This window comes from Hakea prostrata, chromosome 1 (genome assembly GCF_041222555.1).
Source record: "Hakea prostrata isolate BN-2017 chromosome 1, UWA_Hpros_2, whole genome shotgun sequence".
In the NCBI taxonomy this organism is placed as follows: Eukaryota; Viridiplantae; Streptophyta; class Magnoliopsida; order Proteales; family Proteaceae; genus Hakea; species Hakea prostrata.
Window position 1 is genome coordinate 55,940,884 of NC_142600.1, and position 144,179 is coordinate 56,085,062.

Genomic DNA, 144,179 nt, shown 5'->3' on the forward strand with positions numbered 1-144,179 from the left:
AAGAACACATAGTATGGTAGAAGAGAACAACTAGAAATCTATAGATTATGGATCATGGAAGGAAAACATAGTAATTAACTACTAACATGATCAACATAGAAGATCCAAAGAGATCAGAATTCAGATTAGAAGTTTAACAAAGATTAGATCATGGTTTGATCATGATTCCTTCAAAAGCTTGCAATGATCATGGTTAAGATCATTGTTCTAGCCTCAAATCCTTAGGATGATCATGAGAACATGTTCAGAGATGTTTGCAACAGAGGATGCAGCATCTCTTCTACTGTCTCAACTCAAAAAGGAAAGAAAAACAAAGATGGAGGAGAAGAAGAGAGAGTAGACATACCTTTTGATGCAAAAAGAAGAGTTTTGACGAAGATCCGTCAAGAAAACACCAAGGATGCAAGAGAGATGACTTGCAGAGGTCTTTGGTTCGTTCCAGAGAGTTTGGAGGCAGCAAATACGAAGTGGACTCGAGATTGGACTTAAATAGAGCAAGAACAACCTAATTGCCAAAGACAGCACTCATTGGTCGAGTGGATTGGTCGATGGCCCGATCGACCAATCAGTCGACCAATGCGACGTAAAGAAGACCAAAACAGGGAATTGAAGGTCCAGATCAAATCCAATCTTAAAGGAGTTTTGCACACAAGTCAAGTGACTTACCTAATAGGTAGAAATGCCTTCAAACCAAGATAGAGAGCACTCCAAGTCCATCAACTAATTAGATCTTCATCAGGATTCAGTTTCCATAAATAGAACCTCATCATCAACTTTCTTGGATTCAAAGCCAGACACCAAGTCCTCTACTAGGATGGCCCAAAGCTGACTTCTTACTTTACTTCGGGTCATCGGACCTACAAATAACAAGGTTTCCGGGTCAAGGTTAGGGCTGGGTTTTACAATTAGTATAGAAGAAACCCTAGCATAGTGCCCCATTCCCCTGGTGTATTTGTGGAACCTTGGATCTTGTAATTAACTTGTGTTTGAATTATTCTGGTGACACTTGGATATGTAACTAACTTGATTTACTTCTTTTCCGCTGCTCTGAGAGGGTGGCTACCACACCTTCTCACCCTTTATGATTTTGATCACACTTTATTATTATCTATATTCCGCACTCTGATTTAGTTAATCTTATCTTATTCATGATACTTAGTATTAGCTGTTTTTACCATTGATTATTACTGTTCATGATTGTGTTACCGTGTATGTGGGAGGCATGGACCTCAGATCATTGATCTTTGGATTGTGGATCACATGCCGGGTATTCCAAATGGGGTGCCGGCTGGGTGGATGTGACAACAGTAATTCTGGTTATTACTCCCTTGCAACTACCCAAGAAGACATTCTATCTTCATCTTCTGGGAGCATTTACTCCTCCTTATGAGGATTTATGTTCAACATGATCTGACTTAATCATTGGAGGTGGTTTCTCATCCCCAGAGGCGGCCCACTTTCACTTTCCTTGTTTTTCAGGAACCAAGAACCAGGTTCACTCTTTGAACGAACAAGTTGGAACACAGGTCATATTTTGGAGCAACACTTGTCAATTTCCAAATACCAATTGAAAATTTTAATTAGTTCTCCCCTTTGCTACTAGTAGGTTACTAGGTTTACCTACATGCTTAAAGCTTGAAAGAGGATGTCTTTCCATAGAGGAAATGAAGAGAGCATTGGCTGAACATTTGGTCCTCAGTCCAAGTCTCTTTAAATTTGAACAAGAGTCTAGCGCTTTTTTTTTCTTCTTCATGTAAAAGTCTCGTGCATCGGGTTCTAAATTTTGTGAATATAAGCATATCTATCACATGATAAAATTGAATTTAATAATGTAATCAATATTTGATTCATTTAACAAGTTTGAAGAGGTATTGGATCGTCAGTTATACAAGAAAATATATCCAAATCTAAAGAGGGACAAGATTAAGTTGGACCACAATTTTGACACCTAAAGTATCTAAAGTTTGATGCCAAAGCAACAAAGATCAAGGCCAAACAGAAAAACAGATTGAAAAATGAAAAACTCTGTCTCTCAAAAGTTTCTTAGAAACAATAATATTCAGCTGCTCTTAAAAAGACGCACAAAACATGATTTTATAGTACCAAAAACCCTAAAACAAAAAAACTTAAAACTACCACCAAAAATAGTAAAATTCCCAAAATGCCCTCAAAACAATCCCGAAACGTGAAAAAATGACGTCCATTACCACAAAATTTTGTCTCCTTCTCATAAGCTCATTTCAAATCAACATGACGAATTGCATCTCATTTCGAGTCCAAGACCCGAGTTACCCCATGTGCCACCCCATATGCATCAAAGTTGACCAATATTCAAATGCAATAGTTGATATAAGATAAAAAAATTTATGCATTGCATGTTCCATTCTACCCTCCGACATGTTTCTACTTAACCAACATAAGGATTTAATGTGGATTATACACCAATATGAAGTGCTAATACCACAAATGAAGTCGAAGAAATTTTCACCATGTGATACCGGAAGAAAATGAGCAAGGAGACATCTCAAACACACACACACAAAAAAAAAAAAAAGGGGGGGGGGGTTTATAAGCTCTCTTGCAAACCCTAGGTCAAAAGCCTCTACAAATCTCACAATGAGAAAATACATGACAATGCTCCAAACTGAATTGGGTCAAATGATCATTCGATCGACGTCATAATACATTATACAAATCATTCTTCAAACCAATCAAGAATTCGAGACAGACATAACCCCAAAAACAAAGAAAATCCAATATGACACCACAGAAAACTGGTGAGGCATCACGTGGTATGAATATGATAGTACTTTCCCTTACATGAAAGCAAGTGTTCCTTACTACTTCCTTCGAGATTTGTTGAGAAAGACAAAAAAAGAAGATACTGAAAGAGAGAAGATTCATAGCCCTCCACTTAAAATGTTATGGTGGTGATTAAATCTACGTGACCAACAAGTGGGCTCTAGAGATCTATGCCAAAAATAGACCAGTCATTGATGCTGAGTACTTTACACCCTCAAGATTCTGTATTACCTCCAAAGTGTTAGTCATTCTTTGATTCCCTCATTTCTAGCCTGAACTACTCTTTTTCTTAAGGTGGCTAGTGACACATTACCTTCAGTTACATCTACTCAATATTGTTAATTGTATATGTAATTACTAATTAAATGGGAATTCGGGTTATTTACAAACAGTTATGATAAAAAATAAAAAAATAAAAAAGTATGATAATGGTTTTTCATCCTCAATAGATAAGATAGAACCATTTCATCCAACCCTAGCCGAATCTAGGGTTTCTCTAGCCGCCATCACTTCTCCATGGTGAAGAAATCTACTGGAAGCACATCTAAAGTCCTAGTTGAATTAACCTCTTCAAGTTTTCATTATCTCACAAAAAAATTTACTTCATCTCAAACACCTTAAGGTTTACAGAAGGTTACATCATCTCAACAATTGGATCAAACTTAAAGTTGCACTCAGACACACAGGAAACCCAATCTATGTAACACCCTAATACCAATGTGTAAATCAAACTCTAGAGCAAGAGTCCTAGACTACTGTTGAATAATGACTCTTGTATTATATATATGTAAGTTGTACTATACCTTTCTCTCTCTCTCTCTCTCTCTCTCTCTCTCTCTCTCTCTCTCTCTCTCTCTCTCTCTCTCTCTCTCTCTCCATCACTCAAAAACATCTCTCTAACTTTAATTTATGGCATCTAATATGGCATCAGAGCTGTAGGTTCCCACCATTCTTTTCCCTCCCTTAATGGCTTCCTTTTAATGAAGCTTAATAAGACAAATTACTTGTTATGGAGATCTCAGATTATTCCTCTTCTGAAGACATATGAACTCTTTGAGATTGTTGATGGTTCTTCTCTTTGCCCACTTGTAGCCATTCTCGATAAAGATGACGTTACGATCCTTTGACCAAATCCTGACTATTAAAAGTGGAATCGTCAAGATCAACTATTGATGTGCTGGATCATTGCTTCCCTTGCTTAACCAGTTCATCCGTAGGTGGTTGGTTGCTCCACCTCTTGAGAAGTCTGGTCCAAGCTTGAGCGGATCTACTCAACTTGTTGTTCAGCTTGCATGATGCAACTTCGCCTTCAGATCCAAAATATTTGAAGAGATAACAGTAGCATTCATGATTACCTTCTTTGCTTAAAAAATATTTCTGATCAACTGGCCATTGTGGGACGAGTTGTGAATGATAAAGAACTCTATCTTCATGTCTTGAATGGCTTGGGAGTTGAATATTCTCCTATTGTGACTTCGATTACCACTCGCAATTCTCCCATCTCCTATGATGAATTACAAGGAATGTTATTGACTCAAGAAATTCAATTAAGATATGAGCTAACAACTGTTGACTCTTCTTCTCCTATAACAAACATGGCCACTAGCCAACCCACCCCCATTAGGCCTCCACATTAGCCCTATAAGGGCCTCTTTTTTTCTCCTAGAGGTAGATTTGGTCATGGTCGTTTTTCTTCTCATCGTGGCTCTCCTACACCTCAGCCACCTCATCAAACTGCCAACCGTCTTATCTGTCAAATTTGTGATCATCTTGGACACAGAGTAAAGGACTGTTACTAGCATTTCAATCATGTCATTCAAGGTACCTTTAATGCAACTCCATTTGTGAATTCGTTTGAATTTTCCAATGCTTCTCATCCAGATGAAAATTGTTACGCTGACTTCTGGCGCTACACATCACATCACCAATGCTCTTGAGAATCTCCATATTGCTCAACCTTACCATGGTCTAGATAAAGTTCAAGTTGGTAATGGTGGTGGTCTTCCTAGCAAAATTGGTACATCTTCTTCTCTAGACTATTTGAATTTTATTCTTCATCTGCCCTCTATTTGCAAGAATATATTATCAGTCTACCAATTCACTAAGGATTATAATGCTCTATTTGAATTTCATCTAGATATCTATTATGTGAAGGATCGTACGACAGGGAGATGCCTTCTTCAAGGCAGTGTTAACGATGGATTGTACCAAATTTGTTCGGGCTCCAATCACTCTCCCAAAGCATTAGTTGGAGAAAAGACTTCTTTTTCTAATTGGCATTCACGTTTGGGGCATCTTGCCTCCAAAGTTGTTAAAGATTTAATTTCTAATTTTGAGTTACCAGCTAGTTCAGATGATTTTCTTTATGTTTGTAATGCTCGTCAGCAACGGAAAAGTCACAAACTCCCTTTTTGCCCATCAAAATTAGTTTCTGATGGACCTTTGGACTTAACAGTTTTGGATGTTTGGGGCCCTCTCCTGCAGAGTCTTTTGAGGGGTTTTGATATTATGTAATTTTTGTGGATGATTTCAACAAATTTATTTGGTTTTATCCTATGACTGTTAAATATGAGGTTGATGGCATTTTTAAAAGATTAAGTTGCTTGTTGAGATTTTTTTCTCGACAAATCAAGCTTTTTTATAGTGATTGGTGAAGCAAATATAGAATTGTCTACACATTTTTTTATACAACATAGTATTGAACACATGTTTTATTGTCCTCACACTCATGAGCAGAATGGGGCTGTTTGTAAAACCCAGCCCTAACCTTGACCCGGAAACCTTGTTATTTGTAGGTCCAGTGACCCGAAGTAAAGTAAGAAGTCAGCTTTGGGCCATCCCAGTGGAGGACTTGGTGTCTGGTTTTGAATCCATGAGAGTTGATGATGAAGTTCTATTTATGGAAACTGAATCTTGATGAAGATCGGATTAGTTGATGGACTTGGAGTGCTCTCTATCTTGGTTTGAAGGCATTTCTACCTAGTAGGTAAGTCACTTGATATGTGTGCAAAACCCCTTTAGGATTGGATTTGATCTGGGCCTTCAATTCCCTGTTTTGGAATTGCTGTCTGCATTGGTCGACTGGACCAGTCGACCAATGGGTGCTGTCTTTGGCAATTAGGTCTTGCTTGCTCTATTTAAGTCCAATCTCGAGTCTACTTCGTATTTGCTGCCTCCAAACTCTTTGAAACGAACCAAAGACCTCTGCAAGTCATCTCCCTTGCATCCTTGGTGATTTTCTTGACGGATCTTCGTCAAAACTCTTCCTTTTGCATCAAAGGTATGTCTACACTCTCTTCTTCTCCTCCATCTCTATTTTTCTTTCCTTTTTGAGTTGAGAAAGTAGAGGAGATGTTGCATTCTCTGTTGCAAACATCTCTAGACTTGTCTCTCATGATCATCCTAAGGATTAATGGCTAAAACAATGATCTTAACCATGATCATTGCAAGCTTTTGAAGGAATCATGATCAAACCATGATCTAGTCTTTGTTTAACTTTTGATTTGAATTCTGATCTCCTTGGATCTTCTATATTGATCATGTTAGTAGTCAATTGCTGTGTTTTCTTTTCATGATCCATGATCTATCAATCTCTAGTTGTTTCTCTTCTACCATACCATGTTTTCTTCATGAATCATGATAGTTACATATATGGTAGGTTTTGTTTCCTTATTTAGATTTATGCTTTTAAGCCTATTTCCTTGAAGATCTAAGTATGCTTTTCATGATACCTTTACCTGAAGCAATGATCCATTCTCCTATTGTTCTTGTCTTTGATTACTATCTTGAATTCTTCAAGATCCATGGTTGATCTAATTATGGTAACTTTTTGTTTCCTAATTTGGATCTTGATGGCTTGATTCGATTAGTGTTTTGAGGTCCCCTATATGTTAGGATACTACTGATGTAGTTTACCCCTTGATTAGTACCCTTTTGAACCACCAAATTCGGATTTTATATCTTAAAACTCTGTTTTTTTTTAGGCTACTGTCTGCATTGGTCGACTGATTGGTCGACTGGACCAGTCGACCAATCCACTCGACCAATGAGTACAAGCAACTCCGGAATTGGTCTGTGTTGGATGTTTTGGTATCTTTTCTGTTAGGGATCTTTCCTAATATATTGTATACACTTGTTTAGGACCTTCTTCTCAAGTTTGCCAAGATCTTACTTGATTTCTTAGGATTCCCTTGCGAGTTATAAAAGGTAAGGATGGTTACTTCTTTAACAACATAAATTGCATATCTTAGTTTCTATATTTGAATCTTGTTAATTTATTTCTTTAATTAGATTCTTATAATGTTATACTACTGTGGTACTATCTTGATATCAGTAGCGTTACTTATTCATATTGAGTTGACTCATGTATGATTTACTTACCAATTATATACAAAGTGATTGTAATTATTGATTTCTTTCCATATATGAAGTTACCATATATGTGATGATATGAATTGATGCATGTGTATGCATAAGTATGGTTTGGAAAGGAGAGGTGTCCTTTTGACACTTCTGTCCTTGGACTACTACGGGAATATTATGGGATGTTTCCGGAGATGCCCTCTGGACACCTTCCTAAACTGTTGGATGACATATCTAGGATTGTCTAGTAGTGTTTGGCTAGGATGTCCTGTTATGTCAGACCCTAATCGGAGGGGTATTGAGACCGAACGACCCGTGGTAGCAATGGGGATTCATGGGCGCTCAAGACCGGTAACCAACCCGTGAGAGGACAGGAATCACATTGTGGGGGCCATTTATTGGTAGGGTTGCATATGGTTAGACTTGGGCTCACGGGCGCTCAAGACCGGTAACCAACCCGTGAGAGGACGTGAGAGCTTCCCGTTTACCATATGTGGATGATCAATAGGGTTGATGAGTCCGTAGTTGTGAAACCCAGCCCTAACCTTGACCCGGAAACCTTGTTATTTGTAGGTCCGATGACCCGAAGTAAAGTAAGAAGTCAGCTTTGGGCCATCCCAGTAGAGGACTTGGTGTCTGGCTTTGAATCCATGAAGGTTGATGATGAGGTTCTATTTATGGAAACAGAATCCTGATGAAGATCTAATTAGTTGATGGACTTGGAGTGATCTCTATCTTGGTTTGAAGGCATTTCTACCTACTAGGTGAGTCACTTGACTTGTGTGCAAAACCTCTTTAGGTTTGGATTTGATCTGGGCCTTCAATTCCCTGTTTTGGCCTTGTCTTGGTGCGCATTGGTCGACTGATTGGTCGATCGGGCCAGTCGACCAATCCACTCGACCAATGGGTGCTGTCTTTGGCAATTAGGTTGATTCTTGCTCTATTTAAGTCTAACCTCGAGTCCACTTCGTATTTGCTGCCCCCAAACCCTCTGGAACGAACCAAAGACCTCTGCAAGTCATCTCTCTTGCATCCTTGGAGTTTTCTTGGCGGATCTTCGTCGGAACTCTTCTTTTTGCATCAAAAGGTATGTCTACTCTCTCTTCTTCTCCTCCATCTTTGTTTTCTTTCCTTTTTGAGTTGAGACAGTAGAAGAGATGCTGCATCCTCTGTTGCAAACATCTCTGAACATGTTCTCATGATCATCCTAAGGATTTAAGGTTAGAACAATGATCTTAACCATGATCATTGCAAGCTTTTGAAGGATTCATGATCAAACCATGATTTAATCTCTGTTAATTTCCTAATCTGAATTCCGATCTCTTTGGATCTTCTTTCATTGATCATGTTAGTGGTTAATGGTTGTGTTTTCTTTCTATGATCCATAATCCATAGAATTCTAGTTGTTCTCTTCTACCTTACTATGTGTTCTTCATGATGCATGATAGTACATATATGGTAGGTTTTATTTCCTTATTTAGATTTATGCTTCTAAGCCTTATTCCATGAAGACCTATGCATGTTTTCATGTTTTCATTACCGAAAGCAATGATCCATCCTCCTATTGTTCTTGTCCTTGTTTTCTATTTCAAAATTCATCAAGATCCATGTTTGATTTATTTATGGTAACTTTTTGTTTCCTAATTTGGATCTTGATACCTTGATTTGATTAGTGTTTTGAGGTCCCCTATATGCTAGAATACTACTGATGTAGTCTACCCCTTGATTAGTACCCTTTTGAACCACCAAATTCGGATTTCATATCTCAAAACTCTGATTTTATAAGCTATCGTCATCCGCATTGGTCGACTGATTGGTCGACTGGACCATTCGACCAATCCACTCGACCAATGAGTACACAGCAACTCCAGAATTGGTCTGTTTCGGATGTTTTGCTATATTTTCTGTTAGGGATCTTTCCTAATATGTTGTATATACTTGTTTAGGACCTTCTTCTCAAGTTTTCCAAGATCTTACTTGATTTCTTAGGATTCTTTGCGAGTTATAAAAGGTAAGGATGGTTGTTTCCTTAATTACATAGATAGCATGAATCTAGTTTCTATATTTGAATATCATTAATATGTTTCTTAAATTAGATTCTTACAATGATATACTACTGTTGCATAACTTTGATTACAGTAGCATTACTTATTCATATTGAATTGATTCATGTATGATTTACTTACCAATGTTATACAAATGATTGTAAATATTGATTTCTTTCCATATATGGAGTTACCATATATGTGATGATATGAATTGATGCATGTGTATGCATAAGTATGGTTTGGAAAGGAGAGGTGTCCTTTTGACACTTCTGTCCTTGGACTACTACGGGAATATTATGGGATGTTTCCGGAGATGCCCTCTGGACACCTTCCTAAACTGTTGGATGACATATATAGGATTGTCTAGTAGTGTTTGGCTAGGATGTCCTGTTATGTCAGACCCTAATCGGAGGGGTATTGAGACCGAACGACCCGTGGTAGCAATGGGGATTCATGGGCGCTCAAGACCGGTAACCAACCCGTGAGAGGACAGGAATCACATTGTGGGGGCCATTTATTGGTAGGGTTGCATATGGTTAGACTTGGGCTCACGGGCGCTTAAGACCGGTAACCAACCCGTGAAAGGACGTGAGAGCTTCCCGTTTACCATATGTGGATGATCGATAGGGTTGGTGAGTCCGTAGTCAGGGACTATGAGGACTCTAGTGTGAAGGATACCGGAAAGGATCGTCGGGGACGAGGAATGGAAGTATCTGGATCTCGACTTGATGTAACCAAGTAGAAGACTTGCATTTGGCTAGGTATTACCCCGACATGCGCCGCATACTTATACCAAATGGTTGTGAGAGAGTGTGTTGACTTAACCCCCGCCAAGGTTTGTCCGAGGGATGAAGGACCCATTACCAATCGGTCGCCCGAGATATCTTAAATGGTTGGAGGGAATCCAAGATATCTTAAATGGTTGAGGATGTGAGTGGACTTTCCTAAAGAAGTACGGTGCTATGACTTAAAGCATGTCTGCCAATAGAGACCAGCATACATAGAGTTAGAATCATTCATACATTGTTTGTCTCATATCATATTGCATTTATGTTTGTTCGGAATTTCGCCATTTATGTTATTATGGATTTTAATCGCCTTTACCGAGTTTCTTTGAAACTCATTCCTTTATTGTACAATGTTGTTAGACTATCCTGCAGTACGGAATACTATGACGGTCCCTATGAGGAAGCGCAAGGCGAAGAGACATATCTCCGGGAAGGTGATTGCGGTTACCACAATTACTCGAAGATCCCACGGGTGGTTATGCTCCGTACGATGCTTAGTCCGACCATTGAGTGGAAGCGTCCTTGTGCTATTTATGAGATCTACACCTACAAGGATGTCGTCTACAAAGTGGAGAATAATTTAGTTACCCAATGTACTTGCTACGGGATTAGCTTTTATCTAGTTTATTCTTTCGAGCTACTTTTCATTTGGATGTAAAGTGGGATTTTTGCTTCACTTTACTTATCTCGTTGACACTACGATTATATCTATTATTCCGTTTCGTTTACGATTCATTCTTTCTTTATTGAATCTATGATTTATCTTCCGCACTCTTGTTATGGTTGTTCATGATTATGTTATTGTTTATGTGGGAGGTTGATCACTCGATACCCGATCTTCGGGCTGTGGATCACACTCTCGGGTATGCCGGATAGGGTACCGGCCGGGAGGGCGTGATGATTGGTATCGAGCCCAAGGTTCGAGGAGATCCTAACCACAAAAGGCAACAACTGAACATTCCTGAGTCATTGATCTGAAGTGACTCTTCTACTCTTAGAAGTGAATAATAGAACACTGAATTAGAAACTTGAACTTTGAGGGCATATGTAACATTTCGAATAACGTACCATAATTATACTTGAACAAATGACACTAATGCAAGGAATAGAAAAGTGCATAACATACAATAATTAAAGAGAAACAAAATGAACTTCATTAATTTCAAAAGTTTTACAATGATTACATCTGAAATGCATAAATGGGAAATCCTAAGGTACGGTCTATCTAGGTGATCTACTCGATCTCTATATGCTCCGAACTCCTCTCGCTAGCCGAGTCACCCGATGCTCTATCCTCGTCTGTCGAGACTCCATCCTCTCGTACATCTGCTCCTGTCCGACCTCCATCCTCTCTAGCATGGAAGTCATCGATCTCATCTCGTGCACCAAGATCTGAAGTCTCCGGAACCGCATGTGAAGGGCCACCCGCCTCGAAGTGTGATGAAGGAAATTCGTGATGCACGGGCTCAGCCTCGCGCATATCTCAGTATCATCTCCGGCCTGATCATCACTATCGGGACCGATATCCTCTCCTCCATCCTCTCGATCCCTCATCCTCATCCTCCGATTCATCATCATCCTCACCCTCCGGACCAGGAGATCTCTCTAACCGATGTAGTCTCATCCGTCGAATGGTCCGAGTCCCAATGGGGTATCCCCGTGATCTAGTGTCCATCGGAGTATCCTCGAAACTCACCCCGAAATGCCCGAAGATCAAAGTCGAAGCCTCCCATAGCAAAGGTTCCGCATGCTAGGCCGCGAGAACTAAGTCCCAGCATGACCTGCTGAATGATGTAAGAAAGATCGATCTCGAAGCCCATGTAGATGCGGTAAATGACCAAGGCCTCCATCACCGTGACCCGATGGTGATGTCCGGCTTTCGGCATGATGTTTCGGCCGACTATGCGACCGATAATACGTGTAGAACCCGTCATCCGTCCGCTAGTCCACGGTGTGAAGCATCGGCGGCTATCCCATAGCGTAGAGCATATCTCGCGAAGCTCGTACGGCATCGGATGGCTGTCCAGTGTCCGCTCCGGCGGTATCCACACACACCTTGTGGGTAGTAAGGAACCTGCAAGATCTCGGCCGATGTCCGGGTAGAGAAGCGAATCCGAGTCCGAAGGACCCCCGCTCCCGAGGACAAGTCCGAGTGGATGTCCCCGGCCCCGAGCCTCCTCTGTGTAAGTAAGGTTGCTGAAGAACAACCTCACTAGCTCCGGGTATACCGGCAAATCCTCGGTGAAGAGGTGAGTCCACCGTAAAGTGTCGAACCTCTGCCGGATCCTGAAGGCTACGAGCTGGCGTAAGTGAAGTAGACGCCCCATCTCGATGTTACAATAGCTGAAGTAGGCCTCGTACGAAACTCGGCCCGAGGTGTGTCAAATAGGTCCGGTCTCCTAACCTCCTCTCGGGCTCGAAAGGAACCCGACCCTCGCCCCCGAGAGCACCTACGATGCGACCTCGACCTCTACCTCCTCCTCGTCCTCCCCTCGCATGATGTATCCGTGGAAGAGACAAGAGACATTTCCAATTAGTGCTATTTCAAGATTTGAGCCAAAAGGGTATTTTCGTAATTTTTCGGAAAATTTCAAATTTGGGGGAAATTTGATTTGAACATACTAGCATGAGCGCAATACTTGGAATTTCATGTCTATGAAGTTGTTTTGATGAAAATCGATCGAAAACTTGGATTAAAGCGAAAAATTCAGCAAGAAGAAATTTGGGGATTTTGCAATTTAGGTCAAAATTGGATTTTTGAAAAGTTGAAATTGGTTAAATCAAATAGTATGGACCTATCTACAATGTCATCTTGAGCATGTAGCATTTGATCTCGTGCGAAAATTTCAAGCGGTTTGAGAGAAAACGAAATTTTTCTAAGGATATCGATTTCGGTATAAAACTTTGCGAGATGAGCACCAAATGTGTTAAAACTTGTTGTCTATGCATGTCATTGTGTTTAAAACCTAGGGAATATGTTTCTAAGCATTCCTAAGCATGATTTCTAGCATTGGATACAAGTAAAGCATGGTTTTATTGAAATGCAAGCATGAGAAGATGAAAATGGAAGAAAGAATGAGAGATTTACCTTGTTTGTGAAGATGGTGTGTTGTGTTGTTGTTGTTGAAGCACTAAATCACCTCAAGAACACTTGTGGGAACTCTTGGATATTTTCCCTAGAGCTCTCTCACCTTTGGAAGAAGTTAGAATGAGGTTGGAATGTGGAAATGAGGCTTATAATGCGAATTTTCGTATTTCTGTCTTCATTGGTCGATCGATTGGTCGATGGGTCACTCGACCAACCACTCGACCAATGGTCACGGTGACCTCATTTGCTGTTGAATTTTTGGAAAATGTGATTTTTGCCTTATGGAATATTGTTTGATGACTATATGGATATATTTGAGCATGATTTAAGTTTTCAAATCATTTGGACTTGTGGTTTATGTTGAATCTTCAAAATTCGGTATTTTGATGTTCTCGGTTTTGCAGAATGGTTACTCTGAGAAGTGGGCGTGGTGAATCCAGTGGTCATGGAGGTGGTGAAATACCTCGGGGAGGTGGTGAAGTACCTCATGGAGGTGGTGAGATACCAAATGCTGATCGGGGTACTCATGAGATCCCTGGTGCCCCGGATGTTGGAAGTTTGAGAGATATTGCCAATATTATGGGCAATATGATGCGACGACAAGCAGCTCGGTTCAACCGGATGTTGGTGGGTTTCATGACTCTGCATAATGAGACCCGGGCTGGTGCTAATGTGAATCCTCATGCCGCAGATCCTGAATGCGGGAGGTTTAGTTGGAACTCCTCATACTACTTTGATGGAGAGTTTTACGAAGATGCAAGTACCCACTTTCTTGGTGTTACCAAGGACCCCTTGTTTCCTAACAAGTGGCTTCGTGAGTTGGAGAAGGCTTTCCGGCATCTGCAATGCTCGGAAGCTCGGAAGATTTTGTTCCTTTGAGCGAAGTTGCAACAAGAAGCGATGCATGGTGGATCTCCACTCGTCTGTTTTGGAAGGTTTGCATGCGGGAGTTGTAACTTGGGAGTTATTCAAAGAGGCTTTTTGTATGAACTACTTTCCCGAGGCGGTGAAGGATGCAAAGGAAGCTGAGTTTATGATTCGACTCAAGGAACTTTGTACTGTGTTGGAGTACCAACGAAGTTCGAGGAGCTTCATTTCTTTGCTCAGATTCTTTGAAGGAAGACCTCGCCAAAGCAAAGAAGTTCTTCAAAGGACTGCGCCACCGCCATTAAAGCTTATCTCACGGTCCAGCCTATAGTGAGCTATGCTCAAGTGGTGCGAGAACTCGAAGAAGTTGGAAGAAACGAGAGAAGGAAAGTGCTCGTGTGCAAAAGCCTTGGCGATCAAGGAATTCTGGTTTGGTGGATCGCAATGACCGTCGTTATGTGAGACCTACACCCTACCCCACTCCTACCTTTCGGGCTAAGAGTGTAGGTCGGAACACGGGTTTTCAGCAGCCCGGCCGGTTTTAAACGGTATGGCGGAAACCGATCACCAGCAAATGCAAGTGCAAGTGCAAGTGCGAGTGCAAGGCCTTTTGTTCGGAAGTCCTCTGTTGCAGCCACCCCTGTTGGATCCAGCAATCCTGTTTGCTTCTACGCAAGCAAGCTGGTCATTTTGCTCGTGCCTGTCCGAAGCGGCCTGCCTTGAAGCAGCCTGCCCCGATGGTGAAGAGTGCTCCTGCTCCTCCCTACGGTAGAGTTTTCAGTATTTCCGATCTTGAGCAAGATCCAAGCCATGATGTGATTACGGGTACATTGTTAGTCGCTTCTATTTCTGCATTTGTCTTATTTGATACGGGTGCATCTCATTCGTTCATGTCATCTGCATTCATCAAGAAGACTAACCTAATCCACGAGAAGTTGTCTAGTTGTTTATTGATTAGTACACCTACTGGTCTGTTGTGAAACTAGATAAGGGGTTATCTAAATGTCTGTGTTGATTGGTGAGAAGAACTTGGAAGCCAATTTTGTGATTCTTGACATGAAGGACTTGGATGTTATTTTGGGAATTGATTGGTTGACAGCCCATAAAAGTTGTGTTCCTTTGTTCCTCAAAGAAGATTCAGTTCCATATATGTGGAAGTCCGGTCTTTGAATTTCAAGGTGAAAAGAGAAGGGTTTGTAAGAAGGTCTTTGTCTGCTTGATGCAAGTCTATGCCCTAGTGGATGATGCTTCATCGAAGGCAAGGGTATAGTGGAGAAAAGAGTCGACGAAGTCGAGTTGTCTGCGACTTTGTTGATGTCTTCCACGATGATCTATCGGGAGTGCCTCCGGACAGAGATGTCGAATTCTCTATTGATCTCGTCCCTGGTGCCGCTCCTGTATCTAAAGCTCCGTATAGGATGGCTCCTCTTGAGTTGAAAGAGTTGCAAAATCAGTTGAATGAGCTCATTGATAGAGGTTTCGTGCAGCCTAGTGTGTCACCTTGGGGAGCTCCGGTCTTGTTCGTCAAGAAGAAAGACGGTAGTATGCGCTTGTGCATCGACTACCGTGAGTTGAATAAGTTGACTATCAAGAATAGATATCCGCTGCCCGAGAATCGATGATCTCTTCGATCGGTTGAAGGGTGCAGTTGTGTTCTCAAAGATTGACTTAAGGTCCGGATATCACCAATTGAAAGTGAAGTCTAGTGATATCTTCAAGACAGCTTTCCGAACGCGGTATGGTCACTACGAGTTTAGAGTCATGCCTTTCGGATTGACCAATGCTCTGCGGTGTTCATGGACCTCATGAACCGAGTATTTCATGATGTGCTTGATAAGTTTGTGATTGTTTTCATTGATGACATCTTGATCTATTCGAAAGAGCGAAGAAGAGCATGCGAGTCATCTAAGTTTCACTTTGCAAAGGTTGCGGGAAAAGAAGTTGTTTGCTAAGTTTAGCAAGTGTGATTTCTGGCTTAAGAGAGTGGTTTTCCTTGGTCATGTAGTTTCAGCCGAAGGTATTCGTGTCGATCTGAAAAGGTCCAAGCTGTGGCTGATTGGGAGAGACCGAAGTCGATACGGAAATAAGAAGTTTTCTTGGATTGGCGGGTTACTACCGAAGGTTTATTGAGAACTTTTCTCGGTTGGCTGCTCCTATGACTAAGTTGACCAGGAAAGAAGAGAAGTTTGTTTGGTCGACGCCTTTGTGAGAAGAATTTCCAAGAGTTGAAGGATAGATTGACAAGTGCCCCGGTTTTGACTATACACGATAGTTCCGGTGGTATGACGGTTTATACCGATGCGTCAAAGATTGGTTTGGGTTGTGTACTGATGCAACATGGCAAGGTCGTAGCCTATGCTTCTCGGCAATTGAAGGATTATGAGCGGAATTACCCCACTCACGATCTAGAACTTGCCGCCGTTGTCTTTGCTTTGAAGATTTGGAGACATTATCTTTACGGTGAGAAGATTGCCATTTTCACGGATCATAAGAGTTTGAAATACTTCTTTACCCAAAAGGAGTTGAACATGAGACAAAGGAGATGGTTGGAACTCGTCTCCGATTATGATTGTGATATTCAGTATCATCCTGGGAAAGCAAATGTTGTTGCCGATGCTCTTAGTAGGAAGAACCAGAAGAAGACTTTGGATTTGAATGCTTTGAGTTTACCATTGTGGTCTTCTATTGAGAATTTTGATTTGGAAATCGTTCCTGAGAATTCTGATTTTATTCTTTCTGCCATGACGGCAAGATCTGGTCTTAGAGATAAGATTGTTGCCTGCGAGTTCGATCAAGAGTTTTTGACCAAAGTTGAGAAGATTTCTTCGAATCTGAGTCGGACCCCGACTTTGGTATATCCATGGATGGTGCTTTGTTGTTTAGAGGAAGGCTGTGTGTGCCTGCAAACGATGAAGTTAAGAATGAAATATTGAAGGAAGCACACCAGTCGGTCTTTTCTTGTACACCGGGAAGCACCAAGATGTACAAGGACTTGAAGGAACATTTTTGGTGGATTGGTCTAAAGGCGGATGTTGACGATTTTGTTGCCAAGTGTGAGACTTGCCAACGTGTGAAAGCCGTCCGACAACCTCCATCTGGATTACTTCAACCCCTTCCTATTCCTAGTTGGAAGTGGGAAGATATCTCCATGGACTTTGTGACTAGCTTGCCTCGGACAAGTAAAGGCAATGACACTTTGTGTGGGTGATTGTTGATAGGTTGACCAAATCAGCCCATTTCATTCCTATGAAGATCACTCATACTCTGCGGATAAGCTAGCAAGGCTTTATGTGGATAATGTGGTTTAAGTCCGCATGGTGTGCCATTGAGTATTGTTTCGGATCGTGATCCTAGGTTCACCTCAAGGTTTTGGAATAGTTTGCAGAAGGCCTTGGGAACCCAATTGAACTTGAGTACAGCTCATCATCCACGGTCGATGGACAATGCGAGCGGACAATTCGGACATTGGAAGACATGCTCGGATCTTGCGTGGTGGATATGGGTGGTAATTGGGATGAACACCTAGCTTTGGTTGAGTTTGCCTATAACAACGGTTATCAAGCAACAATAGGCATGGCTCCATTCGGGGCTTTGTATGGTAGTACTTGTAGGACACCTTTGTCTTGGTGAGGCAGGTGAAAGAAAAGTCTTAGGTCTGAGATGATTGAAGCTACAAGTGCTATGGTAGATATGATAAGAGAAAGGATTAAGTCTGCTTGATCGAGACAGAAATCTTATCTTGATAAGAGAAGGACCGATTTGGAATTTCAAGTTGGAGAGAAAGTCTTTCTGAAGGTCTCACCAATGAAGGGTGTGATGAGATTCAATGTTAAGGGAAAGCTTAGCCCTCGTTACATTGGACCTTTCGAGATTTTGGAAAAGGTTGGACTGTTGCGTATCGATTAGCATTACCTCCGTCTCTTGCTGGTGTGCACAATGTGTTCCATATTTCGATGCTCCGAAAATACATAGAGAATCCGGAACACATTTTGCAGCAAGCACTGAAGGACTTAGTGCTGATTTGACCTATGATGAAGAACCGGCCGAAATCCTGGATAGGAAGGACAAGCAGCTGCGGAATCGCGCCATTCCTTTGGTGAAGATTCGGTGGAAGAACCATACCCCTGAAGAAGCTTCTTGGGAGAAGGAAGAAGACATGAAGGAGAAGTTTCCTTACCTCTTTGGAAGCACGAGTACGCTTTCAATTTCGGGGACGAAATTTCTTTAAGGGGGGAGAATGTGAAACCCAGCCCTAACCTTGACCCGGAAACCTTGTTATTTGTAGGTCCGATGACCCGAAGTAAAGTAAGAAGTCAGCTTTGGGCCATCCCAGTAGAGGACTTGGTGTCTGGCTTTGAATCCATGAAGGTTGATGATGAGGTTCTATTTATGGAAACAGAATCTGATGAAGATCTAATTAGTTGATGGACTTGGAGTGATCTCTATCTTGGTTTGAAGGCATTTCTACCTACTAGGTGAGTCACTTGACTTGTGTGCAAAACCTCTTTAGGTTTGGATTTGATCTGGGCCTTCAATTCCCTGTTTTGGCCTTCTTTATGCATTGGTCGGTGATTGGTCGGCTGGGCCGATCGACCAATCCACTCGACCAATGGGTGCTTGTCTTTGGCAATTAGGTTGATTCTTGCTCTATTTAAGTCTAACCTCGAGTCCACTTCGTATTTGCTGCCTCCAAACCCTCTGGAGCAGACCCAAAGACCTCTGCAAGTCATCTCTCTTGCATCCTTGGAGTTTTCTTGGCGGATCTTCGTCGGAACTCTTCTTTTTGCATCAAAAGGTATGTCTACTCTCTCTTCTTCTCCTCCATCTTTGTTTTCTTTCCTTTTTGAGTTGAGACAGTAGAAGAGATGCTGCATCCTCTGTTGCAAACATCTCTGAACATGTTCTCATGATCATCCTAAGGATTTAAGGCTAGAACAATGATCTTAACCATGATCATTGCAAGCTTTTGAAGGATTCATGATCAAACCATGATTTAATCTCTGTTAATTTCCTAATCTGAATTCCGATCTCTTTGGATCTTCTTTCATTGATCATGTTAGTGGTTAATGGTTGTGTTTTCTTTCTATGATCCATAATCCATAGAATTCTAGTTGTTCTCTTCTACCTTACTATGTGTTCTTCATGATGCATGATAGTACATATATGGTAGGTTTTATTTCCTTATTTAGATTTATGCTTCTAAGCCTTATTCCATGAAGACCTATGCATGTTTTCATGTTTTCATTACCGAAAGCAATGATCCATCCTCCTATTGTTCTTGTCCTTGTTTTCTATTTCAAAATTCATCAAGATCCATGTTTGATTTATTTATGGTAACTTTTTGTTTCCTAATTTGGATCTTGATACCTTGATTTGATTAGTGTTTTGAGGTCCCCTATATGCTAGAATACTACTGATGTAGTCTACCCCTTGATTAGTACCCTTTTGAACCACCAAATTCGGATTTCATATCTCAAAACTCTGATTTTATAAGCTATTTGTCATGCATTGGTCGTTGATTGGTCGTTGGACCATTCGACCAATCCACTCGACCAATGAGTACAGCAACTCCAGAATTGGTGCGTTTCGGATGTTTTGCTATATTTTCTGTTAGGGATCTTTCCTAATATGTTGTATATACTTGTTTAGGACCTTCTTCTCAAGTTTGCCAAGATCTTACTTGATTTCTTAGGATTCTTTGCGAGTTATAAAAGGTAAGGATGGTTATTTCCTTAATTACATAGATAGCATGAATCTAGTTTCTATATTTGAATATCATTAATATGTTTCTTAAATTAGATTCTTACAATGATATACTACTGTTGCATAACTTTGATTACGGTAGCATTACTTATTCATATTGAATTGATTCATGTATGATTTACTTACCAATGTTATACAAATGATTGTAAATATTGATTTCTTTCCATATATGGAGTTACCATATATGTGATGATATGAATTGATGCATGTGTATGCTTACGTATGGTTTGGAAAGGAGAGGTGTCCTTTTGACACTTCTGTCCTTGGACTACTACGGGAATATTATGGGATGTTTCCGGAGATGCCCTCTGGACACCTTCCTAAACTGTTGGATGACATATATAGGATTGTCTAGTAGTGTTTGGCTAGGATGTCTGTTATGTCGAGACCCTAATCGGAGGGGTATTGAGACCGAACGACCCGTGGTAGCAATGGGGATTCATGGGCGCTCAAGACCGGTAACCAACCCGTGAGAGGACAGGGAATCACATTGTGGGGGCCATTTATTGGTAGGGTTGCATATGGTTAGACTTGGGCTCACGGGCGCTTAAGACCGGTAACCAACCCGTGAAAGGACGTGAGAGCTTCCCGTTTACCATATGTGGATGATCGATAGGGTTGGTGAGTCCGTAGTCAGGGACTATGAGGACTCTAGTGTGAAGGATACCGGAAAGGATCGTCAGGGACGAGGAATGGAAGTATCTGGATCGACTTGATGTAACCAAGTAGAAGACTTGCATTTGGCTAGGTATTACCACGACATGCGCCGGTACTTATACCAAATGGTTGTGAGAGAGTGTGTTGACTTAACCCCCTGCCAAGGTTTGTCCTGAGGGATGAAGGACCCATTACCAATCGGTCGCCCGAGATATCTTAAATGGTTGGAGGGAATCCAAGATATCTTAAATGGTTGAGGATGTGAGTGGACTTTCCTAAAGAAGTACGGTGCTATGACTTAAAGCATGTCCGCCAATAGAGACCAGCATACATAGAGTTAGAATCATTCATTCATTGTTTGTCTCATATCATATTGCATTTATGTTTGTTCGGAATTCTGCCATTTATGTTATTATGGATTTTAAGCGCCTTCTTGAGTTTCTTTGAAACTCATTCCTTTATTGTACAATGTTGTTAGACTATCCTGCAGGTACGGAATACTATGACGGTCCCTATGAGGAAGCGCAAGGCGAAGAGACATATCTCCGGGGAAGGTGATTGCGGTTACCACAATTACTCCGAAGATCCCACGGGTGGTTATGCTCCGTACGATGCTTAGTCCGACCATTGAGTGGAAGCGTCCTTGTGCTATTTATGAGATCTACACCTACAAGGATGTCGTCTACAAAGTGGAGAATAATTTAGTTACCCAATGTACTTGCTCTTTGGGATTAGCTTTTATCTAGTTTATTCTTTCGAGCTACTTTTCCATTTGGATGTAAAGTGGGATTTTTGCTTCACTTTACTTATCTGTTGACACTCTGATTATATCTATTATTCCGTTTCGTTTACGATTCATTCTTTCTTTATTGAATCTATGATTTATCTTCGGCACTCTTGTTATGGTTGTTCATGATTATGTTATTGTTTATGTGGGAGGTTGATCACTCGATACCTGATCTTCGGGCTGTGGATCACACTCTCGGGTATGCCGAGATAGGGTACCGGCTGGGGGGGGGGGGGGGGGGGGGGGGGGGGGGGGGGGGGGGGGGGGGGGGGGGGGGGGGGGGGGGGGGGGGGGGGGGGGGGGGGGGGGGGGGGGGGGGGAGGAGAGAAGGAGGGGGGGAGGGGGGGGGGGGGGGGTTGGTTGGGGGGGGGGGGGGGGGTCGGACCAATGGTGATGTGAGAGAGTGGTGGCCTATACCCCCAGCCATGGAATGTCCCGAGGGATGCCGGACCCATTACCAACTGATGATGAGTGATTGAGACCTTCCTAAAGAAGTATGGTGCTATGACTTAAAGCATGTCTGCCAATAGAGACCAGCATATATAGAGTTAGATTCATTCATTCATTGCTTGTCTCATACCATATTGCATTTATGTTTGTTCTGAAATCCTGCCATTTATGTTATTATGGATTTAACTGCCTTACTGAGTTTCTTTGAAACTCGTTCCTTTATTGTACAATGTTTGTTAGATTATTCTGCAGGTACTGAATATTATGACGGCCCCTATGAAGAAGTGCAAGGAGAAGAGGCATATCTCCAGGAAGGTGATTGCGGTTACAACAATTACACTGAAGATCCCACGAGTGGTTATGCTCTTAGTCCGACCATTGAGTGGAAGCGCCCTTGTGTTGTTTATGAGATTTATACTTATAGGGATGTTGTCTATAAAGTGGAGAACAATTTAGTTACCCATTGTACTTGCTACTGGGATTAGATTTTGTCTTGCTTATTCTCTTTTAGAACTACTTTTCCGCTGGTTGTAGAGTGGGATTTTGACTCACTTTACTTATCTGTTTTAGACACTCTGATTATATCTAGTACTCTGATTTATATATATGATTCATTCTTTCCTTATTTTGATCTATGGTTTATCTTCCGCACTTTTATTATTATTGTTCATGATTATGTTTATTGTTTATGTGGGAGGTTGATTACTCGATACCGATCTTGGGCTGTGGATCACACTCTCGGGTATGCCGGATAGGGTACCGGCTGGGAGGATGTAATGATTGGTATCGAGCCCAAGGTTCGAGGAAATCCTAACCACAAAAGACAATAACTGAACATTCCTGAGTCATTGATCCGAAATGACTCTTCTACTCTTAGAAGTGAATAATAGAACACTTGGATTAGAAACTTAACCTATGAAGCATAACAGAACATTTCCGAATAACATACCATAATTATACTTAAATAAATGTCACTAATCCAAAGAAAAGAAAGGTGCATAATATACAATAATTAAGTGAAACAAAATGAACTTCATTAATTTCAAAAGCTTTTACAGCGATTACATCTGAAATGCATAAATGAAAATCCTAGGGCACGATCTATCTAGGTGATCTTCTACGATCTCTCGTATGCTCCGAACTCCTCCGCTAGCTGAGTCACCCGATGCTCTATCCTATCCGTCATGACTCCATCCTCTCGTACATCTGCTCCTGTCTCGACCTCCATCCTCTCTAGCATGGAAGTCATCGATCTCATCTCGTGCCCCAAGATCCGAAGTCTCCGGAACCTGCATGTGAAGGGCCACCGCCTCGAAGTGTGATGAAGGAAACTCGTGATGCACCGGCTCAGCCTTGTGCATATCTCGTATCATCTCCGGCCTGATCATCACTATCAAGACCGATATCCTCTCCTCCATCCTCTCGACTCCTGATCCTCATCCTCCGACTCCTCATCATCCTCACCCTCCGGACCAGGAGATCTCTCGATCTGCCGCAGTCTCATCCGACGAATGGTCCGAGTCCCTATAGAGTATCCCCGTGGAACCGGTGTCCACCGGTGTATCCTCGAAACTCACCCCGAAATGCCCGAAGATCAAGGTCGGTAGCCTACCATAGCAAAGGTTCCGCATGCTAGGCCGCAGAACCAAGTCCGGCATGACCTGCTGAATGATGTAGGAGAGATCGATCTCGAAGCCCATGTAGATGCATTAGATGACTAAGGCCTCCATCACTGTGACCCGATGGTGATGTCCGGCCTTCGGCATAATGTTTCGGCCGACTATGCGACCGATAATCCGTGCAGAATCCGTCATCCGTCCGCTGGTCCACGGAGTGAAGCATCGACGACTATCCCATAGCGTAGAGCATATCTCGCGAAGCTCGTACGGCATCGGATGGCTGTCCGGATCTGCTCCTGCAGGTATCCACACACACCTTTGTGGATAGTAAGGAACCTGCAAGATCTCAGCCAGGTGCTCGGGTGGAAAAGCGAATCTAAGTCCGGAAGACCCTGCTCCTTAGGACAAGTCTAAGTGGATGTCCTTGACCTCGAGCCTCCTCTGTGTAGGTAAGGTTGCTGAAGAACAACCTCACTAGCTCCGGGTATACCGGCAGATCCTCGGTGAAGAGATGAGTCCACTGCAACGTGTCGAATCTCTGACGAATCCTAAAGACTCTGAGCTGGCGTAGGTGAAGTAGACGTCCCATCTCGATATTACAGTAACTGAAGTAGGCCTCGTACAAGAACTCGGCCTGTGGTGTGTCGAACATGTCTGGTCTACCCTAAAGGAAAGGTCTGGCATCACTTCTTAAGGCTTTCAAAGATAATAACACTGAAATCAAGGTCCAACCTTCAGGTCTAATATCAAACAAGTCTTTCATTATCCCAAAACAAATAGGGTATCCTTGCTAGGTTTGGGCTGGATGTCCCATTCTCCCCCCCCCCCCCTTAAAATAATTTTGTCCTCGAAATTGGGAGAGTACTAGGTTTTCGAAGGAGATGGAGATACATCGCTTTTACCTTGACTTTCTTCTCCCAAAATCTTCGGAAAACAATTAACAATAAGTCTTTTGTAACAAAAACAAAGGAGTAAATCTAACATGCTTTGAAATCAAATCAAAAGTACGATCATGAAGACTTCACAAGGATCATGGCAAGGATCAATATAAAGATCATAAAACCTTAAGAATGACAGGAGATTGTAGAAGAGATGGTTGCAAGGATGCAGCATCTTCTTCTAAATCTCAATCACAAAGAATAAAACATAGTAAGAGTAGATCAATACAACACAAGAGAGATTATTAACCTTTGATTGAGGAACAGGAGATGAAAAGCTTGAAATCTTGAAACAATTAGATGGAATAACAAATCATGAAGATCACACTTGATTTCTCTTTGAAATCATCATGTGGAGAGTTCACAAGGTTATAGGGTGTATGGAGATCCACTCTAGAATAGCAGGGATAGAAGGATCAGTCATGGGAATGACTTAAGATCACCCTCCTATCAAAGGGAATAGAAGGCACAAGAAGAAATCGTAGGGAAAATAGATCAGCTTCGGGGTAAACTTCTACCAAATGAAACTAGGCAACTCATACGACAGAGAATAAATCGAACAATGTATATGGTAGTTATGCATTTGGCACAGCAGCAAGATTAGGATTAGGCGGGATTTCACACTTTATGTCTATCGATGGGGCTTTAACTTATAGAGGAAGACTGTGTGTACCGGCAGTAGAAGAACTTAAGAAGGAAATTTGAAAGAAGCACACCAATAAATATTTATTGTACATCCCGGAAGTGCCAAGATGTATAGGGATTTGAAGCAACACTATTGGTGGATTGGACTGAAGAATGATGTAAAAGTGGGACACTTGCCATCGAGTTAAAGTTGTTAGACAACCGTCATCATGACTTTTGCAGCAACTTTTCATTCTCAATTGGAAGTGGGAAGACATTACTATGGACTTCGTCATTAGCTTACCTCGTACCAACAAAAGGAATGACATTGTGTCGGTGTCATTGATAGATTGACCAAATCAACACATTTCATTCCTATGAAGATCACATATTTGGATAAGCTAGCAAGATTATATGTGGACAATGTAGTGCGTCTACATGGAGTTTCGGTAAGTATAGTATCAGACAAAGATCCAAGATTTACCTCTAGAATAGTTTGCAGAAAGCCTTGGGAACTCAACTAAACCTGAGTACAGCTCATCATCTAGAAACCAAAGGACAGTCTGAGCGAACAATTCAGATCTTAGAAGATATGCTCAGATCTTGTATAGGGTATATTGGAGGTAATTAGGATGAACACCTAGCTTTGGTGGAATTTTCCTATAACAACAGTTATCAATCAACAATAGGCATGGCTCCTTTCAAAGCATTGTATGGACACACTTATAGAACCCCATTGTATTGGACCAAAACTGGTGAGAGAAGAATTTTAGGTCAAGAGATGATAGAAGTTACAAGTGCGATGGTTGATATGATCAGAGAAAGGATCAAGACAGTACAATCAAGATAGAAGTCTTATGCGGATAAAGGAAGGACTAATATGGAATTTAAAGTATGGGAAAAGGCTTTTCTGAAAGTATCACCTATGAAGGGTGTAATGAGATTTAACATTAAAGGAAAGCATAGCCTTCGGTACATCGACCCATATGAGATTATTGAAAAGGTTGGACCAGTTGGATACTGATTAACCTTACCTCCTTCCTTAGATGATATGCATGATGTGTTCCACGTATCGATGTTTCGTCAATGTGTGAAAAATCCTAAGCATCTCCTCTAGAAAGAACCAGAAGGTCTAGGTGCAGATCTCTCCTATAATGAAGAGCAGGCCGAAATCTTGGATAAGAAAGACAACAATTGTGGAACAGGACCATACCTTTGGTGAAGATCTAGTGGAAGAATCATACCTGTCACATCCACCCAGCCGGTACCCTATCTGGCATACCCGAGTATGTGTTCCACAGTCCACAAGATCCAGTAGTTAAAGAAATCAACCTCCCACATTCACAACAATATAATCAAGAACAAGACTAAATCAATGTTAACAATATTATTCAAATGAATCAAGGTAAAGTAATGAGATATTCATCAGAGTGCGGAAAAGATACCAATAGATATATAAATCAAAAGTAGAGTGAGGCGGAATCTCACTCCACAAGTACAGCGGAATGGAGTTCGATAATCAAATGGGATTACAACCATTTCTAAAGACAAGAAAGAAAGATATAATCTAACTAAACTAGAGTCTTTTCTACTTTATAAAGGATGTCCTCATAGACATAGACTTCATCAATTACGCTCAAACGCTCCCACTCCACAGTAGGGCTAATCCTGGTAACAAGAGAGACCACTCGAGGGATCCTCAAAGTAATCTTCGTAATCGTCAGCACTTTGCGTATGATACGCTTCTTCATCTTGCGCTTCCTCATATTGCGCTTCATAGCCATCAAAACTTGTAGAATAGTCTAACAAAAGATATTGTACAAAAAGGAGTGAGTTTCAAAGAAACTCAGCAAGGCAAGTTATTCCATAATAGCATAAATAACATAGTATCACAAACAAAGCATAAGATGATATGATATGAGGCAACAATGTATGTATGAGTCTAACTCTATGTATGCTGGTCTCTATAGGCAGACATGCTTTAAGTCATAGCACCATACTTCTTTGGGTAGGTCAATCACTCCCCCTCAGCCATCTTGGCATCTTGGGTCTACCGGTGGTAATTGGGTCTTGCATCCTTCTTGGACATTCCTTGGTTAGGGGTTAAGTCACCTCTCTCTCACATCACCGTTCGGTCTAAGTAGTGGCGCATGTCAGGGTAAAGCCTAGCCCAATGTAAGTCTTCTACTTGGTCATATCAACTCAGATCCAGATACGTCCATTCCTCACCCCCAGCGATCCTTTCCGATATCCTTCACACTAGAGTCAGCATAGTCCCAGACTACGGACTCATCAACCCTATAGGTCATCCACATATAGTAAACGGGAAGCTCTCATGTCTTCTCACGGCTTGGTTACCGGTCTTGAAGGCCCATGAGCCCAAGTCTATCCATATGCAACTCTACCCATAAATGGCCCCCACAACGTGATTTATGTCCCCTCACGGGTTGGTTACCGGTCTTGAGCGCCCATAAATCCCCATTGCTACCACGGGTCGTTCGGTCTCAATACCCTTCCGATTCGGGTTTGATATAACAGGGGTATAACCTAGTCAAACACTACTAGACAAGTCCTAGGTATGACAACCAATAATCCGGGAAAGCGTCAAAGGGCAACATTGGAAATATCCCATACTACTCCCAATGAGGTCCAAGGACAGAAATGTCAAAAGGACATTCCCCAATCCCAAATCATACCTAAGCAATCACAATCATAATTCAGTCATATCATCCACGACAAATATCACATCATATGAAAGAGTATAATAAGGCAAGATTAAATAAATAAGGAAACATACATGAGTACGTATTCATACATAATCAAGTACATAAAGTAAATAAGGAAATAAGATCCTAATGTACTTGCATTATTCACATCATAATAGAAACTAACATAACAGTAGCAAATCTAAGTAGTTCCCAAATTAGAAACTAAATCTATGCAAATCTATGTTAATATGGTAACAACTTTCCTTACCTTAAATAGATCCGAGAATATTCCGGACGGACAAGAGGATGAATCCAAAGTTAGCAAATAAACCCTAGAATAGCATCACACAATCATTAGGAAGTAGTCCTAAAAGAATAAGCATGAATCGAATCAAATCGGACGAAGAAAACAGATTCTGTTGTAGCGGGTTGATTGGCTGGGTAGCATTGGCGATCGACCAGGCGATCTGCCGGAGAGCAAATCCGAAAGTAAAAATAGAATCTTGATCCGAAACCTATGCTACACAAAGCGGAATGCGACGAAACTTGGAGGGATTGTCTAACACAGTAGTCTAAGCCTAGAAAGCATAATTTAGACATCAAACCACCATTAAAACATTACTTCCTAATTTAGAACCATAGTTTCTATTTTGGTAAAAATCATAGTTTTCATTGGAAACATGCTATGAATGAAAGAGATGAACTAGAGATGATTAGATCTCATTCTAGTACAAGAACACAGTAGATCAGAGGTATGAATAATCATAGAGAAGCATCTATAATGCTAGAATGAATCTGATATGGAGAGTTTATGATCTGACCGGGTTCATACCTGGTCCGACCCTCGACCCCGGTCGAGACGGAGAAGACCGAATCGCTCCCGAGCGAACCGGAGCCGGAAGATGGCTTGCTGAAGAAGAAAGATTATTCTGCTGCAAGCGTGCCCTAATCTTACTTATGGATTAGGGTAATCACCCTGATGACAGCAGACTCAAACTGACGGCTGCGGATAATCATCATCAAAGGGATAACTATCGCATAACCTAACGGTTATCTCAGGAGTCCTCTACTAGCCCAAACTAGTAGAAGTCTATCGCTCAACGGATCTTATTGATAAGATCCAACGACTACCCGAAGAAGGCTCAAGTGCATCCAACGAAGGAGATTCGAAGGTACACTCTATATAAACCTCACTACCATACAAGGTGAGGGACGATCAATCGATCAAAAAGAATACTATCTGAGACTCAGGTTCAGATACATATTGATAGATCCAAACTATCAGCGTCCTGCTATCACCTTTCCCGTTTCTTCATTCATTAGCTCTGTGCTTCTAGCAGAGCTGTTTGTGATTAAGTTCATCAACTGACTTAGCCTTCGGAGGTGGACTCCCGACCCCAGCGGTCGGGCCACATCTGACGCTTTCGTTTTGCAGGACATCAAGTGGAGATCCAAGGGCTGAGCAGATTTTGGACGCATCAGAATCAAAATAGGAAATATTATCATAGTTCAAGAAGAAATCATAAGAATCATGTTAAGAATGAATGAGATGATCATAGTACAAGAGAATGAAAAGAGATTGTAAAGATATGACTACAAGGTTGCAGCATCTTCATCATAATCTCAGTTCAGAGATGAGAGTGATCATGGAAAGAATAAATCATTAACATAAAAGATAGACTACTAACCTTTAATTGGAGAACAAGAGAGAGAGTTTGCAAGATTGCAAGATTAGGTCTTCTTCTTCACTCTTGGAGGCTTGGAGATGGTTTCCCTTCGTTCTCTAAGTGTTATGGAGGCTAGGAATACTAAAATCACAAAGTCATGGGGTATATATAGCAAGATTCTCAAAACAGAAGATTCTGTTCGAGTTCAGCAACTCTGGGTCGATTGGCTGGGTAGCATTGGGCAGTCGACCCAAGCACTCGACCCAAGCTGACAGCAAAGCCAAAAATAGGGATTTGAGGGTCTTCCACTACTCGGAAACAAACGAAACTTTAAACACATATTCTATAACATACCTAGCATGGAAAAATGGCTTTAAATCATATCCCACCAAGCTCTATGGTCATCAACTAATCTTCTCTTCATCAAGGTGCAGTCTCTTCTCTATATCCAACACTGTCTTCAAGTATGGGGCATCATCTTCAATCTCCATAGGTTCGGAATCGAACACTATATCATCTACCAATATGGCCCATAGTTGACTTTCACTTCTACTTTGGGTCTTCGGACCTACAATCAAAGAGTATCCGGGTTAAGGTTAGGGCCATGTTTCACAATACCCCCGAGGAAGCTTCTTGGGAGAAAGAAGAAGAGATGAGATTGAAGTATCCATATCTTTTTTGAAACCCAGGTTCACTTCCAATTTCGAGGACTAAATTTCCCTTAGGGGGGGAGAATGTGAAATCCCTCAAAACCCTAACTCGGAAATCCATATTGTAGGTTAGAAAACCTAGAGTGCGGGAAGAAGGCAACTGTGGGCCATCCGAATTGAAACCATTGGATTAAACTTTGAACCAATGGATGTAGATGGTGTCACATCCATCTAGCCGGTACCCTACCTAGCATACCCGAGTGTGTGATCCACAGCCCTGAAGATCCAATATTCGAGGAAACCAACCTCCCACATTTACAATAACATAATCATGAACAAGACAAAATCAATGTAGCATTACATAAACAAAGAGATCAAGATAAGATGAAGAGAAATACAATATAATCAGAGTGTGGAAAGAATGATACCAATATAATAATCAATGTAGGATAATCACATGTAGAGTGTGCGGAAAATCACTTCACATAACACAATGGAATGTAGCTCGAAACTAAAAGAAAAGGTTATAACTGGTTTCCCAAAATGAAAGGAAAGAAAGAAGTAATCAAACCAAACTAAGGTCTCTTCTAACTTATAAATACAACTTCTAAAAGTATAAGTCTTAGAATCCAAATAGCGAGTAACTAGCACATGAGTGCGACTAATCCTGACGCGATACTTCACTCATGAGTTCTTCACTTTCGTAGTCACTGTAGACACTAGCTTGGGAGTAGTATGCGTCATCAGCTTGTGCTTCATAGTATTGGCCTTCATATTCGTCAGCACCTGCAAGATAGTCTAATAAAGATATTTGCAAAAAGGAGTGCATTCAAAAGAACTCAGCAAGGCAAGTTATATCCATAGTAACTTAGTAAACATGATCACAAAACATAGCATGAGATAGACAATGCATGTACGAATCTAACTCTATATATGCTGGTCTCTATTGGTAGACATGCTTTAAGTCATAGCACCATACTCCTCTTGGTAGGTCTCAAATCACTCTCCCTCAACCATCTCGGTATCTTGGGTTCTTCGGTGGTGATTGGGTCCTTCATCCCTCTGGGACATTCCTTGGTTGGGGTTTAGGTCACCACTCTCTCACATCACCATTGGTCTAAGTATTGGCACATGTCAAGGTAAAACCTAGCCAAATGCAACTCATCTACTTGGTTATATCAAGTCGAGTCCAGATACTTCCATTCCTCCCCTCTCGGGAACCTTTTCGGTATCCTTCTCTCTAGAGTCAGCGTATCCTATGGCTACGACCAACTCGGACTATGGACTCATCAACCCTATTGGTCATCCACAAATTATAAACAGGAAGCTCTCATGTCCTCTCATGGATTGCACACCAGTCTTAAGCGCCCATAAGCCCAAGTCTACTACTTGCGACCCTACCAATGAATGGCCCCCACAATGTGATACATGTCCTCTCACGGGTTGGTTACCTGTCTTGAGTGCCCACCAACCCACATTGCTACCACGGGTTACTCGGTCTCAATACCCTTCCGAATCGGGTCTGATATAACAGGGACATCCTAGTCAAATACTACTAGACAAGTGTAAAATCCAGCCCAAATCTAACCAGGACACCCTATTTGTTTTGGGATAAAGAAAGACTTGTTTGATGTTAGACCTTAAAGTTGGACCTTGATTTCAGTGTTATTATCTTTGAAAAGCCTTAGGAAGTCATGCCAGACCTTTCCCTGAGGGTACATCTGTAATATCCGGCCTTATCCTAACCTTGACCCGGCTCGGAATCTGTTATGTTTGTAGGTCCGAAGACCCAAATTGGGGGGAAAAGAGACTTGTGGACCCTTTTGTTTGATGATTTGGTGTTGGAGCCCAAGCCCATGGACATTGACGATGATGACCCTCACTTGAGAGCATTGTCAGTGTTAGTTTTGAATCTGCGCACCAAATAGGGGTGAATTATTTGAAATACCTAATGAAATCTTGTGCTCAATCTGAAAGTATTTATGGAAACTAGACTTCTTGATTGACTTGTAGAGGAAAACCTCACTTAATTTGACCCCGTATAGCCCTCTAAATCCCTATCCGAAGTTGTTGAACTATGTCTGGGAAATCCTGCTTGCGCATTGAACAGGTATGAGTTAGTTGAAGAACCTAATGAACTCCCATGCTCTATCTGAAGATATTTCTGGAAACTAGACTTCTTTATTGACATTTAGAAGAAAACTTCACTCAATTTGACCCCGTATAGCCCTCTGAATCCCTATCTGAAGTTGCTGAACTATTTCTGGATTTTCTGCTGAAACCTGTTTTGGTCGATCCTCTTTGTCGATGCCATCAACCAAAGTGCATCGACCAAAGTTGCCAAGATTCAAGAAAAATATGCTTTTTGGATATTCCTTCCTCTATTTAAGTGAAACCTCGAACCTAGAACCATATTTCACTCATTTCAACACCTGAGAACGTGGGAAGTCTCCTCTTAGGCTCCTCCTTGGCTTGGGTGATGATCTTCTACAAGAATCATTGTCTCTCTTCTCCAACTATCATCTTCTAATGTATGATTCTCTCTCTTGCTCTCTATCCTACCCACTTCTCTTCTTCTTTTTACTGATGAGACCATGGCCAAGGTGCTGCAACCTTGCAAACACCTTGCCATGAATGTCTCTTCCCATTTATACTTGCTTTTCCTTCATTCTTGCTATGCCTCACTTGCATCTTGATCCTTGCATATGCATTACCATGATTCTTTGCTTAACAACTTGATTTCTTATACTAGACTGAAATGTGGAGTATGATTAGCCTAACTTCTGGCTTGCAATTGATTGTAATCTTGTTCCTAACCCATTCCCCAACTTATTCTCTAGCTTCCCTTTCAATTTCATCAATTTCTCATGAATGCTAGGATTCTTGTCTTTAGAACATAGGACCTCAATTTGGGGGTTTTCATTTGGACCATTGGATTGGGATAATACTTGCTAGGTAGTGTTCTTATATTGTTATTAATCATCCCTCCAAGTTTCGAATCGATCCGAGCCCCAAAAGACCAATTTCGGACCAAATCACCAAAATCCAACTTGCTGCCCGAAACCACTTTTGGTCGATGGTTTTTGGTTGATGCCATCAACCAAAGTGCATCAACCAAACATGCTACTGATAGCAACCTTGCTCCGTTTTGACCCGTTCGACCTCCGATTTTCCCGATTTCTTTTCTAACCTTTCATTTATGTTTGTCTAGGGTCTTATTACCATCTTTGGATCATTCTTTTGAGATTGTTGGATTATCATCATCGTGACTTAAGGTAAGGATGGTTATCGCCATAAATACATAGGCTATGTGCTTATGTCTTGATGCTCATAACTTAGTGAACATAGCCTCTTAATTACTTTTGAATATCATAGGACTGCTATACATGTTTTAGAACAGTAGTATTGTGATTTCATATATTCTTGCCATAATGAATTATTATTCTTGCTACTTGTATATATGATGGATCATTATGATGTTATGATTTAATTTCTATCATGATGATGTATCAAATGTATGCGATATGATGCACTTGAGTATGTGATTGCTTAGGTATAACTTGGGATTGGGGAGTGTCCTATTGACGCTTTTGTCCTTGGGCATCGAGGGAATAGTATGGGATGTTCTCTGAAGATGCCTATCGACACTTTCCTGGGTTATTGGATGACATACATAGGATTGTCTAGTTGTTTGGCTAGGATGTCCCTGTCGTATCAGACCCGAATCGGAAGGGCATTGAGACCGAACAACCCGTGGTAGCAGTGGGGATTTGTGGGCAGTCAAGACCGGTGAAATGATCCGTGAGAGGTCATAAATCTCATTGTGGGAGCCATTTATTGGTAGGGTTGCAAATGGATAGACTTGGGCTCACGAGCGCTCGAGGATCGGTGGGTCATATCCGTCAAGGGACGTGAGAACTTCCCGTCTACTATTTGTGGATGACCAATAGGGTTGATGAGTCTGATGGGTAATATCCATGACTCTAGTGTGAAGGATACCGGAAAGGATCCAAGGATGGGAGAAATGGATGTATCTGGATCTGACATGATATGACTAAGTAGATGACTTGCATTGGGCTAGGCTTTACGGTCACATGCGCCAATACTTAGACCAAATGGTGATGTGAGAGAGCGGTGACCGAAACCCCAACCATGGATTTGTCCGAGATGGATGCAGGACCCAATTCCCCCCGGTGATTAAGTGACTGAGACTTTTCTAAAGAAGTATGGTGCTATGACTTAAAGCATGTCTACCTTAGAGCCTAGCATTCATAGAGTTAGAATCATACTTGCATCATGTGTTTCATATCATATTATATCATGTTATGGTTTGTATCATATGGCTTATGTTTTATGGAATAACTGCCTTGCTAAGTTCTTTTGAACTCACTCCTTTTTGCAACATCTTTGTTAGACTCTATTGTAGGTACTTCTAATGTCGACTTTGACAATCAACACTCTGAAGACCAAGTTGATGACTCGTACCACACTGGTTACGGTGAACTAGTTGATAAAGACTAGTAGTCTGAGATTGGGACTTATCTGGAGCAATTCGGTGTTGCACTTATGTGTTAGGGATGGGATATCGTCTCACTCCCCTTTTTAACCTTTAGTTAAATCGTTGAGACCGTAGTTAGTCTGTTCCTTTTTCATATTGGGAACCGATTGTAACCCTTATTTTAGTCGATTTACCTTCCGCTAATATTATAGGATGGGTTTCCCCCTTCCTTTTCACACTTTGACTATTTGTCCTAATTGTATCATTTCCGCACTCTGATGTTTCTTGTGATCCTTCTGAGATCCTTTATTGACTTTTATTATTAAATTATTGGAATACAAAGAATTGTTCTTGCTTTTAATTATATTATTGTGCTAAGTGACAATGATCGTTCCTAAACTTGATCGACGGGACCGTGGTTCACTCCCTCGGATAATCCAGATAGGCTACCCCCTTGGTGGATTTAGGGTGGGATGTGACAACAAGCCCTAGGTATGACAACCAATAATCCAAGAAAGAGTCAAAGGGCACCATCAGAAATGTCCCATACCACTTCCACTGATGTCCAAGGACAGAAACCTCAAAAGGACATTCCCCAATCCCAAATCATACCTAAACAATCACATTCCCAATTCAGTCATAACATACACAACTGATATTCCAACATATAGAAAGATATCGTATAAACACGACCAATCGAATATGTAAATTACAAGAATAAGTATCCATACATGATCAAAGTAATATGAAGAATACATGAACAAGGTTCTACTGTACTTGAAGTACTTACAGTAGTAATATCATATTAAGAAAATAGAAGAACAGTAGAAATCTCATGCAATTCCCAAATTAGAAACTAAGATCATGCAAATCTAGGTTAATATGGTCCTTACCTTAATTAGAGTCGAAGAAATTCCGGAGAACAATTAGATCAAGTCCAAGGTTAGCAAATAAACCCTAAACAAACATAAATACATCATTAGAAAAAAGCCCTAGAAGATTGGAAGTCAAACGGATCAAATCGGACGAGAACAAAGCTATTGTCAACCTTGGCAGCCAGCTTGGTCGATTGGTCCAGTCGACCAAGTGAACAGTACACAACTAAAAACTGAATTTTGATCCGAAACTCATCTTTCGGGATTCAAAATACTCCAAAAATTCAAAGGAACATTAGGAACAGTAATCTAAGACTAACTAGCATAGATTAGACACCAACAATGATCAAAATCATGACTTTCTAATTTGAAAACATGGTTTTCAATGGAAACAACCATGGATTCAAAGAAGAAATTAGAGAGAACAAGGTTTCACTCTAAAGGATCATTAGAAATAGATCAGAGATGAATACTAACATGAAATCAGATCTAACATGCTAGAGAATTAAGATTAAACATACATTCATGAAGATATCGATGATCTCACCTAGAAAATCAAAAATGGAGATCATAGCATTATTGGAATGAATGGAGATTCATTCTCAACTTTGGAGATTGTAGAAGAGGTGTTTGCAAGGATGCAATTCCTACTTCATAATCACAGTAAGGAGATTAGATCATAGCAAGAGTAACTTCAATAGCAAGTTAAGAGATTACTAACCTTGATGATGAACAAGAGATGAAAACTGTAAGAATTTGCAAGTAGATCTTCCACAACACCAAGAGAGGCTTTGAGAGAGGTTCTCTACGTTCTCTAGGGGTTTTAGAAACAAAAGAGGCTAAGAAGCACGAAGTCCTATTAAATAGAGCATCAAAACCCTAATCAGAGGATCTTACACTGTCACATCCTCCCAGCCGGTACCCTAACTGGCATACCCGAGAGTGTGATCCACAGCCCTAAAGATCAAGTTTAGGAACGATCATATCCATTTAGCACAATAACATAATCAAAAGCATGAACAAATCATAATGTTCAAGTAATTTATAATAAAAGTCAAGAAAGGATCTCAGAAGGATCACTAAGAATATCAGAGTGCAGAAAACAAGATACCAAATCAAAAGACAACTGTAGAGTATAGCGGAAATATACTCCACAACATATGCGGAAGGTAGATTGAAATCTAAGTAAACCTCTAAGCTAATACAAGTAAAGTAAAAGATAAGTCTAGAAGAAACAAGAGAAATCTAATCCACATCTTCAGTCGGCTCTTCTTCACCTTGTGCTTCCTTATATGGACCGCCATCGTATTCCAAACCTGCAGAGAAGTCTAACAACAGATATGGTACAAAAGGAGTGAGTTTCGAAAGAAACCCAGTAAGGCAGTTAAATCCATAATAACATAAATGGCAGGATTTTAGAACAAACATAAATGCAATATGGTATGAGACAAACAATGAATGTATGAATCTAACTCTATGTATGCTGGTCTCTATTGGTAGACATGCTTTAAGTCATAGCACCATACTTCTTTGGGAAGGTCTCATCACACAACGCCTTTTGGTAGTGGGTCCGGCATCCCTCGGGACATTCCATGGCTGGGGGTTAAGTCACCTCTCTCTCACATCACCGTTTGGTCTAAGAATCTTTGGCGCATGTCGGGGTAAAAGCCTAGCCAAATGCAAGTCTTCTACTTAGTTATATCAAGTCGGATCCAGATACGTCCATTCCTCGCCCTCGGCGATCCTTTCCGGTATCCTTCACACTAGAGTCCTCATAGTCCCGACTACGGACTCATCAACCCTATTGGTTATCCACATATGGTAAACGGGAAGCTCTCACGTCCTCTCACGGGTTGGTTACCGGTCTTGAGCGCCCGTGAGCCCAAGTCTATCCATATGCAACCCTACCAATAAATGGCCCCCACAATGTGATTCCTGTCCTCTCACGGGTTGGTTACCGGTCTTGAGTGCCCACAAATCCCCATTGCTACCACGGGTCGTTCGGTCTCAATACCCCTCCGATTAGGGTCTGACATAACGGGACATCCTAGCCAAACACTACTAGACAGTCCTAAATATGTCATCCAACAGTTTAGGAAGGTGTCCAGAGGGCATCTCCGGAAACATCCCATAATATTCCCGTAGTTGTCCAAGGACAGAAGTGTCAAAAGGACACCTCTCCTTCCCGAACCATACTTAATCAATCACAATCACAAATCAATCATATCATACACATTTACAGTATATAGAAAATATACCATAATAAGATTCATCTCATATACAGTTGACAAATAAAGACTTTCATAAACTAAAGAAAGCAAGTAAATAATGCTACTGTAATTGAAGTAAATACAGCAGTAATATATTCATAAAAGAATCTAATTATGGTAACAAATCCAAAAGATTCTAATATAGAAACTAAAATCACACAATCTATGCTATTATAGAAGTAACCATCCTTACCTTATATAACTTAAAGAGAATCTCCAAGGATCAAGGAGAATCTTCCCAAACTTGGCAAGAAGGTCCTAAACAAGTATATATATCATATTAGGAAAGAAACCTAGAAGGAAAGATATCAAAACATCCAAAACAGACCAAATCTGGAGTTGCTGTACTCATTGGTCAATTGGCTTGGTCTACTGTCTCAGTCGACCAATCAGTCGACCAACAGAGACAGTGGCCTACAAAATCAGAGTTTTAAGAATAAAGAACCGAATTTGGTGGTTCAAAAGGGTACCAAAAAAGGGGGAAACTACTATGACAGTATCCTAGTATATAGAGGACTTCAAAACACTAATCGAATCAAGTCTTCAAGTTACAAATTAGGAAAAACAAAAGTTACCATAATTAGATCAATCATGGTTCTTGAAGAATTCATAGTAAAAATCATGGACAAGAACAATAGGATGATGGATCATTGATTGTGATAAAGAAATCATGAAAAGCATGCATAGATCTTCAAGAAAAATAGATCTAAGACTGAAGAACATGAATCTAAATAAGGAGACAAAACTTACCATAAATGTATTAGTCATGGTTCTTGGAAAAAGCATGGTATGATCAAGAAGAAAGAAGTAGAGATTGATAGGTTACAACTCTTGTAAAGAAAACACAGCGATTGACTACTAATATGATCAATAAAACAAATCTAAGAAGATCAGAATTTGAATCAAAAGATGAACAAAGACAAGATCATGATTTAGATCATGATTCCTTCAAAAGCTTGCAATGATCATGGTTAAGATCATCGCATTAGCCATTAATCCTTAGGAAGATCATGAGGGATGAGTAGAGAGATGTTTGCAACAGGGAATGCAGCATCTTCTCTACTGTCTCAGCCCAAAAAGGAAAGAAAAATAGAGATGGAGAAGAAGAAGAGAGTGTAGATATACCTTTGATGCAAGAGGAAGAAGATTACTTGAGTTCTTGCGAGGGATCAACCAAGGATGCAAGGAAATTGATTAGAATGGAGTTCTAACTCGTTCCAGAGGCTTAGGAGGCAGAGGAGACGAACTAATCCCGAGATTGGACTTAAATAGAGCAAGAAAGACCTAAATCTGGAAAACAGATCTCATTGGTCGATTGGATTGGTCTACTGGCTCCAGTCGACCAATCAGTCGACCAATGGAGACAACAAGGTACATAATGCATTGTTTTGGTCATAACTTCTTCGTTTGAAGTCCGATTGATCCGAAATTCGAAAGGGAACTTCACACAAACATAATAAGACTATCTAGCATGAATTGGGCATCATCCATGGTCCAAAAATCAGTACTTTATAATTTGGAACATGAGTTTCTAAATTGGAAACAACATGGTTTTCATAGCAAACTCATCATGGATTCAAGGGAAGAATTAGAGAGAACAAGGCTTCTCTCTAATGGAATATCAAGAACATATCAGAGGCAAGAATAACTAAATAGAAAATCAAAAGAATACTAATCCTTGAATGAGAGGAATCAAAAATAGAAACTTACTAGAATGCTTATATCAATGGTCAACATAGAAGGCTAAAATGGCTAGAAAGAAAGGGGAATTGATTCAAGGAGATGAAACACATTGGAACAGCAGTAAAGGCTAAGATCAAACATGTTAAACATTAATTAGAAAAGAAGTTACAGTAGAATGATCATGCTGTCCAAAACTCAACCAAAATCAGTGAAGAATTGAGGAGATTCACCATGTGGTTTCAAGGAATGCATAGAGTGATTGGGAGTTCACTCTAAGACATAAGGAGATTAGAGAATAGGTAGTTATAGTAGTGTAACACCTTCTCCACAATCAAAACATCAAGATAGAACAGTAAGAAGAAGAAAAGAGAGAAGAAGGAGACAGAACACTGAAATCAAGGTCCAACTTCAAGATGTAACATTAAACTAACCTTTCTTCACCCAAAATAGATAGGGTGTCTTGGCTAGGTTTGGGCTGGATTTCACATACACAATCTTGCTGTCCCTGTTTGGTGATTGCTTGGTCGACTGGCCCAATTGACCAAGCCTGACAGCAAGGCTTAGTCAGGGACTTCAAGGCCCAAACCTCTTTAAAATCATATGGGCTTCTCCCAACTCAACATATTGACTCACCTAGCATAGAGGAATGCCTTCATATCATGTCCAACTAGGCTTTAGGTCCATCAACCAAGCTCTTCTTCATCAAGGTGCAATTTCTTCTCAAACACTGCCAAAGTTTCCAAGTATGGAATACCATCATCAATTTCCATGGGTTCTGGTTCCAGCACCATGTTTTCCACTAAGATGGCCCATAGTTGCCTTCTTCCTTCACTTTGGGTCTTCGGACCTACAAACAACAGGGTTTTCGGGTCAAGGTTAGGGTTGGATTTCACAGATGGAGATGATGCTAAGTAGGGAAGTTTGTCAGATTATAGAAGAAGAACTAACTCGAATGTTGACAAACTTGGTAGATGGACCAAGAGTACAGTAATGACACAAGTAGAAGGTCCCAAAAACTAGGTAAGACCCTTCCATAACTTAGAAAAGGACTCAAGAAGAAACTAGGGCTTTTGGAGCATCAAAACCATCCTACTCTAGCAGCCTGCCTTAGTCGGCCCAGGCGACCAACTTGTTTTGGGGCAAAAAGGGCATTTTGGAAAATTAGGTTTTTGAAGCCCTATTTAATTATTTTTCATTCTAAAATGTGTCATTATGGGAGCATCCATCAAGGTTTCCGTTCATCGTTTCACTTTCTAAAAGGTTAGCATTCATTCTCTTCATTCTAGTTCTTCTCTTTTGCTTATTTCTACCCACTGTATTCAAGGTCTATACTTGATGTTATGACCTATCTCTTCTATTCTTTATGTTCTAGAGTGAATCTCCATTCACTCTTGCTCTTCCATGAACTTCACGGTAAGATTTTGGAGAAGACCTAGTATAGGACCTATTAGGTTTTTATCCTCTTTGATTAGTTTGATCTCCAAACGATGTTATAGCATGATCTATGATGATTTCAGACCTTTATCTTCTACTCTCTTTACTTTAGAGTGAATCTCCATTCATTCTAGTTTATCCGTGAATCTTGCGGTTTGTTTTTGGAAGAAACCTAACATAGGATTCGTTAGGTTTTCATTCCTTTTGCTATGATCGATCCTTAAACCATGCTAGATAATGTCCTACCATGATTTTATAATTTTCTAGTTAATTTCGAAGTTGTTTGGAAATCAAACGAGGAGTTTTCTACTGATTTAGGCATCTTTTGTGCGTACACAACAGCCTTAGTCGCCTGCCTTGGCAGCCTTGGGCGACCAACCCGGGCAACCAAGCCTAGTGCTGAGAGATTAATGGCTGGATTTTGTTCTCTTTACATCTTTAAACCATTAGGATTTGTTTCTAACTTTGAATCATCATGTTATTAGGACTCTTTGAAAAGTTTGAACTCATACTTTGATCTATTCTTCAAAGGTTTCGAATTGATAACAAGGTGAGGATGTTCACTTACACATAACCCTAGTTATATTCTTGTTTGTAATAGGACTTGATGCATATGCTACATTGTTGTTTTAGGATTTAGACATGATTATTATGACTCTATAATTTCAAAATATAGTTAGTAATGATGCTATTCATATTTGATCCATATGTGATTGTGTAGACTTGGGATGAATTGTGGTATGCTAACGTGGTTGGAATCATATTGTAATGTGAATGTTAGGTTGTGGTTGTGAATTGGGGAATGCCATTTGGGCGTTTCTGTCTTGGGACATTAGTGGAGGTGGTATAGGACACAATCCATGATGCCCCTTGGCCCTTTTCATGATCATTGGATGTCAAAACTAGGAAGTATAGATGTGTTTGGTTAGAAACCCCATCATATCACACCCTATCGGTGTGGGTATTGATGATGAGTGACCCATGGCAGCAATGTGGATTGTAGCGCTCAAGACGGGTGGCCAACCCACAAGAGGACACAATCACATTTTGGGGGCTATTCATTGATAGGGTCGTATCATAATAGACTTGGGCTCATGGGTGCTCAAGACCGGTAGACAACCCGTGAGAGGACATGAGAGCTTCCTGTTTATTATATGTGAATGACTAGTAGGGTTAAGAGTCTATAGTCTGAGTTGGTTGGTGCCATAGGATACAATGACTCTAGTGGGAAAGGATACCAAACCAATTGTGAGAGGCATGAGGGGAAGTATCTGACCCTAGGTTGATGTGACTCAGTAGATGACTTGCACTAGGCTAGATATAACCCTAACACACGCCAGTACTCATACCAATGGTGTGGTGAGAGAACGGTGACCTAAACCCTAGCCATGGTGATAGTCCGAGAGGATTGCCTTGACCCTTTACTCGGGATCTCAAGACTGGTAACCAACCTCTGAAATATTAAAGTACTAATACCTTCCCAGAGGAGGAGGCCTGTGTTTCATGTTAATGCATGTCCACCATTAGAGACTAGTACGTTAGAGTATAGTTGCATTCTTGCATATTGTCTCATATCATATTGCATCATGCTATGTTCTTAAATTGGATTGTAATTGTTATTTGTATGTGAATTACTCGCTAAGTTCTTTTGAGCTCACCCTTCGAGGACGATATTATTTAAGACTTTGCTGTAGGTTCAAATGATATCGAGATCTAGGAATACGAGACCTCAGCGAGTGATTTGTGCGGTGTACAAGGTGTTGGCGACCATGACATTCATGGTGAAGAATGTTCGTGTCTCGACTGCGCATACCAAGATTAGCTCAACTCATGAGTTGGTCTACCTTCTGTCACATCCCACCCAGCAAGATCCGGTCATACCGTAATACCCGTGGGGGTGATACACCGCAAGATCTAGGTTCAGGGACAATTCCATACAATACATGATAAAGTAAATTTAAATGGACAAGAAATAAATTAGTTCAGGTATTTAATAATCAAGAATGAAAAGAAAGGATTACAATATCTAAAACATCCTTTCAAAACTAAACATCAGAGTTATACGAAAAGAAAGAATGTATAATGTTGTAGCGGAAATAATCTAAAGAACTCTAAGGAAAAGACTCTCCATAAGAGTAGTCTTGGCAGGAACAGGAAGCGTCATGTGCCTCCACTTCTTCTCCAATCTCACCATCTTTATAACCACCTAATAAGGGATCCTCAACGAAAGAGGGGTCCTCATACCCTGTAGAACAATCTAAAGAAACAATAAAAAAAAAGGAATGAGTTCATAGAACTCAATGAGGTAACACAATCACATCATATCTTCATACAATTTCCATGTCATCATTCATAAGACAAATATGTATTTAATAACATAAATAAACAAATGCAAAGTGATGATATGATAACTCTATAATGTAGTCTCTAAAGTAGACACGCATTAAGTCATACACTAGTCTTCTTTGGGCAGTCTCATCACTCTTCCCTCACGGCACTTAAGCACGTATGTTGGGTTCTCCGTGGCTATTAGGTAAAGTCTCATCAAGCCATGGTTGGGGATTAAGTCACCACTCTCTCACATCACCATTGGTCTAAGATTTGGCGCGTGTCAGGGACAAACCTAAGCCCAGTGCAGTGTCATACAGTCTTGTACTACAATGGTCCGAATATCTCCCCTCACGCCTAGTGCTCTGTTGGTTCAATATCTTCCCACCTATGAATGGAATCCTCAACGGGAGGCATCTGTTGGATCACATTCCTTAACCCAGTAGTCATCCACATATAATAGACAGGATGATCTCCATGTCCTCTCACGGGTCATTTCACCGGTCTGAGTGCCCATGAGCCGTTATCTATTATATGCAACCCTAACTCTCTATGATGATAGTGGGCCTGCTCGATACAGGACCCAGCCACTACCATTACGGGTTAACCGGCTTCAATACCCCTGCCGGAAGGGTAGTAGTACTCAAGAGGTCACATAGCCCAACATTTCTAGACATGCCCTAAATATGTCAACCAGTAATTAGGGAAAGCGCCAAGGGCACCACAGGAATGCGTCCCATACCGCCTCCTCTGGTATCCTATGGCAGAAATACCAAAAGGGCATTCCCCATTCCCGAACCACAACCTAAGCAATCACATAACTAAGGCAATGGGCAAACCCACAACCCCAGTAGAAAATACAAGGTAGAGGAAATAATAATTTTTCTCATCTCCCTTCACATACATTCACTTTCCATTTCATAACAACAATAATAGATTTCAAAGCAAGGAGCAACATCATAAGTAATAATTTTACCTTTCTTTCATGCAAAGTCACACTCAATTATATTAAGATAAACATAAATTATAGCAATTCATATTTAACGAAAGACATAAAATATCAACAATCAATTAAATATAATTCGATTAGTTATTCCTCACCTTTTACTTTGATCCTTTCTCCACAGATCAATACTCTCTTCCCACAAGGAATAACCAAATGGGTAATTTACTCTAATCATGCAAGAGGATTAACAAAATAAAAATAGGAGTTAATTTGGGTTTAGAAAAATATCTAAAGATATTCCCGTAAAAACCCCAAATAGAAAACTAGGTTCTAACTCACCATTTTAACCTAAATCGGCTAAAAGTTATAATTACGCCCTTAATTTGAAGTCGAAATGAAACGAAGTTGTGGGGGAAGTTAATTGGCAATAAAGAGATCATAAGGGTGTCCTCAATTTGATTCAATTTGACCTAAATCAAAATGCCCCAAATTGGCTCTCCTAAATCACCCGTGGGTAACCTGAAGAGGGTAACCTGGAGAGTCAAAATGAGTCAACCTTATCATGGGATTGCACCAATAATTCATATACTCGAAAGGGACATTAAAATAAGGATTAAGGAGTAAGCAATGAACCTAACATGCTTCCCTTTCAAGATTCCTCAAAAGGAAAGGAGACAAAATACTCACAAAATTGTAAGTAAGAGAAGGATTAAAGAAAACTAACATTTCTTGAAGTTTTCGTGAAGATTCAAATCACAGGACGCCTCTAGAAAAATGGAAATCGCTCCTCTCTTTCATTTCTCCTCTTCCCGCGGGCTCATAGTCGTTCCTGCAAAAGAAATGGGCTACGGATGAGTTAAAACATAAAATAGGGCTTAAAAACCCAAAATTCCGTTTTTGCCCCTAAATAGAAAATAGGGTTGGGGTTGGTTTACCCAACTGGCCCAACTTTTCATCCATGGTTGGACCTCCTTTCGACGATCTTCGATTTGATACCTTAGTTGTGTCAATCAGATTCTCCATCGATGATCTACAAACGTGCCAAAATATCCTTTTAACACCATTGTGATTAATCTTTTCTCTTCTTTTAAACTCCATGAGAGTTATCAAATCATCACTAGGTTCATCCATGATCATTTGGTCCTCTTCCGAACCTTTGGGCTCGACTCGAATGGTCCACAGTTGTTGCCGACTTGAGACCCGGGTTCGCAGTCCTGAAACCATAGGTTAATGGCTTAGAAATCCGGGGGATTTCACATACCCCGTACTCGATACAGAGATTTTTGAGTTTAGAAACAACATCTTACGTAAGGATACATACTTTTTATAATAATTAGAACAATTTTGGTATTTCGTTATCCTTTAAGTTGTATAACTTGGATTTGATTATTCTTCCACACTCTATTACTCTGATTATTTGGCATCACTTATGCACTCTGATATTTGTTTGAGATCCTTCTGAGATCCTTACTTTTGATTTAATTCTTTAATTATATTAATACATTGATTGATTTTTGCTCATGATTGTACTATTGCGTGGAATGGTTGGATGATTTTCTGAGACTTGATCTTTGGGGTTGTGGATAGATTCACCCCTACTTCTCCCATTAGGTCCCACACCTTCCCTATGGCCTCTTCTCCTAGTCCCCACGTTTATAGGGCTTCCCCCACCCGCTTGGCCAAATCCTCTCCCTCCTCACCTTCCTTGGCCCAATCTCTCTCTCCTATTCATCTAGTTGTTGACCTATCCTATGACTCTCAGGCTATTCTACCACTCGTCACTTCCCAACCTTCACAAAACACTCATCCCATGATTACTAGATCAAAAACAAACCCTAGGTTCTTCTCACCTAAGTTGTTCACACCCATATTGAACCTGCTTCCTTTACTATTGCCAACAAATACCTTCATTGGCAGAAGGTTATGGATGAGGAATTCACCGCACTTTTGAAGAATGGTACTTGGTCTCTTGTTCCTCCTCCTTCTCATAATGTCATTGGATGTAAATGGGTTTTTTGAGTCAAGGGAAAGGAGGATGGTTCTATTGAGAGATACAAAGCCCACTTAGTGGCTAAGGGTTAATCAACAAAAGGACCTTGACTATACTGAAACCTTGAGCCCGATGGTCAAACCAATCCTCATGGGTTTTTGCTTGAAATTGTATATATGAAGCAACCACATAGTTTCACTGACTCCCTTCATCTTAACCATGTTTGCAAACTTCACCGGTCTATTTATGGTTAAAAACAGGTTCCCCGTTCTTGGCTCGACAGGCTTAGCTCATTTCTTGTTGAATATAGGTTTATTGGCTCTAAAACTGACACATCTTTATTTATTTTTCGCAGATCTACTAGGACTATGTTTATTTTGATATATATTGATGATATTATTCTGACTGGCAGTTCTAACGCTTTATTAGCCGATTCCTCAGTGATCTTGGCTCTGTTTTTGCCCTAAAAAACTTGGGCTCTTTTCATTATTTTTTGGGCATGTTTGTCACTAGATCTCATGATGGCCATCATCTCTCTCTACATCAGTATATTTAAAATCTTCATAAGAGGGCAAATATCTCCGATTGCAAACATGTCTCTACTTCAGCCTCTAGCAGTTTGGAAGCTGCTTTCTTTTTCACTCCCAGATATGTAGTGGCTAGCCAAGTTTATTGAAATTCTTTTGCAATTTGCAAGAGGTACAAGTTGGAATGGTCCCTTGTGGAGAGCTGAGGTATCCATCTTATTCAAAAAGCAATGGTACTTGGACGTTTCCTGGAATTGGTGAATTCCAGTGCTATGACAAGGTAAACCCTTAAAACAGAAGGCTTTTTCCCCCTGATCTGTATACTTTTGATGGGAGGCAGGACCATACATGTGGTTATACTCCACATAGGTTATATAAACACATGAAGTGTCTGAGGTGTTAATAGCCCAAAGAATACAATCTGGACTGTTCAATTAGAAAGACAGATGAATAGAAAAGGTCATGATTTTTCTACAACTTCTGCTAAACAAAAACGCACTCTGGTACAGAACATGAGAGCTTCTCTGAAAGCAACAGCAGAAGCTATCGGGAAGGAAGAATGGGGTAAAAGCGGACCCCATTATGTAATTATCCTTCCAATTCGCCTTTCCTATCTTGTATTATTTTGTAATATTGTGTAAATCTTTATGACTGTACATTCCTAATTAGTAGGAGTAGATTAGAAAACATTCAAGAATGCAAGAAAACAGGAGAGAGAAACTCCAGAGAAACCTGAATAATCACATCAAAATTCAATTATAAAGGGCAATATTTCGTCGAATTTATAGTGATAAAATGAATAATCGAAGATATATCACCGATTTAGTGTAAATATCATTTTGGTCTTCATTTTGTTTTACTACCTACTAAACGGAGAAATATCGCCATGTTTCGGCGATATTTCACCGATATTTCTTTACCTAAATGCTTAAAGCTTGAAAGAGGAAGTCTTTCCATGAAGGAAAAGAAGAGAGCATTTGCTGGATGTTTGGACCTTAGTTCCATTCAGACTAAATTTGAACTAGAGTCTTGTGCATCAAGTTTGAAATTTTGTGAATATAAACATATCTATCACATGATAAAATTGAACTTAGTAATTTAATCAATATTTGATTCATTTGATAATTTTGAAGAGGTTTTGGATTGTCAGTAGTACAAGAAAATAATAGAGGGACATGAGGTTAAGTTTGACCACAAAATTTGACAGGTAAAATATCTAAAGTTCATCAATACTCAAATGCAATAGTTGATATAAAATAGAGTTTGTATGCATGTTCAATTCCTCCTCCGACAATGTGTTAGTTTCACAAACGAACTTGAAGGAATTTTCAGTGTAATATTGGAAGAAAATGAGCAAGAGACATCTCAAGACACACAAGAAAACGGTGTTATAAGCTCTCTTGCAAACCCTAGGTCAAAAACCTCCAACAAATCTCACAAAGAGAAAACTCATATGACAATGCTCCAAACCGAATTGAGTCAAATCACCTTTCGATCAACGTCAGAATATATTATACAAATCATTCTTCAAACCAAAACAAGAATTTGAGACCGACATAACCAAAAAAAAAAAAAAAAAACTGGTGAAGGCATCACGTGAGATGAATATGGTAGCACTTCCCCTTACCTGAAAGAATATATTCTTCTAGTCCTTCCTTTGAGACTTCTTGAGAGAGACATAAAGAAAGAAGACGCTAAAAGAGATAAGATCTCATAGCCCTCCACAAAAAATGTTTTGGTGGAGATTGAATCGACATGACCAGCAAGTGGGCTCTAAAGATCTAAGCCAAAAATAGACCAACGTTCTAGGATGCAAACTGTAGTGAATAATAGAAAAGGACGAAACAACCGCGTTAAAAATGTGATTTCAAAAATGGGAGAAGTTTTAGGATGCAACCTGAGTCGACGTAAATCTGAGTCGTCCGTTTTAGCTTTTGCACCTTTTTCTTCACAAGCCTAAGAGCCCCTCACCTTTATAAATAAACAACCAATGTCCTTCATACATTCTCATATCCTCTTTCCTGCTCCCATTTTCAGTTACAGGCTTACAGCAAAAAAGAAAAATGGCCTTAACACTGCGTTCTACTCCGTCCTTTATCAATCCAATAGACACCAAAGGTCCCAAAACACTAGATGAATTTCATGGTTGTGTGTCTTATGTCCCATTCAAGCCAATATGCCGTCTCCGGGCAAAGAATTTGAGTGTTGAAGCAACTCTCTCCCCCGAAAAGACTTCACTTGCTGAAGGAATGAATGGTGAAAAGAAAGAGTTGGTTCATGGGCTCTCGGGGGGTCACCACAAAGCCAGCAATAAAGTGCCTGTGTTCGTGATGTTGCCGCTTGATACGGTAGCCATGGGCAGCAACTTGAATAGGCCCCGGGCATTGAATGCTAGTCTGATGGCCATGAAGAGTGCTGGAGTAGAAGGTGTGATGGTGGATGCCTGGTGGGGGTTGGTGGAGAAAGATGGCCCTCTCAACTATAATTGGAATGGTTATGCTGAGCTTGTCCAAATGGTTCAAAGACATGGCCTGAAGCTTCAAGTTGTCATGTCCTTCCATCAGTGTGGAGGAAATGTTGGAGATTCTTGCAGGTATGTCGATCATGTTCTGCCTCTTTATCTCTGAAGATGCTCAGATTTTCTTCACACAGTTCATGTTCTCATAGCTTCCGCTGTTCCTGCCGTTCTGGTTTCATTCTTTCAGATTTTCAGAAACTGGTTTAAAAAAATTCAGAAAGAGCTATTGACTTTTTCTCCATGCAATTTTATTAGTTTTGTATTTAGTCCTTGTCTCTAGTTCAACCAACCAATTCCATCTTTTCAATATTTGATATTCTCTTCTGTTTTGAATTTTCAGTATTCCCTTACCTCCATGGGTGCTTGAAGAAATCAGCAAAAACCCAGATCTAGTCTACACAGACAGATCTGGCTGGCGGAATCCTGAGTATATTTCCTTGGGCTGTGATTCACTGCCTGTTCTCAGGGGAAGAACACCCATCCAAACATACTCTGATTTCATGAGGAGCTTCAGGGACACATTTAAAGACTATCTAGGAGGAGTTATTGTGGTAAGCAATCTGTATCTATCATGTTACGTTTCTTTGATTGTAATCGCTTGCCTCTACCCAAAAAGAAAAAAAGAAAGATTGTAATCACTTCCTTCCAGTATATGGATGAGGACAAAACCATGGAGAACGCTTAAAGAATTGGTCAAAAACGCATTAAGAGACTCTTTTTTTTTTTTTTTTTTTTTTTTTTTTTGTTGCCAACCCCGGTTCCAAGGCTTTGTCCTAACTAATCCGGTGTTCGACCCGAGTCGCACACTTGGCTGTGGTGGGTGAGTCTTCCAACGGAGATTTTTTGCATCCATAAGGTTTCGATATCGGAACCTTGCTTAAGCAGACCAAGTTGCTTACTACTTGGACCAACCCCCGTTGGTTAAGTGAAAATTCTAATGAGGTATTAATAAGAAATTAATTAACGGTTTTGTGACTCCTGCAATACAAGATAGGTATGTAAGAAATAGAAGATTTTTACCCACCAAAAAAAAGAAATAGAAGATTAAACACAAAACCCTTAGCTAATTAAGTAAAAAACTAGGACCTAATTATTAAAAAAAGGCAAGTGGATCAAAGTAAGCACATAATCCTAGGTTTAATATCTGACAGCAGTCTTACCCGTCCAGAGAAAACAGAAATATTTAAGTGTTAGCAATCAGGTATTACACTATTACTAATTGACAAAATAATAATCCAAAAGCAACGGTTTCCATTTTAAATTCACCCTCTTCCCCCCTTAACCAAAAAGACTGATACACACGCACACACATGGAGACAGCACCAAGTGGGCCATTAGCAGTGGAAGCTGCTTTCCTTTTCACTTCCAACCATTAGTAGTGGCTAACCAAGTCTATTCAAATTCTTTTGCAATTTGCAGGAGGTACAAGTTGGAATGGGCCCTTGTGGTGAGCTGAGGTATCCATCTTATCCAGAAAGCAATGGTACCTGGAGGTTCCCTGGAATTGGTGAATTCCAGTGTTATGACAAGGTAAACCCTTGAGACAGAAGGTCTTTTTCCCTCGAACTGTATACTTTTGATGGGAGACAGGACCACACGTATGGTTTATACTCCACATAGGTTATGTTGACACATGAAGCATCTGAGGGTTTTAATAACCCAAAGAATACAATGTGTACTGCTCAATTAGAAAGACAGATGAATAGAAAGGATCTTGATTTTGTGTAACTTTAGCTAAACAAGTTTCTGCACTCTGGTACAGTACATGAGAGCTTCTCTGAAAGCATCAGCCGAAGCAATCGGAAAGGAAGAATGGGGTAAAACCGGACCTCATGATGCAGGCAACTACAACCAGTTCCCAGAGGACACTGGATTCTTCAAGAGGGAAGGAACATGGAAAACCGAGTACGGCGAGTTTTTCTTAGAGTGGTATTCAGGGAAGTTACTACAACATGGTGATCAGATTCTAGCTGCTGCTGAAGTCATATTTCAAGGGACCAGAGCCAAGCTATCTGGAAAGGTCGCTGGGATCCATTGGCATTATGGGTCTAGGTCCCATGCAGCTGAATTAACAGCAGGGTACTACAACACCAGGAACAGAGATGGCTACGTTCCGATAGCACAAACATTGGGGAAACGAGGTGTTGTACTGAACTTCACGTGCATGGAGATGGGAGACGGAGAACAACCTGCACATGCAAGCTGCTCACCTGAAGGACTGGTCCGGCAAGTGAAGATGGCAACTAAGGCCACCTGCACTGAGCTTGCTGGAGAAAATGCACTGGAGAGGTACGATGACAGAGCTTTTGGACAAGTTTTGGCAACAAGTAGGTCAGATTCCGGCAATGGCTTGACTGCATTCACATATCTAAGAATGAACAAGAGATTGTTTGAAGAAGAAAATTGGAGGAATTTAGTAAATTTTGTCAGGAACATGTCAGATGGTGGCCGGAGTGGCAGGCTTTCGGAGCAAGACACAGGCCATACCAAACTCTATGTTGGCTTTCTCAATGGACAGAACAAGAAGACCAAGGAAGCTGTTCCGGTGTAGTTAATGATTATGTAACAACCAATTTGAGTATGTTAGTAAGGGACTCAAAAAGCAATTTGAGTTTGTTAGCCCAGGGTTTAGAAACGAACATGTATGGGAGGTTGCAAAGAGCTATAGGACAAAAGTCAGACATAAAGGAGGCCCCTTTTTTCTTAGCCACAAAGATTTGTTAATGTCTGATCTCTCACATTAAAATCTGCCTTGTGAGCACAAGTCAATGTTTTCCAACTTCTTACAGTTCAGTTTGAGTGGAATGGTGTTCTCAAGTCTGTCTCAAGCACTTAGGTAGTAGTGAGCCCAGAGTTTGAAATTGCACTCTATATATAGATTGTGTTTCTACATGGGTGGTGAGGACACTCACATTAATCGAGGTCTTTACCGGATTTTGCTTCAGTCCTGCGCATTAAATGCGCAGGACTGTTCAGCTGACCGTCCGATCTTCTGAATTAGATCCTGGCCCTTGGTTTTTGTTGCACGACTGAGTGAACAACCCGACTGGTTTGCTATACGAACCGAACCCTTCAGACGAACCAGACGAACCAACCCCTACCTTTTCAAAATCGCTTTGAAACACCTAAAAGGCTAAAACAGGGCGCGCGACTTCGTTTTCTGCCCTAATTTCAAAAGAAGCTCTGAAGAAGCAAAATCGCCTGTCTTCTCTCTCTCTGTCGATTTGTCACTCTCCATTTACTTCATCAACGCCTTGTTTCCTTGATTTAACCCTTTCTTCGTTACTGGAATTCTTTCATTTTGAGTACTAATTTGATTATCTCTACTCCAGTTCTTAATTTGGTCTTCTTGGATGGTTGTTTCTCTCTCATACTGCAATTTCCCAATCTTTGAAGGTAAGTTTGCTGTAATCATCCACTCTCCTGGATCTGCTAATACATTTATCGTTAATTTTTCCTGTTCTTTTCATTGGTAACGCCCCTGCGGTGGTTGTCGTATCTGGGCTCGGCCAAAACTGCTCCGTCCTCGACCTTAAGTGTCGTTTTGAGATGTATGGTAGCATCTAATGCCTTCGAATTGATCATAGTGGCCGTGGCTTCATCACTTTTCGTTCCCACGACTCTGCTGCTGTGGCCGTCAACGCTTCCCTTGATCCGTCTTTCCCCATTACTGTCGATTCCTGAAAGGTAACAGAATCCCTAATGACTTTCCTTGTTTCCTATTTCGCTATCAAAGCTTGATCTTGCTAAACTTAAAATGTCGTCTTTACTGGACTCAACCTTCACAACCTTCACTGAAGTTCAGTATTATCTAAAACTCTCAATCTGTTGTAACTAAATTTTCAAAAAATCACTTGGTATGCATGTCATTCATGCTGCTAGGTTCAAATTTGGGGGAACGTATGTCATTCATGCTGGTTCAAATTTGAGGGAATGTCACATTTCGCTTTAAGCCTGTAGCCATAGAGTGGGGTTAGCGCCGCATTCTTGACTAAACTAGTTGATGTCTTTTGTATTAGAAAAGAATTGAGCTGCTCAATAGGTCCTAATGTACTCATGCGGTAGGGGAAAACCTCACCAAATTATTCTTCCAAAAGTTTGTAACGTAATAGTTTGATATTTTGCGGTTTATATGAGAGTTGATGCTAGTATGGCCTTGTTGATGACACTTAAGAGACTAAACCTGTAATTCTTTCATTTTGAGTACTTATTTCATTATTCTCTTCTCCGGTTCTTAATTTGGTTTTCTTGGATGGCTGTTCCTCTCTCTTACTGCAATTTCTGAATCTTTCAAGGTAAAGTTGATGTAATCATCCACTCTTGCATTTGCTAATACATTTTTCGTTAATTTTTCCTGTTCTTTTCATTGGTAGCTGTTTTTTTTTTTTTTTTTTTTTTTTTGGTTTGTTTGTTTTATATATCTTTTCTTCTATAAACTAAAAGTTCTTCCACCTTCTCTACCTCATTCAACAACTTCAAACAATTAGATGTCCATCATCCTAGGTGACAAATGGAATACTTGGTTTCAAAATAAATTTAACCGCTATGCTTGATGGATACATTTATGCAATTTCAGGCCTGGTAACTGTGACTGTGTGGCAAGTAGCTAGAACTTCTGTTTTTCTTGATAGTTATGCTTGGTTTTTTAGGTGAATCCTTAGCTCAAATGGAAGACCACCTAGATATTGTCTGGGGTATGATGGTTCGATTCCATCAGGATTCTTTTTCCGTATATAGAATGCTTGTCTGTAAAAAGCAATAGCATACCTTTAGCAAGAATGGTTAGGGAGGCAGAGTTGATTGTCCAGAGGAACAATGGTGGAGGCTAACATGATGTCAGTGACAAGGGAAGAAAGAAAGAGAGAGAGAAGAGAGGGGGAGGATCTAAAGAACTCATATGACTTCAATTGGCATAAGTTGTAATAGTACAACCAGTGAGAGAGTGGGACTTATTCATTGCTAGCGACTGTTTACTAGCTTTTCAAGTTCTTTTTTGCAAAAACTTGGGGAAAAAATGGTTTATGTTAGTTTTTCTATTATTATCTCTAGAGCATTTATTTGAGTTGATGGCATCTTTAGAACTCTTGCCTTTTAGTCTTCTCCTAAAGTGTTTTTTGTCTCTATCTCTTAGGATGAGAAGACGAGTAATATGGTTGCAGATGCAATAGACTATAAGGTTTGTCATATTTTTCATCTTGATAACCAAGCTTTGCTTCACTTCTGTGATCAGATAACAAATCTGTGATTAGTGGTGAAGTTGCCTATAAGCCTTGTGGTTCTGAATTGGTGAAAAGGGCAATAACAAGCCTTGCTGGAGGAATGGGGGAAGAAATTAATGAAATTGAACAGAAATCTTGTGGTTCTGAAATGGTGGATGTCATAACAAGCCTAGCTACAGAAATTGAGGGAGAATGGAAGGAATTGATCAGAAGCCTTGTGGGATGGTTGATGTCATGATGAGCCAACCCAGCCGCAGAAATGGGGGAAGAGTGTGCAAGCTTGGATCCAGTAGGGGAAGTGAGTCATGAAGAGACACCAAAACTTATGGATGATATTTAGGGCAGCCAGGTACCTCAACATGATAGGGGTCTTGTTGAAGATAATGAGAAGCTGAAGGAGCAGCTAGAGAAATTGGTCCTTCAAGTGGACTACATAAGATGATTGCCAAGAGGGGCTTGAATTGTTCACTTGGATGGCTTCTTAACTGCTCAGATGAGAAGTTTGAGGAATGGATGAACTATGACTCTTTTGACATAGAGGAGATGGAAATAGAGAAGGAGTTTGATATGAATTCACTATTGGAGCCAATGGAAGATGAGTCATTCTTTGAATATGAAGATGACAGTGATTATGACTAGATATAAGTGACTGCTGATATGAGGCTTGAGGGAAATGCTGCTTGTGGAGAATCTTATACAGGTGTGAATCTTTTGTGACTGAAGGTGATGAAATGCTAGATCCCGTTATTTTTCTTGTATTCATTTGATTATATAGTTAGATTTTATGTCGACTTCCACATAGGGCTATGTTTCAAGTTCAATTTCAGATTATTCCATACATTTTATTGTGCAGTGTTGGATATCACATCAGTGATTTAGCAAGATCAGTTTCTTTTTCTTGCATGACAGTGTTGACTTAGCAAGGTCATATCCTCTATTGAGCTTCTCTAGTTATTGTAAATGATGCCTCGACTTAAGAAGATCCGAAAAAATTCCATAAGTGTTGAAGGACCCACACGAATTTTCATCCGATGCCTTATAGTTGGATCTTGTTCTTGAATGTGGTGTATGATGCCCCCCAATCAAAAGATAATTTGTTGAAAACCAAAAATTGCATTGATTGAGTTGAAAACGTTTACATCGCGACAAAATTGAAATCATCATCATGGATAAAACTTTTTGAGATGCCTGGCATTCCACGACCGATCCAACTCTTTCTGTGTGTTGATGTTCTTCAGCCTATAAGCTCCTGAACCAACTGGTTTTACAACCATATAAGGTCCTTCCCAGGAAGGGTCCAATTTTCTTTGGTGACACGGGTCGGAAGCTAGGGTGTTTCTCAACACCAAATCTCCGGCTAAATACCGGCGATTCTTCACTCGAGTATTATAATGAGACGCTATCCTTCTTTGATAATGTTGAGTTCGTGCTATTGCCTTTGCCCGAACTTCGTCCAACAGATCAAGACTATCAAGCAGTCCTTGTTCATTTGCTTTTTCCTCGAACTCATGATCCCGTAATGTCCCCGCCATTATCTCCACTGGTGCCAATGCTTTGAATCCATATGCCAATCTGAATGGAGTTTCTCCTGTGGGTGTTCGAACCGTAGTTCTATAGGCCCACAGTACATTATGAAGTTCTTCGACCCAAGAAGCTTTGTCACCTTCAAGTCTTCTCTTTATTCCTTCCAGTAGCGTTCGGTTAGTAACCTCTACCTGTCCATTGCTCTGGGGGTATGCCACTGTGGACATACGATGCTCGATCATATATGTTCCGCAAAATTGCTCAAATTGCGGACAGTCGAACTGAGTTTCATGGTCAGTGACGATAATCTTTGGAATCCCAAAGCGATATATGATTGATTCAAGCACGAATTTCTCCACTTTTTTCTCAGTAATTGCTGCCAGTGCACTGGCTTCAACCCATTTCGTGAAGTAATCAATTGCTACTATCGAGATATTCCCGTCCACTTTGACGCCTTGGTGAATTTGCCCATGATATCAATTCCCCACATCGCAAAGGGAATGGGATCTAGAATTGAAGTCATGGTTTCCGCCGGGCGCTTCGATACTGTAGCATGAATTTTACAGTTACCACACCGACAAACATATTCCATAGCAGCCTTTTGGACCTTAGGCCAATATAACCCAAGTCTCAGAATTTTGTGAACCAGGGCTCGTCCACACATGTGAGCTCCACAAATTCCTTCATGAACCTCAACCAAAGTTGATTTTGCTCCTTCGGGGCCTATACATCTTATAAGGGGTCCAGAATAAGATCTTTTGTATAATCTCCCATTCTGAATGACAAATCTAGCTGATCGAATCTTGATCAACTTTGCCTCTTTCGGATCCTCAGGTAATTTGTCATTTCTCAAATACTCAATTATCGGATCCATCCAGCAACGCTCTGCTTCAATATAAGAAATTTCTTTCTCATGATAACTTTGAAAAGTTATTTCTTCAATATAGACCGAAGGGTCTAGATTCTTTTCTTTGGCATTGGCTAGTCGGGATAGCTCATCTGCCACTGAATTTTCATTCCTCAAAATCTGAGATATCTTCAAATTCCGAAATTGATTTTGAAATGCCTGCACTATCTCTTGATATTTCTGCAACCGAGGTTCTTTAATACCATACTCCCCCTGGACTTGGTTGACTATAATTTGAGAGTCACTATAAATAGTAACATCTGCAATAGACAATGCTTTTGACAACCTGAAGTCCAGCTATCGAGCCTCATATTATTCGCCGTTATTACTTGCTTCAAATGCAAATCTCAAAGCATATCGAATAATAAATCCTGCTGGATTTTTTAATAGAATTCCAGCTCCTGCTCCATCTTTATTACTCGAACCATCCACATATACCTCCTAAGTGGTTGGTATAATGGGATCCTCGATGGTGGGTTCCACCGGTACAGTAGTTTCTACTACAAAATCGGCTAATGCCTAAGCCTTGATTGCAGTTCTGGGCTTAAAGCTCACTTGGAACTCATCGAGTTCAATTGACCGAGACACCATCCTTCCGGACAAATCGGGTTTATTAAGAACTTTACTAAGAGGAAAAGTTGTAAATACCTCAATTGGATGAGCCTGAAAATATGGCCTTAGCTTCCTGGCGGCCATCATGAGAGCCAGAGCCTGCTTCTCAATCTACAAATATCTTGTCTCCGCATCTAGCAACACGTGGCTTACATAGTAAATCGGCCACTGTTTTTTATCTTTTTCACGAACAAGTACCGCACTGACCGTTGAAAGGGACGTCGCTAGATATAGCTGTAATACTTCCCCCTTCACTGGTCTGGACAAGATCGGTGGTTGTCCAAGTGTTTCTTTTAACTCCTCAAAAGCTTTCTGGCACTCTTCAGTCCATTTTGCTTCCTTGCTGCCCTTCAAATCTTTAAGTGCCTTGAAGAGGCAAACATTTTTCTCCAGACTTGGAGATGAATCGATTCAAAGCAGCAACTCTCCCTGTTAAACACTGCACATCACGAACAGTTTTGGGAGCCTCCATATCAACCAGAGCTTGTATTTTGGCAGGATTAGCCTTAATTCCCCTCTGTGATACCATGAAGCCCAAAAATTTGCCCGAGGAGACTCCAAAGGCGCACTTTTCTGGGTTTAGCTTCATTTGATACTTTCGCAGTACTGAGAATACCTCAGTCAAATCTGCAATATGATTTGCTTTTGTAAAGCTTTTCATTAGCATGTCGTCAACATAAGCTTCAACATTCTTTCCTATCAGCTCTTTGAAAATCTTGTTTGTGACCCTCTGATATGTTGCTCCTGCGTTCTTCAGGCCAAAAGGCATGACCTTATAATAATAGCTTTCACGATCAGTCATGAAAGCCGTAAACTTCTCATCCTCCTTATTCATAAGGATCTGATTATACCCTAAGTAGGAATCCATGAAACTTAAAGTTTCATTAACTGCAGTCACATCTATCAAGAGGTCAATCCGAGGCAATGGATAGCAATCTTTAGGGCAAGCCTTGTTAAGATCTGTGTAGTCTGTACACATCCTCCACTTCCCATTCGCCTTTTTTACCATTACCACGTTGGCCAACCAAGTTGGGCATTCAATTGGTTCTATGAAACTAGAATTCTTGAGTTTTTCAACTTCGCTACGAACGGCTTCATATTTTTCAATGGAGAAATTTCTCATTTTCGTACCCACTGGTTTCGCCTTAGGATCTATCCAGAGTTTATGCTCTACGACAGCCCGATCGATTCCTGGCATGTCTTCAGCAAACCATGCAAATACATCTTTATTCTGTTGAAGAAATAACTTCAACTTATCTTTAAATTCCTCCAGCTGTTCAGACCCGATATAAGTAATCTTTTTCTCATCCTCGGTACACAGCTGGATTTGTTCCAGTTTCTCCATTGGTTCGGGTCTTTGCATCTCTGCCTCTTCCCGATCGTCCCGAACTTCTATAGGTAGGGCAGTTACCTTCCTCGGGCCCTCCTTGTCTTTTAAATAGGCAACGTAACATTGCCGAGAGATTCTCTGGTCAGAGGAGACTTGACCAATTCCCATATCGGATCGGGAATTTTATCTTCAGGTGTTTTGTCGAAACAATAGCACCTATCTTGGATAAAGATGGTCGCCCGAGGATAATATTATAAGTTGGCAGTTCCCGAACCACCAAAAAATTGATTCGGACGGTTGTTTCCTTAGGAAAACTTCCAATAGATAAGTCCAACTGGACCGATCCTTCCGCCACTGTAGATGACCCTGCAAAACCATATAGATGTGTGGATGAAGGTTTCATCAAGTCCTGATCCACCTTCAATTTTTGATACACTTCGTAAGAAATTAGGTCAGCTCTGAGACCCTATATCAACCAAAACTCTATGCACTTCCCGACGTGCAATCTCTACCTTGATGACTATGGCATCATCATGAGGTAAACAAACATCTCTTTCGTCCTCCTCGCTAAAGGTGATAGAATATTCACCATTCAGCTTTTTTCGCTTCTGAGTCTCTCCGGTTCCAACAAATTTGGATTTTGTTTTCAGACTCCGGAGTGATTCGGGCTCTGGTCCCCCGAAGATGGTAAGGATCGGTGACCGAGTAGCTTCAATCACCTCCTTGCCCTTCTTAGACTTTAGGGCCTCCCTTGATCGTTCTGAACTAACCGAACGATCCCTTTTAGAAGCAGCTGCACGTGGCTCACGTGGTTCCTCCCTCCTTTTGTTAACAAAACTGGACAAATGTCCCTGAGATATTAATCTCTCAATATCTGCTTTCAGATGATGACAATCATTTGTATAATGACCATAGTCCTTGTGGAATCGGCAATACTTTTCTCGATCTTGCTGCTCTCCGGGTTTCAAAAGAATTTTAGGCGGCCACTTCAAGATATTTTTTCTTTTGATGATATTTAAAATATCAGCCCGAGGAACATTCAATGGAGTATAATCACTTTTACCGAGAGACCTTTGGCGTCAAGCCTGAGATTTTCCAACCCGATCACGGACATTTTTCTTTGGCTTCTGCTTCTGCTCAGGAGCCTTCTATTCCTTATTGGAGACTTTATTATCTCCTTGGCGCGCGTCTAGAATCTCCATGACTTCAACCTGCTTCTAGCATCTCTGTACCAACTCAGCATAAGTCGCAGGCATATCCTGTAGTAATAACTCCAGGAGTTTCCGATTAGTGAGTCCCGTGAATAGAGCAGTTTTGGCTACTTGCTCTTCCAAATTTTCTATCTCCATCGTTACTTTGTTGAATCTTTTCAGAAACTTTCTAATTGATTCGTTCTTTCCTTGTCTGACAATAAACAAGGTTTCTTCCGTTTTCTTGACCTGTATTCCACTCTGGAATCGCCCTATGAATTTGCGCGCCAATTCATCAAAGTTTACGATCCTTCCAGAGGGGAGGTTTGAAAACCACTTTTGTCTTTGCTCAGTTAGAGATGAACCAAAAACCATGATAAAATTTCATCGAATTACAAAGCGCCATGGTCTGTTGGTAATAGCCGATGTGAGCTGTTGGATCTCTGGAGCCATCGAATGTAGAAAAGGTAGGCAAACGGAAGTTATGGGGAAACTAATATCCCGCAATTGGCTCGGCAAAGGGGGTCTTCTGAATGACTGAGTAAATATCCTCAGCGATCCTGCCCTTAGCCAACTGCCCTAATTTCTCATTGATGTTGGCCAATTCCTGACCAATCTGGGTCGGGTGATCTTCAGCAATATGATCACGATCTCGATTAACACGATCATCCCGTGCTATCCGATCATCACGAACAACCCGTCCTTCCCGAACATTCTGCTCGTCGCAAACTGCTCGATCATCGCGAACGGTTCTTCGACCAGTTGGTGAGTGAGTTCTTACCCCTATATCCAACCTTGTATTTGAATCAATTGTACTCTCTTGCGGTCTGTCGAACCGATCGTCTCGCCTAGGTTGATCATCAATCCTCCTAGGTCCTCGGTCTCCTTCACGAAAATTCGACCGATATTCGGTCTTCACCAATCTTTGATCACGTGGTAACGCACGTCTCCACGAATCGCGTTGATCGGGTTCTTGTGGTAAAACCACTCTGTCTGGTGAGCAGCGGAGTGCTTGGCTCACCTCCAAAAGTTGAATCTTTACCTGATCCAATTGATCTTGGAATGTATCAGGAGGATTACGTCCTCTCTGACCATCATCTACCTCGATAGGATTTTGGCTTCCCTGGGGAATATCTGGATTATTCGCTCCAGGGATCTGAACACCGGAATTGCGCTGTGCAGCGGCTGCTGCGGCCGCTGATCTAGTCACCATGGCTTTTCAAGTCGTTTCCCACAGACGGCGCCAAATGATGCGTTCAAAATCTGCTCAGCCCTTAGATCTCCTCGTGATGACCTGCAAAACGAAAGCGTCAGATGTGGCCCGACCGCGGGGGTCGGGAGTCCACCTCCGAAGGCTAAGTCAGTTGATGAACTTAATCACAAACGGCTCTGCTAGAAGCACAGAGCTAAGGAATGAAGAACTGGGAAAGGTGATCTAGATCGTAAGCCGCTGATAGTTTAAGTCTATTAGTATGTATCTGAACCTGAGTCTCAGATTGTGTGTTTTCGATCTCCCTCACCTCGTATGGTAGTGAGGTTTATATAGAGTGTACCTTCGAATCTCCTTCGTTGGATGCACTTGAGCCTTCTTCGGGTAGTCGTTGGATCTTAACAGATAGATCCGTTGAGCAACAGACTTCTACTAGTTTGGACTAGTAGAGGACTCCTGAGATAACTCTTTAGGTTATGCGATGACTATCCCTTCGATAATGATTAGCCGCAGTCGTCAATTCGCGTCTGCCATCATTAGGGTAATTACCCTAATCCATAAGTAGGATTAGGGCGTGCTTGTAGCTGAATTAGTTTTCTTTTTCAGCAAGCCATCTTCTGGATCCAGTTCGCTCGGGAGCGAGTCGGTTCCCTCAGTCTCAACCGGGGTCGAGGGTCGAACCAGGTATGAACCCGGTTTGATCATAATTTCTCCGTATCACCATGATTTTAAATTAGAAGGTAATGTTTTTAATCATTATTAGTGCTCGATCTTTACTCCCTTAGTGTTAGAAGACTATCCTAAAGTTTTCCTCCAAGTTTCATGAAGTTTTGAACCCTGTAGATTGAGTTTCGGATCAATTTTCCCGTATTTGCTTCGTACTGACTCTGTTGGTCGACTGATTGGTCGATTGGGTCAGTAGACCAATCAATCGACCAATGAAGTCAGAAGCTCTATTTTTTGCTCTGTTTGATTCGTTTTCTCTCCAATCTTTTAGGCTTTCTTCCTAATGTTGTAGCTATGATTGTTCGGGGTTTAATTGCTAAGTTTGGAACCTCTCTCTTTGATCTTTGGATTATCTTCGGCGATAATTCAGGTAAGGATAGTTATTTCATAATAACATAGATCGCGTACTCTTTGATTTCTGCTTGAAGAAACTTTGAGTTTAACTACTGTTCTTGTATTTTATACTTCTGATGTACTACTGTAAGTACAGTAGCACTTCACTTATGTATTCTTTTTCATTATTCAAGTTTATATGAAATGCTTATTACTATATTGTTTGATGATTAGATTATGTTTTTATATTCTCTTTTGTATGATGAAGTGTTGATTGAATATGACATGACTGATCTGAGAATGTGTTTGATTAAGTATGGTTTGGGATTGAGAGGTGTCCTTTTGACACTTCTGTCCTTGGACATCAACGGAAATAGTATGGGATGTTTCCGGGGTTGCCCATTGACACCTTCCTGAACCATTGGTTTTCATACTTAGGGTTGTCTAGCAGTGTTTGGCTAGGCTATCCCTGTTATATCAAACCCTAGTCGAAGGATATTGAGACCGAACGACCCGTGGTAGCAATGGGGATTCATGGGCACTCAAGACCGGTAACCAACCCGTGAGAGGACAGGAATCACATTGTGGTGACCATTTATTGGGAGGGTTGCATATGGATAGACTTGGGCTCATGGGCGCTCAAGACCGGTAACAAACCCGTGAGGGGACATGAGAGCTTCCCGTTTACCATATGTGGATAACTAATAGGGTTGATGAGTCTGTAGTCTGGGACTATGAGGACTCTAGTGTGAAGGATACCGGAAAGGATCTCGCGAGGGGAGGAATGGACGTATTTGGAGCTGAGTTGATGTGACTAAGTAGATGACTTGCATTGAGCTAGGCTTAACCCTGACATGTGCCAATATTTAGACCAATGGTGATGTGAGAGAGCGGTGACCTAACCCCTAGCCATGGAATGTCCCGAGGGATGACGGACCCACTACCAACCGGAGCTAAGTGACTGAGACTTACCCAAAGAAGTATGGTGCTATGACTTAAAGCATGTCTGCCAATAGAGACCAGCATACATAGAGTTTATATGCATACATACATTATCTGTTTCATCTTGCATTGCATCTGGTTATATTCTGCTGCATGTTATTTATGTTGTTATGAGTTAACTTGCCTTGTGAGTTCGACTCTTTTTTGTGCAATCTTTTTGTTAAATTATTCTACAGGTCTTGACTACTATGATGGAGAATACTTTGAAGCGCAAGCCAATGAAGCGTACTACACGCAAGGTACTGGCAACAATGAAGATCACATTGATGATCCCATGAGCGATCAAGTTGCGTACTACGATTAGACGTAACGTAGAGTTGGAGCATCTATGTTGGATTGATGAAGTCCCCTATTTTGAAGATGTTATCTATAGGATAGAAAACGCGTAGTTCAGTTTGACTTTCTTTCTTTGCTTTCCTTTAGACTTCGTTGTAATTCTTTTTAGACTTACGTGCTACATTCCGCTATAAATGTGGAGTAAGATTCCGCCTCACTCTACTTCTTTTTTATGCGTTTACATATGGTATCATTTTCCGCACTCGATTATACCTGATATTCATTTCCTGATCTAGATCTTTTATTTATAATATTACACTTGATTTTATCTGTTCATGATTATGTTATTGCATATGTGGGAGGATGATTTCCTCGATACTTGATCTTTGGGGCTGTGGATCACACACCCGGGTATGCCATTTAGGGTACCCTATTTGCTTCTGCTGTAAGCAGACTGGTCACTTTGCTCTTGCCTGTCCTAAGAAGCTAGTTCAACAGCTGGCTCCTATGGTGCAGAGTACTCCTGTCCCTCCTTCTGGTAGAGTATTCAGTATATCTGGTACTAAACAGGATGCAAATCATGAAGTGGTTACAGGTACTTTAATTTTTGCTTCTATTCCTGCATTTTTGTTATTTGATACAGGTGCTTCCCATTCATTCATATCATCTGCATTTATCAAGAAGACTGACTTAGCACTTGAGAATTTATCTAGCCGTTTATTGATTTGTACACCTACTGGACCTGTTGTGAAACTAGATAAATGGTTAGTTAAGTGTCCTGTTTTGATTGGTGGGATGAATTTGGAAGCCAACAAGAGAGTTTTTCAAATCTTCGTAAATGTTCGATATGAAATATCTTCAAAGGTGTAGGTGCACTTATACCCAAGATTTAAAGTATCCCATGATTTAGAAGTCAATAAGCATTTATATTGGATACAACTGAGACTATATTGATATGTTTCTCTCTTTTCTTTTGAAGGATGTATATTGGATTGCACTAAAATGTATTGACTAGTACAATACGATATTTAATATAGAAATACTTTAATTCTCAACATTAATACATCGGAGAATATGAAATATCTTGTAATTATCCACCCCAGCCCAAAAAACTAAAATCTTGTTAAGCAAACGTTCTCTTTAGAGTGAGTTGAGGTTGAGGTGTGCATTTGTGGTCAATCTCCCATCACAGAATGTAATTGTATATTCCAAGCTCTGAGCTTTCTGAGAAACTGCAAACCTAACAGATGGGACGGTTTGTTTACACTCTTTAACGATAAAACTATCATTCAGACCATTCCTGAAAATATCAGTCTTCCCATTTGGATGGGATGCCGACGTGGAAGATCCTCTGACGTCAGATCTGGTATGAAAATAATATCTCCAAAAGATATTTTCAGAAAAAGAGCCACTGGTCAAGATATTTTCAAAGAAGCAACACTGATCTATGCATGCTGAGTATGACAAGTTCCAACTCATGGAAGGGTAAACCCAATCTCATGGAGTGAGAGTGCCGGCCAGTCCTATCAACCTAACTAGATCCTTTGCTTTGCTTAGTCTAGAAGAGAAAATTCACGGTGTTCAAGCCTTCCAAGAATTAATCTACATGAAGTCAGACTTACTACCCAATTAGGAAACGAAACTTGTTAATTAAGAAGATCACATAAACTGTTTGAATGAGAATAAATAATTAAAGAAGACAAACAAAGATTAGATGATTGGAGTTAAAAGGGTGAATAAAATAATTATGAGTTAATCCGGTGAGATGGTTCAGTTGGCAAAAGGTGACTAAAATAATTATGAGTTAAACCTAGCCAACGCCTTTATAGGTGCACCTAAATTGACCGATACACTTCAAATCGAAAAGAAAAAAAAAATATGAATTACTAATAAATAAATAAAATTTATGAAATCAAAATTAAGATAATAATGAATTTATAATCTTTGTATAAAAAAAATGAATTTATAATCTTTTATAAGAGATAAGTTGTTAAGGGATGAATGCACAAGAATACGTGAGATTCGTTGTCCAACCAGTCGTATATTTGATTCCACTTACATGTCTTGGCGTATTTTGTATTTTAAGTTTCGCAGTATAACTGGGCGATAAGCGATATGGTTATGGGGTAAGTATGAATCTACAACAATAACCGATAAAAGTTCTAGACACTTGTATTAACCAAAAAAAATAAATAAAAATTTGAAAGATGTAAATTATGTTTTTGTAGGACATCTTGAATGGTTTTAAAATCTATATAAAGAAAACCACTTAATGGCCTATTTGGTTACTTATGTCACATTCCACCCGTCGGTCTCGATTACCCGTCTGACAACCCGTGAGATCAAACCTTCATAGGATCCACGGTCTTACCCATCAATAATAATAAATGCAAGTAATAGAAAATCAAGAGCACGAACAAGTTCCAATAATAAATTAAAGGATTACAGGGGCCTAATTACTCCAATAAACAATAAAAAAAAGACTCAAATGAAAGAAATAACATCGAGTTCAGCGGAAGCAATCAAAATAAAGTAAAAGAGTTTCTTTCTAGTTTCTTTCTCTAAAGCTAAATAATAACTCTCATAATTAACAAGGAAGGGGGTTCTCCAATCATTCTCCAAACGCTCCTCAAAACATCTAGTAATCTACCTTCTTCTGCCATCAATGGGAGCTATAAGCGCACTCCAAGCATCCCCAAGAAACTTCGTACAAGCCATCTTCATCTTCCACTGACGGTGCCAAGCCTTCTTTATAGTTGAAACTGGACCTATACGGATCCTCTCTAATTTCCGACGCCGTGCAACCATCTATACAGTTTATATAATACATACAACGAAATGAATGAGTTCTGACGAACTCAGGAAAGAACAGACAATTCTCATATATATGTCAACACATTAGCAATGCATAAATGATATGAATGATATGTATGAATATGAATGCTACTAAAATCTAACTATGCAAGTTTCTAATAGTTGACATGCTTTAAGATATAACATCAGTCCTCCTCTGGGTAGGTCTAGTCACTTTGATCCTGCAAGGACTGAATACCTCTGTAGGGATCCTGGGTAAAGGGGTAAGTCTACACCTGGCTCTCAAACCATGGTTGGGGTTAAGTCAACACTCTCTCACAATGACTATTGGCAATGAGTAGTGGCGCATGTCGGGGTTTCTAATCCAATGCAAGTCATACTAGTTGTTGCGTCTAGAACTTCTTCGAGAGCCGGATATTGAGATGACCACCTTAAGAGCTCTCCAACCAAGTTGGAATAACTGGGATGCCTGCACACACAAAGAAAGCAAGAACGGTCCGGCCTAGTTTTGGCCGGGGAACCGCCTCCGACGCTCAAGTCAGCCTAGGCAACAATAATGGTTCTTAAGAGAGTTCTCAAGAACGTAAAGAGTAAGTACTCAGATGAAAGTTCTCGTTACCTTTCTCCATGTAGGAGGTAGGTTTATATAGAAGTTACCTGGAGGCGGCGATTCCTTAAGTTCCGGATCGATAGTTGAGGAGTGGGCGGAGTAGTGGAATAACGGCTCCTTCTTTGTCGCACCTGATAATGCCGTTATGCTGACTCACCTCCCCATTTCTCGGAATAGATATGCTGAGTGTTTATGCGTAACTAACTCTTCTTGACTTAGTCAAGAGAGTCTTCTGAGAAATGCTAGAGTTGGATATAGATATATATTTTTCCCAAGTGTGGCACTTCTCCAACGAATAAATGAACCTGCCCAAGAGGGAGGTGTCTCTCCCGAATGAGGCCCTCGGGACCTTCTTCAGGGATGAGGTGAGCCATCCCACATGGGAGGTTTCTCTCCCGAATGAGGCCCTCGGGACCTTCTTCAAGGAAGAAATCAGACAACCAAGAGGGGTGCATCTGTCCCGAGTGAGGCACTCGGGACCCTTTATGAGGGAAGAGATGCACCAGCCCGAGGGAGGTGCATCTCTCTCGAGGGGGGGGGGACTCGGGACCTTAGTTCCCCACAACAGAGCCCCCCATTCCGTGCGATTGACTTCTCGAACGTATGGAATGTTACTCCTAGGCTTCTTAGAAAATTTCCTTTCTTCTTGGAGAAACTTTAAGACGTCGTCTTGAATGAGAGCCATTATTTCTCCAAGGCCTTCGTAATTCCCAACCGTCGTACTAATTCATACTTATTGCTGCTTCTGATATGCGAATGGTCGTGTTATCTCAGCCGTTGATTTATTCGATCAAGGGCCGTTTAATTGAGATCTTGAGTCCCTTAATCTCGACCGTTGTGTCTGTTCATTGCTGGTCGTTGGATCGCGACCTTTCATGTGGCAGATCTCAACCGTCGCTTTGCTTGATTCACAGCCGTTGGATGTGTCTCTTCATCTTCCTCCTCCTCACTATAAATAGAGGTTCAATCCTTATTTTCAATTTTTTGCTTGCAAACTCCCTCTGAAGTCCCCTGACTGCGTTGCTTGCTTTCTCCAACTCGCTATTCCAATCTTCAAACCAGTAAGTTTTCTCTAACTTTTCTTCATTTCTTTCCTTTGTCATTTCCGTATTATGGATAATTTAAGAAAAGGCAAGGAAATAGCCCGAGCCCCCTCCCGACTGGAGGTCCCGACTGCCGCGATCTCCAGTCCCGAGATGTCTTCCCGAACCCAATCCATGCATTATTCCAGTGAAGATGCTTTCTCAGGTTCTTCTGACTCTCGTATTGTGAGAGCAACTGCTGACTTAGCTAGGGACGACCCTCTTGACCAAGAACCTCTATGCTCCGATTTAGGAACGGACTTAGTCAACCTCGATCTTTCTGTGGATTCTTCGGATGAGCGGGAGGTTGATAGTATTAATCAATCTCCTGGTAAATTCCCAGTGAGTCAGAGACATTATTCGCCTCGCCCACCCCTTTCTCATCCTCAGGATTGCCACAATCGCTGGCCACCTTTTATTTTTTCTGAGTTGCTTTCCGAAGAGGCAGCTCTCGAAGAAAGGAACAAACCCAAGACGCCCTCTCACATTGACTATGATCTCAAGTCTTCGGGTCCTGAATTCTATCCCGGAGATCTCAACCCCAATCATCTCCAGCGTCTAAGGGATTTCTGCGAAATTCCAAAGAACTATCTCTTCCAGCTCCCGTCTTCCTCTAGTCGGGTTGGAGAGCCCCCGAACGGGGCCTTCTCCCTTTATTACGATGCTTTCTTAGGAGGTCTTCGTCTTCCAATTCAGAAATTTTTTGAAGACCTTCTCGTTCATTACGGAATTTCTCCCTCCAACCTTATTCCAAATAGTTGGAGAAGTGTTTCATGCTTTGTTGGTTTCTGTCATAATGTTGGAGTCAAACCAACATTCCCCCTTCTTCAGCGTTTCTTTGAAGTTAAGAGTCAATCAAAAGGGGGTTGGCTCTCTCTTCTTCGTCGGGCAACCGACGCTGTGGACTGGTCAGGCAACATCATTTTGCCGGGGTCTATGCCTACCTCCACCAAAGGGTGGAGACATCACTTTTTCTTCGCGCCAGCCCCGAGTCCGCCGCCATTCCCAACTACTGTTGTGAAGAAATCTAAGTCTGATCTTAAAGAACTCAAATCTCATTGAGTTATCCGCCGCCGAAGAAGCGGCTTTAGAAAAGATCATCCAAGTTGGCGGAGATTCAGCCGCAGTTCACGGATATTTATCTGAGTATCCGTCTGCTCTTCAGTTGTGGGGCTTTTCTCCGGGTGAGCCCCTTCTTCATTGATATTCTTCAATTTTGTATATTTTTCTTATCTTCGCACTTTCTGACTTTCTTCGTTTGTTGTCGCAGTGTCTAGCAAATTGGACATCGACGCTCTTCGGGCACTTACAACTGAGAATGTCAAAGAGGCTTTCGCCCGAAAGCCAGCGAAGAAAGGTGGTGCCACGGACACGGGTCCCGTCGTCCAGGCTCTCGGCGCTCCTGGCTCGTCCAAGCCTTCGGGCAAGAAGACTGCGAGGAAGAGTATCTCTTTGGGAGGAGGGCCTCCTGAGATAAGTATTCCCCAAGCGTCTCCTTCAAGCCGCTCGAGAAGGCCATTGAAGAGGGCTCGGGAGAGTGAGAAGGCCGCCGAGGAGGACTCCCAAAAGTCCCCTGTCTTCGTTCCCGGATGGGATCTGACCTCATCCGACACAGTGCTGGGGGACTCTAACGCTGCCAGGTCTTGGCTTCTTGAGGGGATGATCCCTTCGGACCGAAAGCATCTGAAGGATCTTCCGGATGACAAATTCTATGCCAACGCCTACAGGTAATTCTCCGTCCTTAGTCCTTCATAGTTCTCCAAGTGATTTCTGTAACATGGTATTCCGTATTTTCTCCAGGTTCTTCTCTGGAGGGGCGCATTACATGGGCGAGTGCATGATTCGTTCCGAGCACTTGATTAATCAGCTTCGAGAGCTGAAGGAAGATCAGGAACGCATCGTCGCAGACCTTTCTGAGTCTATTAAGACTGTTAGGTCTCTGAAGAAATGTGATAAAGAAAGGAGCTTGAAACTGAAGGAGATATCCCGAAGCAAGGCAGCTCTTAAGGGGGAACTCTCTGAGGCCAAGGAGAATTTGGAAGAGGCCTTTCAAGAAATGGAGAAGTTGAAGCGCGAGAAAGCTGAGATGGAGACTATTGCCATGCAGCTTCGCGAAGAAGTCCGGGCTGGTAAACTTCCCGTTAGTGCCGATGAGGTGCCCGAGGCGGTCCAGAAAGAGATCATCACTTCTTACCTCGGCACTTCTCAGTTCAAGAATCTTCAGGTGGCTCTCTCTGCTTCTACCTATCGCCTCGGGCTTAATGATGCTTTCACTGCTGTTCTCCGACGAGTAGATATTCCTAACCCGAAGGAATTAGGCGGAATGCTGGACAGTAGAGTTTATGAGACTCTTGAAAGAGCCGTACCCGAAGGGGTTGAATGCCAAGAACCCTTCAGCCCTCCCGACCCTTTTCTCTATGTTGATGACGATCAAGCGGTGGGCTCTGGAGAGAGTCTTGAGAAAGAAGCTCCTGGTGGCGACGGGCTTGGTGAAGACAATCTTCCCGATCTTGGGAATCCTCCTGAGAATTGAAAGACTTCAACCTTTTCTTGCTTCCGTTTCTGAGAAACTTTTGGAATTTTTATAGACAATGTTGAATTTTGCGCAACTTTGCGCTTTCTGTAATATTGGTCCTTGTGGCCAAATGTTTTGAATAGTAACTTAATAACTTAACTTGTAGTTGTTTTATTCAAACTGAGGCATTAAGCTTCTCTGTTGAATGGTCCCATGTGTCTTCTCCCCTAGCGTAATGCCTTAGGGTTGATGATGTTTTGATTTCTCCCGAGCCTTTATTACAAATGGTCCCAAATATGGTCCCGAATGAAGGTCTTGGAGAGAAATGTATCTCATGAAAAAAATTCCATCTCATGAGAGTCTCACTTGGATTTTCACAAGAGGTGGGGAAAACTCCCGAGTGGCTACCCGAGCGAGGTCCCGAGTGTAACGCCATTGAATAATTCCATCTCATGAGAGTCTCACTTGGACTTTCATAAGAGGTGGGGAAAAACTCCCGAGTGGCTACCCGAGCGAGGTCCCGAGTGTAACGCCATTGAATAATTCCATCTCATGAGAGTCTCTCTTGAACTTTCATAAGAGGTGGGGAAAACTCCCGAGTGGCTACCCGAGCGAGGTCCCGAGTGTAACGCCATTGAATAATTCTATCTCATGAGAGTCTCACTTGGACTTTCATAAGAGGTGGGGAAAATTCCCGAGTGGCTACCCGAGCGAGGTCCCAAGTGTAACGCCATTGAATAATTCCATCTCATGAGAGTCTCACTTGGACTTTCATAAGAGGTGGGGAAAACTCCCAAGTGGCTACCCGAGCGAGGTCCCGAGTGTAACGCCATTGAATAATTCCATCTCATGAGAGTCTCACTTGGACTTTCATAAGAGGTGGGGAAAACTCCCGAGTGGCTACCCGAGCGAGGTCCCGAGTGTAACGCCATTGAATAATTCGAAGAGATGCTTGTATATTCTTCGCTATAACTTTCTTCTTGAGAAAAAGGATATCAACAATGAAGACGTGGATTTATTGAAAATCAAATGGTCTTTCGACTTTACCTGCAAGTGTTACATATTTGGACTAATTCTATTGATAGAATTTTCGAAGGTTCATGGAATTCCAAGTTCGATCAATTGTCTGGCCCGTGGCCAAGCTTTTTAGCTTGTAGGTTCCTAGTTTCGTCTCTTGTTCGACAAGATAAGGCCCTTCCCATGTGGGTGAGAGCTTGCCTTGGTTTCTTGGGTCTGACGCCGCAACTTTGCGGAGCACTAAGTCACCCGCACGATGTCTTCTATTTTTTACCCGAGCATTGAAGTATCCAGCTACTCGGTTCTGATATCTTTGATTCCGGTATTCTGACATGCTCCGTACTTCGTCTATTAGATCAAGATTACTCTTCAAGCCTTCTTCGTTTGCTTCTTCATTGAAGTCAGTATATCTCTTTGATTCTGCCAATACCTCCACCGGGACAAGTGCTTCTGTGCCGTAGGCTAGCCGAAAAGGTGTTTCTCCCGTAGGAGTTCTAGCCGCGGTGCGATATGACCAAAGGACGCTTGGTAATTCTTCCACCCATTTGGTTCGACTTGTCTCCAAGCGCTTTTTTATTCCATCCAACAGCGTCCGATTGGTTATTTCAACTTGCCCATTGCTCTGCGGATAAGCCACGGATGATGTTCTATGTTCGATGTGATATCTTTCACAAAAATTCTTGAAGCCAGCTCCGACAAATTGCTTTCCATTGTCGGTCACAAGGATCTTTGGGATTCCAAATCTGTAGATGATCCTTTCTTGAAAGAACTTCTCCATTTGTTTCTCAGTAATGGACGAGAGAGGTTCAGCTTCCACCCACTTAGTGAAATAGTCGATTGCCACGACCAAATATTCTCTATTGTTGGCAGCCTTAGGGAGCTTTCCCACCAGATCCATTCCCCACATGGCGAAGGGAATCGGACTGGAGACAGATGTAAGAGGGACAACCGGAGTCTTCGGAACAGATGCATGAAGTTGACATTGCTTGCATTTTCTGACATAGTCCACGGCATCTTTTTGAATATTTGGCCAATAAAGGCCTTGGTGTATTATTTTATGGGCCAAAGCCCGACCTCCCATATGTGCTCCACATATTCCTTCATGTACCTCGGCTAAGGCATATTGGGCTTGAGAAGGGCCAACACACTTTAGAAGAGGCTGTGTGACTGATCTTTTATAAAGCTGTTCTTCAATAATGGTGAACTTCGCTGCTTGATTTTTAACTGCCTTAGCTTCTTTGACGTCTTCTGGGAGGATATCATTCTTCAAATATGCTATAATTGGGCTCATCCACCTAAGCTCTTCTTCAATATCCATCGCCTCGGCCTCCCGAATGCTAGGAATTTCTAACTGTTCAATATAAACGGCTGAGCCTAAGGTCGAATATTTGGATAAAGCCAACTTGGATAACTCATCTGCTACTTCATTTTCCTTTCTCGGAATTTGCTTTATCTCAAGATGATCGAAATAATGGCGACAATCATCAATTTTGGCTAAGTAATTTGCCATTCTAGTTTCCTTTGCCTCGTACACGCCACGAACTTGATTCACGATCAACTGCGAGTCGCTTCGGACTTCCAACTCTCGGACTCTTAAGGCTCGGGCAAGTCTTAGTCCTGCCAGTAGGGCTTCATACTCGGCCTCATTATTAGAGGCTTTGAAGTTGAATCTTAAAGCATAATGAATAGTGAATCCATCCGGGCTGATAAGCATTAACCCTGCTCCACTCCCCGAAGAGTTGCTCGAGCCGTCAACATGTAAAGTCCATAACTCTGGACCGGGTGAATTTTCTACTCCCGAACTAAGCATGCTATTCTCAAGAATCAAGTCGGCCAGAACTTGTCCCTTTATGGCTGGACGAGTTCTGTACTCAATTTGATATTCGCTTAACTCAATAGCCCATGTGACCATTCTTCCGGCTAAGTCTGGTTTTCGTAGTATCTTCTTCAACGGGAAGTTGGTCAAGACTACAATCAGATGAGCTTGGAAGTATGGTCTGAGTTTCCGAGATGCGATTACAAGTGCTAAGGCTTGTTTATCCACATCTGGATATCGTGTCTCGGCATCTATTAAAACATGACTTATGAAATAGATAGGGTTTTGTGAAGTACCTTCTTCTTTTACTAAGACCGCGCTTACTGCCGCTGGAGAAATGGCTAAGTATGTGAATAATTGTTCTCCCGTTGAAGGTCGGGCTAAGAGAGGCGGAGTCCCGAGCTTCTCCTTCAATTTCTCGAACGCTTTCTGACATTCATCGGTCCATAAGGTATCCTTTGCCTTCCCGAGCTCTTTAAGAGCTTTGAAGAAAGGCAAACATTTCTCACCCGATCGTGAGATAAATCTGTTTAAGGCTGCTACTCTTCCAGTTAGGCATTGGATGTCTCTAACCGTCCTTGGTGACTCCATCTCGAGCAAGGCTTTGATTTTCTCCGGGTTTGCCTCAATTCCTCGTTGGGATACCATAAACCCAAGGAATTTTCCGGAAGAAACTCCAAAAGCACATTTCTCCGGATTTAGCCTCATCTGATATGTTCTCAAAGTATCAAAGACTTCTTCAAGATCTTCTAGATGACTTCTTCGAACGATACTCTTTATGAGCATATCATCCACATATACTTCCATATTTCTTCCTATTTGGTCTTTGAAGACTTTGTTTACCATTCTCTGATAAGTGGCCCCAGCGTTCTTCAACCCGAAGGGCATTACTTTATAAAAGTAACTTTCTCGATCCGTCATGAAGGCCGTATCCTTCTCGTCCTTGGGATTCATCATAATTTGATTATATCCCGAATAAGCGTCCATGAAGCTCAATACTTCATGTCCTGCTGTAGCGTCGATCAAAAGGTCGATCCAAGGAAGTGGATAGCAATCCTTTGGGCATGCTTTATTCAAGTCTGTGTAATCTGTACACATTCTCCATTTTCCGTTGGCTTTCTTCACCATGACTACATTCGCCAACCAAGTTGGGCATTCTATGGGTTTTATAAAACCCGATTGCTCTAGTTTCTCCACTTCGGTTCTGATGGCAGCATGTTTCTCGAGCGAAAAATTCCTTCTTTTTTGGACGCCTGCTGTGGTCGGAAACTTCAACTTCATATGTGTTGGAGAAACCACCGCCCCTAAGGCGTTAAGAGTTGGCCTCCCGAGTAAAACGTTGTAAGATGAAAGGTCCCGAACCACCATGAATGTTGCTTGGACGACTGCATCCCGAGGGGAGGTCCCGATCCTTAGATCCAATTGGATAGTCCCTTCGGATATGGAGGACGACCTGGCGAACCCATATAAGTGAGTCCCGCATGGAGTCATCATCTCGTCCTCAAACTTCAATTTCTTAAATGCTTCATAAGATAGTAAGTCGGCGGAAGATCCCGTGTCCACAAGAACTCGGTGAACTTCTCGATTTGCCAATTTCACTTTGATAACTATAGCATCGTCGTGAGGAGAAGTGACGCCCTTGAGATCTTCGTCGGTGAAGGTTATTGGATCTGGGCATAAGTCATTTCTTCGTTTTCTTGGCAATTGCATCGATCCAACGAACCGTGCCTTTTGCTTCGCCTTCTTAATGGATTCTTCTGTCGGATTTCCCAAAACAATGTAAATGGGGGAAAACTCCCGAGTGTCGGGTTTCTTCTCGGGATTCTTATCTGCCCTCTCGGGACTTTTGGATCTAAGTCTTTTAGTTGATCTAGGTGGGGACTTCTCTTGATCTTGTCGCTTCTTCTAAAGATACTTTTCAAGATGCCCTGCTTGGATGAGCTTCTCGATCTCGATCTTTAGATTTCTGCACTCATCCGTATGGTGGCCTTAGTCTTTGTGAAAGCGGCAATACTTTGTCATATTCCTATCTTCGGGTCGGGCTCTTATCTTGCCCGGCCACTTCAAGTTTTCGTTATCTCTGATCTGTAATAGAATTTCTGACCTCTTAGTATTAAGAGGTGTAAAGTCTCCATTGGTGAGTCTTTCTTTCCAAACTCCCTTTTTGTCATCTCTTGCCCGAGCATTTGAATTCTGACCTCTTTCTCCATAATTCTTCTTTTCCTTTACGCCTCTCGTAGACTCTTCCCGGGCTTCGATAACTTCTGCAACCGTTGCTTGTTTTTGGCATTTCTTGAGAAGTGCTCCATAAGTCCTCGGCTTATCTTGGAGCAATACCTCGAGCAAACGTCTTTGGGTTATTCCACTCCATAGCGCATTGTACGCTACTGTATCATCCAATTCTTCAACTTCAATAGCCACTTTATCGAATCTGAGAAGATAGTCCCGAACGGACTCATTCGATTTCTGCCTTATGGCAAAAAGGCTATCTGCTGTCTTCTTACTCCCGATGCAACTTCGGAATCGGGCAATAAATTTTCTCCTGAGTTCTCGAAAGTTTTGGATGGATCTTGGCGGTAGGCTAGAAAACCATTTTATCGCCAGGCCTTTGAGAGATGTCGGGAAAGTTCAGCATAATAGCTCATCTTCTCGGCCAATAACAGCTATGACAGATTTAAAATAACTAATATGTTCTCGAGGATTGGACTTACCTTCATAGGGAGTGAATGTCGGCATGATAAAGTTCGGTGGAAGAGGTGCTCTCATGACTTCTTCTGAGAAGGGTTCTCTATCAACCACATCATAGTCGTCATCGAGGTCCCGATCCTCAAGCCGTCTCTCCATGGCATCTAATCTTCTCCCGAGACCATGCGCCTCTTGACATTCTTGCGGAGACCGAATACTTCCTAAATCAGAATATTGGGAAGTTGGTCTATGAGAAGATCCATATTGACTAACCGACCCTCTCGGGTTATTAGATCTAGAATGGCCTCTTCCGTGGCTTTCTCCTTCTTGCTCCCGACCTCCTTCATTTCTGCGCCCTTTTCTGTGTAAATCTTGAGTTTGCCTAAGCCCAGCCAAACGGTGGAACACACTTCCCCTCGACCGATCCTCTCGGGGACGTGGCTCTTCAATATGCACTCCTTGAGATCTTTCTCCAACTCGTTCGGCTGGTCGTCTTGGTATTCTGGGATTTCTCCTTTCTTCATTCACCGAACGTTGCCTATCCCGAGTCTGACGGACGGCTTCACGCCTTCGTCCCTCTTAGGAATTTCTAGGGGGTCCGGATGGTACCCCGATTTGATGGACTAAGCCTCGAACAACTCCTTGGAGTTCCAACATTTGTTGTTGGACTTCTCTTTGCATATTCTGCAAATCGGCCACTGTCGCTGGAATTGGAGGTTGACTCGAACCGCCTTCTCCAAATGGAGTTGGAATAGTTAACAGGGGATTCTCCGGAACTCCTTCTTGACCTTCCTCTGGAATAGGAATTTGTCGATCTAGAGAAGGGAGAGTTTGTTCTTCAACACGTCCGTTTTCTGTCTCCCTTTCTCTCGCTCGAGTGAGAATTTGAGAACTTGTCACTTGAGGTGTGGTACGTCTCGTCATGACTTTTTGTGACGTTTCCCACAGACGGCGCCAAATTGTTGCGTCTAGAACTTCTTCGAGAGCCGGATATTGAGATGACCACCTTAAGAGCTCTCCAACCAAGTTGGAATAACTGGGATGCCTGCACACACAAAGAAAGCAAGAACGGTCCGGCCTAGTTTTGGCCGGGGAACCGCCTCCGACGCTCAAGTCAGCCTAGGCAACAATAATGGTTCTTGAGAGAGTTCTCATGAGCGTAATGAGTAAGTACTCAGATGAAAGTTCTCGTTACCTTTCTCCATGTAGGAGGTAGGTTTATATAGAAGTTACCTGGAGGCGGCGATTCCTTAAGTTCCGGATCGATAGTTGAGGAGTGGGCGGAGTAGTGGAATAACGGCTCCTTCTTTGTCGCACCTGATAATGCCGTTATGTTGACTCACCTCCCCAATTCTCGGAATAGATATGCTGAGTGTTTATGCGTAACTAACTCTTCTTGACTTAGTCAAGAGAGTCTTCTGAGAAATGCTAGAGTTGGATATAGATATATATTTTTCCCAAGTGTGGCACTTCTCCAACGAATAAATGAACCTGCCCAAGAGGGAGGTGTCTTTCCCGAATGAGGCCCTCGGGACCTTCTTCAGGGATGAGGTGAGCCATCCCACATGGGAGGTTTCTCTCCCGAATGAGGTCCTCGGGACCTTCTTCAAGGAAGAAATCAGACAACCAAGAGGGGTGCATCTGTCCCGAGTGAGGCACTCGGGACCCTTTATGAGGGAAGAGATGCACCAGCCCGAGGGAGGTGCATCTCTCCCGAGGGGGGGGACTCGGGACCTTAGTTCCCCACAACACTAGTAACACACTATATGGACTGGTTACCGTTGTAGGATGAAATAGATTCACGTCACCATTGTCACGAGTCACCCGGCTTCAATTCCCTTGCCGAAAGGGTAATAGCATGTGGGGTACCTAGCCATGCAATTCTAGACTCTCCTAGGTATGTCATCCAGTAATCATGATAGTGCTAGAGGCATCAGTGAGCATATGTCTCATACCACAATCCTCTGATATCTCTAGCCAAGATATCCCAATGGAATACCCATTCAATCACAACTACACTACATCACTCTTAAAATACCATGAATAGTCGTGTAATATCATAAAAGATAAAGTACATAAAAGAACATTTGAAACAGCAAGTATACAACAAGATTCACATGCTTTATACAATTACAGCAAGATACATAATTAAATAATAGTAAATAGAACAGCTGATTCATCATGTATATGTAATTGTATATAAATAAGAATGCATTTCTTTACCTTGCAATTTAGTAGAAATTATTTAAATTGCAATCCAAACACAATTATAAAACTTTAAGTAGAAACAGAGGACACCTATATACATGGTTACAAAAATATATAAGAGTCAAGAGTCAAATCAAATCCAAAATCAAACCTATACAGTCACTGGAAACTAGCCGGTTGTTTGGGTCAAGCGACTGCCTCTGTTACAGACAATTTTTAACTCCGAAATTCAGACCTTTAATCATCCAATTTCAATCCGTTTTGTGATGATCTTAGTCCGAATTTCAATCTTTATAGGTCTATAACAAAGGGGTAACATAGAACCCAAATTAACATAGATCTATCGCCCAAAATCCTTCGCTTGATTAAATCCATCCTTTTTACGAATGCAAAGATTTGTTTTCAGACAGAATCTTCTCAAACACATTGATTAGGGTAACCAGTTAATTATAATTGATGGAGATGAATCCAACACAAATCCAAAGTGACAAGAAGAGAATGGGTGAGAGGGGAATACATTTACCTCAACCAAAACAAAAAAAAAATAGAGGGGGAGAGAGCAGGGGCGGAGCCATTGATAGTTGGGGGGGGGGGCGAATATACATGGGCCAATGATGGACCCATGGTGGGTCCCACAATTATAAGTAAATTATAAAAAATATATTAAAATAAAGTAAGGCCTAAAATTGTGGGAGAACAATTTTGAAAAATCTTAAAATTTAAATTGCTATTAGTAGGAATTGAAACTTTATGAGAAAGTTTAAGAATTCAAAAATACAATTAAATGATTACGATTAAGAATTCAAAAATCAATGATTATGATATTTTTTTTTTTGGTTTGCCAACCCTGGTTTATAAATCGGTGGTTCGACCCGCGTCGCACACCTGGCTGTGGTGGGTGAGTCTCCCAACGGGGATTTTTTGCATCCACAAGGATTCGATACCGGAACCTTGCTTAAGCGAACCAAGCTGCTTACCACTTGGACCAACCCCCATTGGTTCAATGATTATGATTAGATATGATAAAATAAATGGCTGAATTCTAACGAGATTTAAATTGTTATTAGTAGAATAACAAATTTAGGAGAGGGAAAGAACAATGGAAAAAAAATATTATACTTTATGAAAAGAATATTAGAAAAATTGTGAGTGTGTGAGAGAGAAAGGAATAATTTGAGAAAGAGAGAGTGAATATCTTATAACTGTGGAGAAGATTTAGGAAAATTCCAATGTCTGCTAACTACTCCACTATTTTGTGAGACGTGTGAGAAAAAGGAGAGAGAAAAAATAGGAATAAAAGATGAGATTCATGAGAGAATAAATAGAAATGAAAATAAATGAGAATATATAGGGAGAAATTCATAGATTTAGTTTTTAATTAGAATATAACCTTTTATTCCTTAAAACTAGGGATTTAATGAAAATCATGATTAAGAATGACATTTGTACCCATTATCTTTATATTTTTAATTTTTGGAGGGGGCCAAATAGTCGTATTTCACGTGTAAAGTGAGAGAAATAACAAAAAATATAAGTATAGTTTAAATTTTCAAAAAATCCGGGGGGCATGGCCCCCTCCGGCCCCAACGTGGCTCTGCCACTAGGGGAGAGGTTCCAAATCACTATCAGCACTTCGCCCACCTTCCAGCACGTCTTCACTGCCGCTTAATCGCCTAAAATAGCAATCTCGAATATAATAATGCATCAATAGGGCGAGGGTTGCTATTTATACGAACAAGGGGTAAATTAGGGGATTTTCCCGCAAGCAGAACCTAGCGGTCACTTGGTTCAATCAACTATCTCAAGCAACCGTCCCCTAGTATATTGCTATACAATGGTGCTTTACTCAAGGGGTTGAAACCGAAACAGAACCTAACCCTAATCAACACATGGGGGAGGTCTTACCTTTATTCCGAACATCTCCAGACACCTCATGCCTTGATCCATCCAACTTCTCAGCAAGGTAGGTTCTTCAACAGGAGAATCCAGATCCATGGATTTAGGGTATGGATCATGGACTTTTATCTAGACGCTCCATAAAGGGCCTGTTTGGTTACATGAATCCAGAGATTTGAAATCTTTGGATTCATGAATCTGAAAATTATACCCGTTTGGTTGTAAAAATCTCTAGATTCATGAAATCTAGAGATTCACCTTTTTACACTAAAAACGTGAATGTGTAGATTTATGGGTAAGGGGTGAAATCTAGAGATTTCAAAAAAGCTATACATTTTCACATTCACAAAAATCACGTTGATCAAATAGTTTTTTAGGATGAATCCACAGATTTCATTCCACAACCAAACATCTATTTTATAAATTATAACTTTATAAATTTGAAATCTATAGATTTGAAATCTCTAGATATTTGAAATCTCCAGACTCATGTAACCAAACAGGCCCTAACTTAATCCGACTAGACCTTCGGGTTCTCGGACCTGCAATACGGATTCCGGGTTAGAAATCCAGGGGTTGTTACAACTTAATTCTAGATATATCAAAAATCTAGATATTTTAAATCTATATATTTAAATTTGTTTTGTTAGCCTAAATCTTTGGAATGAAATCTGTAAATTCTTTCTGAAAAAATATCTATAGAGTCATGGTTCAAATGTTTAGCACTTTTAATATAGTAGTGATGAAATGAATTTCACCTCATACCCATAAATATATATATTCACGTTTTTAGTGTAAAAATGTGTATCCCTAGATTTCATGAATCTAGCGATTCACACAACCAAACAAGTATAAATCTCTCATTTATAAATAAAGATTCCAAATCTCTAGATTCATGTAACCAAACAGGCCCTAAAATACTTATGAAGTCATACCATATCAATCGATATAATAAAATATTAATCTAAAATTAATATTTGAATAAAAATTATATAAAATTATTAACCACCGATAGATATTGATACAACACGATACAGTATGAAATAAAAACTTAATTCATAACTAAATAGTTCATGTACCCAAGGTGCCATTTTTCAGTGAGAAACCGGTGAAATCCCGAAATGTCGCTAAAATTTTGGAGACATTCGTAGGGGGTTTTGTCTACTTTACTTTTTCATATGTATATTAATTATATTAGAAGGAGATAAAAATACTACCTTATGATTTGACTTCTAATTATAAATTGATAAATATAGTTAACTTTACTTTATAATTTCAATTACGTCTTTGTTTCCAATTATAAGTTTATAACAACATTATATTATTTCAATTACATCTTTGTTTTCAATTATAATTTCATTCAACCTTACCTTTACAATATGGTTTCTAATTATAATTTCAATCAATCCTACCGCATATAATTATGCATTTCAAATTTTCAGTCAATCAATCTTACCTCTTACCTTATTTTATGTATTTGGTTAATCAACCTTACATTTCACCTTAATTTTGTATATAAATGATAAAAATTCCTGAAAAATAGGCGATAAATCGAAGATTTGACAAGTTCTAATCGATATATGGCATATATCATATCAAAGGAACTTCTCATGTCACCTCCTTCAGAACTTGATCGGCAATATTTCGCGGAAAAATCCTATCTTGCATGTACCATAAGAGGAAGAAACGCACGAGCATGCATCATCACCTACACGCAAAGAGAAAGGAGATTGGAAAATTGTGGAAGGGGAAAGTGAGACGTTAAGCTATGTATAACCACAAGAAGAAAAAATGCACAACAGCAACGTTTGGGAAATTGTGGGGACCCATTTCTAAAATTAAAATTGGCATTACAACAACTTTTTGTTTGTTGCCGTTCAAGAGATATTTATATTGTTCTCGCAAGAAATACACGGATTCATATAGATTTAACTATTGTAATCTTCTCTACCATTGAAATCACAGCCGTTAGATTATTATAAATTCATGAAGTGCCATCGATCCAAAAACCCTAATACATTCTTGTTGATTTCCAAATCCCAGTTCAAAATCTTAATTAATTGTCTCCTTTGCATTGGAAGGTCGATAGATTCACCTTACGGGTGTAAATGAAGAATTGAAATTTACTTTTGAATTCACATCCGTATCCATTTAGGGGTATCAAAATTCGTCTGATTATTAATAGGATGCGGAATGATAATATCATTTCCGACCAATTATTACCCGTCCCATAAAATTATTCAATGTTACTTATTTGGATTTGTTTTCTTATAATTACAAATTTTTTACTTTAATATGTGAATATTTTTCTAGATTTTCTATTAAAATAAAAACCAAAGTTCTTAAGTTTCAAAGCTAACCCTCACATTTAAAATGGTTAAGATGTCAACAAGTAGTTAGAAAACTTGTATTTAATCTGTATTTATAACCATTTATAAGAATCTATTTAGAAAAACAACAATCATCCGAATCTAACTGAATCTGTTCAAAAACAGATACGATATTATTTGAATCTGTCTAAATATAATAGGTTGCGGATATAGTATTACCACTATCCGATCTGAATCTGCTGTTTACACCCCTAATTTACCTAAATGCTTAAAGCTTGAGATAGGAAAAAAAGAGAGCATTTGCTCTGGACGTTTAGCCCTCTGTTCCACTCTGATTAAATTTGAACAAGAGTCTCGTGCACCGAGTTCAAAATTTTGTGAATATAAACATATTTAACACTTGATTAAATTGAACTTAATAATTTAATCAATATTTGACTTATTTGATAAGTTTGAAGAGGTATTGGATTGTAGTAGTACAATAAAATAAATCCAAAATCATAGAGGGATACAAGGTTAAGTTAAACCACAAAATTTGACATGTAAAGCATCTAAAGTTGACCAATACTCAAATGCAATTGTTGATATAAGATAGAGTTTGTATGCATCACATGTTCGACTCTCCCTCCGACGTGTTTCTTTTTAATCTATAACGTAAATATTTGATATGGATTACACACCAATACAATGTTTTAATTTTCACAAATGAAGTTGAAAAAATTTTCATCATATAATGGAAGAAAATGAGCATGAGGAATCTTAAAACACACAAAAAAAAAAAGGGTGTTACAAGCTCTCTCGCAAACCCTAGGTGGAAAACCTCAAATAACACAATGAGAAAACGCATATGAGAAGGCTCCAAACTGTATTGGGTCGAATCACTTTTTGATCAACATCAGAAAATATTATACGAATCATTCTCCAAAACAAATACAAGAATTAAGACACGCAGAGAAAGAAAAAAACAAAAACACAATTTGACACCTCAGAGAAAACTGGTAAGGCAATCACATGGGACGAATAATGAGAGAAAGCGTGCCTTTTATTTTCTTTTTGTACTCCTTCATTTGAGACTTCTTGAGAGACACAAAAAAAAAAGACACTAAAAGAGATAAGGTCTCATAGCCCTCCACGAAAAATATTTTGGTGGGGATTAAATCTACATGACCAGCAAGTGGGCCCTAGGGATCTAAGCCAAAAATAGACCAAAGTCATTGATGTTGAGCACTCTACACCCTTAAGATTCTGTATTATCTCCAAGAAGTATCGTTCATTATTTGATTCCCCCATTTCTAGCCTGAACTACTCCAATTTTTCTTTTAATGTGGCTACCGACTTAAATCTACCCAATGTCTTTAACTATACATGCAATAATTAATTAAATGGGAATTAGGGTTATTAATTTGCTAACATTTATGATAAAACGAGAGGTGCAAGTTTGGTATTGTTATTCTGTACTTACCTGTCTTGAGTATACTGAGGACAAGTCAAGACCAATCAAGGTGACCCACAATTTTAGTAAGGTTGGGTCAAAGTATTGAAACGTTGTTGAGGAGTCTGCAAATATACTTATCTTACAATTCTTCTAGGGAGCTGAAACGTGTCAAAGGTAATTTCTTTAAGGTATTTAGACACCCCGATTTGAGCAATACGGGTTCCACAGTGTCTTCACACCAATACGGGTTCTACGGCCCAAGTCCCCAAGTCCCAAGTCATATAGATATATTAATATTAATATATATCTATATAATCATGGCAGGGTCACAACAGGATTCAGGCTCGGTTCGTATCACACAAATTAATAATACGGCCCATACTAGATATAAACCATATAATCAGATCCTATCAACTCGATGTGGGCAAATAAAAACATGGATAAAAGACACAATTAAAACAGATATTTATATAAAATAACATTAATAAGTTTTAAACATATTTAAAACACAAAGTTAAGTGTTTAACTTTTGCCGCCCTAGTCTAGCTCTAGTCCTACCATGGTATAGAACTATGAATCATTTTATTGCCTTGTGGGTAGGGTTCGAGTCAGAGTTAGTGTTAGGACTTGGGTTAGTATCAGGGTTAAGTGTTTGATGTAGCTCAACTCAATAGAGTCTAGTAAAGTTTAAATTAGGGTTAAAGTCAAGCTAGGGTATTTAGAGTTAAAATTACACTAGAATATTCAAGATCAGATCTGCATCTTAAGAGGTGCAATTCAATCCAACCTTGGTGCAGCTCTAATCGAGCAGTTAATGGAAATCTTTGTGGTAGACTCGATTAGTTTTAGTAAGAATATTTAGACCAAAACCAGCCTCACAAGTCCAATATTAGTAATGAGACAGTTCAGGATTAATAGAACAGTATAATTTTTTTGACAACTCATGAATGGTCCAGCATCCAAATCCATTCTCCAAGCGGTTATGATTCTTCAGCATTGTCAATGTTGATCCGCTCATGAAGTATAAAAAACAAAGGAAACATGGAAGTAATTTTCAACAACACGAAGTTCTTCCCCACCTTGAAAGAGTCGGTCATTCTTATCCCAAATTCTTATCCCAAGTCAATCAAAACCACAGAAAATTTAAAATATGTTTTATTTCTTAAGATTTTCTTATCCACAGCTTTAAGAATATAGACCAAATGAACAACTGGGTTGTGGGGTTTGCCTTCCTACTCTTTTCTGGCAAGAAATCATTAATTTTGAACCCTCTATTTCCTCCTGTGGACATTGTTGGAGAACTGAAAAAGCTGGTTTTTTTTTTTATAATGCCTCACCATGATTATAGGTAAAGCAAAAATGGAGGATGTCACGAGCAACAACTCTCTAATTTATGATTAACATAAAATTAAGGTAATCTATCTTGCTCTAACACCTATTAAAACTAGTCTTCTTCCTAACAATTGTTGCAGCAACTTCTACTAATAGCTTCATAATGCTTTGAGGTCCTAAAGTACATTAATTAAGCTTCTTAATTAACAGTCATTACCAGCAATAATCTATTTGATTTAAGGTAAGACATTTTTACCATTTCTTTATTTCCCCATCAGAATATCATCATAGTAAATAAGTTCCTTGTAAAACCAAGAATTAGATACCCTCTATTTTTGGATGAATATGACATTACCAGAAAGAATAGGAAAAGAAGGTATCAAAAGGATATTTTTGCAGAGGTTCTCTTTTCAATTCTTCTAACATATGACAAATCTAATGTTCATCTAAGTGAAAATGGTCTATCTAAGATTAGATTCAACAAGGGCGGGAGCAAATGTGATTACAACGCCAGCTGGCTGGATAATCAAGTTAGGATCTATCACCTAAATGGTATCTCACACATACCCCTTCATGCTTATCAGAAAGCTAATAACGACATAACATCTTTTCAACTAAAAGGGGTCAGCTACATGATACTAGGGCTAAGTTAAGCATGCCCTTGCTCACTACCTCACCTACAACAGGTTTAGGCCTGCCCTTGGTTCTTTCAATCTCTTCAACCTGAGTCAAATTACTTGCAATTTTTCAGAAGTAATCAGCTGGTATATCACCATTCCTATTGCATGCCATTTCAACTTTCTACATTTTGGGTTAGAGAAAAAGCTAACTTTAACTGTTATAAAATGCTAGTAACAAAGGACATGTAAGAAGGCCCTATTGCCATGTTTAGGCTCTAACCCATCCTTCCTCTCAAAAGACTGTCCCAACAGTTACAAGAAATCCTGACTTGAAACTTGCACTTGAGAGACTATTTAGAGTACTGTAGCATTCTATCTTATCGCAGCCTTCTATGGAGAGACAGTAAGACCAAGGAGGTCTTGACTCTTGAGTCCAAACTCCATCCCTCCACACTTCTTCCAAACCCCCCACCCAAAAATTAAAAAAAATAAAACCCTGGGCGCAATGGTCCCAATCGTTATATATTCCATGCATTGTAGTGAATAATGGAAAAGGAGGAAAGAACCGCGTTAAAAATGTGAATTCAAAAAATAGGAGAAGTTCAAGGATGCAACGCGAGTCCACGTAAAGCTGAGTCGGCCGTTTTATCTTTTGCACTTTTTTCTTTTCAGCTGGCCCACCAACTTTGTCTCCTTCACAAGCCTAAGATCCCCGTTACTTCTATAAATAAACAACCAATGTCCTTCACACATTCTCATATCCTCTTTCCTGCTTCGATTTTCACTTCCAGGCTTACAGCAAAAGAAAAATGGCCTTATCACTGCGTTCTACTCCTTCCTTTATCAATCCAATTGACACCAAAGGTCCCAAAACACTAGATGAATTCCATGGTTGTGTATCTTATGTCCCATTCACGCCGATGTGCCGTCTCCGGGCAAAGAATTCGAGTCTTGAAGCAACTCTCTCCCGCGAAAAGACTTCACTTGCTGAAGGAATGAATGGTGAAAAGAGAGAGTTGGTTCATGGGCTCTCAGGGGGTCACCTCAAAGCCAGCAATAAAGTGCCTGTGTTCGTGATGTTGCCGCTTGATACGGTAGCCATGGGTGGCAACTTGAATAGACCACGCGCAATGAATGCCAGTTTGATGGCCCTGAAGAGTGCTGGAGTGGAAGGTGTGATGGTGGATGCCTGGTGGGGGTTGGTGGAGAAAGATGGCCCTCTCAACTATAATTGGAATGGTTATGCTGAGCTTGTCCAAATGGTCCAAAGACATGGCCTCAAGCTTCAAGTTGTCATGTCCTTCCATCAGTGTGGAGGAAATGTTGGAGATTCTTGCAGGTATGTCGATCATGTTCCCCCTCTTTATATCTGAAAGTGTCTGGATTTTCTTCACACAGATCATGTTCTCATAGTTTCTGATGTTCCTGCTATTCTGGGTTCATGCTTTCAGATTTTCAGAAACTGGTTTTAAAATTTCTAAAAGAGCTATTGACTTTTTCTCCATGGAATTTTATTAGTTTTGGATTTTGTCCTTGTTTCTAGTTCAACCAAACAATTCCATCTTTTCAATATTTGATATTTTCTTCTGTTTTGAATTTTCAGTATTCCCTTACCTCCATGGGTGCTTGAAGAAATCAGCAAAAACCCAGATCTAGTCTACACAGACAGATCTGGCCGGCGGAATCCTGAGTATATTTCCTTGGGCTGTGATTCGCTTCCTGTTCTCAGGGGAAGAACACCCATCCAAACCTACTCTGATTTCATGAGGAGCTTCAGGGACACATTTAAAGACTATCTAGGAGAAGTTATTGTGGTAAGCAACCTATATCTATCGTCTTTGCTTTTCTTGATTGTAATCACTTGCTTCCAGTATATGGATAAGGACCAAAACTATGGAGAAAGCTTAAAGAATTGGTCAAAAAGGCATGAAAGTGACAAAGTTCTATGGCAGGGTAGGCGAGAAATAGAAGATTAAACACAGGACCGTTTAAAATAGTTAGCTGATCAAGGAATAAAATATGATTTTATTATTAATAGAGTCAAGTGGGTCAAAGTAAGTACATAATTCTAGTAATTAATTAGGTTTAATAACTGGCAACAGTCTTACCTGTCCAGAGAAAAAAGAAATAAGTGTTAGCAATCATGTATTATACTAATACTAAGTGACAAAATAATAATAAGAAACCAAGAGTTTCCAATTTAAACTGACCCTCTTCCCCCCCTTTAACCAAAAAGACAGACACACACACATGGAGACACCATCAAGTGGGCCATTAGCATTGGAAGCTGCTTTCTTTTTCACTTCCAAGCTCCAACCATGTAGTGGCTAACCAAGTCTATTCAAATTCTTTTGCAATTTGCAGGAGGTACAAGTTGGAATGGGCCCCTGTGGAGAGCTGAGGTATCCATCTTATCCAGAAAGCAATGGTACTTGGCGGTTCCCTGGAATTGGTGAATTCCAGTGCTATGACAAGGTAAACCCTTGAAACAGAAGGTCTTTTTCCCCTGAACTGTATACTTTTAATGGGAGGCAGGACCACACGTGTGGTTTATACTCCACATATGTTATATTGACACATGAAGCATCTGAGGGTGTTAATAACCCAAAGAAACAGTGTGGACTGTTCAATTAGAAAGACAGATGAATAGAAAGGATCTTGATTTTGTGTAACTTTAGCTAAACAAGTTTCTGCACTATGGTACAGTACATGAGAGCTTCTCTGGAAGCATCAGCCGAAGCAATCGGAAAGGAAGAATGGGGTAAAACCGGACCTCATGATGCAGGCAACTACAACCAGTTCCCAGAGGACACTGGATTCTTCAGGAGGGAAGGGACATGGAAAACCGAGTATGGCGAGTTTTTCTTAGAGTGGTACTCAGGGAAGTTACTTCAACATGGTGATCAGATTCTAGCTGCTGCTGAAGTCATATTTCAAGGGACCAGAGCCAAGCTATCTGGAAAGGTTGCTGGGATCCATTGGCATTATGGGTCTAGGTCCCATGCAGCTGAATTAACAGCAGGGTACTACAACACCAGGAATAGAGATGGCTACATTCCGATAGCACGCATGTTCGGGAATCGAGGTGTTGTACTTAACTTCACCTGCATGGAGATGCAAGACGGAGAACAACCTGCACATGCAAGCTGCTCACCTGAAGGACTGGTCCGGCAAGTGAAGATGGCAACCAAGGCCACCTGCACTGAGCTTGCCGGAGAAAATGCACTGGAGAGGTATGATGAGAGAGCTTTTGGACAAGTTTTGGCAACAAGTAGGTCAGATTCAGGCAATGGCTTGACTGCATTCACATATCTAAGAATGAACAAGAGGTTGTTTGAAGAAGGAAATTGGAGGAATTTAGTCAATTTTGTCAGGAACATGTCAGAAGGTGGCCAGAATGGCAGGCTTTCGGAGCAAGACACTGGCCATACCAAACTCTATGTTGGCTTTCTCAATGGACAGAACAAGAAGACCAAGGAAGCTGTTCCGGTATAGTGAATGATAATGTAATTTTATATACGAAGGTATATCTTTACAGTGTATACTAGGTCTGAGAGAAGGGGCGGGTATTTTAAGCCTTCAGCACTAGTTTTACCTTTCTCTATTATACTAGATCCAAGAGAAAAGGAAAAGCATAGATGATAGTGTATCTCTTTGAACCCAGGAACCATTTTAAGTTCCTTCTGTTAATTAGGAAGCAATAATGTATTCAGATATTTTCTGAAGAATAAAAGTTGTTACAATCAACAAAATCATCCAATGTGGGAATGCAGCAGATGAGTAACAGTACCTATTCAAACTCAAAGTTGCAAATCAATGGCCAAACAATATCTCAATTTACTCCATTTCTTTGTACAAAAATTTCTTCCTTCAACATAAGCACAGGGCAAATGGTGTCTCCTAAAAAGTGAACTTGAAATATTAAGCTAAGCTGCTCCTGGATATCACCCATCCACCAATAACAAAGACAATAGATACCTTATAAAAACTACTAGATAGATCAACCAACTTATTCTTCAGCAAAAACATAGCTTCAATAACCCAATACCACTGCTCAATTGAAGCGTTAAGATAAAAAATAAAAATAAAAGCTTAAACTTGCCCTGAAATTCACACCAAAATCAAGGTAACAAGAACCTGCGTCCTGGAGCTGTGGCCAGTAGCTTAGTTAATCATCAGATATGAGGATTTGAACCAAGATCGTCTCATCAGGGTGTCCATGTAGGAATTGGCTTGAAAAGTGACAAGAATCCAGCAAACCAAAATAAAGGAACAACATATTCCTGGAACTGTTTTTCAACAAAAAATCAAATTAAGCTCTAAAAAAATCCAACAATAAGAAGCCAATACAACCAAACATTTATTTTATATTAGTACATCTCATCCATCATGGGTGAAGAATGGCAGAGTCCCTCAAGGGTAGAAGCACTGTTACTTTTGTTTTGTGCAAGTGCCTGAAATAAAAGAACAAGTGTGAGCACCTATTCAGGGTAAAACTGTGGGAAGTAAATACAAGCCAAATAGGACCATCAGAGATGGAGGCTCATCACTAGGATTATGACTACGCATCAATGAAAGTAAGACAAACAGGATTTAAGAAATCGCAATGGAATTGGATGAATCAATTTGGATCCTGATTCCGGCCAATCCAGAACAGCCAATTCATGTTGGATTTCCAGGATTCAGTTAAATTCCAGTTCTGTTGGAACCAGTTTTATCCGATCTGGATCCTAATTTCGACTAGGTTCAAATGTCACAAGTTATAATATTATAACTTGATATAGATGATTTATGAGATATAATATTAATAAAAAAACATAAATAAGTCCGGAGCAGTAAAGCAGCTGAAGATTATCATCACTACTTGCTTTGTGCATTATACAAGTTACATTGATGTAGTCTGCATTTCGAGTTGAGATTTGAACATCAGAATGATCTTTTAATAACTCAACATTTATAGTATTGATGTATAAATGAATCCAATAACTGAAGTGACATTGTGACTTTGTGAGAAGTAAGAACAATGTGAAGGTTGATCAATTTTATATTTTTCCATTTCTAGGGATTGTTGAAGTTTTATACCAATTTTATAGCCTTTTATTTTTAGTGCATCATAGCTGATAACCTATGGTCTGAAGTCAAACTCCTATTTACACAGTCCTTACAAAATCTAACAGTGCCACTGTGTTTATAAGGCCTCTCAAACAGGTCGTAGACCAAGTTTCAGACCCAAGTAAAGTAAAAACAAACCACCAAAATGGCTAAATGAATTGCCAGTCTAAAAATGGCACCAACTTGGCAAGACATGGGTCCAACTCGGTTTTTCAGACCACCAATTAAACCTCCAAGACCAAGTTCTTAAACCATGTTTCCTTGTGACAGTTGGGACTAAAGTTGACATAACAATACCCACCAAAGATTTGAGATTCTGCACAGAGAAGTAACAATTTTATGACAATTTCAGACAAAAATGGTTCTCATTGTCAGCCATATATAATCAGCCATCCACAATTGCCTACTATACTAGAACATTTATCTTTTCAGCCACAGATAGTAGAAAGACAAATATTTTTGAAAGAGGGGAGTAAATAAATAAATAAAATAAAAGAAAGAAAGAAAGAAACAGGCTTAATGCCAGCAAGGTCAACATTATTCTTCTCATGATCACATTACTCATCTAAAAGCTTTCATTCAATCTGAAATAAAATTTAGTCATCCACAAGAAAGATGGAAGAAAAGTAAAGTGTGATTCCTATCTTAAGCAAGCGAGCCATAAGATTACTGCTCCACATATTTGCATTGCCATGCACAGGCCATTATGTCATTGTCCTGATATACTCATACACAGCACCAGTATTCATCCTGCAGCATTACCCAAGCACAAAGTGGGAGTGGATTTCTCTAAGATATCGGTCACCAGATCAAATTCCTGATTTTAAATCTCTGCTTTGGTGTTCCTTTTTGGGCTTAAATTTCTGAAAATGGAGACGTAAAAGAGGAGGAATTGAAAGAGCGAATAGAGGAGGAAACCTAGATTTGGCACAGGATGCAAATTATGCACATTAATATAGAAGCTAAGGCAATAACCAACACGGTAGGAACCAAAAGGAAAGTACTCGAGTTAGATGGATGCCGCATTTCAGAAACTAAACTCTACCTTATATAACATATAACAAGAACAATAAGAGAATCAAACAAAAATGCTTTGCTTCAACATGTAGGAAAAACAGGAAGATAGAAATAATGAAGCCAACCAAACTCACATCAATAGTTCAGCATTGATATTAGGTTGTTATTGCACAAGAGACCTCAACATATTCCAATACTCCTATCACATCTTACAAAAAACTCAGAAACTCAAAATTGAGGTACATCAATAAATTTTAATTTTCATATCACCTTAATGCCATTACTAAGTCTCACTCCCAGTTCTGATCCCTGGCACGTAAACTCTCCAACAAAAACATATTAGTTATAAATTTCCAAAAAGGTCATATATCTTTAATACACTACACCTGCTAGCTCAGGTTTAAACAAATTGAAATCAGCAAAATGATTATTGAATCTGCACATCAAGCTAGAAAATAGCAAGGTAGATACAAATAAAAATAAAATAAAACCCCTCAAATAGGGAAGATTACCTGCTCCACTGGTAGGTAGATTCAGGAATCAGGAGGAATGTCCTTTCCATGACGCAGGTCTTCAATAAGAACACCAAGTTCTTTCCGAGCAGATTCCCTTCCAAACATGAATCCGTACCTGGCCCGTAAACAAACAGTTACACGATTGAAGGATTTAGAAAAAAGAAAACAAGATTCCCAATGCTGGGCACAGAGAAGTGGAATAAGATTTACCAGCAGGAAACAGCAGAGAATACTCCAGCTGCAGCAACAGTTTGGAAGAGTGTGAACCTCTTTTCTCAGCTTTTGCTCATTTATTTGTTGGTACTTGTGGCTAGCAAGGAATGATTTGGTGTTTAAAAGAAGACTTTGGACCCCTGTTGATGTAGCTCAGCGAGCCCTTGAAGCCCACACAGAATTTTGCTCATCAAAGAAGCCCACGGCCCAACAGACAAGGCTTACCATCATGGTCAAACATCAAATACTTTGGAGGCCAATTGGACACCACCAAGCCCAGATACCTTCAAAATTAATTGTGATACGGCCTTTTCAAAAGAAAAGAAAATGTTGGGCTTGGGCTTAATCATTAGAGATCATATGGGAAACATCATCTCTGCGGTCTCAGAGCCGATAATTGGTCATCGGCACTTCGAGGAGAAGCTCTAGCACTTGGATCGTCTCTCCTATATGGCCTAAGTGAAGAACTTCAACACATTATGGTGGAATCAGACTGTCAAGAGCTCATCAATTTACTTCAACACCCTCATAGACCAAGACCTTTATCTGTTGACCCCATAATTTCTGATATATTGCACTTGCAATCCCTTTTTTCCCAATGTACTTTCTCTTTTATTTCTAGGAAGATCAACCATGTAGCTGACTTCCTAGCCCGGAAGGCCCAGTCCCTATTAGGCGTGACTGTTTGGCCCCAATCCACTCATTGGTTGATTGATCTATGTTCTGCAACCTTGGTTTTGCCTGTTCCTTAATAAAGAAGACTTTCATACAAAAAAAAAAAAAAAAAAAACCTCTTTTCCATCACAACAACAAATTGATCACAGATGTTTAAACTAAACAACCAGATGAGAGGATGAAGGAGGAGCGTCTAAAGGAGCTGGTGGACAGATGGTAGGTTGGAGATGCTGAAGTCTATAGTGAAGGACTCGGGGACTGTAGTTGATACTACCTGGCAATGTGACAAGATTGCTTTTAACACAATTAGTAAGTCTGGGAACTGCAATAAATTGGGTACATATTGAACAGAAACTAAATGGCAGCAATACTTCTCAACATCCAGCACAATAAATCATGTATGGTAATGACACAGTTTCATTTAATGCATGCTTACTACTTAAGAAAAAATACAGGTATATACTAACTATACAAGAGTATATACACCACCTAGTAAGCAATACATCCATGATTCACTTTTCTTTTGATAAAATACAAAATATCAATGACACATCTTCATAACGAATAAAGTAAAGACTCATCACAGTATATAAACAACAGTGGATCATATTTCCTCAAACATATCCAAATAATATAAGAACAGATGGGGGGAAAACAGAAATATCACAATCAATGAGATTAAGGAATACCGAAGCACAGAAAAGAAGACAAAAAGAAACAATGATATGTACCAATTGCAAAGCCATTCCAAATTGCAATTTCGTATAGCCAGTTGATATGGAGAGTTTATGATCCGACCGGGTTCATACCTAGTCTGACCCTCGACCCCGGTCGAGACGGAGAAAACCGAATCGCTCCCGAGCGAACCGGATCCGGAAGATGGCTTGCTGAAGAAGAAAGCTTATTCGGCTACAAGCGTGCCCTAATCTTACTTATGGATTAGGGTAATCACCCTGATGATGGCAGACTCAAACTGACGGCTGCGGATAATCATTATCGAAGGGATAACTATCGCATAACCTAAAGGTTATCTCAGGAGTCCTCTACTAGCCCAAACTAGTAGAAGTCTATCGCTTAACGGATCTAACTGATAAGATCCAATGACTACCCGAAGAAGGCTCAAGTGCATCCAACGAAGGAGATTCGAAGGTACACTCTATATAAACCTCACTACCATATAAGGTGAGGGGACGGATCAATCGATCAAGAAGAATACTATCTGAGACTCAGGTTCAGATACATATTTATAGACCTAAACTATCCGCGATCTGCTATCTAGATCACCTTTCCCAGTTCTTCATTCCTTAGCTCTGCACTTCTAGCAGAGCCGTTTGTGATTAAGTTCATCAACTGACTTAGCCTTCGGAGGTGGACTCCCGACCCCAGCGGTCGGGCCACATCTGATGCTTTCGTTTTGCAGGACATCACGTGGAGATCCAAGGGTTGAGCAGATCTTGGACGCATCATTTGGCGCCGTCTGTGGGAAAGACTTGAAAAGCCATGGTGACTAGATCAGCAGCCGCAGCAGCCGCTGCACAACGCAATTCCGGTGTTCAGATACCTGGGGTGAATAATCCAGATGTTCCCCAGGAAAGCCAAAATCCTATCGAAGTGGATGATGGCCAGGGAGGACGTAATCCTCCTCCTAATACAATCCAAGATCAATTGGATCAGGTAAAGATTCAACTCTTGGAGGTGAGCCAAGCACTCCGCATGCTCACCAGACGAGTGGTTTTACCACAAGAGCCTGATCAGCGCGATTGAGGGAGATGTGCATTGCCACGAGACCAGAGAATGGCTGAAGACCGGAATGTTGATCAAAATTTCCGTGAAGGAGACCGAGGACTTCGGAGGATCGATGATCAATCGAGGCGAGACGATCGGTTCGACAGACCGCAAGAGAGTACAACCGATTCAAACACAAGGTTGGATACAGGGGTAAGAACTCACTCACCCACTGGTCGAAGAACCGTTCGTGATGATCGAGCAGTTCGTGATGAAAGGAATGCTCGGGAAGGACGGGCTGTGAGATCCCACCTAACCCTAACCTTGTTGTTGTACCAAATGTATACATACCATATGCATTGTTCGATTTATTCTCTGCCGTATGAATTGCCTAGTTTCGTTTGGTAGAAGTTTATCCCAAAGCTAATCTATTCTCTCCACGATTTCTTCTTGTGCCTTACTTTCCATTTGATAGGAGGATGATCTTAAATCATTCCCATGACTGATCCTTCTATCCCTGCTGTTCTAGAATGGATCTCCATACACTCTATAACCTTGTCAATTCTCCACATGATGATTTCGAAAAGAAATCAAGTGTGATCTTCATGATTTATTATTCCTTCTAATTGTTTCAAGACTTCAAGCTTTTCATCTCCTATTCTTCAATCAAAGATTTGTAATATCTCTTGTGTTGTATTGATCTACTCTTGCTATGATTATTCTTTGAGATTAAGATTATGAAGAAGATGCCGCATCCTTGCAACATATCGATCCTTGCAACCATCTCATCTACAATCTCCTTTCATTCTTAAGGTTTTATGATCTTCATATTAATCTACGCCATGATCCTTGTGAAATCTTCATAAAGCCATGATCATACTTCCAATTTGATTTCAAAGCATGTCAGATATATTCCTTGTTTCCTTACATAAGACTTATTGTTATTTGTTTTCCGTGGACTTTGAGAGAAGGAAGCCAAGATAATAGGAAAGTACCCCTGTCTTTCGGAATCCAGGAACTCTCCCAATTTCGAGGACGAAATTATTTTAAGGGGGGAGAATGTGAAATCCAGCCCAAACCTAGCCAGGACACCCTATTTATTTTGGGTGAAGAAAGGTTAGTTTAATGTTACATCTTGAAGTTGGACCTTGATTTCAGTGTTCTGTCTCCTTCTTCTCTCTTTTCTTCTTCTTACTGTTCTATCTTGATGTTTTGATTGTGGAGAAGGTGTTACACTACTATAACTACCCATTCTCTAATCCCCTTATGTCTTAGAGTGAACCCCCAATCACTCTATCCATTCCTTGAAACCACATGGTGAATCTCCTCAATTCTTCACTGATTTTTATTGAGTTTTGGACAGCATGATCATTCTACTATGGCTTCTTTTCTCATTAATGTTTAACATGTTTGATCTTAGCCTTACTGCTGTTCTAATGTATTTCATCTCTTTGATTCAATTCCCCTTTCTTTCTAGCCATTTTAGCCTTCTATGTTGACCATTGATATAAGCATTCTAGTAAGTTTCTATTTTTGATTCCTCTCATTCTAGGATTAGTATTCTTTTGATTTTCTATTTAGTTATTCTTGCCTCTGATATGTTCTTGATATTCCATTAGAGAGAAGCCTTGTTCTCTCTAATTCTTCCCTTGAATCCATGGTGAGTTTTCTATGAGAACCATGTTGTTTCCAATTTAGAAACTCATGTTCCCAATTTATAAAGTACTGATTTTTGGACCATGGATGATGCCCAATTCATGCTAGATAGTCTTAGTATATTTGTGTGAAGTTCCCTTTCGAATTTTCGGATCAATCGGACTTCAAACGAAGAAGTTATGACCAAAACAGTGCAATCTGTACCTTGCTGTCTCCATTGGTCGATCGATTGGTCGACTGGGCCAGTAGACCAATCCAATCGACCAATGAGATCTGTTTTCCAGATTTAGGTCTTTCTTGCTCTATTTAAGTCCAATCTTGGGATTAGTTCGTCTCCTCTGCCTCCTAAGCCTCTGGAACGAGTTAGAACTCCATTCTAATCAATTTCCTTGCATCCTTGGTTGATCTCTCGCAAGAACTCAAGTAATCTTCTTCCTCTTGCATCAAAGGTATGTCTACACTCTCTTCTTCTTCTCCATCTCTGTTTTTCTTTCCTTTTTGGGCTGAGACAAGAGAGAAGATGCTGCATTCTCTCGTTGCAAACATCTCTCTACTCATCCCTCATGATCTTCCTAAGGATTAATGGCTAATGCAATGATCTTAATCATGATCAATGCAAGCTTTTGAAGGAATCATGATCTAAATCATGATCTTGTCTTTGTTCATCTTTTGATTCAAATTTTGATCTTCTTAGATCTGTTTTATTGATCATATTAGTAGTTAATCGCTGTGTTTTCTTTACAAGAGTTGTAACCTGTCAATCTTTAGTTCTTTCTTCTTGATCATACCATGCTTTCTTCGAAAACCATAACTGATACATTTATGGTAAGTTTTGTTTCCTTATTTAGATTTATGTTCTTCAGTCTTAGATCTATTTTTCTTGAAGATCTATGCATGCTTTTCATGATTTCTTTATCACAATCAATGATCCATCATCCTATTGTTCTTGTCCATGATTTTTACTATGAATTCTTCAAGAACCATGATTGATCTAATTATGGTAACTTTTGTTTCCTAATTTGTAAGTTGAAGACTTAATTTGATTAGTGTTTTGAAGTCCTCTATATACTAGGATACTTTCATAGTAGTTTCCCCCTTTTTGGTACCCTTTTGAACCACCAAATTCGGTTCTTTATTCTTAAAACTCTGATTTTGTAGGCCACTGTCTCTGTTGGTCGACTCATTGGTCGACTGAGACAGTAGACCAATCCAATCGACCAATGAGGACAGTAACCTCATATGTGGTCTGTTTTGGATGTTTTGATATCTTACCTTCTAGGTTTCTTTCCTAATATGATATATATACTTGTTTAGGACCTTCTTGCCAAGTTTAGGAAGATTCTCCTTGATCCTTGGAGATTCTCTTCAAGTTATATAAGGTAAGGATGGTTACTTCTATAATAGCATAGATTGTGTGATTTTAGTTTCTATATTAGAATCTTTCGGATTTGTTACCATAATTAGATTCTTTTATGAATATATTACTGCTGCACTTACTTCAATTACAGTAGCATTATTTACTTGCTTTCTTTAGTTTATGAAAGTCTTTATTTGTCAACTGTATATGAGATGAATCTTATTATGGTATATTTTCTATATCTTGTAAATGTGTATGATATGATTGATTTGTGATTGTGATTGATTAAGTATGGTTCGGGAAGGAGAGGTGTCCTTTTGACACTTCTGTCCTTGGACAACTACGGGAATATTATGGGATGTTTTCGGAGATGCCCTCTGGACACCTTCCTAAACTGTTGGATGACATATTTAGGACTGTCTAGTAGTGTTTGGCTAGGATGTCCCGTTATGTCAGACCCTAATCGGAGGGGTATTGAGACCGAACGACCCGTGGTAGCAATGGGGATTCGTGAGCGCTCAAGACCGGTAACCAACCCGTGAGAGGACAGGAATCACATTGTGGGGGCCATTTATTGGTAGGGTTGCATATGGATAGACTTGGGCTCACAGGCGCTCAAGACCGGTAACCAACCCGTGAGAGGACGTGAGAGCTTCCCGTTTACCATATGTGGATAACCAGTAGGGTTGATGAGTCCGTAGTCAGGGACTATGAGGACTCTAGTGTGAAGGATACCGGAAAGGATCGTCAGGGACGAGGAATGGACGTATCTGGATCTGACTTGATATAACTAAGTAGAAGACTTGCATTTGGCTAGGATTTACCCTGACATGCGCCAGTACTTAGACCAAACGGTGATGTGAGAGAGCGGTGACTTAACCCCCAGCCATGGAATGTTCCGAGGGATGCCGGACCCACTACCAAAAGGCGTTGTGTGATTGACCTACCCAAAGAAGTATGGTGCTATGACTTAAAGCATGTCTGCCAATAGAGACCATCATACATAGAGTTAGATTCATACATTTATTGTTTGTTTCATACCATATTGCATTTATGTTTGTTTTGAAATCCTGCCATTTATGTTATTATGGATTTAACTGCCTTACTGGGTTTCTTTCGAAACTCACTCCTTTTGTACCATATCTGTTGTTAGACTTCTTTGCAGGTTTGGAATACGATGACGGTCCATATAAGGAAAGGCAAGGTGAAGAAGATGAAGACTGAAGATGAAGAAGAGCCAACTGAAGATGTGGATTAGATTCTCTTGTTTCTTCTAGACTTATCTTTTACTTTACTTGTATTAGCTTAGAGGTTTACTTAGATTTCGATATACCTTCCGCATATGTTGTGGAGTATATTTCCGCTATACTCTACAGTTGTCTTTTGATTTGGTATCTTGTTTTCTGCACTCTGATATTCTTAGTGATCCTTCTGAGATCCTTTCTTGACTTTTATTATAAATTACTTGAACATTATGATTTGTTCTTGCTTTTGATTATGTTATTGTGCAAAATGGATATGATCGTTCCTAAACTTGATCTTTAGGGCTGTGGATCACACTCTCGGGTATGCCAGTTAGGGTACCGGCTGGGAGGATGTGACACGGGCTGTTCGTGATGATCGAGTAGCACGGGATGATCGTGTTAATCGAGGTCGTGATCATATTGCTGAAGATCACCCGACCCAGATTGGTCAAGAATTGGCCAATATCAATGAGAAATTAGGGCAGTTGGCTAAGGGAAGAATAACTGAGGATATTTACTCAGTCATTTGGAAGACTCCTTTTGCTGAGCCAATTGCGGGATATCGGTTTCCCCATAACTTCCGTTTGCCTACCTTCTCAACATTTGATGGCTCCGGAGATCCAACAGCTCACATCGGCTATTACCAACAGACCATGGCAGTTTGGTGTAATTCGATGAAATTTTATGCAGGGTTTTTGGTTCATCTTTAACTGGAGCAGCACAAAAGTGGTTTTCGAACCTCCCCTCTGGAAGGATCGTAAACTTTGACGAATTGGCGCGCCAATTCATAGGGCGATTCCAGAGTGGGATACAGGTCAAGAAAACGGAAGAAACCTTGTTTACTGTCAAACAAGGAAAGAGCGAATCGATCAGAGAGTTTCTGAAAAGATTCAACAAAGTGACAATGGAGATAGAAAACTTGGATGGACAATTAGCCAGAACCGCTCTATTCACAGGACTCACTAATCGGAAACTCCTGGAGTTATTACTACAGGATATACCTACGACTTATGCTGAGTTGGTACAGAGATGCCAGAAGCAGGCTGAAGTCATGGAGATTCTAGATGCGCGCCAAGGAGATAATAAAGTCTCCAATAAGGAACAAAAGGCTCCTGAGAAGAAGCAGAAGCCAAAGAAAAATGTTAGCGATCGGGTTGGAAAATCCCAGCCTTGGCGCCAAAGATCCCCCGGTAAAAGTGAGTACACTCCATTGAATGCTCCTCGGGCTGATATTTTGAATATCCTCAAAAGAAAAAATATTTTAAAGTGGCCACCTAAAATTCTTTTGAAACCCGGAGAGCAGCAGGATCGGGAAAAGTATTGCCGATTCCACAAGGACTATGGTCATTACACTAATGACTGTCGTCATCTAAAGGCAGATATTGAGAGATTGATATCTCAGGGACATTTGTCCAGTTTTGTTAGCAGGAGAAGTGTCACGCCCTCCCAGCCGGTACCCTATCTGGCATACCCGAGAGTGTGATCCACAGCCCGAAGATCAGGTATCGAGTGATCAACCTCCCACATAAACAATAACATAATCATGAACAATCATAATAAAAGTGCGGAAGATAAATCATAGATCCAATAAAGAAAGAATGAATCATAAATGAATCAGAATAATAGATATAATCAGAGTATCAACAAGATAAGTAAAGCGAGGCAAAAATCCCACTTTACAACCAGCGGAAAAGTAGCTCTAAAAGAATAAACTAGACAAAACCTAATCCCAGTAACAAGTACATTGGGTAACTAAATTGTTCTCCACTTTATAGACAACATCCTTGTAAGTGTAAATCTCATAAATAGCACAAGGACGCTTCCACTCAATGGTCGGACTAAGCATCGTACGGAGCATAACCACTCGCGGAATCTTCGGAGTAATTGTGGTAACCGCAATCACCTTCCCGGAGATATGTCTCTTCGCCTTGCGCTTCTTCGTAGGGACCGTCATAGTACTCAAGACTGCAGGATAGTCTAACAACATTGTACAATAAAGGAATGAGTTTCAAAGAAACTCGGTAAGGCGGTTAAAATCCATAATAACATAAATGGCAGAATTCCAGAACAAACATAAATGCAATATGATATGAGACAAACAATGAATGAATGAATCTAACTCTATGTATGCTGGTCTCTATTGGCAGACATGCTTTAAGTCATAGCACCGTACTTCTTTAGGAAAGTCCACTCACATCCTCAACCATTTAAGATATCTTGGATTCTCTCACGGATCATTTCACCGGTCTTGAGCAGCCGATTGGTAATGGGTCCTTCATCCCTCGGGACAAACCTTGGCGGGGGTTAAGTCAACACACTCTCTCACAACCATTTGGTATAAGTACTTGGCGCATGTCGAGGGTAAAACCTAGCCAAATGCAAGTCTTCTACTTAGTTACATCAAGTCGGATCCAGATACTTCCATTCCTCGTCCCCGACGATCCTTTCCGGTATCCTTCACACTAGAGTCGGCGTATCCTATGGCACCGACCAACTCGGACTACGGACTCATCAACCCTATTGATCATCCACATATGGTAAACGGGAAGCTCTCACGTCCTCTCACGGGTTGGTTACCGGTCTTAAGCGCCCGTGAGCCCAAGTCTAACCATATGCAACCCTACCAATAAATGGCCCCCACAATGTGATTCCTGTCCTCTCACGGGTTGGTTACCGGTCTTGAGCGCCCATGAATCCCCATTGCTACCACGGGTCGTTCGGTCTCAATACCCCTCCGATTAGGGGTCGACATAACAGGACATCCTAGCCAAACACTACTAGACAATCCTAGATATGTCATCCAACAGTTTAGGAAGGTGTCCAGAGGGCATCTCCGGAAACATCCCATAATATTCCCGTAGTAGTCCAAGGACAGAAGTGTCGAAAGGACACCTCTCCTTTCCAAACCATACTTAAGCATACACATGCATTAATTCATATCATCACATATATGGTAACTTCATATATGGAAAGAAATCAATAAGTACAATCACTTGTATATAATTGGTAAGTAAATCATACATGAATCAATTCAACATGAATAAATAATGCTACTGTAATCAAAGTTATGCAACAGTAGTATATCATTGTAAGAATCTAATTTAGGAATCATATCAATGATATTCAAATATAGAAACTAGATTCATGCTATCTATGTAATTAAGGAAATAACCATCCTTACCTTTTATAACTCGCAAAGGAATCCTAAGAAATCAAGTAAGATCTCGGCAAACTTGAGAAGAAGGTCCTAAACAAGTATATACAACATATTAGGAAAGATCCCTAACAGAAAAGATATCAAAACATCCGAAACAGACCAAATCTGGAGTTGCTGTACTCATTGGTCGAGTGGATTGGTCGAGTGGTCCAGTCGACCAATCAGTCGACCAATGCAGACAGTAGCCTATAAAATCAGAGTTTTAAGATATGAAATCCGAATTTGGTGGTTCAAAAGGGTACTAATCAAGGGGTAGACTACATCAGTAGTATTCTAACAAATAGGGGACCTCAAAACACTAATCCAATCAAGGTATCAAGATCCAAATTAGGAAACAAAAAGTTACCATAATTAAATCAACCATGGATCTTGATGAATTTGAAATAGAAAACAAAGACAAGAACAATAGGAGGATGGATCATTGCTTTCGGTAATGGTATCATGAAAACATACATAGATCTTCATGGAATAAGGCTTAGAAGTATAAATCTAAATAAGGAAATAAAACCTACCATATATGTAACTACCATGCATCATGAAGAACACATAGTATGGTAGAAGAGAACAACTAGAAATCTATAGATTATGGATCATGGAAAGAAAACACAGTAATTAACTACTAACATGATCAACATAGAAGATCCAAAGAGATCAGAATTCAGATTAGAAGTTTAACAGAGATTAGATCATGGTTTGATCATGATTCCTTCAAAAGCTTGCAATGATCTTGGTTAAGATCATTGTTCTAGCCTCAAATCCTTAGGATGATCATGAGAACATGTTCAGAGATGTTTGCAACAGAGAATGCAGCATCTCTTCTACTGTCTCAACTCAAAAAGGAAAGAAAAACAAAGGTGGAGGAGAAGAAGAGAGAGTAGACATACCTTTCGATGCAAAAAGAAGAGTTTTGACGAAGATCCGTCAAGAAAACACCAAGGATGCAAAAGAGATGACTTGCAGAGGTCTTTGGTTCGTTCCAGAGAGTTTGGAGGCAGCAAATACGAAGTGGACTCGAGATTGGACTTAAATAGAGCAAGAACAACCTAATTGCCAAAGACAGCACTCATTGGTCGAGTGGATTGGTCGATTGCCCCGATCGACCAATCAGTCGACCAATGCTGACAGCAAGACCAAAACAGGGAATTGAAGGTCCAGATCAAATCCAATCTTAAAGGGGTTTTGCACACAAGTCAAGTGACTTACCTAATAGGTAGAAATGCCTTCAAACCAAGATAGAGAGCACTCCAAGTCCATCAACTAATTAGATCTTCATCAGGATTCAGTTTCCATAAATAGAACCTCATCATCAACTTTCATGGATTCAAAGCCAGACACCAAGTCCTCTACTGGGATGGCCCAAAGCTGACTTCTTACTTTACTTCGGGTCATCGGACCTACAAATAACAAGGTTTCCGGGTCAAGGTTAGGGCTGGGTTTTACAAGAAGGGAGGAGCCACGTGGGCCACGTGCGGCTGCTCCAAAGAGGGATCGTTCGGTTAGTTCAGAACGATCAAGGGAGGCCCCGAAGTCTAAAAAAGGCAAGGAGGTGATTGAAGCTGCTACTCGGTCACCGATCCTTACCATCTTCGGGGGACCAGAGCCCAAATCATTCCGGAGTCTGAAAACAAAATCCAAATTTGTTGGAGCCGAAGAGGCGCAGAAGCGGAAGAAGCTGAATGGTGAAGATTCTATCACCTTTAGCGAGGAAGACGAAAGAGACGTATGTTTACCTCATGATGATGCTATAGTCATCAAGGTAGAGATTGCACGGCGGGAAGTGCATAGAGTATTGATTGATACAGGGTCTGCAGCTGACCTAATTTCCTACAAAGTGTATAAAAAATTGAAGGTTGATCAGGACTTGATGAAACCTTCATCTCCACACCTATATGGCTTTGCAGGGTCATTTGCAGTAGCGGAAGGATCGGTTCAGTTGGATTTATCCATTGGAAGTTTTCCTAAGGAAACAACTGTCCGAATCAATTTTTTGGTGGTTCGAGAACTACCAACCTATAATATGATTCTCGGGCGACCATATTTATCCAAGATAGGTGCTATTGTTTCGACAAAACACCTTAAGATAAAATTCCCGACTGACATGGGAATTGGTCAAGTCTCCTCTGACCAGAAGATCTCTCGGCAGTGTTATGTTGCCTATTTAAAAGACAAGGAGGGTCCGAGGAAGGTTACTGCCCTCCCCATAGAAGTTCGAGATGATCGGGAAGAGACAGAGATGCAAAGGCCCGAACCAGTGGAGAAACTGGAGCAAATCCAGCTGTGTATCGAAGATGAGAAAAAGATTACTTATATTGGGTCTGAACAGCTGGAAGAGTTTAAAGATGAGTTGAAGTTATTTCTTCAACGGAATAAGGATGTATTCGCATGGTCTGCTGAGGACATGCCTGGGATCGATCGGGCCATTGCAGAGCACAAACTCTGGATAGACCCTAAGGCGAAACCAGTGATACAGAAAAGAAGAAATTTCTCTATTGAAAAATATGAAGCCGTTCGAAGCGAAGTTGAAAAACTTAAGAATTCTGGTTTCATAGAACCAATCGAGTGCCCAACTTGGTTGGCCAACGTGGTGATGGTGAAAAAGGCGAATGGGAAGTGGAGGATGTGTACAGACTACACAGATCTAAATAAAGCTTGCCCGAAAGATTGCTACCTGTTGCCTCGGATTGACCTCTTGATAGATGCGACTGCAGGATATGAAACTTTAAGTTTCATGGATGCCTACTCAGGGTATAATCAGATCCTTATGAATAAGGAGGATGAGAAGTATACGGCTTTCATGACTGATCGTGAGAGCTATTATTACAAGGTTATGCCTTTTGGCCTGAAGAATGCAAGAGCAACATATCAGAGGGCCGTCAACAAGATTTTCAAAGAGCTGATTGGAAAGAATGTTGAAACTTATGTTGACGACATGCTAGTGAAAAGCTTTACAAAAGCAAATCATATTGCAAATTTGACTGAGGTTTTCTCAGTACTGCGGAAACATCAAATGAAGTTAAACCTAGAAAAATGTGCCTTTGGGGTCTCCTAGGGCAAATTTTTGGGTTTCATGGTATCACAGAGGGGAATTGAGGCTAATCCTGCCAAAATACAAGCTCTGATTGATATGGAGGCTGCCAAAACCGTTCGGGATGTACAATGTTTGACAGGGAGAGTTGCTGCTTTAAATCGATTTATCTCCAAGTCTGGAGAAAAATGTTTGCCTTTCTTCAAGGCACTTAAAGACCTGAAGGGTAGTAAGGAAGCAAAGTGGACTGAGGAGTGCCAGAAAGCTTTCGAGGAATTAAAAGAAGCACTTGGAAAACCACCGATCCTATCTAGGCCAGAGAAGGGGGAAATATTACAGCTATATCTAGCGACGTCCCTTTCGGCGGTCAGTGCAGATACTTGTTCGGGAGAAAGATAAAAAACAAGTGGCCGATTTACTATGTAAGCCACGTGTTGCTAGATGCGGAGACGAGATATTCGCAGATTGAGAAGCGTGTGCTCGGCTCTCATGATGGCCGCCAGGAAGCTAAGGCCATATTTTCGAGCTCATCCAATTGAGGTATTTACAACTTTTCCCCTTAGTAAAGTTCTTAACAAACCTGATTTGTGCGGAAGGATGGTGTCCTGGTCGGTTGAGCTCGGCGAGTTCCAAGTGAGCTTTAAGCTCAGAACTGCAATCAAGGCTCAGGCATTAGCCGACTTTGTAGTAGAAACTACTGCACCAGTGGAGCCCACCATTGAAGATCCCATTATACCAACCACTTGGGAGGTATATGTGGATGGTTCGAGTAATAAAGATGGAGCAAAGCGCTGGAATTCTATTAAAAAGTCCAGCGAGGATTTATTATTCGATATGCTTTGAGATTCGCATTTGATGCAAGTAATAACGAAGCAAAATATCAGGCCCTGATAGCAGGACTTCGGTTGTCAAAAGCATTAGCTATTACAGATGTTACTAATTATAGTGACTCTTAGCTTATAGTCAACCAAGTCCAGGGGGAGTATGGCATTAAAGAACCACGCTTGCAAAAATATCGGGAGATAGTGCAGGCATTTCAAAACCAATTTCGGAATTTGAAGATATCTCGGATTTTGAGGAATGAAAATTCAAAGTGGCGGATGAGCTATCCCGACTAGCCAATGCCAAGGAAAAGAATCTAGACCCTTCGGTCTACATTGAAGAGATAACTTTTCGAAGTTATCATGAGAAAGAAATTTCTTATATTGAAGCAGAACGTTGCTGGATGGATCCGATAATCGAATATCTAAGGGATGACAAATTACCCGAAGATCTAGTGGAGGCAAGGTTGATCAAGATTCGATTAGCTAGATTTGTCATTCAGAATGGGAGACTATACAAAAGATCTTATGCTGGACCCCTTATGAGATGTATAGGCCCCGAAGGAGCAAAATCAGCTTTGGCTGAAGTTCATGAAGGAATTTGTGGAACTCCCATGGGTGGCCGAGCCCTGGCCCACAAAATTCTAAGACTTGGGTTATATTGGCCTAAGGTCCAAGAGGCTGCTATGGACTACGTTCGTTGATGTAGTAACTGTCAAATTCATGCTACAGTATCAAAGCGCCCGGCGGAAACTATGACTTCAATTCTAAATCCCATTCCCTTTGCAATGTGGGGAATTGATATCATGGGCAAATTCACCAAGGCATCAAAGCGGACGGGAATATCCGATAGTAGCAATTGATTACTTCACAAAATGGGTAGAAGCCGTGCACCGGCAACAATTACCGAGAAAAAAGTGGAGAAATTTGTGCTTGAATCAATCATATATCGCTTTGGGATTCCAAAGATTATTGTCACTGACCATGGTACTCAGTTCGACTGTCCACAATTTGAGCAATTCTGTGGAACATATATGATCGAGCATCGTATGTCCTCAGTGGCATACCCCCAAAGCAATGGCCAGGTAGAGGTTACTAACCGAACGCTACTGGAAGGAATAAAGAGAAGACTCGAAGCTGACAAAGCTTCTTGGGTCGAAGAACTACATAATGTACTGTGGGCTTATAGAACTACGGTTCGAACACCCACAGGAGAAACTCCATTCAAGTTGGCATATGGATCCGAAGCATTGGCACCTGTGGAGATAATGGCGGGGACGATACGGGATCGTGAGTTCGAGGAAAAAGCAAATGAACAAGGACTGCTTGATAGTCTTGATTTGTTGGACGAAGTTCGGGCAAAGGCAATAGCACGAACTCAACATTATCAAAGAAGGATAGCGTCTCATTATAGTACTCGAGTGAAGAATTGTCGGTACATAGCCGGAGATCTGGTGTTGAGAAACACCCTAGCTTCCGACCCGTGTCACCAGAGAAAATTGGACCCTTCCTGGGAAGGACCTTATATGGTTGTGAAACCGGTCGGTTCAGGAGCTTACAAGAGTTGGATCATTCGTGGAATGCTAGGCATCTCAAAAAGTTTTATCCTTGAGGATGATTTCAATTTTGTTCGCGATGTAATCATTTTCAACTCAATCAATGCAATTTTTGGCTTTCAACAAACTATCTTTTGATTGGGGGGCATCATACACCACATTCAAGAACAAGATCCAACTATAAGGCATCGGATGAAAATTCATATGGGTCCTTCAACACTTCAACACTTATGGAAATTTTTCGAACTTTCTTAAGTCGGGGCATCGGATGAAAATCCGAGTGAGTTCCCTTTGCAAGGCGTCGGTTTGAAACCCGAGTGAGTTCCTTCGAGACTTATTGAATTTTTGAATTATCCTTAAGTAAAGGCATCGGTTTAAAACCCGAGTGAGTTCCTTCTCAGACTTATTGTATTCTCCGAAAATCCTTAAGTAAAGGCATCGGTTTAAAACCCGAGTGAGTTCCTTCTCAGACTTATTGTATTTCTCCGGAAATCCTTAAGTAAAGGCATCGGTTTAAAACCTGAGTGAGTTCCTTCTCAGACTTATTGTATTTCTCCGGAAATCCTTAAGTAAAGGCATTGTTTCAGACAACTAAGACCTAATACAACGGCGATTCAAGTGGCTAGCAAAGTTCAAGATAAAGTAATTTCTTATTTCTTCAAAAGATCCAAAGAGGCCAGTATCAAAACAATTACAAGAGCTGGATACAATCTCTGATCAAAGAAGAAAGTCATTACAGGTGACTGTTAACAAGTTATACAAGATCGACGCGACTTTGCTAGAACAAACATATGAGTCAACCATTGATGGGGATACAAGGAAAAGAAGAGAAGAAATGAGGATTACAAAAATATTTCGGTATGCATAAAATCCTCCGCAATTTCATACTCTTTGTCCAGCTTGTCCAGGAGAAGAATGGTCCTCGACCAAATTCGCATTCAGTACAAGCTCCTCATAATTGACTTCTTCTAGTGGAGAATAAACAGGAGAATCTTCAAGATATTGCATAATATCTGGATCGGACGGTGGAGGATCAATCTTATCCTTGGTCCAGTCGGGAGGAGGAAGACCCAGGTCGGTAAATACTTCAGGATGGCAAACAAGATCGTAGGGAGTCGTATCAAAATGAGGATCCTTCCTTAATATTGATTCCCATACTTCGTTCTCACCATCCCGGTACGCCTGCAAGTTATAAGCATTCAGCATATCAACAAAGGGCTTACTGTGTAAATACTTGAAGACGCAGGCTCTGCGGACATCAGTTGGAAGGGATTCGGGCAAAGGAACGACAGCTTGCCTTTCAGGTAACGTTTCAGATCCTTTGGCTCCTGACTTTCCAACTGCTCGCTCCAGTTGCCGGATCTTCTCCCTTGCATCATCCAAGTCCGACCGAAGACGACCAATCATCGAATTTTTTTCTCCTGCCACCTCCCAAGCTAGATTCCGAAGGCGAGCAATCTCAACATCTTTAGCTTCAAAGATTTCCCGAAGCCTAGAAACTTCATTGCTCAACCTATCGAGTCTAGTAACTTGCTTCCACTTGGTTGTGGAAGTTACCAAGAAGACTCCCGCAAACAACTTCCGAGTTAGCAAGGAGCAGAAAAGTAATTTTTCAGAATCGGAGGATAATGAAGAAAGACTTACATCACCAAGTGACTTCGTAAAGACTTCATCTAGAAGTTTGGAAAGAACCGTGCTCTCGAAGTCATTCGAGCAGCAAGACACCATTCCAACGCTCTGTCAAACTCGTTTGACACTAATTCAGGCGAAGGATGAGAAGGATGAACTGCACCAAGAGAAGGATGAGCTTCATCACTTGTCACCCGACGGCGCTTCCTAGTGGCAAAATCCTCCAACTCAGAAGGAGAGGAGGAGGATGCCAAACAAGCACTAGAGTTAGAAATAGGAGCAGCACTTGCTGGGACCACACCTTCATTAGACGCCAACATAGTTGCCTCGGATGCCCGAAGAGTCTCCTTCGGGGGTGCACCAACAGGCTCACCAACAGGCTCACCAGCAGGAGCGCCAGCAGCACCATCGGCAACGGAGTGATCAAGATCTTCCTGGGAAAGACGAGCGATCACTTAGGGCAAAGGAGGCACAGGGGCGGCATCAATAGAAACTGCGGGAATCGGACTTGAAGATTCACCACCAGAACTCGCCTTACGCTTGGAGGATTCACTAGCTGAAACCACCGCACTGGCCCCAACCACCACCGACGGAACGATTTTCTTGCACGATTTGGCTCTGATAAAGTTCGGGTTGATCTTGGGAGCCACTATGCAAAACAACAAAACAAAAAAACCAGCCGTATCAGGACAGAAATAAACGACAGCAACAGTGGGGAAACCCTAGTTTTCTACAGCTTCTGACAAACCAACAAACTAAACCCCAAGTATAACTACTGTGTAGTTTACTCAGGGGGGAAGTGGGGAAAGAGATGAGTAATCAAAAAACTCACTTGTTCAGAAGTGGATAGAGCTGTTGATGGAGTACGAGGAATACGGAGGCAGGCCGAAGGACGAAAGGTCGCTTTGGCACTTTAGCAAATCTAACTTGCAGAAGTCAGGATAGATGGAGAGTACCCACGAAGGCTTTAAATAGCCTCAGGTATAAGACGACGGTTGAAGGCTGAGGACAACCGACGACCCAGATCGAAATGACGCTTCGAAATCCGCAAAAAGCAAGATCAACGGTCGGAGGGATGCCACATGGAAACATGTGGAAGCGAGCACCTGATGCAGAGATACCTCCAATCGTCGCACTGCCATTAAAATAACGGATGTATTTCCAATTCATTGGAAACAATGAATGGTATACAAAAGTAGGAAAACGTTTGAACTTCGCAGAAGGGAAACGTGCGAACTTTGCAAGAAATGAAGTAGTGGGGAAGATTAATGCATCTTCCCGAAACGCATCTTCACAATATTTCTACAAGATTATTATTCGGCGAGGAATGAAAAGTTAAGTGATAAGTTTTATCATTAATACTTTGATATTCAAGGCAAGATTTCGGCAGGAGACGGGGAAATTTAGAGGCCAACATGAAAAAAGAAATGTCTATTCATTAAATTGAGGGTAAATCTTTACAAAAGGACAACTCCCTAAGCCTTTTCTTCATTGTTGCCCGAGGGACCCTGGTCGGGAGGACTTTTCTCAGGACCATGAGAAGAGCCTTCCTCAAGAGTGGCATCGGCTGAGTCCTCTACAGCAACAACTTGAGACTCGGCTTGTGATTTCTCCTCTGGAAGTGCCGGCTCGTCATTCAGGTATGCCTCATATTGAGGGTCAGCTGGGAAAGGATCATCTTCTTCCTGAGCCCAGTCCGGGAGATCCATACCAACTTTCCCGAAGACCTCTTGGTGGCATACCTCACGAAAAGGAGCAGTGTCGAAGTCAGGGATCGATCAAAGGATTTGCTCCCAAACGTCGTTCTAACCCATGCGATAAGCTTGAATGTTGTAGAGACCTAGCAACTCGGAGAAAGGTACGCTGTTCAGGTATTTCCGAATGCACTCCTTCCGAAGCTCTGGCTTTATATGCTCAGGCTTGCTAGGGATCGCCAACTTCAGATGTTCTTCGAGCTCCCTACTTTGGATTTCAAGGCTGTCACCAAACAATGTGGCAGCTGCCTTTTGCTTCCTGGCCTCGCAATCGGCAGCAGTGACAAGAATTTTTGAAGCTTCGAGGGCTTCCTTGAGGGAGATCACTTCTTCCTCATGCTTTTTCTGTAGCTCCACGGTAGCTGCAGTCAGCTGGTCTATTTCAGAATTGGCCTTGGCCAATTTCTCTTCACAAGTTTGCAGCAAGGAGCTGGTGCGACCAACCCGGCTCAATGCTTCCATGTGTTGATAAAAGCTCAACACAGCATTCCTGGGAAGACGGAAGATATCAGAAGAAGTCATAAGAAATTATGAAAACATAAGTAATCAAGAAGACCGGTACCTTGTAGATTGACTAACAAGGGAGGTGTCATCCAGGGCTTCAAACTCCGGCGATCGAAGGAGCAAGACCGAGGGAGCTCCACTCTGCAGCTTTCTCGGGATCCCGAGTAACCCTGTCGGTCATCTTCAGGGTCCACTGGGGGATGAAGACCTCCTCACCATCCGTCGAAGCTGTGGATTTTTTATTGGAGGGAGCATCAATTGTGTCATGCCTCCTCTTGGTTCGGACGGAGGAAGAGACATTAGCCCTCTCCACCATTGGTTTCTTCCCTTTACCCGAAGCATCAGCTACAGGCCTGATATTCCTGATACCCCTATAAGAGGGGTTGGGAGAGGGAAGAGAAGCCTCTTGATCTACGGTCAAGACCCTGGGCGATCGTTGCTCGGATGTCACAACGGCCCTAGCGGCCTTCACCCGCAGGCTTTCAGGGTTCATTCTGGGAGGCACCGCAAAGAAGAAGGACAAGAGTCGAATTCAAAACATATCACTTCAGTCAAATCAAAGGATGATGGTTAGAAGCTCACAATGAGCCAAGCCCCAAGATCTTGAAGGATGGAGTTATACTCCACTTCATATCCATGTATCTCTTGATACCACGGAATGGATTTGATCTTCCTAATGGCCGCCTCGTCTTCTCTGGATAAGGGAAGGCCCCGGTTACTCTCGGACGAAGAAGTTAACCTCCTCCAGGCGGTTGGGAAGTTAAGATCTGATGGAGGCGCTCGACAGAAAAAGTATCGTTCGCGCCATCTTTTGTGGTTAGAAGGGCAAGTTCCTTTGATAAGGATGCTGCCCCTCCAATCAAGATCAGCCTTATTGCATTTGGAAAGAAAGACCCATCCAGGAGGATGGGAGATAGAAAGAACATGAAAATGTACAAAAAGAGAAAGGGATGGCGTAATGCCAAGCTCAAAACACAAACCCAAGAAGCCGACGATGAGACGCCAGCTATTGGGGAGGAGCATTCCGGGACAAATGTTCCAGTGATTCAAAACTGCGGAGAACAAAGGATTAAAAAAGGGAAAGCGAACCCCGCTTTCCAGTGCATCTATATACAGGGAAAATTCACCCGAAAGGGATGAATCAACCCTCTCATCAGGGTGGGGAGCCCTAACCTGATATGAGGAAGGAAGATCAAAATCTTGGACACCTGAAAGAAGGGTTTCCTCATTGTAAATGGAGGGAACAGAGCCAGGTCCACCATTGGACCCGGAGGTTTGAGGCTGCCTAGAAGACTCGACAATTTTGGAAGATCCAGACTCGAGAAGGACAGGAGAAGTTTCGGTTTTTCTTTCAAAACCTTTTTGAGAAACTTCAGCGAACTCCCCGCGGAGGACAGTTAGGGTTTTGTTATCACTATCCGATCGTTCGGGAGCAGGAGAAGCAAAAGCATCACTGCTATTACCAACATGGGGTACTAAAGAAGCCCTATCGTCCGCCATTACTCGTTTCAAGTAAACTACAAAAGGAAAAAGACCCAAGTAAACTTACCGATTCAAGGAGACGGAAGCTTGAGAGCAGGAAGGCGCGAAGGCGGACAACAAAGGTTCAAATTCCAGACAGAAGAATGAAACCTACGAAGACAACGAACCGCTTTTAAAACTCCCGCACGAGTGTTCGGGAATCTGAACGATCGAGATTGATTCAAAATCAACGATCAAGATTGAAAGACGTTTTGAAAGTTTGAACTCACGAATCCGAAATAGGCGTTCGGAAACCGTCGCTTGGATGACGTGAGCCACGACAGATCAACTGCAACGAGATATGTGGCCTTACACTCACAACGCTCGAGGAAAAGTGACCACCGCATTAAATGTGATATGACATTTAATGAAGCACGCAGAGATCATCACCTGACGACGAACCCAGTTAAAACCCAAGCCCTCCGGATCGACTGAACGCTTGGTCTGGGGGGCTCGTGATATGGAGAGTTTATGATCCGACCGGGTTCATACCTGGTCTGACCCTCGACCCCGGTCGAGACGGAGAAAACCGAATCGCTCCCGAGCGAACCGGATCCGGAAGATGGCTTGCTGAAGAAGAAAGCTTATTCGGCTACAAGCGTGCCCTAATCTTACTTATGGATTAGGGTAATCACCCTGATGATGGCAGACTCAAATTGACGGCTGCGGATAATCATTATCGAAGGGATAACTATCGCATAACCTAAAGGTTATCTCAGGAGTCCTCTACTAGCCCAAACTAGTAGAAGTCTGTCGCTCAACGGATCTAACTGATAAGATTCAACGACTACCCGAAGAAGGCTCAAGTGCATCCAACGAAGGAGATTCGAAGGTACACTCTATATAAACCTCACTACCATATAAGGTGAGGGGATGGATCAATCGATCAAGAAGAATACTATCTGAGACTCAGGTTCAGATACATACTGATAGACCTAAACTATCCGCGATCTGCTATCTAGATCACCTTTCCCAGTTCTTCATTCCTTAGCTCTGCACTTCTAGCAGAGCCGTTTGTGATTAAGTTCATCAACTAACTTAGCCTTCGGAGGTGGACTCCCGACCCCAGCGGTCGGGCCACATCTGACGCTTTCGTTTTGCAGGACATCATGTGGAGATCCAAGGGCTGAGCAGATTTTGGACGCATCACCAGTCAAACAAACTCTTGATGTTGTAAAATCTACCTGGGAATAGAATAGATTGCAGCCATTACAAACCTGTGACAAAATTGATATGGCTGGTTCAAGTTTTAATCCTTTTGAGCATCCTTTGGCTTTGGATATGGTTGATTTTCAAGTGTTTATTCTTCTAACTTCTAAACAACCTTTTACAGAACACTTAGAATGCAACACTAGGAACCAAGTAAAATGCTCCCTCTACAAGGTGGAAACAATGATATGTACCAATTGCATAGCCAGTCCAAATTGCAATTTCGTATAGCTAGTCAAACAAAATGTTGACGTTGTAAAATCTACCAGGGAATAAAATAGATTGCAGCCATTAAAGAACCTGTGACAAAATTGATATGGTTGGTTCAGGTTTTAATCCTTTTAAGCATCTTTTGGCATTGGATATGGTGGGTTTTCAAGTTTTTATTCATTCTATCTTCTAAACAACCTTTTATAGAACACTTAGAATGCAACAGTGAGAACCAAGTAAAATGCTCCCTTTACAAGATGGAAATCTCCATCGAAGAGTTCTAGATGCATCTGAAGGATCAAACACTTACAGAGTAGTAATGCATCTGAAGGATTACACACTTACAGAGGAGTACCCTTTTCAACCGCCAATGGAGTTGGTCACTCAGCCGCTGCTGCAATCAATGAAAAAAAGAAGTTCAACTGACACTAGTCTGCAATTGCGTGGCTTTCGAGTTTAGAAGAACTAAAAAGTGGCCACTTGCCCGCAAGCCAGCCTAAAAGCAGTCGTGAACGGCGACGGAGAAGAAAAGAGGAAAAGGCTTGGTTCGGCAGAGGGACAACTGTCGAAGTGACAAGGAGCTTGGACCCTTGTGCATCGGGAGGTAGTGTACTGTTTAGGAAATTAAAATATACCCCTGGATTTGTATTGTATCCTTTAAATTAAATTTTATTTCGTTTACACCCATATGTTTCAAATTACACGTTGACGTGCCCTTGCTAATAGAATAATGAGATGATGTAATGACTTAGAATCTATTGTGTTTTCAAAATTCTCTTATCACCCTCCTACTGAGCAAAGGAGTGCCATGTAGCTTACATCATAGTGTTACAGCATTTATGTAATTTCATATTGTAGCATTGGCTATATAGATACTTATAAATGGATAATCGAAATTTTCCCTCCAAATTCATATTTATATTAGTTTAAGAGTGTCCAAATCTGGATTTTTTTTCACTAAAAAAATATATTTGTATCTGTCCTGTAAACAACCAGATTGGGATTCGAATAATTACTTATTGGATCAGATAATAGCTTGCTAAAAATTTATCCGATTAGAGTTAAGTATTAAATATTTCTTTTATCTAAAAAGGGCTAATAATCCGATTTAGAAACCAGTAATCAGTAACAGAAAAACTAAAAATCAGTTGATGCGTCCAAAATCTGCTTAGCCCTTAGATCTCCTGAGAATGACCTGCAAAAACGAACGTCAGATGTGGCCCAACCGCTGGGATCGGGAGTCCACCTCCGAAGGCTAATTCAGTTGATGAACTCAATCACAAACGGCTCTGTTGGGTCACAGAGCTAAGGAATGAATAACGAGAATATGATTCAGATTGTATGTATCTGTGTGTGTGTACGTCTATCCTCTACCTTGTGGGTAGGTGATGTCTTATATAGAATGTACCTTCGAATCTCCTTCGTTGGATGTATTTGAGCCTTCTTCGGATAGTCGTTGGATCTCAACAGATAGATCCGTTGAGTGATATATCTCTACTAGGTTGGACTAGTAGATGACTCCTTTGATAATACGATCGTTATATGGTAGTTATCCATATAATAGCAATGAGTGACAGCCGCCAAATACTGCTAGCCGTCTTTAGGTTGATTAGCCTATTCCGATCGTATCGGATTAGGGTGTGCTTATGACTGAGTTAGTTTTCTTCCTCAGCAAGCTATCTCTTGGACCCAGCTTGCTCAGAAGCGAGTCGATTCCTTTCGTCTTGATCGGAGTCGAGGGTCGAACCAAGATTGAACTAGGTTCGTTTATATTTTCTCCATATCACGAGCCCCCCAGACCAAGTGTTCGGTCGATCTCGAGGGCTTGGTTTTTAATTGGGTTCTCCGTCGAACGATAGTTTTGCATAATCCTCAACCCATTAAATGTCATATCACATTTAACGCGGTTGTGTCGCTTTTTCCCCGAGCATTGTGAGTATTCTCACTTTTTGTGGGGGTGACGCCATGCGTCCTTTGCAGCCGAAACTATTGTTGCTCACGCAATCAAAAAGACGGTTTCTGAATGCCTGTTTTGGATTCATGACTTCAAACTTTCGAACCGTCTCCAAATCTCGATCATTGATGTTGAATTCATCTCGATCGTACACGTCCTCAAACACTCATGTGGGTGCTTAAAAGCAGTTTGTTGTCTCCGTAGGTTTCATTCTCTTTGTCTGGAATTTTGAAACCTCGTCTTCTTCTTCGCGCCCTCACGATCCTCTCGCTCTCGAGCTTTCTGCCTCAGTGATTCAGTAAGTTTACTGACTCCTTTGCAAAGTTTACTTTCGTCTCTAGGTTTCTTTTTTCTCTAGAAACCACAATCAGACTTTTTAGTAATGGAGGGCGGTAGGGTTTCTTCTGAAATTTTCCCTGTACTTAGCGCTGGTAAGGGCGATAGTGGTGATGAGGCCTTTGCCGCTGTCCCCTTTGAGCAGTCGGATAGCGACAAGAAAACCCTAACTGCTCTCTGAAATGACTTCGCAGAAGTTAGCCAACAGAGAAAAGCAGAAGAAAAAGCTGAGACTTCTTCTGCCCTTCTTGAGTCTGGACCATCCATGACTCCGAAGGTGACCGCCGAATCTTCTGGGCAGTCCAAACAACCCACCAGGTCCGCTGATGGACCTGGTTCTGTTGCTTCCTCCTATACTGAGGAAAACCTTCCTTCAGCCGTCAAATGTTTTGACTTTCATTCCTCGTACCAACTTAGGGCTCCCACTTCTGATGAGAGAGTTGATTCGATCCTTCCGGGCGAATTCTCCTTGTATATAGATACATTGGAAAACGGAGTTCGCTTTCCCTTCTTTAATACTTTGTTTTCTGCCATTCTGAATCATTGGGACATTTGTCCCAGAATGCTTCTTCCCAATAGCTGGCGTCTCATCGTCGGCTTCTTGGGTTTATGTTTTGAGCTTGGCATCATACCTTCTCTTCCTCTTTTTGTACATTTTCATGTTCTTTCTCTTTCCCATCCTCCTGGTTGGGTTGTGCTTTCTAAGCGCAACAAAGTTGAGCTTGACTGGTCGAGCAACATTCTTGCTAAAGAAACTTGCCCTTCCAATCATAAAGGATGGCGCAAGCGGTATTTTTTCTGCCGAGCGCCTCAATCAGATCTTAACTTCTCGACCGCCTGGAAGCTGTACACTTCATATTCTGAGGGTAACCGGGTCGCTTAATTATCCAAAGAAGACAGAGCTGCTGTCGGGAAGATCAAGTCAATTCCATGGTATCAAGAGATACATGGATATGAGATGGAATACAACTCCATTCTTCAATACTGGGGGCTGGCTCGACGTGAGCTTTCTAACTGCCATGTTTCACTTTCTTGAATGTACTGCGAATTTTTTTCAACTTTCTGACTTTCGTTTTTCTTTGTAGTGCCTCCAGGAATGAATCTAGACAGCCTTCAGGTGAAGGCTGCCAAGGCCGTTGTGACTGCAGAGCAACGGTCTCCTCGAGCCTTGACTGCAGAACAAGTAGCCTCTGTGCTGCCTCCAGACCCTTCTTACAAGGGTATCAGGAACCTGAAGCCAGTGGTTGAGGCTTGAGGGAGAGGGAAAAAGCCAATGGTGGAAGAGGTCGAAATCCCCTCTCCCGTCTGAACCAAAAGGAAGCATGACTCGGTCAATGCTTCTGCCCCGAAGAAATCAAAAAAAAAATAGAGATTCTGAGGATATCTTAGTCCCCCAATGGTCGCTAACGCAGACAGACCAAGTCACGCAGGATCCTGAGAAGGCCGCTGAGTGGAGCTCTCTCGGCCTTATGCCTGCCGACCGTCAGGCCTTTGAGACCTTGCAAGACGATGTTCTCATTTGTCTTTCCACAAGGTATTATTTTTCTTGAGCTTTTACTACTTGCTTTGTAATCTCTCCTGGGATTTTCTGATAATCTCCCTGTCTTTCTAGGAATGCTGTGTTGAGCTTCTATCAACACATGGAGGCATTGAGCTGAGTTGGTCGTAGCGGCTCCTTGCTGCAGACTTGTGAAGAGAATCTAGTGAAGGCCAAGAGGTGGACCGGCTGAGGAAAACAACCAAAGAGTTGAAGGAGAAGCATGATGAGGAGATGAGTTCTTTGAGGAAAGAACTTGACTCGTCGACCAGTCTTGCTGTTGCTGCCAAATGTGAGGCCAAGAAGTAGAAAAATGCTGCTATCACGTTCGGTGAAAGCCTCGAGTTTCAGGCCAAGGATAACGAACGGATGAAGAAGATGACAATTCCTAGCAAGCCTGAACATCTTTCACAAGATCTTCGGAGGGACTGCATTCGGAAATATCTGAACAGCGTTCCCTTCAATGACTTGTTGGGTTCCTTCAACCTTCAAGCTTGTCGAGAAGGGCAAAATGATGTTTGGAGAAGATTCTTGAATCTAATCCTTCTTTTGACACAACTCCTTTTCGAGAGGTGTGTCATAAGGAAATCTTCGAGAAGCTTAAGCTGCCTTTCTCGGATTGGGTTTTGGAAGAGGAGGATCCCATTCCATTAGACCCAGGCATCGAGAAGTATCTTGCTGATTCACCGCCTCTTCCTAAAGAACCTCAGAAGCCTGCTTCGAAAAAAGATTCTGACAAAGATTCTTCGGCCGACAATGAGAAAGAACAATAGGAAACCATCTTTTTTTTTTTGTAAGGGTTGGCCCTCTACGGTCTTCTATAATGAAATAGAAATCTGTCTTCTTTTTCTCGAACTCTTCCAATGATTGCCTTAATACTTTCTCATATCGTACCCAAAGAATTGTCTATTCCTTCTCACAAGAGGAGATAAGTTATCACGTAGATCAATTTGTATCTTAACTGGAGACAACGTTTGGGACATCAGAGAGATGTGTTCGAGAGAGATGCATTCGGTCAATTTGATTATTCCGAACCTTTTGTGACACTTGAACTTTATCTTCCAACTGCTCCTCCTTTATGATGAAGCCCAAACGTTTCCTTGTATTCGTATACAAGTTGCTCTTCCCAAGGAATTGGAAATACTCTATTATTTAATACTGGTGCGATGGTTGGTATTTGGCAGTATCCTTTTTTCAGGTACACACGGTTCCACATGGAAACCTAGTTCAGCCTTCAAGTTTCGAATTTGAAGCGCCGTTATCCCCTGACCGTTGATCCTGCATTTTTAGGAATTCGAAGGATCTCTTCCATCCTGTCCCTTGATTAACTTGGGCTTTCAACCGTCGCATCTCTCCCTGAGGCTATTTAAGTTCCTCATGGGTACTTCATCCTTATCTCGCTATCTGCAAGTTATTTCTGTTTGATAGATTTGCAAAGTAATATTTTGTCTTCCTTTGCTGTCTCTGTACTCTTGTCCTCCAACAATATCTTCGATCAGAACCTGAACAAGTAAGTCTTCTGCTCTGTCATTCAGTTTTGTCACGAACTTCTTCTCCCTGAGTAATCTCCACAGTATTCATACTTGGGGTTTACTCATTACGGAAGTTCCCTAATGATGTTCGTTACTTCATCTGTTCGACATAAATCTAATGAAGTTCTCTTTTCTGCTATAAGTTGTTGGATTCTCGTACTGACACTGCTTTCCTTTTATTTGCAGTGCCTCCAAGAATTAACTTGGACTTTATTAGGGCGAATTCTTGCAAGAAGACTGCCCCAGTACCGACAAAGGTTGTTCCCTCTGAGGTGATTGTCGTGGGTGAGTCTTCTAAACGTGGGGAGACTGCTGTTGGTGAATCTTCAGATCAGATTCCCATAGCTTCTACTGATGCTTCTCCCATGCTTCCTCTGCCTAGAGAGACCATTCGGTCTTCTAAGGAGGATGTGGCTCCCTTCATCGTCGCTTGTACTGTTGACACCCCTGCTGGCACTACGTTGGAGTCTTCTTCCAAGATGAAGACCCTTCGGGCATCTGAGGAAGATGTGGTCCCCGCAAGTGCCGCTAGTATTTCCAACTCTAATGCTTGTTTGGCATCCTCCTCCACTCCTTCCCTGGAGCCGGAGGATTTTGCCACTAGGAAGCGCCCTCGGTTGACCGATGACGTGTTCCATCCTTCTTTGTCGCTGAAGAGGTTTGACTTGGTGACAGGCAATTTTGACAAGGCACTAGAATGGTGCACTGTTGTTCAAATGCCTACTGAGAGCAGAGCCCTCTCCACTATCCCAGATAGGGATTTTATAAAATCACTGGTGATGTAAGTTTTTCTTCATTACCTTTCGTTTTGAAGATTTTTCTTTTGCTCTTGACTAACTCTTAAGTTGTTGTAGGAGTCTCACTAGTAACTTCCACAATCAAGTGGAAGCAGCCTTTAGACTCAGTAGACTGAGTGATGAAGTTTCTAGACTTCGGGAAGAATCCAAAGCCAAAGATGCTGAGATTGCTCATCTTGGAAACCAAGCTTGGGAGATTGCTCGAGAGAAGAATTTCGAGAACGAGCGTCTTCTTTCGGATTTGGATGATGCCAGGGAGAAGATCAGGCAGCTGGAGCAAGAAGTAGGAAAGCTTTCAGTAGGGGCGAAAGGGTCTGGAGCTATGTCAACGTCCCAAAGGCAAATGTTACCCTTTTGCCCAAGTCCCTTTCAACTGATGTTCGCAGGGCTTGCATCTTCAAATATTTGCACAGTAAGACTTTTGTTGACATGCTGAACGCTTATAACTTGCAGGCATACTAGGATGGTGATAACGAGGTATGGGAATCGATATTAAGGAGAAATCCTTATTTCAACACGACTCCCCACCGGGCCAATTGTCATCCGGAAGTGTTTGCCAAGCTGGGACTTCCTCTTCCTGCCTGGACCAAAGATACAACGGATCTTCCACCTCCAGATCTGGGTATAATGCATCATCTTGACGACTCTCCTCCCTATCTTCCTCTTAAAGGATTCAGCTATGAAGAGCTTGCCTTGAATGCAGGTTTGATCAAAGATCAGCCTTCTTCTGGAAAAGCTGGATAAAGAGTATGGAATTGCGGAGGATTTTGCACTTGCAGAATGCTTCACAATCCTCGAGGGAGATAAACAAATGATAACATATGTTTTCCCGACTCTGTTCTTCTTCTTCTTCTTGAATCTGCTTTCCTTCTTGACTCTGTGTTGCTTCTGACAAAGCTACTTCGATCTAGTTTAAATTCTTGACAATCATTGACGACGACTTTCCTTTTTGACCGAACAAAGATTGAATCCCAACACTTGTTATCTCATAGGTATGTTTGATGTAAAGGTTGGCCCCTTCTGGTCATTTAAAGAAATAAAGAATTAACTTCATCTTTGAACTTTGTCAGTCATCTGAGTCTTTGTTGCAGTAGGTCTTAGTTGTTTCAAAACAATGCCTTTACTTAGAGATATCCATAGAAATTCAATAAGTTTTGAGAAGGAACTCACTCGGGTTTTAATCCGATGCCTTGTAGAAGGTCCCACACTGGTTTTAAACCGATGCCTTTACTTAAGAATTTTCGGAGAAATTCAATAAGTTTGAGAAGGAACTCACTCGGGTTTTAATCCAATGCCTTGTAGAAGGTCCCACACGGGTTTTAAACTCGGCCTTTACCTAAGAATTTTCGGAGAAATTCAATAAGTTTGAGAAGGAACTCACTCGGGTTTTAATTCGATGCCTTGTAGAAGGTCCCACACAGGTTTTAAACCGATGCCTTTACTTAAGAATTTCCAGAGAAATTTAATAAGTTTGAGAAGGAACTCACTCGGGTTTTAATCCAATGCCTTGTAGAAGGTCCCACACGGGTTTTAAACCGATGCCTTTACTTAAGAATTTCAGGAGAAATTCAATAAGTTTGAGAAGGAACTCACTCGGGTTTTAATCCGATGCCTTGTAAAAGGTCCCACACGGGTTTTAAACCGACGCCTTTACTTAAGAATTTCCGGAGAAATTCATAAGTTTGAGAAGGAATTCACTCGGGTTTTTGTCCGATGCCTTGCAGAAGGTCCCACACGGGTTTTAAACCAATGCCTTTTGATTTTGTGGCTGGATCTGATCTTGAGTGTTGTGTGATGCCCCCAATCAAAAGACAATATGTTGAAAACTGAGAATTGTATTGATTGAGTTGAATTTTGTTACATCATGAATGAAAATGAGAATCTCTTCAAGGATAATATTTCTTCAAATGCCTGGCATTCCACGAACGATCCAGCTCTTTCTGGGTTGTCATGTTCTTTAGCTTATAAGCTCCCGAACCGACCGGTTTAATAACCATATATGGACCTTCCCATGAAGGGTCCAATTTCCTTTGATGGCGTGGATCTGAAGCTAAGGTATTTCTCAATACCAAGTCTCCTGCTATGTATTAACGATTCCTTACTCGGGAATTATAATGTGACGCTATCCTTCGTTGATAATGTTGAGTTTGCGCTATTGCTTTTGCACGAACTTCATCCAACAAGTCAAGGCTATCTAGCAGCCCTTGTTCGTTCGCTTTTTCTTCGAACTCTCTTTCCCGTAGTGTTCTAGTCATTACTTCGACAGGTGCCAATGCTTTAGATCCGTAAGTCAATTTAAAAGGAGTTTCTCCTGTGGGTGTTCGAACCATAGTTCGGTAGGCCCACAACACATTGTGCAATTCTTCAGCCCACAAGGCTTTATCAGCTTCGAGTCTTCTCGTTATCCCCTCAAGTAACGTTCGGTTTGTAACCTCTACTTGGCCATTGCTTTGGGGTATGCCACTGATGACATACGATGCTCGATCAAGTAAGTTCCACAAAATTGTTCAAATTGTGGGTTATTGAATTGAGTGCCATGATCGGTCACGATTATTTTTGGAATCCCGAAAGAATAATTAAAAATTCAGAAGAGATACTAACCTTGAATTGTCAGATCAGAGATGAGAGGCTTCAAATCTCCAGAGGAGTCTTCAAAATCACCAGAGAGAGTTTTGGAGAGGTCTTCTCACGTTCAAAAAGTGTTTAGGAGGCAGCCGTAACAAAGAAACACGAAGTCGGGTTTAAATATAAGTGAAAAACCCTAAAATTCCATTTTCTTGGATTTGACAATCCTTTGGTCGAGTGCTTGCCAGTCGACCAATCAGTCGACCAAGCAAAACAGCAAGGTTCAAACAGGGATTCAGAGGGCTATACAGGGTCAAATTGAGTGAGGTTTTCTTCTACAAGTCAATAAAGAAGTCTAGTTTCAAGAAATACCTTCATATCAAGCATGGGAGTTTATTAGGTCCACCAACTAAGCTCACCTTCTTATGCGCAAGCAGGATTTGCAAGACATAGTTCAGCGAATTCGGATAGGGATTTGGAGGGTTATATGGGGTCAAATTGAGTGGGGTTTTCTCCTACAAGTCCATCAAGAAGTCTAGTTTTGGGAGATACCTTCGGATTGAGCACAGGAGTTCATTAGGTATTTCAACTAATTCACCCCTCTTCGTTGCGCAGATTCAAAACTAACACTAACAATGCTCTCAAGTGAGGGGCATCATCGTCAATGTCCATGGGCTCCGACACCAAATCATCAACCAAAATGGTCTACAAGTCTCTTCTTCCCCCACTTGGGGTCTTCGGACCTACAACATAACAGATTCCGGGCCGGGTCAAGGTTAGGATAAGGCCGGACATTACAGATCTACCCTAAGGGAAAGGTCTGGCATGACTTCCTAAGGCTTTCAAAGATAATAACACTGAAATCAAGGTCCAACTTTAAGGTGTAACATTTAAACTAACCCTTCTTTACCCAAAACAGATAGAGTGTCCTGGCTAGGTTTGGGCTGGATTTCACATTCTCCCCCCCTTAAAATAATTTTGTCCTCAAAATTGGGAGAGTACTTGGTTTCAAAAAAAGCAGGGGTACTTTCCTATTACCTTGGCTTCCTTCTCCCAAAGTCTTCGGAAGACAAATAACAATAAGTCTTATGTAAGGAAACAAGGAATATATTTGACATGCTTTGAAATCAAATCGAAAGTATGATCATGGCTTCATGTAGATTTCACAAGGATCATGGCGAAGATAAATATGAAGATCATAAAACTTTAAGAATGAAAGGAGATTGTAGAAGAGATGGTTGCAAGGATCAATATGTTGCAAGGATGCAACATCTTCTTCATAATCTCAATCTCAAAGAATAAATCATAGCAAGAGTAGATCAATACAACACAAGAGAGATTACTAATCTTTGATTGAAGAATAGGAGATGAAAAGCTTGAAGTCTTGAAACAATTAGAAGGAATAACAAATCATGAAGATCACACTTGATTTCTCTTCGAAATCATCATGTGGAGAATTCACAAGGTTATAGAGTGTATAGAGATCCATTCTAGAACAGCAGGGATAGAAGGATCAGTCATGGGAATGATTTAAGATCATCCTCCTATCAAAGGGAATGTAAGGCACAAGAAGAAATCGTGGAGAGAATAGATCAGCTTTGGGATAAACTTCTACCAAACAAAACTAGGCAATTTGTACAGTAGAGAATAAATCGAACAATACATATGGTATGTATGCATTTGGTACAACAGCAAGGTTAGGGTTAGGTGGGATCTCACAATCTCCCCCCGTTAAAATAATTTCGTCCCCGAAATTGAAAGCATACTTGGGCTTCCACTAAGATGAGGAAACTTCTTCAGGGGTGTGATTCTTCCATCGAATCTTTACCAGGGCGTGGAAGGTACAACAAAAATAGATCTAATAGGTAAAGAACATTGGACTCTTGGCTGACTTCTTAAACAGCTAAGAGGAATTCAAAACAATACTGACAAGCACTTCTAATCAAGACTAGTCAAACTCATATGGTAAGAATAAATCAAAATAATGCATATGGCCTATATGCAATGCATCAGTAAGGAATAAATCGAGCAACACATATGATATGTATGTAATGCATAAGTAAAGAATAAATAAGGGCAATGCATGTGGTATTCATACAATGCTCAAGCAAAGATAAATCAAAGCAGTGCATATGGTATGTATACAATGCATAAGTAAAGAATAGATCAATAGCAGAAGTTAAAGGAGAAGAGCAACATACCGGTTATGAGATTTTGGTTTGCTTCTAACTCGCTTCCAACTACGCTACACAGTTTACCAGCAGGAGGGGCTTGAACTAACCTTGCAGCTAAAGCAGCTTGACGACTTAGTTTATGAGGGCAGCGACGGGAAAAATGTCCTTTTTGACGGCAGTAAAAACAAGCAAACTTTCCCTGTCCTAAAGGTTGCACTGGCTCTAGAGATCTTCGATTCACTGGCCTCAGGTCTCAGGTCTGCAGCAATTTGATTGAGGTTTGCATTCCCAACACTTTGTCCCACAGTCTGGGGCTGATAAGTCGAGGTGGAATACGGTGCAGGCCTAGTGAACTTTCTGTCAGTCCTTTTAGCATAGCTAGGACTTCTACTAGGTAGGGACTTCTGGTGACAAAACTTCTTTCTTCCAACTTCAGGCGTAGTAGCAAGATTAGGGTTTGTCTGGGCCGCAGCACGGGTCTCATTGTGCATAGCCATAATCCCAGTCAAGATTCGGTTGAACTGTGCACTCTGTTGTTGCAACATATCCCCCATAAGATTAATGATTTCTTGGTAGTTGACGACTGGAGAAGCACCGGATGGGTTACCGGTCGCTTGACCTTTCAGAGGGTTCTGGGCCTCAACGCTGCCAGAGGACACTCTAGCTCTTGGAACAACTCTCTTTCCATTCCCACTTGAGGAAGCACCACAGTTCCTTCTTTCGGTCATTTTGACAAATGAATCCAAAGTCAAAAATCTACAAGAATATGTCCAAATTCAAAATCACACTTCCAACATATCAAACATACTTGATTACAACTGCACATGCCATTAAAATCCAAACAATGCATCAAAATCAATATTTTCCAAGGCTGCCAAAACAGCAAAATCTGCCCTGCTTGAAAAACAACCTCGAAGGGACCAATTTCTCTATTTCAATCCCATTTCAACGCTTCCAACTTCAAGTTTGGCTCAGGGGAAAAGGTTATCTAGGGTTCCTAAGATTCCAAGATTCTCAAGAGGCTTCAACGACAACTTACAACCTTCATTGATCAACAACACAAGTGAGACCTTCTCTTTCTTCTCTTTTCTTTCAAACTTCATTTACCATTGGTATGTTTTTTTCTTCAAAACAGAGGAATACATGAGGCTAAAGGTTAGGATAGTGCCTAGGGATGTTTAGAAACATGTTCCCATCATTTTCCAAACAAAACCAAACTTCAACCAAAAATATTTCCCACACTTTGGTTCAAAAACACTATTCACTTTACCAAATCCCAACTTTACAAACGCTTGACCCATTTTCAAACCAAATTGAATTTTAACACCAAACCAATTCCCACGAGACTGGTTTACTATGGGGAAGATGCTCCCACTCTCTATTAGGTCAAAATCCAACTTTCCACAAATCACAACACCTTGTCCATAAGAGGATTCTTTCTTCCAAAGTTGCTGAATTTTCATGTCCATAAAGCAAAATTGATGGGTTTTCTTCAAACAAACCATCCCAGCATGTTTATCCAAGTCTTATGAATACACTAGAATGTTCGAATCGAAATTTTGACAAAATCGATTGAAAAATTACGAAAATGCCCTTCTTGCAGAATTTTTCCAAACTCCAGGGGTTTCGATGGATCTTCTCCAAACAAACCTTCTTAGCATGTTAAACCAACTCTTATACACATGCTAACATGTCTAAATCGTAGTTTCCATCGAAAACAAACTTTTCCAAAAATTTACCAAAATGCCCCTCTTCACCAAATATTGCATTGCTTAACAACCTTTACTCATGCAATGCAAAACTCAACTTGACTCTTCAAAGTCCCATCAAACCACCACGAAGAAAACACTTAAGGATTTGGGGAGGTGGAGATGAGGATCAGAGTACTATTCCTATGCTATAAGCAGAAATAATACAAGGATAAGGAGACAACAATCCAAACTTCAGGTGAGGTTCAAGATCAGGATGAAGATGATGATGAGGAGAATCAGGAAGTTCAGTTAGACGAGGAGGGAACTATTCCAGCTCGACAATTTTGAGGATAGAGGCACACAAATATACTACAGAAGAACGATTGACACGACTAAGATGAAAGTCTCGGGCTATGAGAGGTCAGCTCAATTCTCAGGAACAATTTCCTAAACAAATAGCACTAGAATTGTCATCGAGTCTACGATTGGAGGCAGGGCGATTAATTTCACTACCAGGGACATCATAGGGGCTTTGCAACATAGCTAGGTCAGAGGATGAGGGTGACATTGTCAACGCTGATGACACAAAGGATGAGGATGCCGATGACAGTGATGATGATGATGATGATGATGATGATGGGGATGAGCATGGAGACAATGATGATCATGATGAGGTTCCAGTTCAGGATGAGGATGTTATTGATGATTAGGGAGGTGAGGATCAGGGTCAGGGTGAGATTCCGAGACAAGAGGAGATTCCTATACCACGCTTCCGTGAGATTGGCGGTCCATCACATACGACTTCTGGGGTTCCAGGTGTGGCTGAATCAGTCATTGATTTCTTCCACACATAAGAGGATGAAGGCTTGTTAGGAGAGGACAGAGTCCTATATGGATACCTTGGAAGAGAAATTTGCACGACTGGAGAAGGAGTTCAAATCTAGGAGGGACCAGACAGATCACCGGAGTCGATCACCTAGATAGATAGTACTAGGAGTTTCCTTTTATGCTTCACATATGTAATTTCACTCATACTTGTAAACCTAAGTGATTAGTGAAGTTAAATTGTATCACTTGTGTTATTGTACATTATGCGTCTCTTTTGTTGTATTAGTAGTTGTTAATGTTTAGTTATGACTTATAACTCATAACGACTACTCACGACCATTACTCCCAACGACAACTCCCGACTCAAGACTCATACGACAACACATGACTACAACATGACACAGACTCATATGACAACTCATGATGACAACACCTCACAATGACAACCTACTCACCAAAACAACTCACCACGACAACTTTCAACAGAAGACTCAACTCACAACTCATACACATACCCAATAACTTAAAACCGACAACTTAACTCTAACCATGACTACAACCCAAGTACAAGTCATAAACTTTAATTATTGTGCATTATTCAAACTTTTCTATTATTCACTTCTAAGAAAGTTTGAGTCACTTCTGGATCTATGACTCACGGATGCTTTCATTATTGTGTTCTAAGGTTTTGATTGTTCGAAAACATAGGCTCTGATACCATCTATCACATCCCCCCAGCCGGTAACCTATCTGGATTACCCGGGGGAGTGATCCACAGCCCAAAAGATCAAGTTTAGGAACGATCATATCCATTTAGCACAATAACATAATCAAAAGCAAGAACAAATCATTGTATTCTAATAAGTTAATAATAAAATTCAAGAAAAGATCTCAGAAGGATCACTAAGAATATCAGAGTGCGAAATAAAAAGATACCAAACAAAGACAACTGTAGAGTATAGTGGAAATATACTCCACAACATATGCGGAAGGTAGATTGAAATCTAAGTAAAGCTCTAAGCTAATACAAGTAAAGTAAAAGATTAGTCTAGAAGAAACAAAAGAAATCTAATCCACATCTTCAATCAGTTCTTCTTCATCTTCTTCACCTTGCGCCTCCTCATACGTACCGTCAAAGTATTCCGAACCTGTAGAGAAGTCTAACAAAAGATATGGTACAAAAGGAGTGAGTTTCGAAAGAAACCCAGTAAGGCAAGTTAACTCATAACAACATAAGTAACATGCGGCAGAACATAACAAGATGCAATGCAATATGAAACAGATAATGTATGTATGCATCTAAACTCCATGTATGCTGGTTTCTATTGGCAGACATGCTTTAAGTCATAGCACCATACTTCTTTGGGTAGGTCACGCATACGGCTCTGGTTGGTAGTGGGTCCTTCATCCCTCGGGACAATCCATGGCTGGGGGTTAAGTCACCGCTCTCTCACGTCACCATTTGGTCTAAGTACTGGCGCATGTCAGGGTAAAGCCTAGCCCAATGCAAGTCATCTACTCAGTTACATCAACTGAGGTCTAGATACTTCCATTCCTTGCCCTGGGCGATCCTTTCCGGTATCCTTTCCACCAGAGTCCTAATAGTCCCGGACTACGGACTCATCAACCCTATTGGTTATCCACATATGGTAAACTGGAAGCTCTCATGTCCTCTCACGGGTTGGTTACCGGTCTTGAGCGCCCATGAGCCCAAGTCTAGCCATATGCAACCCTCCAATAAATGGTCCCCACAATATGATTCCTGTCCTCTCACGGGATGGTTACCGGTTTTGAGCGCCCGTGAATCACATTGCTACCACGGGTCATTCGGTCTCAATACCCTTCCGATTCGGGTCTGATATAATAGGGACATCCTAGCCAAACACTGCTAGACAACCCTAAGTATGACAACCAATGATTCGGGAAAGCGTCGATGGGCATCTTCGGAGAACATCCCATACTATTCCCTCCGATGTCCATGGACAGAAGTGTCAAAAGGACACTTCCCAATCCCAAACCATACTTAATCAACCACATTCTCAGATAAGTCATGACATACACAACCAACAATTCATCATATAAAAGAGAATGTAAAAGCATAATCCGATCAAGCCGTAATAAACATTTCATATAAGCTTGAATAGTGAAAAGAATACATAAACAAGTGCTACTGTACTTACAGTAGTATATCAGAAGTATAAAGTACAACAACAGTAAACAAACTCATAGTTTCATAAAGTAGAAACCAGAGAATATTTGATCTATGTTATTATGAAATAACTGTCCTTACCTTGATTATCACCGAAGATAATCCAAAGATCAAAGAGAGGGACACCAAACTTGGCAAATAAACCCCTAACAATCATATTTATAACATTAGGAAAGATGCCTAAAAGATCCGAGAGCAAACAAATCAAACTGAGCAAAAATTGAAGCTACTGCCTTCATTGGTCGAGTGCCTTGGTCTACTGACCCAGTCGACCAAGCAGTCGACCAATCGAGTCAGTACGGAATTGCAGAATTTAGATTGGTCATAACTTCTTTGAAGTCGGATTGATCGGAAATTCGAAGGAGAACTTCCTAGGATGTATTAGAATCATATGAGAAGATAAATAATCAAGTCATGGTCAAAATATGGGTTCTTGATTTGACCCAAGAAACTAGGGTTTCAACCTTTATGGCACCCATAAAAAGGTTATGATCACGGAATGAAAGGGAATGATTGCTATCAAGAAAATAACAAGAAATCATAGGAAATATAGTTTAGATTAATAGAAACATTGCCCATGAGGTTTCCCTTGCATGGGAGGTTACCAAAGGTTTCTAGATAGATCATACAAGGGTTAGGGTTTCAAGAAATTAATCAGACTAGGGTTAAGATCATGACGATGATCATAGATCTCAAAAAAACGAAGGAGATCACGAAGGGATGGTTGCAAGAATGCAACATCTTCTTCCTGATCTCAGTCAAGAACAAGATCGAAGAAAGAATAATTAAAAATTCAGAAGAGATACTAACCTTGAATTGTCAGATCAGAGATGAGAGGCTTCAGATCTGCAGAGGAGTCTTCAAAATCACCAGAGAGAGTTTCGGAGAGGTCTTCTCACGTTCAAAAAGTGTTTAGGAGGCAGCCGTAACAAAGAAACACAAAGTCGGGTTTAAATTTAAGTGAAAAACCCTAAAATTCCATTTTCTCGGATTTGACAATCCTTTGGTCGAGTGCTTGGTCGACCAAGCGAACCAGCAAGGTTCAAAAGGATTCGGAGAGCTATACAGGGTCAAATTGAGTGAGGTTTTCTTCTACAAGTCAATAAAGAAGTCTAGTTTCCAGAAATACCTTCATATCAAGCATGGGAGTTCATTAGGTGCACCAACTAAGCTCACCTTCTTATGCGCAAGCAGGATTTGCCACACATAGTTCAGCAACTTTGGACAGGGATTTGGAGGGTTATATGGGGTCAAATTGAGTGGGGTTTTCTCCTACAAGTCCATCAAGAAGTCTAGTTTTGGGAGATACCTTCGGATTGAGCACAGGAGTTCATTAGGTATTTCAACTAATTCACCCCTCTTCGGTGCGCAGATTCAAAACTAACATTGACAATGCTCTCAAGTGAGGGGCATCATCGTCAATGTCCATGGGCTTGGGCTCTGACACCAAATCATCGACCAAAAGGGTCTACAAGTCTCTTTTTCCCCCACTTCGGGTCTTCGGACCTACAACATAACAGATTCCGGGCCGGGTCAAGGTTAGGATAAGGCCGGACATTACAGATCTACCCTAAGGGAAAGGTCTGGCATGACTTCCTAAAGCTTTCAAAGATAATAACACTAAAATCAAGGCCCAACTTTAAGGTGTAACATTTAAACTTACCCTTCTTTACTCAAAACGGATAGGGTGTCCTGGCTAGGTTTGGGCTGGATTTCACATCGGGATTCAAAGCAATCTTTTCAATCTTCTCTTCCAACTCTTGATCAAAACTTTGCAAAGCAACAATCCTATCTCTAAGGGTGGATCTTGCCGTCATAGCATAAAGAATACAATCCGAACCAGACCATTTCCAAACCAAACCTTTCCATCGACGACAACAAAGGCTGACTCAAAGCATTCAAGTCCAATTCCTTCCTTTGATTTTTCCTACTAAGAGCATCCGCAACAGCATTAGCCTTACCTGGGTGATACTAGATGTCACAATCACAATCAGAGACCAATTCTAACCATCTTCTTTGTCTCATGTTCAGCTCCTTTTGGGTGAAGAAGTATTTCAAACTCTTATGATCTGTGAAGATAGCAATCTTCTCACTGTACAGGTAATGTCTCCAAAATCTTCAAAGAAAAGACAGCGCCGACAAGCTCTAAATCATGAGTGGGGTAGTTCCGCCCATAATCATTAATTGCCGAGAGGCATATGCCACTACCTTACCATGTTGCATCAACACGCAGCCCAAACCAATCTTGGAAGCATCAGTGTAGACTGTCAACCCACCGGAACTCTCATCAAGTATAGTCAAAACCGGGGCCCTTGTCAATCTAACTTTTAGCTCTTCAAAATTCTTCTCGCAAGCTTCGGTCCACACAAACTTCTCTTATTTTCTAGTTAGCTTAGTCATAGGAGCAGCCAACCTAGAAAAGTTCTCAATGTACCTTCTATAGTATCCCGCCAATCCAAGGAATCTTCTTATCTCAATCACGGTCTTCGGTCTTTCCCAATTAGCAACTGTTTGCACCTTCTTAGGATCCACACGAATACCTTCGGCTGAAACAATATGGCCGAGAAATACTACCCTTGAGAGCCAAAACTCACACTTGCTAAACTTAGCATAGAGCTTCTTTTCTCTCAACCTTTGCAATGTGAAATTTAGGTGTTTCACATTCTCTTCTTCATTCTTCGAGTAGATCAAGATGTCATCAATGAAAACGATTACAAACTTATCGAGCACATCATGAAATGCTCGGTTCATAAGATCCATGAACACGACAGGAGCATTAGTTAAACCAAAAGGCATAACTCTAAATTCATAATGTCCATACCTTGTTATAAATGTTGTCTTAAAGATATCACTTGACTTCACTTTCAATTGATGATATCCAGATCTCAAGTCAATCTTCGAGAACATAGCCGCGCCTTTCAACTGATCGAAAAGATCATCAATCCGGGGCAGCGGGTATCTATTCTTGATGGTCAACTTGTTCAACTCCCGGTAATCAATGCATAGACGCATGCTACTGTCCTTCTTCTTCACAAACAAGACTGGAGCTCCCCAAGATGATACACTTGGTTGCACAAAACTCTCTCTAAGAGCTCATTTAGTTGTGTTTGCAACTCTTCTAACTCTGTAGGTGCCATTCTATACGGAGCTTTAGATACCAGAGCCGCTCCAGGAGTTAAGTCTATGGAAAACTCAACTTCTCTATCGGGGGCAATCCCGACGGATCATCCGGAAACACATCAGCAAAATCACAAGCAACCCCGACTTCTTCAAGTCTCTTCCCTTCTTTGACCTTGCTTCAAGGTGAAGCACTTTCCACCAAAGCGTGGACTTGCATTAAAGCGAAAAAAGTTTTCTTGCTAACTCTTCCCTTTTCTCCTTGGAACTGGAAAACTGAATTTCCTTCCTTTCGAAACTGAATCTTCTTTGAAGAGCACAAGATTACAGCATTGTAGGATGTCAACCAATCAATTCCCAAGATTACATCAAAATCCTTCATATCAAACAACACTAGATTTGCCTTCAAGTTCTTTCCACAAATTAACACAGGACATTCTTCTAACACTTTATCTAGTTTAACAAAGCAGACCCAATAGGGGTACTAATCGACAAACAACTAGATAAACACCGGGGTGTTAGGTTAGTCTTCAAAGCAAAAGTAGATGAGATGAACGAATGAGATGCACCCGTATCAAACAAAACAAATGCTGGAAATGAAGCAACTAACAATGTACCTATAACAACATCATGCCAAGGATCCTGTTCAACACCAGATATGTTGAATACTTTGCAAGAGGGAGGGGGGGGCGGGGAACAAGAGCACTTTTCACGATCGGAGCATAAGGTTGGGCAGGTTTCGTCGGGCAAAAGCGAGCAAAATGGCCTTTCTGCTTGCAAAAGAAGTAGAATCTTTCTGTCCAATAGGAGCCACAAAAGTGGGAGGTCTCTAGAATGCAGGTCTAGGATTCATCATCCCAGCTGAGGTGGATGCACAACTCCCGAAGGTCTAACTCCACCGGATCGCCCATGCTGGCCCCTCGAGAACAGAACGGAACTCTTGCCAAAACTCCTTGGCTAGAAGGCAGGAGCAGGTCTAGCAAAGCGCCGATCAGTGCGGTCCACATAGCCAGGGTGCCTAGGCTGCCAGGGTCTCTGTACTCGAGCATTTTCCTTCTCATTTTCTTCAAGCTTCTTCGAGTTTTGAACAACCTGAGCATAACCTCCAGGGGTAAGACCGTGAGATACGCCTTGATAGAAGGCCGCGAGTCCCTTGAAAAACTTTTTCGCCTTTGCCTCGACGGACTTGATGGATTTGGGGGCGAAGAAGAAAATTTCTTCAAACCCTCTGCGATACTCTAGCACCGACAAAGAACCTTGCACTAATGCCATAACTCGGCCTCTTTGGCATCTTTTACATCCTCAGGAAAATAATTCTTGCAAAAAAATTCCTTAAACCTTTCACAAGAGACAACGTCGGCATTAAGATTTTCAAGAATGGGCCTGGTGGAGGTCCACCATGCATCAGCCTCATGCTGAAGCTTCTGCTTGGCAAAAAGGACCTTTTGGGCTTCCGAACACTGCAAGTGCCTGAAGGCCTTTTCTAACTCCCTTAGCCACGTATTAGGGAAAAGAGCATCTTTAGTCACGCCGGTGAATGACGGTACTTTGTAATTTTAGGAAGCTCTTCATCAGCCTGGTATGCGGGTTTCCAGTGAACCTCTCCCTCTCCACATATAGGGCTGCAACACCCAGATTCCCTTGGTCGCCAACACGGTTCTCTTCACGGAGGGTCATGAAGCTAGTCATCATCTGATTAAATTGGGCCTGCTGTTGTTGCATCATATTGGTCATGACACTAGCAATATCTTTGAAACTTCCGATCTCGGGGGCATTAGAAACCCCATTTGTAGTATGGCTATCCTCTTGAGTTTGCTGGTCGGCGCCCCCAGCAGGTGCTTCTTCATTCCCGGCACCAACGAAACGATTTCTAAGAAGGACCATTCTGCAAAAATCAAAGATAAGGACACCAAAATTTGAATCTGACAATAACAACTTGATCAATGATTAGGATACTCAAATCATGGTTAAAACTATGAATGTAGCAAGAAAATAAATCAACATTGGTCAAAATCCAATCACAATCAAAATTTTCTTAAAATTGGCCCAAGGCAGCAAAATGACCCATCTTGGTCGATGCTCCTTGGTCGATGGCATCGACCAAACATTTCCCGTGCGAAAAAAATCAGATTAAAGGGCCCACTTCCTCATTTTATTTTCATTTCATACACTTCCATTTCGAGTTTAGCTCTGGGGAAAATGACTTTCTAGGGTTTCTTAGGGTTTGCAAGCTTGATTCAAGGTTCCAACAACACTTGCAAATCTTCTTTGATTCAACAACACAAGTAAGCTCTATTTCTTCTTCTCTTTTCTTTCAAAAATCAAATAGCATTGATATGATTCTCTTCAAAACTGAATAATGTTTGTTGCTAATGGTTAGAATCATGCTTAGGGATGTTTAGAAACATGTTCCCATTAGTTTCCAAACAAATCCAAGTTTAAATCACAAGATTGCACACACTTTGGTTCCAAAATCACTATTCATCTCACCAATTTCCAACCTTGTAGACACTTGTCCTATTTTCAAACCAAATTGAATTTTGACACGAAACAAATTTCTACACGACTGATTTACTATGGGGAAGGTGTTCCCACTCTCCGTTTGGTAAAATTCTAATTTAAAAAAATTCACAAACGCAAGCCCAAAGAGGATTTTCCCTATTTATACTTGCTGGAATTTTCACTTTCATAATGCCAAATTGATTGATTTCCACCAAACGAACCATCCCAGCATGTTTATCCATGTCTTATGCACATGCTAGTATGTTCGAAACACAATTTCCTCAATATCAAATTTTTTGAAAATTTACAAAAATGCCCTTCATCTACCAAATACACACAAGGACTAATCCAAATGCAATTTTCTCTTTGTTTCAACATATTCACTATGCCTAGAGGAGGGCGGCGAGCTGATAGGGGTCGAGGACATGTTCCACGGTCGGAGGTTACAGACGAGGATCACTTCACCACTCCTATGGCCGAGCTTCTATATGAGTACTACTTCCACGACATACCGATCGAGCATGGACAGTTGGTTGTCTTGGATGACCTAGAGGCATTCCGCATACGAGAGAGGCTGGAGGCTATGGATTGGTTACACTTGCACATCACGGCATATCCGGTCTACTCAGATCTCGTCAGGTACTTCTATAGTAACCTGACTTACCGCATCGAGGATGACCCACGAGATGGTTCTAGGATTGTCATGGACTCTATGGTTGGGGGCAAGGAGATCAGTTTCACGACTAGGACACTGGCTCGCATCTTGGATGTTCCGATTGTACGGGATTCCCACTGGTGGATTCCCGCCGGCACGTACATCACCGAGGCTCTTCTTCCACACGAGTCACACGAGGTATACATGACTCTATGGGATGACATTGACTGTTATATGCCCCGGAGCGGCACTGTAATGCATCCTTCAGCTTGGGTTATCGCTTGAATTGTCGGGCGAAACATTATTCCGAAGGCAGGGCACCACAGCAAGGTGTCAATGATGGAGGCATTGGTCATCCACAGCATGTACACTGGAGTGCAGATAGACTTAGCCTACATCATGTAGAACGTCATGATAGATCGAGTTGAGCTTCTTGGGGCTAGGAACTTGGCTTTTGGTCGACTCTTGACACGCATTTTCAAGCACTTCGATGTGGACCTTGAGGATGCACCAGTGATTCAAGGCCGAGATATAGGTGAGGACATCGGTTCATGGTTGATCAAGAAGATGGGGCTCCACAATGCAGCCAGATCAGAGGATGAGGATGACATTGCTGTGGCACCTGGGGATGATGACTCAGAGGATGAGGATACCGATGATGATGATAGTGATGGTGAGGATGATGATGAGCATGGGGATGATGATGATCAGAGAGATGAAGATCGGGGTCAGCATGAGATTCCGAGACACGAGAAGATTCCTACTCCGCGATTCTTCGAGGTTGGAGGTCCATCTCATACAACTCACGAGGCTCCAAGTGTGGCTTCTCATCGGTCATCGATTCATTCCATACTTGAGAGGATCGAGGCTCGTCGGGGAGGCTATAGAGGCTAGACGAGAGGAGGATAGAGTCACACATGTGCACCCTAGGTGAGAGGTTTGCATGACTGGAGGAGGAGTTCAGATCTAGGAGGGATCAGACAAATAGTCGGAGTCGATCACCTAGATAGATAGTACTAGGAGTTTCTTTTATGCTTTCTTAGATGTATTTCCTTTCAGACTTGTAAAAATTTCTTATGTGATTAATGAAGTTCAGTTGTTTTGTTTATATTATTATGTCTTAATGAAGTTCAGTAAGTTTCAGATCCGAAACTCAGGCTTTTGATCATCTGTTTTCAATCCGGATTTAGAGTGATCATAGCCTGAATCTCGAATCTAACACTCCTATAGCCAATGGGTGAAAGGAAACCTTACAATCATCATAATTGGATGACCCAGACACCTTCCCTTGATCAGATCAGCCCTTGTCACAAAAGCAGGGTTTCGTTTTCGGATATGATCTAACCAAGATCATCAAAAGGATAAACAATGCAATGGAAGGATCAAGAACAACCAAAGATGAACACTGAACTACCTTAATCATAGCAAGTGGTGAAGCATAAGCGAACAGGGAATCACTTACCTCAACCAGATCAACTATGGAAGTCAGTAGAACCTTCTGGGACTCCAACAACACTTCAGATCTGCTTTCGGCACTTCTCCGCAATCGTCTAACCTCCAAAAACGGTAACCACAAATAAAATATTCGTAAAATAGCCAAAGGTTACTATTTATAGAAGTCAGGGGGCAAAATAGGGCAAAACCCTGGAACCAGAACCAGGCGGTAGCTTGGTTCAATCGACTGCCACTAGCAACAACTCCCATGTATTTTACCATACAAGGGTGCTTTTGCCAGGTGGTTGCTCTCTCTCTCTCTCTCTCTCTCTCTCTCTCTCTCTCTCTCTCTCTCTCTCTCTCTCTCTCTCTCTGTGTCTCTCTCTCTCTCTCTCAATAACCAAGGATCAGCCTTTATAAAATTAAGAAACGATTTCACACTCAGGAACCACACAGTCATCCCTGCAACAGAAGTTACCCCCAAACACACCAAACTCACGGGTAATTCCTTTATTTGAGACAAAGCAACAATGAATGATCAACATTATACAACATGAACTAGTACTTGAACCTTGGTAGTTGCATAGCATCCCATTGCAACTCCCTCGATCTGGATATAGTTAGGCCACTCTCCTAATGGGGTAGAAGTTTGATCTTGCGTACCAGATCTCGCATTAAAGTCTACAATCAAATTTGTTTAATGGAAACACTGCCAAATCCTCCACTCTATTTCCCCCAGGAACTCCTTCACACTATGCCAAAAATCCAACACAAATCATGGGATACAAAGAGCCTTCATACCCATCACAACCATCAGGGAATCCATGTCTATCCAAGTTTCCCCACTCCTAAATCACGGGCAGCAACCTACCCTTTAATAGAGGCCCAGAAAACTCAACTTGCATACTTGTTTTAACGCCCTAGTACCAACTAAAAGAGGATACAAAATCCAGAATCAGCTAACCCACTTTTGCATGTCCTACGTTAGCTAGAGCTGACCTATCCACATCAGTTTAAACCACTCCTCTAATGGCATTTCCCAAACCACATCTCTTGGCTTGTTCCTTGCTTTATGAATTGGACCACCTATGTCTCAGCAGTAGTCAGCGTGTCCTCTACCTTATATGGCCCCTCCTGCAACTCCCTCAAAACCACCCAACCCCACTTGTATTGTATTTCCTAGAGTATATATATTTATTTTGGTTAAGGACTTCAAAAAGGATAACTACCAAAGAAAAAAGGGTTTGAACGTGAAATTCATTCATCTTAAGCAAGTCTTTAAATGCAATTAAGCAAAATCATCATAATCATAGTATTTGTTCTTGTAAGGTTATTAACGTCATTTAAAATATGTATAGACCACACAATCTGTTCTAAATTTTTTCGATAATTGACGAATCCCTACTAAAGAAATCTAGGTACCATCCCGTTCTATTATTATTAATCAATATTAACTCCTAGATTTCAAATTGATTAGTTAATCATGAAAAAAAGGTTAGAATCGGTTAGAATATTATATTTGTTGGAATTTATTAATTTGATTAATAAATTAAATGCCCAAGGGCAATATTGGAAACTCACTATTAGGGCGGTTACAAAATAGGTTATATATTTTAGTAACCACCGCATTAGTGAGTAAGTAACGGAGTGATTCATTCGCACGAGCGAATCTCTGAGAAACGGCGGCTCCATCTCTCTCTCCCTCTCTCTAAGAATCGCAGGCTTAGATTTTCTTCTTTGCTAGTATTCGATCTTCATTCCATTAATCCACGGCATTTGGGTTGTGGATATTATTCCCTTTCCCTGTGATTGAGGAATCTCGCCGGTAAATCTTTGGTGGTGGAGCGAGGACGTGGATCTAGACTTCCGCTGTGAATACTTCAAGTAAGGGAAAGCAAATCCAGGTAATGAATTTTTTCCCCATCAATTAATTGAATTGAATTACTTTTGATGTATTACCTACATTGGTATCAGAGCCATTGGTTCCCACGTTTATTGTTCCTCCCCATTGTTTAATTTTATTGTATGGATCCAATGGGAGGATCAAGGGTTTAATACGAAACCCATGGGAGAATTGATAGGGTTTTTGGAAACCTTTTAATTTTGATTCGGATCCGAGTGGGAGATCCTTGTGGATTTCCCTAATGGAGATTTGCATGAATTGATAATCCATGATGAAAATTTTTGTTTAAAATTTATTGTTGGATTTTTTTTTCATGTGTTTTTTGGATGATTTTGAGTGAAAAAACGTGTTTTACCGTTTTTTTCCGTTCAAGAAAAATTGAAAAATCGCCGTTTTTTGGTCACTGTGGACCAGACGGACGACCGTCTGACCAGACGGTCGTCCGTTTATTATCAGAGTGGTCACAGTGACCCAGACGGAATTTCCGTCTGGGAGACGGTCATCCGTCTGGTCACAGAATGCCAGACGGAATTTCCGTCTGGGCAGACGGTCATCCGTCTGGGCATAAAAGGCAGACGGAATTCCGTCTGGGCAGACGGCAGTCCGTCTGGGAGATGGATTTTTTTTGGATATTGGTCTGTCCAGTTCAGAATATGTTTCTAACTTACAGGACACCAATGGCCCGACAATCTGTGTGATGTTTGGGCATTGAGGGCCTAATGGGGCCTAGTGGGAGCTAATGAGGTAGAAGTGTTCTGTGTGAACCACCTCATAGCTTGAACATGATTGCATGTTTTATTTTAATAAAACTATTTTTTATTTATGGGTCTATCAATCATGTTTCTTGCACAGAATGAAGCTAGTGTATAAGTCTATGTGGGTTTGCATGAGAATTTGATTGAATGTTTTTTTAGCATCTCTTTTGGTTTAAATGCTTATCCCATAGGTTGACTATGCTAGTGTGATTTGTTGTTGCATGAGTTGTGTTTTATGCTAGATTTAATTGAACTCATTCTTGTATGTAATATCTCTAAAAAAAAAAATGGCTGCTACCAAGAGCATTGTTGCTGACCTCACTAAAGGAGATAAGCTGAATGAGAGGAATTATGACCTCTGGCACCGAAAGGTGCAATATCTCCTGGAAGAGCAAGATATGCTTGGAGACCATAAACCGGACCATGAACCCACCCGAGGAAGGTACCACCGCACAAGATCGCAGGGACCTTGATATATACAATGCTTGGAAGAGGAAAGACCAGGTAGCCAGGATTACAATCCTGAGCTCCATGAGGGATGACCTGATGCTTCGTTAAGAGAAGCATAGGACTGCAAAGTCTTTGTGGGAGGCTGTGAAATTCCAGTATGGAGGGACTTCCACCACAAGAGGCTGCCATCTCGGACTCACTTTTGACGGTTATGAGATGCGCCAGGGTCACACCATGAGGCAGCATATAACCATCATGTCTAACATGATTAGTGAGTTGAGCGCATGTGGGCGCCGGGAAGACCGATGAGGAGCAAGTCTCCGCAGTCATCAGGTCATTGCCAAAGACTTGGGAGCATATGAAGATCTTCTTGACTCATGCCGATGAGGTCAAGACTTTCGATCAAGCCGCCAAGCACCTTGAGCTTGATGAGGATCGGATGTTGGCCGATACCCCTCAAACCGATGTGTTTGCTGCTGAAGCTAGCACTAGTAAGAGTGCGGGCTTCAAGCGCAAGAGAGAGAAAGCTCAACCTCAGCGGTCCAAGCAAAGTAACCAGGGTGGGAACAAAAACAAGAGTGGGCCCAAGCGTTCAAGGGGGACTAGTGCCGGCAAGAAGAAATCAGCTTTGATTTGCTTCAAGTGCCAAAAGCCTGGTCATTTTGCTCGTGATTGCACTGAGCAAGAGGTATGTACTTGTGTGTTATACCTCATCTTGTTATATAACAAGTTCTACTATGCTTGCTGAACTAAATCCTTTGTGGATTGTTGATTCAAAGTGCGACAGAACACATAACAAGGGAACGCTCGAGCTTCGTGGAATACCGTCGTATTCCAAGAGGAAGCAAAAGGATAACGATGGGGAACAGCTCAAGCGTGGAGGTTCATGGCATAGGCACATGCAAATTAGTTTTGCGAGGTGGCCGGACGTTGTTACTCCATGATGTGCTGTATGCTCCAGGACATTCGGCGAAATCTTGTTTCGTTATTTATCTTTTAAGACATGGTTTTAGAATTGTTTGAAAACAATTCTTTGGTTTTGTATCTCGGGTGATACAGCTTTATGGTTATGGTTTTCTTGATAATGGTTTCATTGTATTGGATACAATTGATTATTCATTTAATTCTAGTAATGCTTTTGTTTGCCAAAATACTGTGTGTATTGATTCTTATTTGTGGCATGCTAGACTAGGACATATTGGCTTAGATAGGATGAACAGGTTGGCAAGAGAAGGTCTCTTAGGCCAAGGTTCACTATCCGATTTGCCAACCCTTTGTGAGTCATGTCTAGCAGAAAAGCAACTAGAAAACCATTTAAAAAGGCTTTGAGAGCCTCTCTTCCTTTAGAACTTATCCATTCGGATGTGTGTGGACCCATGAATGTGCATACTAGAAAAGGACAGTCATATTTCATCACATTCATAGATGACTATACAAGGTATGGTCACATTTATCTAATTTCTCATAAGTCAGAAGCTCTGGAATGTTTTAAGAAATTCATGAGCTCGGTTGAGAATCAGTTAGATAAAAGGATTAAAACTCTTAGAATGGATAGAGGTAGAGAGTATCTCTCCGATATGTTCAAAGGGTTATGTGATGAAAAGGGGATATCTAGACAACTTACTATTCCAGGGACTCCACACAAAATGGGGTTGCCGAGAGGAGGAATAGAACCTTGCTAGACATGGTGAGATCCATGATGGCGCAGGCAAATCTACCCATCTCTTATTGGGGAGATGCTTTGCTGATCGCGGCCTATATCCTCAACATAGTTCCAACCAAATCGGTTCCTTCCACACCATATGAGTTGTGGACCGGAAGGAAGCAGTATTTGAGTTACTTGCGCGCATGGGGATGTGCAGCATATGTTCACTCTACTTCTCACCAATATGGAAAGCTTGGACCCAGAGGAAGAAAGTGTATCTTTGTGAGATATTCTGAACCCTCAAAGGGCCATGTCTTCATTGGACTAGATGAGAATGAGAGGAGAACGGAACTTGAGTCTAGGGATGCAACATTCTTGGAGAATGATTTTCCATCTCTTTCAGGAGTTAACAAAGAATCATCGGAATTCTTTGAGATACAAGATAGTGGTCTTGTCACTCCAGGGATTCAGATTCTGGATAATGAACCTGGGGTTCATCCAGAAGATCCTAGTGGGAGTGGGAGTGCAGATGTGATAGCTACCTTAGACGGTGAGCAATCTGACATGCACTTGCGCCGTAGTAGGCGCGGGCTAGTTCCTCGTCGACGTTTCGACATAGAGGATGAAGCCTACATGGTAACTCCTGAAGAGATCGACTGTGAGATGATTTCAGTCGATGAGCATGAACCAAAGAGCGTGCAGGAAGCTCTTGCGGGGTCAAGCTCAAAGGAATGGTTAAAAGCAATAAAGGAAGAGTTGGAGTCGATGAAAGTTAATCATGTCTGGGACTTGGTTGACTTGCCGCCAGGCCGAAAGGCGATTGGGAACAAGTGGGTTCTCAAGATCAAAAGAAAGGCGGATGGATCTATTGAGAGATTCAAGGCTCGTTTAGTGGCTAAGGGCTACACCCAACGAGAGGGCGTTGATTATGAGGAAACTTTTTCCCCTGTGGTTAGGTTTGCCTCAATTCGCCTCATACTAGCCATTGTTGCTCAGTTGGACTTGGAGCTTTATCAGATGGATGTAAAAACTGCTTTTCTCAATGGAGAACTTGAGGAAGAGATCTATATGGATCAACCTCAAGGCTTTGAAGCACATGGACTTGAGCGCAAAGTGTGCAAGCTTAAGAAGTCCATATATGGCTTAAAGCAAGCATCTAGACAAGTGGAATGTGCGCTTCCACCAAGCTATGATGGAAAATGGTTTTTCCATGCTTGAGGAAGACCACCGTGTTTACACCAAGAGATCTCGATAATAATTATGTCATTCGACACTGTACGTAGATGACATACTTATGGCTAGCAATAGCAAGGAGCTATTGGAAACCATTCAGAAATGGTTGTCCTCCGTATTTGATATGAAGGACATGGGTGAAGCAAGCTATGTGCTTGGTGTCAAGATTGTCAGAAATAGGCAAAAGAGATTACCTGGGTTTATCTCAAGAGACCTATATTGACAATGTCTTGACGAGATACCAAATGCACAACTGCGAACCAATTGATACTCCAGTGGAGAAGGGTTTGCATTTGAGCCTTGATATGGGTCCTAAGACTCCAGAG

At 41.1% G+C, this 144,179-nt stretch overlaps 1 protein-coding gene and 1 long non-coding RNA gene across 4 annotated transcripts; one reads left to right on the plus strand and one right to left on the minus strand.

The window, feature by feature from the left end:
- The first annotated feature begins 48,356 nt into the window (after window positions 1–48,356).
- On the plus strand, window positions 48,357–89,320 carry LOC149029161 (beta-amylase 3, chloroplastic-like). 3 transcript variants are annotated; one of them, XM_089140778.1, is made up of 4 exons: window positions 48,357–48,962; window positions 49,228–49,438; window positions 50,307–50,417; window positions 50,650–51,669. In XM_089140778.1, exons 1-4 carry the CDS (start codon window positions 48,433–48,435, stop codon window positions 51,436–51,438), a joined length of 1,641 nt encoding a protein of 546 aa, XP_088996904.1. In that variant the 5' UTR covers window positions 48,357–48,432; the 3' UTR covers window positions 51,439–51,669. The 3 variants fall into 3 exon arrangements, with proteins under 3 accessions (XP_088996904.1, XP_088996910.1, XP_088996898.1); XM_089140784.1 differs by lacking the exon at window positions 50,650–51,669 and adding an exon at window positions 88,283–89,320 and having other exon boundaries at window positions 48,371–48,962; XM_089140772.1 differs by lacking the exons at window positions 48,357–48,962; window positions 49,228–49,438; window positions 50,307–50,417; window positions 50,650–51,669 and adding exons at window positions 86,344–86,915; window positions 87,180–87,390; window positions 87,941–88,051; window positions 88,283–89,304.
- A 142-nt stretch (window positions 89,321–89,462) lies between these two features.
- On the minus strand, window positions 89,463–92,623 carry LOC149029162 (uncharacterized). Its single transcript, XR_016170831.1, has 3 exons — window positions 92,431–92,623; window positions 92,218–92,335; window positions 89,463–90,030 (listed from the first exon to the last, which is right to left on the minus strand). It is a non-coding gene; the product is annotated as an uncharacterized LOC149029162 (long non-coding RNA).
- Between the last annotated feature and the right edge of the window lie 51,556 nt (window positions 92,624–144,179).

Excerpts from the sequence above, each read along its gene's own strand:
- LOC149029161 (XM_089140778.1), top strand. The coding sequence starts at position 48,433 with ATGGCCTTAACACTGCGTTCTACTCCGTCCTTTATCAATCCAATAGAC. Across the intron at positions 48,963-49,227 it reads AATGTTGGAGATTCTTGCAG|TATTCCCTTACCTCCATGGG; the intron begins GTATGTCGATCA and ends TTGAATTTTCAG. Across the intron at positions 49,439-50,306 it reads ATCTAGGAGGAGTTATTGTG|GAGGTACAAGTTGGAATGGG; the intron begins GTAAGCAATCTG and ends TGCAATTTGCAG.